The following is a 128,185-nucleotide window of genomic DNA, read 5'->3' as shown; positions in this document are numbered from 1 at the left end:
AAACGATGGGTGGAATAGAAGGGAAATAGATAGGCGTACTTTGCTTATTTAACTAGTGAGGAAACATAATCAAAATTTAAAAATACGGTACTCACCTTCAAAGTGACAAAGTGGAGATGTAATGATTTATGACTGGGAAGAACTCTCCTGATAATTACGATAACTATGAAATAAAGGCGGGGAAAACTTTGCAGTTTTAAAAATATTCGTCTACGATGCTGAGCTTTGGAATCTGTTAACCCTACAGGATTCCAAAACCTGGGCTGCTCATTGAACAAGAGCTCGTGCTGACACAAGGAAAGCTTAATCCGAGTTAGAAAGGAATCATGTGAACTTTTTAAGAATAGTTTAAATGCTCAGTTGAGAACCAATAGTCTTAACGTAGTGTCTTAAACGATAGAGTTCGGAGAGTTTCCTTTCCCGCCCTTTCACGACCTGACTTTTTCCCAAAATCTAATCTCCTTTTTTAGCCTCAGCGAAGACTGTCTCCATTGTCACTGTAAAGGATGAATTAATTTTCGATTTCAGACTCAGTGATGTCAACCTCGTTGTAACGGACGAAAAGAGCGGTGAGTTTGGGCCCTGCCTGACTCACTGCTGAGCTGTTTCCACGAGAGACCTTGAGTCTCTCGACTTGTTGTGAGAAAAGCAAACTCGGTCATGAATGCGAATGACTTTTTAATTGGGCTTAATAACCCAGACCACAGTTGCATTGAAAATGAACTATATAGCTAGCGTTTTGACTCATTCAGAATCGGTACAAGTTTCGTGATCCGTAACTGTACCACACAGCCAGGGGCGTGTGCGTCTGCATTTAAATGTACACATAAATGATACAAGCTAATTTGATCTTCAATAATTACTTACATTGCTTGCTATTTGTCTTCGACCTGCCACATAGGCCTATACCATCGAAACAAGCAACGCTGTTATACTACACACCCGTGTCAGTCTACTCAAAAACGCCAAACTGATTTTATCACTTTTGCGGAGGATTCCTTTGTTGGCAGACGGCCATCAATCAAGGCCGACCAGAAAAAACAAACAAACAAACAAACACTTATAAAGGATTGATAAACGAAAGCACATGTCACGTTATACGAATGTTACCATCCTTAAACATACGAGGGATGTGTGTAAGGATTTCAAGCAGTTCAAGCTAAACCTCGTATCATCAATCGCTGAAGCGTGGAAACAGGAAAAGTAAACAAGAAGCAAGAAACGAGCGGCATCGCTCAAGAAAACCGTGAACGTCATGTGTAAGAACAAAGGGACTCCAACCCCCAGAACTCACAGTCCACCGAGGGAGAGAAGTTACGGAAGGCGTGTGAGTAGTGCAGCGAAAACTATCTTCCCCAGAGGAGGGAATCAGAAGGAACTTAGGATGTCGTTTTCTTCCTGTAACAGTCGAAGGACTTTGCTTAACATTACGGTGTCCTAACTCCGTTCAGAAATCCTAGGGGATAACGAACTATAGAGTGCTATGTATTGAAATGGATCCAGAATTAACTAATAAGCAAATAGTAACAAAATTATCAAAATATTTTTACAGATGAACTATAGACTCACAGAACGGGCGGAACCTGGCATTAGCAATTACTACCAAAAACTGAGCATATAGTAGGTAGTCTATGGTTGCCATTCCACATAACGAAACAAAACAAAAAAATCATTGTAAAAAGCAGATATAAAAAAAAGTAACAACAAAGATCAGAAGATACGGAACATCGATAGCAGTGGTGACCAATCGATTCCAAAACAAACTCCTGTCTCCAAACATAATCTTCTTCTTCTTCTTCTTCTTCTTCTTCTTCTTCTTCTTCTTCTTCTTCTTCTTCTTCTCGCTAGATTTTCTCATGCGAGGACTAACAGCATTACTGGTGACAGGTAGAGATAGAGGTGCCTTCTCCAGATAAATAGATGAGACAGGATAATAATGAATCTGTAGCTTTCGCATTTAGGTAGGCCGTGCGTGGTGGAGTGATTTGCCTAACCCGCAAACCTTGATGCACTTGCTGACTAAAATAGGCTTCCTCAGGTATTGATTTTACCTCGACTCAATGCAGCTTTTTTTTCCTACGTCACACCACCACCCGTTGATTCCGGTTGTAAATGATTTTGCTCATTTACGTACGTGCATAGGTGGGTTTGTTTTGGTGAATGCGTATGTATGTGTGCGTGTATACTGTACGATAAATCAGTAGTCAGCCGGATCATACGTGGTCGTGTGTACTTGTTCCTGTATGTCCGTTCTTCAAGTGTTTATCAACAGTGTCAATAATAATAGATTTTATCAAAAACGAAAAGAAAGTTTTGGAGAATAGTATGCAATATATTAAAAGTTATTTTCGAATGTTAAGCAAGGGATCGAGATTTCCCATACCAGGAACTTGCCGTGTGATCCCACCTCCATCTGTTATAATCATATAGACCTATAGATGAGTTATCGTGAGGTTTCAACTCCTATAGTTTCATTTTTGAATCTCCCTTTTGCTAGATATATATATTTATTTTTCATTTTTTCCCTCAATTCTCGAAATTCTTCTTGAATTTTATTCAAAGAAAAGACAACATTGTTTTCTCCGATTTAATACTTGCATGGCGGATAATTTCCCTCCCTTTATTGTCAGAGGTTGTCAGGGATTGGTCACAAACGGTTCAAAGAGAAAGAGAGATATTCAGAGTTATTTTTCCTTGTTATACTCAAACTGACTTTAACATTAAGATATGCAAATTCCCATCATTTCTCTCGCCGAAGTCACTCGTAGTATTTTTTCATTCAGTAGTAACTCAAACATACCCAAGATAGGTATGTCTCTAACCAGTGCCGACTTCCGAAGCTGCAAATAGATAACAATGTAACCTTTATAGAGAAAGAAACGACCAAAACGTATCAAAAATATGACTGCAGAGAACTGGACTGAGTTTAAATGACTCGTTACGAAATCTGGAACGTCAGAGGTCCTTGGGTTTGTTTATATAGATATGCTTGATATTCACCTTTTGCAAGCCAAGTTTCGCATTCAGACTTGACTATGAAAATTGTGCTCTCTCCCTCTCTCTCTCTCTCTCTCTCTCTCTCTCTCTCTCTCTCTCTCTCTCTCTCTCTCTCTCTCTCCACAGAAGTGTAATCCTGAATGCACAAGAGACTTAAGCATGAAGATTATACTCTCTCTCTCTCTCTCTCTCTCTCTCTCTCTCTCTCTCTCTCTCTCTCTCTCCCCCCGACACAGAAGTGTAATCCTGAATGCACAACAGACTTAAGCACGAAGATTATATTCTCTCTCTCTCTCTCTCTCTCTCTCTCTCTCTCTCTCTCTCTCTCTCTCTCTCTCTCTCTCTCACAATGCACAACAAACTTAAGAATGAAGATTATACTCTCTCTCTCTCTCTCTCTCTCTCTCTCTCTCTCTCTCTCTCTCTCTCTCTCTCTCTCTCTCTCTCTCTCTCTCCGACACAGTAACGAAATCCTGAGCGCGAAACAAACAAAATATAGGTACGGACTTTACGCGATACAGCTCCCGACTTGCATTCGCTTTTTTCCGTGAAATTCTTCGGTATACCAGCAACTGCTCAGTCTAAAAAAAAAAATAAATAATAAATAAAAAAAAGCCGGGTATGGGTACTGCAGCTATAGAGTCTATAAATGTAAAAGAGATCCTCACATGCCAATAAAAGGTGCCCTGAAGATGATTCTAGAATAAAATGCGAAAGTCTTGGTATCTCCTTGGATTTTCGTGTGAGGATATCTTGTATTTTTCGTCCATGGGGCCATTGTAAAAATACAAAATTTATATTATACATACATATATATATATATATATATATATATATATATATATATATATATATATATATATATATACGGGTGATCCAAAAGTAGGTGCACAGTAGATGATAATATTTATTTGAGATTACATATACAGTTGTACTAACTAACACAGTTAAATTTTATTGTTTACAATAATACAATACAAAGACATTGAAAATATAGTATATATATACATACATATACTGTATATATATATATATATATATATATATATATATATATATATATATATATATATATATATACACACGCTTCCCTCCTTTCACCTTTTAAGCATTCCGTACCTTCCTCTTCTTCCTTTTTAGAACTCAGAATTGGGATGCAGTTGTCGTATGGACTATACTTCTGTACCTGCAAAGCAAACCACGCCCCCTCCTCCAACTCTTACAAAACAAACAACACCAAGAATGACATTCGCATAACAAACGTCTGTGTGTTTGTGCGTTTGGTAATTAAAGATATAAAAAACATATTCACCGTAGAAAGTTATCACACTTCGAAAGAGAAATCAGGTGCGAAAGCAAACAAGTAAAAAATGCGCCGAAGTTTCTTAGGCGCAGTCGAGTTTTCTGTGCAGCGTGTAATCAAGGCGACCGAAAATAGATCTATCTTTCGATGGTCTCGGTATAATGCTGTATGAGCCGCGGCCCGTGAAACTTTAACCACGGCCCGGTGGTGGCCTGTCCCACAGCGTTGCCAGATGCACGATTATGGCTAACTTTAAGCTTAAATAAAATTAAAATTACTGAGGCTAGAGGGGTGAAATTTGGTACGTTTAATGATTGGAGGATGGATGATCATCATACCAATTTGCAGCCCTCTAGCCTCAGCAGTTTTTAAGATCTGAGGGCGGACAGAAAAAGTGCGGAAGAACAGACAAATAGCCATCTCAATAGTTTTCTTTTACAGAAAACTAAAAGCCAATCCAAGCACTTGGAGAAAAAAAGTTAAGGCCAACAATTTTATGTGTATTTTATTATTATTGTTTTATTGGTTATTAATTTTTTTTTGCTTGGGACAGATTTATAGTTCATCAAAACGGAAGCTATACGAAGGCACTCAAAGAGCGCTTTACAGCTTTCTTACCTGTTTGTATATTCCGCTCTAAGAACTCACTTCATAAAATTCAGTCATAAATATTCCGTAGAGTTTATTTTGACACAGCCATCACCATCGTTCATATCAAACTACCGTTGTTAAAACCCAAATTGCTCTCTGGTTTTGTACATCACCTTTCTCATTTTTCACAGTCAGCATTTCATTCTGTTTTGCTCAAGTTGAGTAAAACTCACCAGTCATTCCCTTTAAACTTAACGGAGAGTCACCACGGATAAGTGCTACTTTATTCTCCCCCTTAATTTAAATGCTTCCCTAAAATTAGGTCATTCTCTTTTTTTTTATTTCACAATAAAACTTGGCAGCATCTATAATGATAAAATCCGAGTGGATTTTGTTTGGCCTCCCCCGGGTGACAGTAGGGGAGACATGACACAGCCACCCACCCCCTGCAAACCTGTTTGTCTGCCCCGGGTGTTAAATGGGAGGGTAGGGGAGACATCCACCCTCTTCCTGCAAACCTATTTGTCCTCCCTGGGTGGGGGCGGGGAAGGTAGGGGAAAGAGAGGGCGGGGGAGACATCCACCTTCCTCCTGCAAACCTGTTTGTTCTCCCTGGGTGGGGCGGGGAAGGGAGGGCAGGGGAGACATCCACCTTCCTCCTGTCCTCACTGGGTGGGGAGGGGAAGGTAGGGGAAAGGGAGGGCGGAGGAGACATCCACCCTCCTCCTGTAAACGTGTTTGTCCGCACCGGGAGGGGGGCGGGGTAGGTAGGGGAAAGGGAGGGCAGGGGAGACATCCACCTTCCTCCTGTAAATGTGTTTGTCCGGCCGGGTGGGGCTGGTTAGGTAGGGGAGACAGCAGCGCCGGGTTCTAGCGCGCGTAGCGCGCGCCAAAAATCTTGTTCGAAATACCGATGCATCACAGTTTCGATGATTTCCGATGAAAATAAAAAGTGTTTGATGGATTGGTCGATACGAACCTGAAAAAACTGTCTTTCCTAATCATAAAAGGTTGGTTTTCTATGTCAATTTCTTACCGTTTTTCTAGACTCACGGCAACAATTTTTTTTTTCCTTTTTTTTTTTAGATAGATCAAGAGAGTCGTGAGATTTTTCTGCAGACGGATCGACAATAGGTCATTCAACTCGAGAGATGCCGGGAGAACTCTGTAATCAGCTCTTCCTTAACGACTGTTTTCATTCAAAATCTGTTTTTTTTTATTATGGCCAGACGATATTTATCTCTACATACGAATGTAAAAAAAGAATTTTGTCACAAATTCTACAGACAATTTTCCACCACAAATTCTATAGAAAACTTTCCACAAAATGTAAATTTCAGTTGATTAAATCCTTTTTTAACACGATTTTATCACAAATTTGCTCATTAAGTTTCTCCGTGTTCATTAACACACACATGTATACATATGTGTGCGTGTTTATATATACGTATACTTATATGTACATACTGTATTCTTAGTTCGCCATCTTTTTCATCACGTAACACTGTATCAGTCCCATTTGGGGATCTACACGTCACTACTTTCCATCTTTTGCTTTTAGAAGATGTTTCATTGTCAGAAGTTTATATTCGAATATTCCAGTTTACATTCATTCATAAGCATTACATTTTCTAGTTACTTATTGAGAATGAGTCAGATCATTCAAAGAATTCTCGGATCCACTCAGAAATGAAAGTCGGAAATAAAAATAAAAACCTTTTGGTGTTAATGCGCTCTACAAACACTTACACGAATTTACACGACAACTAAATTGTCTGCCTTCGTAGCATTGCAACCGAAGCCTCTTGAAAGTCACTGGACGTCAGCAAAAATCTCGAAATGGACAAAAATCACCCCCAAGGGAATCCGTTACGTAGAACGGAACGGAATGGAATGCAAAATTTAGGCCAAAGTCTAAGCGCTGAGACCTATGAGGTCATTCAGCGCTGAAAGTCGTAACAGGAGGAAAACCTGGCAGTTACGCTATGAAACAATTTTTGGGAGAGGTTGGAAAGTAAGATGGAGGAAAGAGAATATAAACGGAGGAACAGTAGAAGGAATGGAAGGGGTTGCAGCTAGGGGACCGGAGAGACGCTGCAAAGAACCTCTCAAGCAACGCCTACAGTGTACTGCACGAGGTGCACTGACGGCACTAACCCCCTACGGGAGTGAAGACGTGTTCCTCCATAAGATTCTTGGTGAGGAGGACTCTGCTTCCTAAACCTGGCAGCTGTGCATCCAAAAACATCGTCAACAGACAAGAAAGTGGCCGTCGTCCACTCCAGGATTAATGACAGATGTTTGGCTGTCCAGCAGACGATAGTTGAGATTACAGTATCAGTGCAGGTTCGGTGCTAATACTGTTTTGACTGGAGAATTGTTGGGAGATGAGCAAGCTGCCTGCAAGAAGGGTACCATTTATATTGACAAGTATTTAATGGTTTTAAGATTGTATTGATGGTGATTCTTTTTTAAAGTTTGTAATTTGCATGTGTAATTTATATGATTTTTAGCAGCCTCCGAAAATGTAATGAAGGCTTTACGAAACGTCAGGAATAAATGACTTTTGTTTTAGCCAAGTCTTTCAGTCGTCCTCCTCTTTGACACACACACATACACATATATACACACACTAGCTGACCAACCCGGCACTGCCCGGGATAAGTCTGAATGACAGCCAATAAACTTTCTCTCTCTCACTTTTTCCCTCTTTTTCCTCCCTAACACCCCCTCTACTCTCTCTTTCTCACTTTTTCCCTCTTTCTCCTCCCTAACACCCCCTCTACTCTCTCTCACTTTCTCTCCCTCTCACTCTTTATTTCTCTCAGTTTCTCTTTCTCTCTCCAACTCTCCCTGTCTCTTTCCCCTCTATCTTCTCCCTAACACCACCTCTACTCTCTCTCTCTCTCTCTCCCTTTCACTCTTCCTCTCTCTCTCTCTCTCTCCGACACTCCCTGTCTCTTTCCCTCTTATTTCTCCCTAACACCCCTCTACCCTCACCCCCCTCTCTCTCTCTCATTTCATCTCCCTCTTTCTTTCTCTCCCTCTCCAACCCTCCCTATTTCTTTCCCTCTTCTTCTCCCTAACACCCCCTCTACTCTCTCTCTCTCTCTCTCTCTCTTTTTGTCACCGCTTTCCTAACCTCAACTCATTTTGGTGCCATTGATGGCTTACCCCCACAGCATTCTTTTCCAGATAGTAAGTCATATGTGCACCGAAATTAGGTATGATAAATTCGCAAAGTTACTAAGTCTACAGGCATAACCAGCCCCGTTTCAGGGAAGCCCTTCCCACCCCCAACCCCCCTTGGTTCCCTTTGGGGCTAGTGATGTCTCACCCCCACAGTAATCTTCTCGAGATAGTAAGTCATATGCATACCAAGTTTGGTAGAAATTGCTCAATGTGTTTCAGAGTTATGCTGGAACATATATATATATATATATATATATATATATATATATATATATATATATATATATATATATATATATATATAATATATATATATATATATATATATATATATATATATATATATATATATATATATATATATGTGTGTGTGTGTGTATGTATGTATATATATATATATATATATATATATATATATATATATATATATATATATATATATATAATATATATATATATATAATATATATATATATATATATATATACGTATGTATGTATATATATACAGCATATATAGCGGAAACCTCACAGATCGACACCATTCAAGGCAGCCTATAGACCCACATTCATCAGGAACGCGGGAGTGCATTGCGGACAAAATGGTGCATTTTCTATTAACAATAAAGCAAGGTTGTTTATAAAAAAAAAGTCAGCAGTTTTATATATCAAGCTTAAAAGGTGAAAACAGACCTATGGCATCACAATTACATCATCCAAATTTCCATCTGGACTGTCCGCTCTTTGTATGGGATCAACCTATGATTAAACCAAGAGGACCGCATTCTGTTACGCAATCCGTTTCCAGACGGTGTGCGAGGTTTTATCTTTTTTGGTAATTTAAATATGCAGCACTTACATATCTTGCTTTTGGTCTCGTAAAATTTATTTTTTGTTGGTGAATATACATTGACTTGAAAGCTGCCGCTCATATATTACGCTGGTTGTAAATTCTCACAGAATAATTTCACGATAGCCTGCCTCAGCTTCGTCATTAGGCGAGGATTCTCCTAAGATGTGTCAGCTGTCAACACCCTGCCGGTAAAAATGGGACCGAGTAATGTGAACGTGTTATTTCATTTGATATTTAGATTCGCTATTAGTGCAATAGTCACTGGTGGCTAACCCCAGTAATTTTAATAGTAGCATTTGTCATTTTATGAAATACGAATGCGGAGTTGTCTTGACTGAAAATTCTTTTCTTTTAAGGAATTTTTTCCTTTAATTATACTACGACAAGCGTTCTTTCTATTTTCCACCAGAATCTTCTCTCGTAAAACTTTCAGATATTTTGACAATCAGCTCAGAGAGACTTCATTGACATTACGATAGCTGTCGAAATTCCAACTTTACCATATATGGCAATATCCTCTTGTTTCAAATCTTGATTGGCCTATGTTCTTCTCGAACGATTGATATTTTTCGTGGGTTTTATATTTCACGAGATTTGTATTAATGAAGGCTATAATGCATTGCTATTAAATATATTATTACCATGACTGATGTGCAAATAGTTGATAAGCATGGCGAGTGAGTGAGTAGAATTTGGCAGCTTTGCCAGTTTCGCCATTCGACAGTCAGTTGTTGCAAATTCACCTGGAATTGGCAGAAAGTAGTTCCTCTGGCGGCAATGCATAGGAAATTTTGGGATTAAACCTAAATTTTTAAAGGTCATATATAATGATGCATCGAATAACAAAGTTACCAACTAGTAATGCTTACTATGAGATCATTTCGTATTTTTTCAGCGATGACATTTCAGCGGCTGTAAGCACTGTTCCCATTGGCCGAAAGTCTGCATTGTGGGGCCGAGAGAGAGGCGACGGGCCAATGGGCGGCGGCGTGACAAAAGCTCTCGTCACCGGACGGACTCGGCGGAGTGATATATGACGTCACTACTCGCACTACGCCCCTTCAAGTTGAACATCCTCATCGGAGTCAGTCACTAATAGTCAGTCTGTGTTCCCTAGTGATCAGAACTTTGGTGAATTGGATTTACGATGGTAAGTTGGGGCTTCTTCTTTCCGCTTCTGCGTCGGTCGGCTGCGGCGGCTTTGGCCTCTCGGCAGGCCACGTCGGCTTTGCTCTCTCTCTCCCTCGCCCGAAAGACGAAGCCGCCGGCGTAAGGAAGAAGGAAGTACCGGCGGCGGCGGCGGCCAAACATTCTCGTGGGATGTATTTTGAGCTTTGCTCTCGGGCTCGCCATCATGATAGGGACCGACTTCGGCCCCCTGGCCGTGCCCTTCCCGGCCCTTGGCGTTGCCCGCTCTGTAGGCATGGCGTCGTTATTCGCAGGAGGCCCTCTGCCTCCCTGAAAAACTCCTCCGGCTTGTGTAATAGGCCTACCGGCGGCCACCGGTAAGGGCGACGGTGCTTGCACTAACGCGATTGCTCACTGCCCCGGGGGGCGCTCTCCCTCTCCCTCTTCTCTCTCTCCCTACGGAACCCTAGTGGTCCTTTGTCGCGTGATATTCCCCCAAAAATGCTTATTACATTCGGTGAAATTCGGTTCATGACCTACTTAACGTCGCCGAGTTCACGAAGGCAATCGCACGTTACTTTTGTTGCTTTGTTTCCGTAGAGTCGAAGGTGAGGCCGCCCCTGGCCTCCTCCGGCCTTGCTCCTGAAAGCAGTCTGATGTTCGGGGCTGATATAGTCTGAAATTTGTATTTTGTAAGTCGTGGTTGATGGGGCAGATTTTAGAAGAGCAATTATTCAAAAAAAAAGGGGGAAGGGACAATGAATAAAGTACGCGTCAAGATTAGGTGCAGCGTGGACGGATTTTGGTCACAAAATTTCCCAAATTTTGTTGTAATGGGTGGATCTCTGGGTGAGATGGTTTGGACATGCGGTGGGAAGGGAAGCTGTAGGCTAGGGAGCCGTTGAAGTACTGTAGGAGGACGAAAACCAGTAGGAAGGCCCTGGGTATGGAAAATAGACGAAAACCTTAGTCTTGTTGGGGGTTCAGGTCAGACAGAAGTAGAACAAACTTTCCACATTATGAGCCATTGTTCAGTCTAACCTTGTATGTTGTTAGATTAGCTTGCTGGTTTCTTTCAGTCGGGTGTGTTATACCTAGCATATTCCCAATAATTATGAGTTAAATGTCCAAAGTTTATATGGAGGCTTTTTTTTTTTTCCTTGACATTTGAGCTGGCTTTGGCTGAAACTGATCTCTCTATTAGCCCAAGGGACGTAAAACTGGGCTGCAAGTTACTGGCCGTAATTATGTATTAGTATTAACTGCAGTCCAGATAATGGAATAGAACCCTTAGTTGGCAGACATTTACATTTAGGTGAGTCTGTAGATCTGGATAGCCTAAGTATTCGCAAGATTGTTGAAGAGATGATGGAACAATCCAATGTTATTTTCACGTAGGATAAATGACATAGATCCAGAATAAGGGATAAATGATATAGGTCCAGAATAGGGATCTTTTGAATACGAAGTCGACAGAATTTGACCCTGGGTCCCACTGCTGTAATTTGGAAAAATGCTGTTTGTGAGTCCTAAAGGTGGGTGGTTACGGTGGTTTTAGAACTAACAAATTCTGGAGGTTATTTTATCTGCCATGTCCTTCAGATGACCTTAGTGATTAGAAATATTTTGTCTTAATGTGACCCCAAATGGAATCCAGTGTCTTTTGAATTAACAAAGACATTCGAAGGGAAATAGCAAGTAATCTAGTCAGTATAGCGTTGATGAATCAAGGGCTGAGATTTTGCACTTTAAAATTAAAGTTGGGCTTGACCTATAATACTAGGCCTTTGTGCTTTCAAGGTTTTTTTTTTTTTATGGTAATGTTCCTTTGGCTGGCTTCCAATAGTTTCCTTAGAAGTGGAAATGGGAGGCTTCTGACAGTAAATATTTAGTGGCTTTTAACCTACAAATACTTTAAGGGGTATGAGAAACAAGCTGTATTGAGGTTGGTTTAATGACCCCTACACTCTTAATTAGTAAAGTGTAATTTGTGTAATGTCCATTCTCCAAGCATCTGAGGCCAGGCTAAGAAAACTGTAGCCAGAAGTCTTTTCCTTCAGTTTAAAGTTTTATTTCCAATCAGTACTATGTATTTACTGAAAATAATTATTTCCGGTCAATACCACGTTTACAGAAAATTGTCCTGTAGTTTTATTCCACGAAGCTTGGCGTTCATGTTTGCTAGAACAGTGTTTCTTCTACAAATTAAAATTTCTTGGATTGGAGCATGATTTGTGTGAGTCTTGGGTATGTGAATCTGTTGTAAGCATATGTGTAAAACAAAACCAAGGTAGATGTAGCTATCCCAGAATTTTAGCTTTTGCTCTGAAAAGTGGAGACTTTTAATACTTTATCCTGTGACTGTGAGTTGCCCATAGAAATAACTAGGTAAATTAAAAACCTGCTTAATCAGATTTAAGTTTTTTATGCATTTTATAATCATACCACACATCTGTTGAAAAACTCTTCAGGCTATTGAATGGTATGTATTGTACTTCTAAATGTTTAGATTTCAGTAAGTTGATACTTGAAGGGAAAGCATAGGTATAAGCTCAGTGTCTTTCACACAGAATTTTCCTCATAGTTTCTTTCCATTGTTATTTTACATCCACGGATTCTAGATATTTTGTATGTTTTAATCTTATACTTTCACTGTGACTGCCTTTTTCTTATGGTCTTTAGGTTGGCTACTAAGGATTTGGGAACACGAGACTCAACCTAGTTTGACTCGTGAAACTATTCATTTACCATGACTGCAGTTTCCTTATGGCTTTGTCTAGGTAATCAGGGTAGCATGTTTTTGGGGGAAAGACCTCTAGACCACACTTAAAACTAGCTTGGGGCTCTGCCTTAATCATGATTTCACAATCACAGCCTTAGAATGTATAACTGATGAGGTACTCTTTAGCATAGTCTATTGGAAACTTTGTTCTGAAAGGGAGAGATAACTTAAGATAACTCATATGTAACTTGACGTAGCTCAAGTACCTATACAGTATCATGAATCAAGGACAGTCCTGAGAAATTTGCTCCTCTGTTTAACATCTGTGCTGTTAATTGTGGTCTATTGCATCCCTTTTCTAATAAGTTTGGTTTAAAGTTTGCCCATTTTTCCTGTATGCTGACAAGATTATCACCAGAATGTGAGATGGTGCAGGGAAATGGTACATGGTCAAGAGTGCCGGCCTACTTTGGTGGGGCTGGGTTCCCAGATTCTCCCCAAGTCTGTTGTGAGATTTGGTAAATTTGCCTAAAAATGTAAAGTGTAGCAAGAAATGTTGATAATTGGCGTCTTTATCATAGCAATATTTTCATTCACTTTGGGGTTAGCTATACAGAAGTTGCTATTGACTAGCAAGAAAGTATTAACAGTGCTGTCATAGGCTTTCATTGACTTACAAGCTGGTTCTTGATCCGTAAATGTACAGTACTTGTTATTGCGTAATCTGATCCTAACATTGTGCTCTTTAAATCTTAACTCTACCACCTGATTGCATACATCTCATTTCCTTACTTTCTTTTAGTTATGTGGAGATTATAGCTCTTTACCCAGTGTTGCTTTTAGTTTTGCATAAGTATAGTACTTGACTGTATACACCAGTAATGGCAACTTGCTTCATACTTTAGCTGTCTTGAATTCTGTCTACCTTAGATGGATGAAGGGTTTTAGGTCAAATTATGTGAAGTAAATAAGCAAGTGTTGGTATAGGCCTACTTGAAGGGAAAGATAGTCCATCCAGTGTATCTCCTCAGATTTGACGGAATGAAGTACTAGAGAGTGACAATGTAACCATGAAGTACATTCCTAGAGGTTATTTTATTTCATAAACCCCAGTTGCAAAAAAGTTGTCATTTTGCAGTCACTTGAATGGTGTCATCCAACCATGTCGGTGAGTGATTGCATAATTATTCCAGACTCATTATCAGTTTTGGTTTTATGAATACAATTTTGAGGAAAATCTTATGGTAGTGTGGCACTGCTGGTTGCACTTGTCTCGGTGGTAATCCAACACTTATCCTCGACACCAGCTTCTGCTCATCCTTCCATTTTATTGCCACTTTGTCATTTCTGTCCGCCATAAGCTAACTTAGAAAACAATATCCTAGTAGAATTACCCAACAGTTAATAGTGTGTCAGTCATAACATGCCCCCTGCAAAATTGGCCAACATGCTCTTGAAAGATGCGTTAAATATATTTTAGTTTATACCCATCTTGACTAATGCTGGCTTAGTCTTTGTCCCTTGCTTAAATCATCTGGAGTGTTAGGCCCATCCCTTAACCTGAGCCTGCTAATTTCAGCTTTTAAGTCTCCTGCCCCAAATCTGTTTAGGTGAGTTTCCAACTACTATAAATTGGTTTTAATTACCTTGTACATAAAATGGAGATATTGTTGACTTGTACTTTACACATTTAACTCCCATCATTCTAAATTTCCTGACGTACAAGTACTTGTACCTTTCTGCTTGCATTTTGCATCTAACCAAGTATAGTTCTTGGGTCTTTCACAACATCCTGCACTTGACCCTTGTGCTGTTACCCAAGTCTCTGTGGCTATTTGAGCCTTCATAAGTCTCGTGCTGTCCACTTTCTTTTGGTGCTGCTCCATTGTCAGAACGTCAACCACTAGTTCCCAGCTTTGATTCTATATCTACTGTAATTTTATCACCATACACTGCATACTTTATAGATGAACATGAAGGGATCAGACTGTCACTTGTCTCTGCAGCTATTACACACTTGAAGGGATTTGTCAAGACTTGTACAGTGTGTGCATGGAGGGCCGTCGGGGGAGAAAGTCCTGTCGTTGCTTCCCTTAACCTACAAAGTTGAAGGGATTTGTCAGACTTTGTGCGAAGTAGGCAGTTGTTCATTGGTGTCCATTAAGGGGGATAGTCTGTCAGTTCTCACATGATGCAATGCTTGTGATATTTAAATGACTTTCATGCTTGGTTGAGTTGTTTAATACAGCAAGTCTTCGTAAATTGAGACTAGGCCAGAACACAAGATTTGAATTGCAGTAGAGTACCTCCAGAATCATCAGCAGTGTTATTGATGACTGACTCTAGGCTAATGCATGACTTTATTTTAATTCAGTTATTTGTAAAGTAGTAATGGTTTTAAACTTTCATATGTTTTCTTGGTACACAATTATTAAACATTATATTAAGGTTATGTTAAACAGTCGTTTCACTTGAAAGCTGATTTTATTAGAGAGGCAGTCTTGCAGTAGCCCAGGTATATACTGTACTGTCAAAAGGTGTTTATGGCCTGTGCATTTATTTGAAAAAACCGTAAGATGTACTTCTGGAAAAATGAAACTGATGAATGTTGTACAGTTTTTCTTGGCTTTTATCATAATTTGCATAAATGCATAGACTAGGCCAACATGGAAAATTTCCTTATAGGGGTCTTTTATCTCAAGTTGAGTACGTAGTATTAGTAATGGTTTATTTATAGGGGTTTTCAACATACCTTATAATTAACCAAACTTTCTAAATAATCATTTGAACTCTCAAATCATTATTATCCCTATCATATTCAGCATCACTTGCATTCTCAGCTTTGGGCAGAGTAACTGCAGATTTTCATTTTAGTAGCCTATCTGTTATATGCAGGTAACACATGGCTACAGGTAAATACTAGTAATGTCATCATTATTAATGTTCAGTCTACTAGGCTATATTAGTATTTTGAAGCCTTTTTAAACTATCCAAAAGGTGGTGGTTGTGATAACTAATAATGTAAATCAGCCTACTGCAAATATTTGGTGGCCACTAGAGGTTGGTTTCCCTTCTGAAATGGTTGTGGATAGATGAATTTTGGATAAATATCGTAGGTGTCGGTCTAAGTTAAAGATGAAGGAAGGTTGGGCAGTTTATGAAGTGCACCAGTTAAGATAATTGGTAGCAGAACAGGAACTGTCAAAGATACCAGAATTAATGTATCAAGTTTTAAAACCTTGGATGCCAGTTGATTACAGAGGCAGTACAGAAAACCCTCATGATTGAATTAGGATTAAAGACCGTATTTTTACCTTTAATCTTTTGCAAAGGACTGGAGCTAATTGAAGGTATTCCCCTGTAGAAATATAATTGATGCATAGGTGTGTGGTCTCCTATTGCTGATACCAGGTGTGTAATAGATGGGCAGTACAGTACATAGAAAAACTTCTATACGCATCGTTGGTGATTTTTATCCTATAATTTTAATTATTGTTTGAATACGTATCAACTAACTGTAACATACTCTACCATTCGTGATTGAATTTTGGGTTGCTGGTATGGCAAAATAGACATGTTAATTTATATTTTTGATCAGTTTATGTAGGTCCATAGATGTGAAACAGATGGATCATTATTTTGAAGATCAAAAGTCAGTAATAGGTGGTGGTGGTATTGTTTGGCAAATAGGAATGAAAACGGGAGTGGCTTATGTTTTGGTTATTCTTTAGATTTAAGACATACTTTTTCACACAAGTCACTGCTCCTTAGTTTACGAAAGAATTTATGGATGATTTGGTGTGGTCAGAATCCAGAAGACATTAGTAGTTAATGTGCTTATTTTAAAATTGAAAATTACAGATTGTCTTTGTTTCTCTTCCCACAGGCTTCAGGAGTCCAAGTATCGGATACAGTAATAGAGTACTTCCAACAAATAAAGAAGGGAAAGATGTATAGGTACATAATTTTCCACATTAAAGATGACAAGGTCATTGATGTTGAAACGGTGAGTAATCCAAAATGAAGTTTTCCCCTGTACACAGTTGAGAAATTTCAATTGAATGATGTTTGACCTTTAAAAAAAAAAAAAAAAAAAACTGGAGGAGTGTACACTACTAAAGTTGCTTTCTTTACAGACTGGAGATAGAGACGCTAGTTATGATGACTACTTAAACTACCTGGTAAATTTGGGGCCTGAACAGTGCCGTTATGGCATCTATGATTTTGAATACGATCATCAGTGCCAGGGAACGACAGATTCTGTAAGTACATTACTGTATTGATTGGTGCTTGTGGGTTTAAAGTTTGGGGCCTTTTTGGGAAACTAACCTTTGAGCGTAGTGTTACAGTTGTGTGCTTGGCACAAATATATACTAAGAAAATATTTCCTCAGGATATTTTTTGTTAAAAGGTATTTTGTTTGGCCACAATAGTTTGAGATTTGGCAGTTGGACATAATGATTAACCAGGACAGCTTGATAACTAATTTTTAATAATAAATTTAGGGCTTTCTTGTACTTCATTATGATTTGCAGATGTATAGTGGTTGCCTTGAATGAATGTATATTAAGTAAAATTATAGTATCTGGTGATGACATTGCTCATTCACTTCTAGATAACAGCTGTATAGGGAGAATATTGTATCTTGGGTTTTAGGGTTGTAAATGAAGTTATTCAGGGAAATAGCAAAATATGGGACAGTAATGTCTTTGTTGAACAGTTTATTACTAAAAAATTGCTGTATTTAAAGATTCCTCTGAATCGTTCCATGGTTTTTAGTTGTTTTTTAGTTATGAACCTATAAACTGAAAAATAGGCCATTGTAACTTGAAACATTACACTTGACTTGCAGTGCACTGTAGGCATTACTGGATGGTTGCAGCATCCTGTCAGTTCCAAGCTATCCAACCCATGTGTTACTTAATGCAGCTGTGAAGGTTTCTCACATTCCCACATTTGGGATCCTCGTACTTTAATCTTGAATCCTTTCGCTTTTATTTTGTGCTTTTGTCCTTACTCCCCCTTTTCAGTCTCAAGTTCTGAACGGCCAAAAGTGCTTCAGTGCTTGCCGTAACCTAATTTCCTAAAATCAAATTGCACTCTGTACCTTGTCTTGATCACAGTGTTACTGAAGGATTTTTGTGTCCAAGGTGGAACACTTGCTTTTTGCCTTGTATTTAGTTTTCCTTTGGCTCCTGTTTGAGTGGCATTTTATCTTCGAATTTTTGCTGTTTTAGTAGTCCTGTTGACAAGCCCTATTCAAGTTGATGAATGTGACTTGTCTGGTTTGATTCTTTTAATAGAAATTACTCATTCCCTTGGCAAAGGAAAAAAACTGTTGTAGAGGATTGGAAGCCTTTAGTGTTGGGAGTGATATTATAATAACTTTGATGCAACTTACGAGGAATAAATTGTATTATGGAAATGTAGGCTTGTTAAATATATTGAAAGGTTGCCGCCCAGAAATAATGTTGGGTACTGTTAGTAGAACTTTAAAAATGGTTTAGAACATTGTTTCCTCATGGTTAGTGTCTTTACATACTTTTAATTTCGATGTTTTATTAAATATATTCCAAAAGCATGCTAGTTTCCAGCTTTGTTGCTCCAGTTTTTTCATTGTGCTTAGGAAAAAGGTTGTGTTCAAGGGAAACTTGGTATTGCATGATATTACTTTAACCATGAGTGTTCAGTAACCTAAAAATTTCACTACTGTCAATTTCTGTTTCAACACTGAATGACCTCATAGATTCCAGTGCTTGACCTTTGGCCTAAATTCTAATTCTATTTGGAAATGTAGACTTGAGTAAGGACTTGAAATCCATTCTGCTCATGTCATGGTATGTCTTGAGCCTTGTCACAATTGTTAGCCAAGAATGTGTTTTTGTAAGAATGAAAGGGTAAATACTCGAGTGCTTGTTAATTGGGGATGGCATAGATTAGTTACCCTTCAGTAGTTGAGGTCGACATGTTTCACGTTTGCTTGGCATTTGACTGAAAGTTTCCTCAGATTTAGTCAACTCAGTTGCACTGGCCAGTCCTTTCCTTTTGCTATATGTTCGTATGGCATAGTTGGTAGAAAATGTCAGTTGTAAGTGGAAGTTTGCTGTAAGCTGTCAAAAAGTTTTTTGAGTGAAGTACAATGTATTCTATACAGGGGACACCATTCAGCCTTCCCAGTGCTTCTTCCACTATATTCACCTCTTAACTGAGAATTCAGGAGTCTTGAGGAGAGTCTGGCTTATCACTATTTTTTTTTTATTGAATTTTTATATTTGATAGTGTAAAATTGCAAAATTATAATTTTCCTGGCATTAGTTATCCATTTTGTTTTAGTATATATAGAGGTTGCTTTTGCCTTCTTAAGGGATTATTTTTGTGGCTATTAGAATCTGAGTGTTGTTAGATCATGTGTGCCCTTTCCCTACATTTCCAAATTTTATGCATCCTTCAGTTCCAGGTGACCAAACAATTAAAACATTTAACCAGTAGACATCATAGCACCTTGAGGTCTTGTGGTATAATGGTTTCAGGAGTGCTGGGTCCTATGGTTCAGATTTTCAATTCACCCTTATTCACGTTATGTACCACACTTTTTCTCAGGCCATAGGGGGTTGGTTTTAAGGTAAAAGATAACTTAAAAGTACAAGTTTCTTTGGGAGTCACTTCCACTACCACCTTGCCAGCCTTTGTGAAGAAACATCATTCCATTTCCTCAGCAATTTTTTCTGTGTAGATTTTTGTATATATATCTTGACATTTCCTATCACTTGAGACTTCCTTACAAAATGTGAAGTATTGGTGGGCTCCCTTATCTCACCTAAGATGGTGTGGTGTGCTTGACTCATTACTTGGTCTCAGGCCCTGGCTTTTAATTTGCCTTTACATAATAGCAAACCAGCTTTTTCCTATTTGATGGCCGGCCCTTTTTAGAGTTCTAAACCAGTGAGGTAGCACCCCATACAGGACACAAAATATGAAGTGGTTGTTTCAAACTAATTCTAGTGTGTACAAAGGTTTTAGTGTGTGGTTTGGCAATAATCTTGAATGTATATTCTTTGGATAATTAAAAGCACTTTCAAAAAGTAGGATGTGGTAATTTAGGTAGGTTTTGAATAGAAAAATTCAAACTATGGTCAGTGTATGAAGAATGAAAAATTTATTCCCTGGGGTAGATTAATGAAACCTGTGAAGGTAGCTTAGGTGCACATGTCTATACTGACTGTGAAGGTAGCTTAGGTGCACATGTCTATAATGACTGTGAAGGTAGCTTAGGTGCACATGTCTATAATGACTGTTATCTGAAACTCTTAAACTTCTTAATCACTCATGCAAAGTGAGCAACACCAAAACAAGTTTTTAGTTACGCTTTTAAGGACATGCCATTTCGTTGCTATTACATTTGTATACTAGTGTTTTTATCCGTTTAAAGTACTAAGGTGAGAATAGCATAATTTTAAAAGTTCCAGATATAACTAGATTAACTTTTTATATCGGTTCATAAACGTATATACATTTTTATATCAGTTCATAAACATATATACGCAAATTTTCTTTTGTGGTATATACTGTTTCAGAAATTTAAGACCAGTAATTTAGATTTTCAACCAAGAATCTCCTGGCAAATGTTTCATTCACAAGCAGATATTACCATAAACTTATCTATATTGTAGAGGGCAGTTCTTTCTGTGGAACTCAAGTCATACCAGGATGACATTAAGAAATGGACCTTTGATAGCTATATTCTTGTTTTCATGTGGTGGTTTGAAATTGAATGATTTGTTAAGATCACCAAATTGACAAGACCATGCATAAATGTTAATGAAAAAATATATATCCTGTCAGACTTCAGCACCACAAACTGTCATAACTTACTCCTGTTGAAAAGTTGCCGTAGTGTTTAGGGAAAAAATTATGTACTTCAGCATATTGCTGAATGGAAATGCAAGTGGACAATGATTGGTGGTAGTTTTGTAATACTGTACTTAGGTATTAATGCAAGCAGTGTGTGCAAAGAAAGTAGGGCTGTTTCAGTTGAGACTGTTAATAGGTTAAATTTTGATTGTCTTGTATAATTATATTCGGAAGAATAAACCAATGCATCCTACAAGGGCCATTGACTTGAAATTCAAGCTTCCAAAGAATAAGGTGTTCATTAGGAAGATGTAATAGGAGGTAAAGGGGAAATACATACAGAAGTCTGTTTATAGGACACTCTGTTACATAAGTGTTATATGGATGGAATGTAAACAGAATAAATGAAGTTCTAAATGTATGTAATTGTTGACGTTGCCAAATAGCTTATAATTGCAGTAGGTTAAACCCATTATAACATGTTAGCGAAATGCAAGTAAAATTTATGCTTTTTACTTCTAGACGAGGAAGCAGAAACTTTTCCTGATGTCTTGGTGCCCAGATACTGCCAAGATCAAAAAGAAGATGCTGTATTCATCAAGCTTTGATGCCCTTAAACAATCATTGGAAGGCATAGGAAAGTACATACAGGTAAGTTTAATTACAAAATTGTTTGATTGGAATATTTGGAACAGATGTGTTTTTATTTATTTTGCCAGCTGTAGGAATAATAATCATAGTTGATTTCTAGATAATACAAATGTTTTTCTTTTTCAGGCTACAGATATGGCCGAAGCATCTTATGAATGTGTTTTGGACAAGATGCGCTCTACTGACAGAACCTAAGTTAGTGATGGGAGGCCCCTCTGTTCTGGAGAGCCCCCGCTGTATTTGAGGGGTCCCTTTGTCTCTACCGCCCTGTGGCCAGCTAGTCATATGTGGGCCACAATCATGCTATCCACGCAGCATGAAGAGAACTTTGTTTAATTATTTTTTATTCACAATTTGTTGGTGTGTGGAAAGAGTTGTGGGGAAACAGTGTTTCACCAGAAGAAAGGTTAGGCTTGATACAAATGCCATGTGGGAGAGTGGACCGGCTTTAAAGTTAGGACAAATAGTCTTGACATTAAAGCTGGTCCCAAGTGATGTGGGAGAGGCAGTGTTTCATGCATTGCTACAGAGTTGGCAGAGGAGAGTTAGTATTAAATATAAATGCTCTTCCATACGTATTTTGTCCCATTGTATGTGATCTTGGATCTTTCACATCTTCATAGATATAATAAGCTTTATATAAACAGTATAGCCATTTACCATTTATTGGCTCCAAAAATTATTTTATTAACTGCTCAAAATCCTTAATTGCATCAGCTTCATTATGTGAATCATGAATTTAGTTTAAAAAGGGATTTTTTTATGATTTAAATGTAGGATCAACTTGTCAGAATAAATTTCTTTTTAATGTTGGTGATTTTATTTCATCTTGCCTTTGGTTAAAAGAAACTGCAGTTGAAAATCCTCAACTGGATGTGATTATGATCATGGATATTAAGTTTTGTGCTCACCAGTGTCTAGGAATTGGAAGCAGAACCTTAACCAAGTGTGATTTGCATTATAATTACTTAAATTTCACTTTTTATAGCATATTCTTAAATGCCATTTAAATTGCAGAATATTTTAAAAGTTCAACTGTCTCATGACCATAATCAGTGGTGCCAGAAGTTTATAAAAAATCTTTCAGTGGTTTAAATTTAGTCTATATGCTCAAAAACTGGCAACTTCAAAAAGCAATTATCTCGAACTGATCTCTAGTAAAAGACAACATTGAATACAGCATTTTAGTTGCTAGTAATAGAAGTTGTATTGAATACAGCAGTTTAGTTATTAATAATAGTTGTTCTATAAGTAGTAGTTAATAAAGTTCTACTACTAGATCATAAGCTGTAAGAATGTGGTTGATGTATCCAATTATATTCCCAGGGTATGGTTAACTGTCAGTAGCTTCTAAGATACCATTAATTCCAGTGTTCTATGTAGCAAACTAAAACTGGGGCAGTAACAGCTTAAAAGGCCTCATATACTCTGGAAGACAGTGGTAAAATACTGAAAAAATATATATAAAAAAATAAATTTATGTTCTATTTGAAACAAGATTTTTGCTCCTACAAGGATAAAAACACTGCCTTTCACGTACAGTACTCTTACTTAGCGTGTGGTGTTTCAAAAAAAGTTAACACCCTATTCTGGATTGGAAAGTGCAATATCTCCAGATTGTGATAACTTCTTGCCTGCTGTTTTCTCAGCAGAAGAGGCGTTTGCACCGAATATCGTGGAGGTAACTCCTTTGCTGGTGTTTGAAGCAGCCTGTATGCTGTTTATTGGTCTCCTATTCCTAGAGATAATGTCAGAACAGATTGTTTACCCAAATAATTTGTGGTGTTGAAGACCTATTTATGGCCTTCCTCTGTGCTGTTTAATAGTTTATAACCTACAGTTATTGCACGGGTGGTCTATTGCATGTCAGGCTTCTCGTCTAATACAAGGCAGTAATTAGGGAGCTGACTGGAGTCTAAGGGTAGGATTCTCCTCCCTGGCAGTTTTTGAACCAGTCTCCACATTACTACTGAGCCAATAGGACTGCCCTGCAGTATCAAGCAACAGTTATACCCCTTTACAGCTGCTACCTGCCTCAACCACATCTTTTGCTGAGGCTGAGAGACTCCTGGACAGAATAAGGTGAAGAAATGCTAGTGTGAATCTTCCTCCTTGTCACTGAGCTCTTCCTTCTCATCTTCTGGCCCTTCTTCCTCTCTTAGGAAGAAGAGAAGGTCTCTGAATCCTCACGAGCAGCCCTGTTGGACTCTTGAGTAATCACTTTTTTTCAAAAGAGTGCTCATGACTTAGTGTATCCATCCACATGCCTTCTGAGACACAAGGACAGATCCACAATCTCCTGCTCACACTTTCCCTAAGGTAAACAGAGAAGAGTCAGTGCTACCTTCTCACTTGGCACGTACAGAGAAAATAACTGATCCATATTTACAATGAGCTGGATAAGGAAAGCCAGAGAGTAAAATGGCAGGCTACTCCCTGCGGCTTACTATAGTGCAACACTGAAATTTGTCAAAATAATTAATAAAAACTCAATAGGCAAATTTCTGCATTTCAGACACTGAGCACTGATTAAACAATGTAACATGAGAATCCTCTTACATTTTGTATATATGATTGGTTGACTTAGTTTTCAAACACTTGTTGATAAAGAAGTACTTCAAAGTCTATGAGAAAAATCCTCAGCATGAATCAAAAGAGTTTTTCCTTAAGATATTCACATTTTCTTAAAAGAATTTTTCCTCAAGATATTCACATTTTCTTAACCTTCTTTTCCCACTTAACGCTAATAAACTCGGATATCTTTGTACCTTTTATTTTTCATTTCCAAAGTTTAAGAGAAGAAAAAATGAGAAAAATATCACAACACAGTACTTGAGGTTACTTGTACCATCATCAGAATACCTTCAAGATGTCTTTCATAAAACAGTAAGAATTCAGTGTCACAAACTTGACAAAACAACTACATTAATATATCTTTTGGCATTTTCATATTCTACAAAACATGACTGTGTAGTGACTACTTATTTTTCAAATATTTGGTGTACGGTGTTTTGTGAAAACCTTTGTTACAAGTACTGTATTATATTTGTAAGTAAACATCAATTTGAAATGAATATATTAACCTACAACAAACATTGCTCATGGTATAAAAAAGAACTTAAAAATTAAAACTGTACAAGAGAAATACTTATGCTAAATGTACAAGAAATAAAATGAGTTATACACAAACACTGGTGCACAGTGCATTTTCCAACTAGTTGAATTTTAACAGTTGCCCTATGTAATGTTATAGAAATTCAACTTCGCTTCATTAAATTTTCATATTTTAACCTTAGGAGTTGGCTGATGGAGCAAAAAATGAAAATTGGAGTTGAGCCTGCTGGATAATCATACTGCTACCATCTGCTGGGGCATCCATTTGCCCAGTGGCCACGGCGACCTGGAAATATTATGATAGGCATCTTACACATTTAATTTAGTTTAAATTATCAAAACTGATTACGTATTAACCTGCAAAGGATGACAAAAATAAAATAACTGCATATGAAAAAAATGGAAAATATTTATAATTACTGATAAAACAAATACATAAATAGGGAGTAAATCAACAAATTGTACGCAAATACAACCATCAGGTAAGACATTTGACGTAGATGAGGGGGGGATACCCCATTTCACACTTAACCCTGTATAGGAAGTAACTTTAATAGTGTTTATAGTAAGTAACTGGGGGGGGTTATCTGGTGTTGGAACTGGTTAAATCACTGAAACCAAACTGCAAGTACTGACATATACAAATGATAAAATAAGACAAACACTACAAGAAAACCTATCATATTTTCAGATATTACTTTCCTACAGAAGGCCGGCTCCTGTAACAAAATGAAAAAAGTTACAGCTTAAAAACAATTATAATGACCATATATATTTAATCTTAATTTATTGCAGAAGGCAAAGGTCTGCAGTAAATTTAAAAACACCACCAGATTATAATTTACAATCTCCAAGACCCTTGGACGATGCAACTACCATTCCCAATTTGAGCTTCAGAGAAACTGATCTATCAGATCAATAAAATGGGTATTCAATCCACAAATGCCTTACAGCCAACGGGGTTGAGCAGACATAACAAACAAGCTGGTATGCGCCAGCCATTAAAAAACTATGGCTCAGTCACATATGTCCATTCTGCAGACAATGTACAGTGATTTCCCGTAAGCTGGATGTGTTGATATAACTCGAAGGAGACATCACTTCTGAACTCTTTCATTTTATTTGAACCCACCAAGCTCCACTGTTATTGAAAAATATTATTTAGTGATCTTATAAAATATCTGGTACATACTGTATTAGGTCTCAACAAAGACTGAACACCTCTCTAAGTTGTAGTCCTGCTGCTACTCCCTTAGCATGCTTCTTCATTTGCATGCATCCCATATGTGCTGGTATCCAAGAAAACTTTACTTAAATACCTCTGCTTTGAAAAATGTGAAGCCAATGCAGATTCTTTGCAACCAAGGGGTTAGATGAATTACACCACCTTGCAATAGTTTTAGAATTGAAAAAATTATATAATTGCACTCTAAATTAAAGCTATTTTTTTTCCATGGCACCTAACACTCCATACATCTTGGCTATAAAATTTGAGGCCACATTCAGGAGGTCAACCTATATACTCCAAATCCATGTCAGCACTTGTGGTTCCTTGAAAATTCTCAAAGGAACCACCACATTTATAGATAAATTAGAATTATTCAAGATCTGTTTACTCTAAACTCAAAAGGTTAGGGAGACCTTGGGTAAGTCTCCAAAATGAAATTAAAGATGTTTTCCGTCAACTTTCAAAGAAAATAAATTCGTGGGTCTATGTAACATACACCAAGCTCTGTCCCTGAAGATCAAAAAGGAATTTTCCTGCACTAACTAAAAGGCTTCAGATTAGAGAGGATTAAAAAACACAGGTGTCAAGTCAAATGTCAGCATGGCGCACAAAGTCTAAATGCTGTACTCTGCATGCAGTTGCTGACAAATATATTTTACATCTTTTAAAAGTCAGATAAATATGATTGCTTACTATAATCTTGAAAAAGCTAGCCAATCACATATTGCTTTCTAATCCAATTTCCCTTCACGAGTTTTTCAAAATAATTATTTGACATACTTTCAGTCTTTACTTCCTCCTAGCCCTATCAGCTAATAATACTTCCATAGCAATCATAATGATTTCATAGCAACTACCACTTGTATCTCATAACTTATACTCATTATTCCACCTACATAAAAGTTATTTTGGGAGGATTATTCTATGCCATTGTATAGAAAATTTATTCAGCTGCAAAATGCAACAAAATTTAGCAGCCTAACTTGAAAATTGTCAGAGATATGCATTTTTGAATAAAAAAATTATTAACATTTTCACGCCTACTGCTCGAGTCACTGCCACTTCCCACAGACATAATTATTTACAAGTAGCATCAACAAAAGGGTTAAGAAAAATATTGGGAGTCTGATGACAGGACAGATTTAGAAATGATACTACACGAGAAACTCTATGGATGTTCTGTGTGTAGATAAGAAAATAATGAAAGGGAGGTGGAGATGGCTTGGATAAGTCCTTCAAACTATCCCTAGGAGAACAGTATGCAAGTGTTGACTGGGCTCCCCAGGGCATCACAAGAGTTGGAAGAAGCAGAACTTGGACATGAACCATGAGACAGGCCAGAGTTGAGTGGAAATTTGCAAAGACAAAATACAAGCAAGAAATGAGTGGCAGAATTTCACACTCTTTGCATCATACTGTGTTGGAGGCAAAGCTGGGGTTTGAAATTTTAATGTTGATAATACAATTAATTGAGCGGCTACAGTTTACCGGGCAACCTTATCTTCAGCCGGTTTTCTAGTCAGAACCTACCACTAGATGGTGGTAAGCTCTGACAAGAAAATTGGCAGAGGGACACACAACAAAAATGGCAACGAGACGAACACTAATGTGTATCACAAAATTTTAGCGGTCATTTTTTACACATTTTTTATTTCAGTTTCGGCGTGGCGGAACACTGCTTCGCGCCTTATCAGCATTTTGAAAGATTCGTGGCAAGCACGTATGTTCTGGCAAATGGTAATTTTGCGCTGCACGCGCTTGCCACAGGGGTTACAGGGGATGAAATTTTACCCCTAACCTCTAGTTATCGACAATTTACTATCCTAACCAAGAGAATCTTACCATACCTCCCTTATATTATATATACTATATATAAAACACACGTATCATATTCGAAATTGGACCTGTCGGACCATTCTGGCAAGTCGATTCGTTTTCTTTTGTTTTGGACGGCGGGCACTGGCTGTTCCGTTTTCTGTGCTAGAATGAATGCAGTCGGGTCGCGTGGGGTCGTGTGTGGTCAGGTCGAGGTCGAACAACTTACCTATGCGGAGGGATTTGGTTGTTGCACAGTTGCCCCAGTAAACTGTAAACTAGCCTAATTAATAAAATTTCCTACCTATTGTACCCTGTAGGGAGGTAGCAATGTCCTTTCGGCCCCTAGCTGCACCCCCTTTCATTCCTCTTACTCTACCTCCGTTCATATTCTCTTTCTTCCATCTTGCTTTCCACACTCTTCTAACAATTGTTTCATAGTGCAACTGCGAGGCTTTTCTCCTGTTACACCTTTAAAACCTTTTACTGTCTATTTCCCTTTCAGCGCTGAATGACTTCATAGGTCCCAATGCTTGGCCTTTTGGCCTAAATTCTATATTCCAATCCTACCTATTGTAACTGCTAGGCCAAGAATACAAACTAATTTTAAACCAGTACATATGCTCCTGATCAGTGTCCAAAAGGCAAAATGTACCTACATTAATGTACCTGAAAAGTACATTAATGTAGGTTATAGGAAATCAAATTTTAAAAACTACCTCAGAAAAAATACTCACCACAGTTGAAGCACCGTCCATAACCCCCATAATAAGCCTCTTCATCTCCAGATTCTGAAGATGAGTCTGTATTCAAACTAGTGTCTGAGGTTTCTGAGCCACCACTACTCAAGAATACAGTTTCTTCCTCTGCCTCATTCTGAGGCGGTGCAGGAGGATTTGCAGGTGGGTTGTTCCTTGTGTTTCTCCCTCTCCTTGTCTGATTTCCCCTCGTACTGTAAGTTAAGATTTCATTATTAAATCCCCAAAAATGGGACCGTGTAAAGTACCAAGTTCATGCTTACCTCTTATAGGTGGCCTTGCAGTTGCTGTTATGCCTCTTACAGCAGTGTAGTCATCTGGTGTGCCTATCACAATGGGGTTGGTAGAAGACCCTGGAAGTGAAACTGCATTACTGGTTAATGGTACATTTTGGTTAGAACCAGAAGCCACTTGACGATCAACAGTGGCAGAGGAGTCCTGAGATCTTGGCACTATGATTGTGATGGGCTGAGCTTGGGTTGTGGTGGTCAAAGTTTGAGTTGTTGATGCTAGAGACAAAGTAATAACAGGAATACAGATGCCACTAACTGGTGTAATTGCTGTAGATGGAGAGCTGTGGGTCACAGCAGGAGTTTGAACAACATTACTTGTAACTGTTGTTGATGGTGTACTGAATGATGCAGTATGATTACTTGCCGAAATAACAGATGATGAAGCACTGGAGGTAACAGCAGGAATCTGGACATTACTTACTGAAAGCATGGCTTGGTTCTGTGTTCCCATTAAAGCTCTTGTTCCATTAGTTAAGGCTAGTACAACAGAATGGGCTGACCTCAAAATATTCATAGAAATGGAATTTCTAAATGTATTGTCTTGGGGAAGTATATTTTGCTGCCTTTGCCTGCAAAAGGATAGTGACCTAAGCAAAATTTCTGATACAGTTGATATTTGAATTTGATGTGCCTTTAGCTTAAGTATCAATAAAAATTAATACAACATGCAAATATAAAAAAAAACAATGGCCTCAATCACCAATGTAACCTGGAAATGACACAAAACTAGTTTTCATGCAAACCCATCACTCAAAGCTGCACCACATTCATAATCTATAATGTCCAAGACTTGATGCTCTTGTTTAACAGATAAAGAAAGTATGGCAGTCTAACAAACCCTGTGCCACCTGAGCTCTCAGCTACCATCAATCACCTCCACACTTCTCATGTACTGTAGTCTATGAATGCAGCTGCAAGATTTATGGGACTGGGAAAAGGGAAATCATTTTCTAACTGATGGGTTTGTTTAAAAAATAAATATTTAAAAAAATACATTTCTCCTTTGGTAAAAATCCACCACTTTGTGAATGCCTTTAGATGTGTCAAGCTCCTTTCCAGATACTCAAAAGACAAATCCAGCTATACCAAGTGGGGTTAATAGGATACTTTACACCATAAATGATGGGCTTGTACTTACGAATCTATTTGTTTTTTAAAAAATGCATTTTTTTAGAAAAAAAAAAAATTGACGAAAGCCAAGAAACTATTTAGATGAGAAGAAGCTTACTTGATCTGCAGTGAAAATAGTAGGAAGTATTCTACTCAGGTCTGAGGATCAGACTGACAATGCAACCATCTGTCAACATCAAGATCTCCAGTATGCTGGGACATTTTCTAAGACTTGGTGTCACCTCCATTCCTTAGCTAAGCTATAGTGGTGGGGTTGTGCAAGTACCACTCCTACGAGCTTTTAAGATGGGCTATATATACTGTACCATCTTCAGCTCTAGCAGAATAATAAGTAGGACCACCTATTCTTGGAAAATTATGAAATACTGAAAACAAGCATATCAACAACCCCAGCCACCAAACAAGGTCTACTAGGACCTTAACAGAGGGGCAGACTAGAAAGCTATCTGGCTGACCTGTGGGGTACCACTGACAATTCAGTTCCAGTTGCAGAAATCTAAACCTCAAGCACAAATGGGGAACTAGTTTGTCTACAGAATTTAGGCCTTGCAATTTTTGCCTTAATTTTGGAGGTGGAGATGGGCTCTTTAAGAACTTGAAGAAAGCTTGTAGTCTCTGAGCTTCACCCACCATGGGCCAGGTAAAATACCTTCTTTGTTGGAATGCTCTTGGTGTCCTCTTTCACAGATATTCATAGACACTTCAGTTAACTCACCAGCCTATGCTAGTGAGTTAACTGAAGTGTCTATGAATATCTGTGAAAGAGGACATCAAGAGCATCCAGCTATTGTGTTACCTCTCCTGTGGGCCAAGACAACAACTATGGCCATTAAATAAGTGGAAATTTGTGGAACTGTTGCTAGACCAAAGCAGACTTTCACTTCCTTGTTAAATAAACTTGAGGTATAACTGGAAAGACCTGTGAATCAGAACTTAAAAGTATACATCACCCAGGTCCAAAAACACCAAAAGTCATCTTTTCAGAAACCACACCAGACACCAGCTACCATTTTCACCAAGAAGTGTGCCAAATGCAAGGAATTATTCAAAGGGGTAAGGTTGATTGTCAATTACTTTCACTACTGTCTCTTTTGTAATCGCTGGCACCAAATCTTGATAAAGTGTAAACCTATATAAAAAAAACCTTGAAAAACACATAATCACACACTGGAACGTTGCTATCATGTAGAAAGAAGTATAGTGCTCAAGACAAATAAATGGTGGTGGTCACCACAACCTTGTCTAACTAGAAAGAAAAACCTGCAATAGAGGTCCCTTCTAAGTTCCTGAATCACACTTTTATCATTTATTTAGAAAAAAGTAAAAAAAAGGATTTCATTAACAAATTAGCAAATGAATAATAAAATACCAATTACATCAAAACTGCAAAATGATGACCCTACAAGTAAGATGAGACATTCTGAATACAGCTGTTAACAATACTGTAGCCTAGCAAAATGTGTAGTTGATGGATACCTGTAGGTCCAGGTGAAACATGAATTGTTATGACTATACTGCTACCCGTCTGCTTGACTGGGTACAGTTCAGAACTGACTGTGGGCCAATATATCACTGATAAGTTATGACTAAATAAAATTTCATGGTAATCACATTCAGTTTTTCTGATTACACATAGAAAGTCATAAGCAACAGTAAAACGTCATACACCCGCATGTGATACACTACAGCAGCAGATAAAGGTGCACATATTGAACCCAGATACTACAAACTCTGCATAAGACTCAATTTTAGAGACAAGCATTCAGACAGAAAAATCTAGTTATATTTAAATAGGAAAGCAAGCCTGAAGGTTATGATAAATTACCTTAAACTTTCAAGTGAGGCCCCTTAAATATTTTTTAATTAAATGTGTTCCAGGACAAGCAACTACTGAACAGTACAGGAGAATTAAAAGTACACAAACTAAGAAATATAAAACTATTCAGGATACCATCAACAAAAAATGTGAACAGAAACTTCAACAATAACCATCTGTAGGCTGTCAGTAGATTTTATTAAAAAAAAAAAAAGTAATGCTACTGTAATCTAAAATAAAGTTTCAGAAGCAAAGAAGTCAATTAGATAAAACCAGAACACCATGCAAAGCAAGACACTATCCGGGCCGACACATCAACTGAGAGAATGTAATGGTGATCGTTATGGAATATGAAAGTATGAGAAAAAGATCAGGCAGGGACAAGTAAGTGACTGGGTGTTATCTAAAATCATGACTACTGAGGTCAACTGACACCAAACAAAAAAAAGAAAAGTACAGATGGTAAAACTTAATACATATTAAAAAACATCACAAAAAGATGTATAACATTTTCATACTTAAACTATTAGTATTTTCTTTTGTTGCAGGAAGGCCACTTCTGCGACAAAATGAAAAACAAAACTACAGTAACTGTATAGATTAAAACTGAAATTTCTTGTACAAGGCCAGTTTCTGCAACAGAATCAAAATCACCTCTAAAGTTATAAGTTACACTGCAAGTGTCTTAAAGAGGATGTACCTGCCATACACATCATTCATCACAAAAAAAGGCAGGTGACCATTAGTCATCAAGAAACCATGAGCCAGTTAGATGTGTCCAATTTGCAGATAAAGCACCATAGAAACTTCACTTGACTTTTTTTTTTTTTTACTTGAAAGCCACCAAGTTCTATTCTAGTTGCCAAGTATTATTTACTGATTTTCTAATACAGTACAGTACTTGGTATAGGATTCAACCAATGTAAGACTATCTGCTTTCTTAGCAAGCCTGTATGCTTCCTCATTCCCAAGTATGTCCACATTACTGATACACAAGCAAACATACTGTACACTTCAATACCTCTGCTCTTGCAGATATAGTACCAGCATGGTGAACAGTCTAAAATCTATAACCTGGATGAGGATGCAGACAAAATATATTTCACAATTGTATGAGATAAAGAGCGTCAAATAATCTCACGTGTGTTTGACAGCCTGCACCATAAATATATACACCCACAGAATCAAAATACTTAATATATCTAAAAATATGCATTTTAGATATTCAAGATGAAATCTGTTAGCCTGTGGTCAAAGACTGATCCTGAAAAACAGCCTTCATGTGCATAAGGAACCCTTTCATGCTTAATATACACATCAGCACCTGGGTGTACTCAAATGCACAATAATGGTCTTACTTGTAGAGTTTAAACCCATTCTGGTCTGCTCATGTTGTAATTTTCCCTTTTGTTAGTTGAAGTTTTCTTTCAAACACGAGTCATTTTAGTCCCAGCAAATGAAAATGACAGGTCAATGACAAAGTGTGTATGCGTGAAATATAAAGGAAAATTATAGATGAAATGCATTTATTGCAAGGGCATATAGAGTTACAATTGGACACCAACTTAAGGTACTCCTCTCCTTGGTATTTTCTTTCAAAGCATTACTTCCCTTTGACGTGAAATTGTATGTAGCGCTGGTTTGCAAGGCCACAATGTAACACGTAACCTATATATTCTAAATGACAACCTTAAAAGCATTTTTAACTTTGGCTCTAAACTTAAACCCATGCCTAAATTAAATCAAGAAACTATATTTAATCATCAGTACTAACAATAAAATAACTGAATATACATACAATCTCCTTTATGATCAATATTCATACCAGCCAATTTACTGCAGAGAATAAGACTAAACTGTTCAAAGCAATTAATGTTAAATTTCCACTACTGTACTTCAAATAACTTTCCATCATCTCTCATTTTACACAATAAAACAATGGAAATTCTGAATCAACTACTGTATTCTGCTAGCAGATAGAAGCAAGTGACACTTTGGATTCACAAGAAGAAAATACTATGCACAAGTTTTAATCTTAAGAAATAACTCTAGATTTAATTTTCAATTTTTCATATATTAATTCTTGCAAATATATAAATTGTCTGTTAGTGAACATGACTCATATAAAGCTGTGTGGGGGGGGGGTCAGGTCACATCCTCAGAGCTAGTCTCTGCTAATCAAAGACCCCCTCATCTTTCAAGATCAACAAGAATAAGGAAAATCTATTTCTAGGAAAATAGCACATTTTATTTAAAGGTTTTCGAACTATCTTTTAAAAAATGTGATTTTACATTTGAAAATAAAAAAGTTGAGAAATTACATAAAATCATACAATTTTCTACCTTCCTTTTACCCCAACCTAAAATTCTACACTTACAAATAAGTATTCAAGCAAACAATAAAATTATGAGCATTTAATTTTCCCCATTTTGACCCCTGCATTATTTCTTTTCGTATCTGATTGCACACTAAAAGATGTAAAAACAAAATTTTGTAGGATGCCTTTCGAGTCAGCCTCAAAGTATGACTGGGCAACTAAACATTCTCTTTCTCTCTCTCTTCCTGTCAGCCCCGAAGACATGACTGGGCAATCTCTCTCTCTCTCTCTCTCTCTCTCTCTCTCTCTCTCTCTCTCTCTCTCTCTCTCTCTCTCTCTCTCTCTCTCTCTCTCTCTCTCGTGACAAGAAAATGTTGTGTTAACTTTCTATTTTAATTATTTCTCCATTCTCTTCCCTTACATAATTTATGCTCTTGATGAAGTATAAACATCCTATGAAAATATAGTACTGTATGTATTAATGTTATTTAATTCAGTTTTTGTATTTAAGAAAACTAATGAAAAGAGAAAAATTAGGAAGACTTTTTACCTTTGATTCTGGATTGGCTTAATGATAGTTCTCTGTGAAGAGCCTCTAGTTACATGGGCTACACTGTACATAATAGGCAAATCAACACCTTCCTCTAGCAATGACATTCTAATATTACCCAGTGACAAAATATTTACAGCATGTGTAATTTGATGTTTTCAGAATCTCAAGAGATGCAATTTATATGATATCACTAAAATCTCAAAGGTTAAAAGAAGAACAGTACTATGTAGGAATGTCCATGCCGTATCGCTTGTAAGGCAATGAGAGCTGTTTTAACATGCTACCATCAACATCCTTGTATGCCTCTAATTTGCAATAAAAATCACAAGCTAAATATATCAGATTAAACAAAATGCATCAGTCTTGCATAAAACTTTTCTGGAAAGCAATTTTATCAGATGCAGTATGCACACCAGTATCTTCACCCGTGATTCAATGTAAAGGTTACAAGCTATGTAGTCATGAAGATGTAAGTGAAGCCTTTATGCACCACCTTGGAAAGATCTGACAAATACAGAATTTTTATATAATTGCTATATGTTATAGAAGACATTGGGGACCTGACTTCAGAGCAAAATGTATTGGACTTGACTTCAGAGCAAAATGTATTGGACTTGACTTCAGAGCAAAATGTATTGGACTTGACTTCAGAGCAAAATGTATTGTATAATCTACCATTTAGCAGGAGGGAAACTATCAGAATTCTAAACTCTCTAAGCTTGTAGTTTTCAGTGCAAAATACTTTAGCCTTTCCAATAATCATCCCAAACACCCGGAACAATGAGGTTGTAGTTTTTAGTGTTATGGAGGAATCAGTTGTGCCTCAATCAAAACTTCCAACAGTGGAACAGATATATTTTAGGTTCAAAACATATGTCCTGAGAGATGATACATCTCACATTTTCAGAGCATCAGAAATGCCATAAAGAATCAATTTCTGATTTTAGCAATGGCTTAAAACCCAGCCATTTATATAAAGAATCTTAAGAGATGTTCAAGTCAGGCATTTCCTCCTGGAAGCCAACTTCTGAGTGAACATAAAGGCTACTTATCCTTTGCAAAAACCATGCTATCATCTTGAATCTCTCACTTATCTTTCAAGTTCCAAGCATAAAAATGACTGGGCCTATACTTTATTTACTCCCTTCTGCAGTAACGTAACATTAAAATGTTTGTTCCTGCCACAACCATGACTATGAGAGGAAATAACAAAACAAATATTTCTTTTATCACCTACATTAACAAACACTGTTTATTGTAAGAATCAACAGAAAACTGCAACCCATCTGTGTAGCAGTTTCAATGCCCATTTTAATATTCACCTCTTTTTCATACAAAATACAACTGGATGAACTTAAAAACAAGCTCTTTGGTTAATACATTTCATATAAAAAATTTAAAACTATTTCTTAACCTTAAATTCTTCCTCAATTGAACTAGATGGGTTACGGAATATGATTTATAATACTGTTCTTATATGGTGGCATGATTCAATACACAGTCTAATATGATTAAGACTGTAAGAACGGAAAGTAAGAAGTCAATAATGATTGCTTTGATTTCCAATTGATCCTGTATATTCCCACTGCCCAGTTTGAACATTATAAACAATAGGATTTTCAGGTCTCAACTGATTAATGTGAGTTTGTGCTGGATAGGTTGTGTTGTATGACTGGTACCAAGACCTTTGGTAACCAGCGTTGGGTACATGGCTACGTTGATTTGTCACAGTATTAGGTTGATAGTTTGTCATCCTTCCCCTAAATCCATGCACATTCCCATTAGGCAAAGGATGGACAGGGCGAACACCATTGTTATGTTGGAGTTGATTGTGATTATTGCCACGCCTGAGGTAAAAAGTGATGATTGTTACTCCACTTACTTTAGTTCTTGAACTTTCAATATAAATCTATTACTTAAGCCTCTCTGCACTCTTAATAGTAAATAATCCACTATATTTGTTTAAGCCACTCTGCATTCTTAATAGTAAATAATCCACTATATTTGCTTAGCACACAAGCCTCATTTCATTTATGCTTCAACAGCTTGTAGATTGACCAAGTGTCAAATATAGACTATCGAAGTACCTTGGCAATTACTGTTGGATGACGCCTTACTCCACAACTGAGATTGCAGCATTATTCTCAAACACTCATGCACATACTGAAATTCTGCGAGTAACTCTTGACACCCCAAACCTTAAGTTATAACATTGTAAAAAGTACTGTTGGCAATAAACCTTACCAACAGTTAACATACAGATGATTGTTTACATAATTATACACAATACACATGTTTTAATGTAGAATACTGTGAGAGAGAGAGAGAGAGAGAGAGAGAGAGAGAGAGAGAGAGAGAGAGAGAGAGAGAGAGAGAGAGAGAGAGAGAGAGAGAGAGAGAGAGAGACACTTTACTTACATTAGGAAACTACAGTACACATACAGAACAGTACTTCATTTTTTTACTGTATATAAGTTATATTTATTGAATAATGCCAGTTAAAATAAACATTACAGTATCCTTAAAAATACCACTAACCTTAAATATATATAAGGGTATGCTAATAAATATCTACTTCCAAAGAAGTCTTTCACATGCTGTCTTGGCAATACTGAACGACAATGATGGAAATGATTCGGCACAATCACACTGATGCACATCTTACCATCGTTATTACACTTATATGTAAAGAGATCTTCACACAAAAGACAAATGTTCATCAACTGTATGGCATTATTAACATTTGTTCCATAAGCAGAGGTGGATCATCAGGATCTTTATTCTCTGTCACTACATTTCATATTTGGAGGATGAATAGTTGCTGGTCTTTGAGTCTCTGAGAGGGCAGGAGTGAAGAAGTGGAGGAAGTGGAAAGAGAGGCCAGGATTCTGGGTTTGAACTTTGGGAAATACAATAAGATTTTTTTTTTTTTTTTTGTTTTAATTTCTTTACAAATTTATCTATATGGTGCAATTATATCTTCTGTTATTTCCTTCACTTTCCGGGCACATATCACCGACAGGTCAATTTCCAAAAGAGCAGTGCAATATTATCTAAGGTAAACGTGTTTGCTGGCACTGTTGCTTGTTCATCTCATACAGCACCTGTTTAAGTCAGCTCCATCAAGTTACTTTCTGTTAACTCGGTTAGGGTGGAATCAATTAAACCTTGAACTTCTCCAACATCTTTATCTTTAAACCCTTCTTCATCCACCTTTGCCATAGTCACATTGTCTTCAATATTTCTTTGACAGCCTATGTGGCCTCAGCACTTGTGTAGCTTCCGCATCATTGCTTTTCCTTTAGTGGGATAATCTTCCATAGCCTCAACAATCCTCTCCACAGAACACCTTTGATGACTTTAGAGTAGAATCTATAGGGTTCTCGGTGGCCAGTGGCATTGTCCAGTAATGGTAGACCTTTAAAAGCAATCCCTTTCTCGCAAGGGTTCTGGGTGGCCAGTGGCATTGTCCAGTATTGGTAGACCTTTAAAGGTAATCCCTTTCTGGCAAGGTGTCTTCTGAAACTACTCTAGGTAATGCATTCTGGGAGTCCATGCCTTCTTGTTATGCATTCAAAAGACTGGCAGATGGGATTTATCTGTTCCCCTTAATTGTCTCTTTTTAGAAGGCAGAGAAATAGGAGACTGTCTTGATTTAGCATGAACAAATTTTTGCCAAATCAGGTGATGTCCCCTGACTTAATGCTACCGACCTCCTTCTGGACAAATCTGCAGTCTATAAAAGTTGCAGCTATTTCCCTCTACTCTTGCAAGAAGCCACACTGGTACCTTTTTTGGGTTTTATTTTTTTTTTACCATTTATTATCAATTCTAGATCTTGATGGTCTCTTGGCATGCCAATCAAAATTTTGAGAAGCCTTCTCACAAAGAGCACTACAGGCAGTCCCCCGGTTATCGGCGGGGGTTCTGTTCTCGACGGCGTGACAATAACCGACAACCTACAATAATAGCACCGATCCCCGGTTATCGACACCGATAACCAGGAATCGGTACCAATAACCAGAGATCAGCGCATACCGGCACCGAAAATCCAGTTATCGTAGGCGCTAAACAAGCTCTGTAATACCGGATCGCCGATAACCGGGGACTGCCTGTATTAATGCTAGATCTATTAATATTCATGTTCCTAAAAATAAAAGCTTGCACAAAGAGCCTCTTGACTTTTGTTGTAAGAAATCCAGGCTTCCCATTGCTCATTTTCCTCATGAAAATTAATTTTAATTTTGCTAGTATTTCCATGTGTTCTGAATGTTCCAGATAAAAATCTCATAATTGGTTTCAAGTGGAACACTAAATTTCTGGTCATTTGTTTATACTAATTTCACTTTTCGTTAGATGAAGGGTTACATGCTAGCTCTTGTGAATAATTTTGCACCATTCATAGCATCTGAATTGTTCTCTGAAGAATAATCACTATTACTAGATAGTTAGTTATATCACTTCAGGGTTTGTTAACAGAGTTAAGGGGTTCATCAGTAGGTTTGGTGGTAAGAGAACTTATCTACATCTATATTTTGAGGGAAAAAAAAAGGTCTCAAAATGATACCACTAGCTGCTCATGTAACTTGTTCTTCCAACATTGACACCAATGATAGCTGACTATCAAATGTCCATTACCTACCCTATGCCAAAGGGATTAAGGTGGGTCAGTGTGATGAGTATTGTAATCACTAACAAAACTAAAACAAACCCTGGAGTCAGCTTCCTGAACTGCTGCCATTTTAGTAAGCAAGCAGCCACAGTCACCCAAATCTGGGTCCCTATAGCTAGCAAAAACAAAGATTTATTAGTCTTCCACAGACTTTAACCACCTGTTTCATGACATCCACACTCATACACTGGCCTATGAGAAGCAGAGAAACCCTCTCTAACATACAGAGCCATTCGACAGAACTGTGAAATGGTATTGCACTTGGGTAAATTGGGCTTCTTAAACTCTGGTATCAACAGTTCTGAAACTTTTTGCAAATCAGACACAAGCATTTCAAAACAAAAGAGGATATCACAACCAACAATAGTGGCATCAAAGTCCTATTTATTCTTGTATAATGCAAAGACACTGCCATGTACAATACAATTCTTTGATCAATACTGCCAGAAAGAAGCAACATTAAAACATACATAAAGGAATATTTATAAGCTTAACAAAAACAATAACCGGAAAAATATATAAATGTAAAATCAATACTGAAAAGTGTATGCCCATAAAAATACAAAATTATCGTTGGAATGAAACTGGTCAACTGGGAGGGGCCCAGCAAGGCCAAATTCATCTCCAGATTTGCCAGACACTGAAGGAAAGATAGCAGTGGTGGTTTTGAAAATAAATTCATAAAGATAAAAAAAAATGATAAAGGTAAGGCAACCTCTTGCTAAGTCACCAGCATCCTCAGACCCTCTATTAAGCCTGCCCTACCCACCATTTGATAAACAGAGGGACTGACAGAAAAGCGTGCTGAGTGTACCCTGAAGCATAGGAACTACAGTCCAAGACAGTGGAAGATCCCAGTACAAAGGCTTGGAACAGGAGAGACTGAAAAGGGTAAAAAGTACAGTACTGTATAGGGTGTTAAGTGTTGGCAAGTATGTGTCAACAGTGAAAGACATAATGAATATGCCAGACTATTCTGAGTTGGTGCAGGCATAGTAAAAAGTCTGTGACATGAGAAGGACCCAACAACAGACCATGCCGCCAGCCTGAGAAGGGACCTCCCAAGAGGAGTTTGCATCATCAAATTCCCTTTCGATAAAAAGAAGATACTGAGAAAAAGAAAATCAAGTCATATAATATTCTCTCCTTACGTGTTTCTCCCTAGCAAGGAGCTACTTTGAAAAATACCTGTGGCTTTGAGTCATTCCCACTCTTGGTATAAACAAAAGTCATCACTTTGCTTCTTGGAACAACTTTGTTCTTTAATCTTTTAACCTTTCAACAGCTTAAACATCTAAGGCTGGAGCATCCCCCAGTTATCAGAACTGGGTAACTGGCCTCATCAATAAGTGGGTTGGATGCTTGATGCTGGAGCACCTTAGGGTCTTAGTACTGGAGCAGGTCACTTCCTTGGTACTATAGTGGCATAGGTCACACTGGAGTGGTTTTGTTCCTAGGTAATGGAGTGCCTATATTATGAGAAATTATGGAAGCTGGAAATACTCGAGATATGACAGCAGCTTTATCTTGAAACTGGAAGTAATCTGATATGGTTAAGACTCTTTTGAGTAGCTCTGGTGCGGCTAAGATCATTTCAGCCGCTGTGGCATAAAACTTTTGAGGCTGGGATGGCTCCAGAGCCATGACTCTAAATTTGGAGCCACAATCTTTATCATCTAAGCCTGTGGAAGATTGAGTATTGTTGTCCATTCTCCACTTTGTGACTGCAAAGCTGCATTGCTGATTTTGTCAAAGAAACAGCTCGGCTAAGGAAACTGAAGTGACTCCATGCACAAATCTTTGTCAATGTCTATAGAAAACTGAGTAATTATCACATTTTGATATACAGTAAATATATGATGTTTCAAAAACAACAGAATATCTCTGGTATAGTTGCAAGCAAAAATCTGGCTCAAAAATATCTAAGTGATTCATTATCAACAGAGAAGCTATGGTGTGGCCTGGAATAGTTCTTAGGCCACTCAGGCAGTGGCTTAGAATTGGTGCAAGCAACAGTTTTGTCTCAGCATCAATGTCCGTGTCAGTGTATAAACAAATAAGCGCTGATGTCTGCTGCTGCTTTCTTCTCCTAAAGATAGCAAACAAGCACCAAAAATTATAGCTGAAAAATCTACTGCATAAACTAAAGCAAAATAAGGCTAACTCTGAAGCAGAATGGAGTCAGCATCACCACCAGGCACTGGAGCAGCGTTAATGGCACCAGGAAGCACTTTGTGGAAGCCTGAACTGAATGGCTTGGGTCAGTAGACCATGCAAGGAGTGCTGCTCTATGACAGCAATGAATATAGTGCCTTGGGATGCTAAAGAAGTTGCTGAATGGCTGGAAAAGATGCCATGGAATCCAAAGCAATTAAAAAAAAATTGCATCAAGAAACCAAATTCAAGTAATGTTTCCTCTATACCTGGCCTAGATCTTCAGATGAATCATGTATGGAACTCTAGTTTTCCATGGGTAATATGTCAAAAGACCACATCTGCCACTGGGCATGAGGAACAAAGTTTGGGAGAGTTCCTATCTTATTGTTAAAAAATTTACAAGGAAATCCAAATCACGTATAATGAATAATTACAAATGCACACAATTATTCACGCAATAAAGGAAAAGAATCTTTATCATAAATATGAGAATATTGTTAACAAGCAAAATTAATTCTAAGACACAATAAGAAAACTATCAATGCAACTCACTCTTACTGAATTAAATATATAAGGATAAACTGTGAGCATGTAATGGGGACAATTTGCTCCATGCTTACATAGTATATAACTCCCATGGTAAATAAATACAAAGCATCCAGAATATTCTCAACTGGTAAACTGGTAAAAAAACAAAGTTAAGATAAGAGGGAAAGGAAGAAATTCAGTTACTTCTCAAACTTACATTGAGGAATTAAACCCAGAGGCAAGAGGACACGTAGCTGGTGAAAATATTGAACGTGTGCTAATAATAATAATGAAAAAAAAAAAAAAATCCCTAAGACTTCACATATTTTAATACTCAACAAAAATAAGATAATCTTCAACTCTGAAGAAAAGCTTTATAATTGGATAATCACCAGGTATCCTAATCTTGAAATTAAAAAAATACTGGTACTATATTCACATACTCCTTGGTACTACCACCAAACTGGCACTGAAACAACTGTACTTCAGCTACCACTGCAAACTGCACTAGATATTACGTGAATGGAATTAAAATCCCAGTTACGAAGCTATGATGAATGACAATAGGGAAGAAAAGAAAAAATGCACAAAACCTAACAACGCTACTGCTGTAACAGTCTAGGAAATTAAATGTTATATGTAACACAGATAAAAGAATGGGTCAGACTCAATGGATGTTAGTATGCAAGCACAGAACCTGCCTACTGATGTTATTTTTTTTTTATTCAAGCAACTATAGTCTAAGCATATTATGTGACAAACAAAACAGGCGATATAAGAAATGGGTTTGTTGTACAAAAAAAAATCTATCTGGACTATAATAGATAACTTATACTTACCAAAGTAGACAAATATCTAGCGACGAGACCTGGGAAGGTAAGTTCGTGTGAGTCTGTCAAGGCTTATAGTTACCTTTCATAAAATACTCTAGAGAATTTAGGTACTGTATAAAGTACCTAATGAAATACAGTAGTAAGACACTTTGGTGTAGTAAAATGCATAAGTATAAAATTAATGTTGCAGAACTGTATAGTACAGTATGCTATATGCACAGAAAAGAATAGTAAATGCAACAAAATTTATGTACATAACTACATATAGGAGTTGTGAAATAATTTCCCTTAATTGAATTTTAGAAAACTATATCATTTTTACTACACAAGCAATTGCTTTACAGATGACCTTACTTGCCAACACTAGCACAAGATGTGTTTTAAATAAAGTGAAATTTAGAATTAAGAAAATGGTTGGGAGTGGGGGGGTTGTGCCTGCCTGTAGGTAACGTGAATTAAGAGAGAGAGAGAGAGAGAGAGAGAGAGAGAGAGAGAGAGAGAGAGAGAGAGAGAGAGCCAGTTGCTATATGGTGGTTTGACTTTTTGAGCACCATTGGGTGTATTCTACATCTGGGGAAAATATTTAACAAAAAAATCTCAAAAAAAGGTTCCTGAAGTAACACCAAGACATGCTTTGCCAGGCATACTAGAGGGCTACAGAATGCTCACTGAGCAGCCCCAGCATCAAGCCGGCATACTTCAGGGCTTCATGATGCTGCCAGAAGTTCATTTTTTTACTGCATGTGATATCATAAACAATTACCCCTGCATATCGTCACGTTTCACTCGTCATAACTCCGTTATTTGAAGGTTTTTTTTTTTTTATTTTATCGTAGCCTTGTGGACTATCTAATTGGGTTTTAGTTTATTCATGATGTCAAAAGGTGTATTTCTAATTTTTGCCACGAAAGATTTATATGACTGTATATATAAATACTATAGAGTAGAAACATGTTACACATACCAACACAGGTATACAAACACACACAACACACAAGAGAACTCACAAAAACACACACACACACTTAATGCTTCCCTTACTTGTCACCTAGACCCATCAGTCACACCCAGAAATCTATCAAATATTTCCTATTAATATTTTCTGTTATATTTTATTGTCCAAAATATATAAATTTAAGTACAAATGAAAAGGAAATTTTATCAACTATACAATCAAAAATATTTTGCTAAGATACATAAAGATATGGTACACAAATTTTCATTTTCAGCCATAATGAACTCTAGTTTTTTCTTACTTTTTTATACTACTGATGAAGTTCAATCATTTGCCCAAAGAAAATGAGACCAAAACAAGCTCTCTGGGATAAAATTTAGCAATGCTAGAGAGATTTTATAAAAATTTTTCTTGCGCAGCCTAGCGGTAACTCAAACAGAAACACAGAAAATTTTATTTGTTTTCTGTCAACATTTTCTGTGATATTTTTTGGTCCACAATATATAAAAATATATATAATTGAAAAGGAAATTTTATCTGTATACAGTACAATAAAAAATATCTCAAATTCCTGTCACCAACAGTTTTTGTGTTAAGTAAAGTAAGACATATTATAGAAATTTTCATTGTCAGCTACACTACCTAGGTTTTTTTATTGCATTTTTATACTTTAAGGGGATGTTGATCATTCAAGGATAAAGTTCGATCATTTGCCAAAAAAAATTATACCATAATGAGCTTTCTAAGATAAAAATTAATGACACTAAAACTAATGGAAAAACTTTTGTGTTACAATATTTTGCTGCTCGCTGAGGTTTGGCACTCACAGCGACAGAAAATATAATAAACGGTGGGTCGAATAATTGAAAGTTAGGAATGAACTCTTTACTAAATTATATAGAATAGCATAAATGGTGCCTCCCTAGCATCAATTTAACTGATTCCAGGGTGGTAATAGCAGTAACCCATTCATAAACCGCTGGAGTCTATCCAATCTCCAACACAGGTGCACTACAAGTTCCCTCCACTGTACACCCACAAGATGAACTGATGCCAGTTGGGAGAATTTTGACTTCACATTAACATTTAACCATTCGGCACTCTTGGTGCCAAATAATCCATGTTAAGACTAAAAGGAAAAACCAAGATATAACCATGTTACTTCTGGAACATACACTTTTCTCACTTTGAAGAAGGAAGCAGAATACTGTTGCTTCATTATCTGTTTGGCCCCAGGAAAAGGAAAAAGATGTTGAGAATCTATGCTTATAAGAGTACCATATTCCAGTGTCTTCTCTTTCCGTGTTGAAGTTTAACCATGAGTTACATTTGTTTCTTCTCATAAAGTTAACCAGAAAAATTTGTTCTTATAAGAAGCTCAAACTGGAGAAAGAAAGTAACGATAATCAATTCAACCAGGGGTCGAATAGATGCTCCAAAGAGCCTCTTGGACCACACCATGTAAGTCATACTATAGGCAGCACTACCACAAACTGGTTTTTCTTTCTGTAATGCCACTTTCATCCAAAGAGGATCTTCTAGCCCAAATCCATTTCATTTTCTCCTCATGTGATTATGAAACGTCAGTTGATGAGGAGTATGAGTGTTATTTCTGTTGTCTCCCTCAAAGAGACAGCAAGTGAGAAATGATGGTGTGAAATGTTAGTTGAAAATATTAAAATGAGAAAAGATACGAGAAAAAAAAAAAGTTTTGTACATAACCTTACAACTGTCATATGAAGATTTCTCATAAGACTAATCTCTATCCTTCACAGTTTTTAATGTTGACTGAGTAATTGAGTGAATGTACAAAATGTAATTTGTAGTTTTACAAATGACATGTATTTTATGGTTTTGGTTTCTCCATAGTTTAGCTTGTGATTGAAGCACTTACACTGCTAGCAAAAGCTTCCTCCTTACTAGATATTAATATAATGCTTGAGTTACAAATCTGAAGGTCTGTAACCAGGGGGAATTACTGTACAAAAATATATGCTGGCACTTGCCAATTTCAATCAAAAACCTTCCTAGCAAACCGTACCTTTCAGGTCAAAATTCATGACATTTATTTGAAGACTTTCATACTTAAAAGTGGATTTCCAAGGGAAGTGTTCATACTGGCACCTTCTTCATACTAGCAATAAATGACATCATTAATTAGCTACCAGTTGGAATCAAAATTCGTATTCATACGGACCATTTTGCTACATATTATACAGTGTCAAACATGAAACAAGCCCTCTGACAAGGGCATCATCCATAGGTTTCTCATTCTCCACTGAAAAGACCAAAGCATTTATGTTCTTTAAAAATGTAGTGGAAAAAATGCCTATAAATCAAATAACAAAATTTTACTCAATCTTTGCCATACCTTAATTAAAAGGCCAATAAAATGCATTTAATTTGAGAAAGAAATTATCTCATAAACTACGGAGTTGAGTTACCAACTTGAACACTGTTGTACAAAGCAAAGATTATGTCTACTCTAGACCATGGCTGTCAGATATACAGTTCAGCCTCAGATACAAATTTCTTAAGTCTACATTTAATTCATAATGAGGACCCGGAATAGGAACTGCTTTTAAAACTTCCTCAAACTCTTCTATCCAAGTTGAAAGTGAAGAACCACTTCTACACCCTACATTAAAGCTAGTAATAATGAGTGGCACTGTCAAAATATGAATGTGTAATTTAAAAACTAAAAATTTTTTTCAACTAAGAGATATACTTAAAAACAATCAATCACCACCTTTCCCAGTTAAAGCCAACAGATTGTTCGAGTCAATACACATTAACATACTTTCCTCCCGTAACAGAACTGCCTCCTCTTTGGCCAATGTACACATATGAAATGTCTATCTAACAGCTTTGCATATACCACAGAACATCATAAACAACAAGCAGCAAAACAAATAAGAGGTAAAGGCTCACACTAAAATACACACTGATGAGTCCAAATCTTCATCAGGAAAGGAATTTGCAGCCTTATCACCAAAACAAAACATACCAGTTTCCTTGCCTAACAATGATTCTGTTTTCACACAAGAATTATGTGCAACAGAATCAGCCATTAAAATCATAAAAGTTATACCATAATACAAATTTTTTATTTTTCGTGACTTATTTATATGATGAAAGAAAAAATACCAAAACAAGAAGAAACATGAGAAAGCTTACAATGGAGTTTAGCAGGATTGTGCACTGAGTAACAGCTACGGGAAGACTTACTCATTTCTCTTTGTTTCAGCTGGGATACCCATATGAGCAACATGTCTCCATTTGTAAATATTCTAGCAAAAACACTTGTTTGGCCCAGTGCCAAACAAATAATCAGTTATAGAGCAATTTCTTTCTCAAACACAGCATTTAAATATCAACTTGTTTGAGTTGGGAGTCATTCGAGTGCCACTGTACCAATGTACTGACACCAAACACAGCAAACTGAATTACAATTACAAATTTTTAATTAATTTTTCATAGCTAACAAACCTACTGTCTTAACATAAGGATAAATCTTCTACTGCCAGCTGGAAACTGGTAAAAACATATATAAAGGCAGTCCGCGGTTATCGGCGGGGGTTCTGTTCTGAGGGTGTGATGATAACCGAAAATCACTGATAACCGAAAATTGCCGATAACCGAAAATCGGCAATTTTTGGAGCTTATCGGTGCTGAAAAGCACCAATGAACTTCAGTTCTCATGCAGGATTTGAATCTGCCTCTTCTGTATTGCTACAAAAAGCTTTGCTGACCCACATTATACAATACAGGCAGTCCCCTTTATTAGCAGCATTGGTTAATGGCATTTCAGTGTATGAAACTTGGCTAATGATGTTGTTAGCCAGATTTTCAGTGCTGGTAAGCAGTTTAACGGCATCAGTAGGTGGTTTATTGGCCTTAGTAAGCGATTTTCAGAGCCCGTAATTGGTTTATCAGTGCCAATCAGCCAGGAACGGAACCCCCGCCATTAATCGGGGACTGCCTGTATTATGTGGGAATTTAAAATGACAAATTTATTAAATTAATTTGTATTTTTAACAACTGACAAAATAAAGTGTAGAACTAAGAGGCACACAAAATGTAGCGCACTGCTTATGGTAGTAATATCTTTGGCTGGCAACACTATTCAGGGATACTGGTCAAATTCTATATGTACTACAGTGTGAAAGTAAGGCACCTGTACAACATAGTACTTTTGAAACGAGAAATGATTTTGAACAATTAAAAGAAATGCAATAATAAAATAATGTTACTTACATATTTCTCCCACGTCCCCTTCCTCTTCGGCCACCCCGACTTGCTGATTCAGCAGCCTTAGCAGCTGCCTGTGCTTCCATTGTTGCAATCTCCCCTAAACAAGTAAAAACGAAAGAATAAACTGTCATGAAAACAATTTGAAACGATGACTAACAAAATGCAAACCTTTTGTTATCTTAATATCAACAAATATAAATAGAATACGAAAGCCCCTGCATATCACCTAGGTTAGGCACATTAAAATACATAATAATTTAACAGGATCACTGAGCTAATATTCTCTCCTGTCGCAAGGCTGACCCAAAGGATTAACTCAAGAAAATTCTCAACAGACTAGAGCTATAGCACAGGAGAAGGGTAGACACACACACACACACACACACAGTTAAGGGGATAGAGGCTGAATGGCAAAAGGTAAGGGCAAAGAGGAGTTAGGAAGAATTGCACCAGAATTCCAACACAGCAGAGGGAAAAGGGAAAATATTCCGAAAACCTAAGTGGCTGAGGGGAGATGGAAAAGAGACAGACGTTATATATATCAAATGAAAATGGAGAAATTCAAGTTGAAAATAAAGATGCACTAGAACAATGAAGGCAGTATTTTGAAAACCTTAACGAGGGAAATGAGCTGAACTGGAGGAAGCTGGCATGATAGAAGGGCCAATGCAAAACTTGGTAGCTGGTGAGGTTAAAAGATCCCTAGGGAAGAAAAAAACAATACTAGCATGTCAAAATTCAATTAATTTTACAGCAGATTTGAAATATATATATGTGGAATCACTGAACTAACCTCAAATCAAGGAGCAAAGAATACAAGTTCAGTAAATGCAAAAAGCATATGCTATAATGTTCGTACGATTGCCGATAGAAACAACCTGTGAGTAACTATTATTTGCTCACTTATAGGGAAAAAAAGAGGAAAAAAGAATAAATAAACTAATACAAATAAAAATAAAATAATTCCAAACTGAAGTAGCAAAGCTTATGAGATATGCAACTGAAAAGAACTAAGTAGTTTTTTTTAACCAATGGTTCACAGATGTCCATGCCTGGAGTCACTTTTAACTCCTCTACTTTTTTAGTTATAAAACCTTGGAGCTGGTATGTCTGGGAACATCACAACTGTGATTTGGGCTCCATATAATTATTGGGTTTTAAGTGAAAAAATACCCATTCAGATTAAACTGTCACTGCTCTTACTGTTAATAAACTCTTGCAGTCATTTACAAAAGTCTCTTGAGTGTTAACTACTAATGGTGGCTTCATTTAAATTTGACCCACATTACCAACAATCACGCAATAGTACACTTTAGTCATGTGCTACTGGTGAACTGCATTATAAAAATCCACGTCAGGGGTGAATGGACTGTACAATATAAAAAAGGAATCAGAATACCAAGAAGAAACCTCAATGACTTACTTGCTCTTTCTGCTACTATTTCGCTTCTCCTCTTCTGCAATTCTTCTGATAGAGTAGGGACAATTTTATCTATGAAATTATCTATTACTAGAGACCTCGTTTCCGAAGTTATGTGTCCCCTACAATTTGGGCACTCCTTTTTGTTTTTCTTCCACTGTCCTATACAGTACTTACAGAATGTATGACCACATCCCAACATCATTGCCTGAAATAAAGAGACATCAGTGCTGAAAGTGGGCATGATTTCAATTGCAGAATAAAGAGAATTTAAATGCAGTTCTTCAGTATACTAAATTCAATTTAAAACATTATGGACTATCAACTACATTTCATCAACTTTTTCCAGAATAGCTCTAAAAAAGAGACAGACTGACCAGAAAGAATTACACCTATATGTCTCTCTGATCCCTGTTTTTCTAAAAAGACAGAATCATATACCTAACTTTAGTTACAGTATATTAATTAGCCATATAAAGTGTCAACAAATGACTGTACATCAACTGACCTAAGTCAACACCAAATCATGGCTGATCAAGTGTCTTACATTGGTCATTGATATGTCATGAAACCTTAGTCACTGCTGTTGTTATTATTATATGGTTTGACTAGACAAAAGGTTTTGGTTCCAGAATCCCCTACACAAGTGGAAAATGAGTAAATTCAAATATCTACCATGAAATGGTGTTATAAACTATATTACAGGATATATAAAGTGTATACATAACCTACCAACATTCTCCTGTATAAAATACATACTATAATTTCTAAATTATTTACACTGTAGTGGCTAAAATGGTGTAAATGTTATGTAAATATGTGTTATTATAATTTTGGTAGATGCAAAAATAGATTATGATATCCAAAATCCTAGTAAAAAACCAAGTAAAGAGGAAATTATGGAACAGGTAGTAAATGGGTTGCTAGAAGGATATTCAATAAGGACACTGATTGGTAAAAGGAAACTGGAATCACTTATCAAACAAACTCATAAGGCAGGCCTTTCTTTCCTCGATTTGCAGACAAAAATCACAAGCCTGACTGCTTTGTTTGTAGTAACAGAAGTAGTTATTACTTAAGAAAGAAGGGCAGTGCACAGGAAGACAAACAACATTTCATTGTGAAACTTGTCCTAAGAAGCCATCTATGTGTATTTTGCCATGCCTCAAAATATACCATATTGTAAGCAAGTACCATACATAAAACCCTGAGTGTACTAAGCTCAGCAGAAATAGTAGTTAATTGAATTTTTGCTTAGATTTTTCTAAATTACAATTTTTATTTCAATTGTATATGATTTTCATAGGCGTAAGTATATAAGAGAAATTCTTTTATTTTCTATATAATGCTCTCAGTTATGTTTCAATTTCATTCTTGTGTTTACATAATATAAAGAACTTTTACTTTACACGATAAGTTACATTGTAAAAAAGCTATTCTACATATTCATTTCCAACCTTTCCTCTAACAATGCATGCAAAAATATCAAAATATTTTGATGTAAAAGGTACATATTTTACCATCTCAAAAACCATTTTTGCATTTAGTTATTCGTCCATGTATGGTTACAAAATTAATCTGCATGCATTTTCTTTATATTTAGCTCCCCAAAATAATGCTAGGTCAAGAATTATGTATATTACTCTACTTACAATTTTTTGAAGTTTTTAGGCAATATTTCACAATTTTTAAAAATAAACTTGGCATTTTTTAGTACTTTAATCACTTTTTCAAATAAATTACCATTAGATGTGGAAAATATAAGGGCTTTTCTTATCACAAAAGTCATATGAAACCAACTGAAGCACCCAGGGGAAAAATTCCTTAAGCACACTGATGCACTCAAAGGGTTAACAACTGGTTATTTACAGAATAAGAAAAACAACCTAATAATAAATCTAATATAAAAAAATACAATAAAAAAATGCCTCATGGTTATATTTTGAAGAATCAATTCCTTCAAAAATTGTAAAACAAAAAGTACTTACACTTATGAAGAGCTCATTGCAAATAGGACACTGCAGCTCGTTCTCCAACACATCAGCTACAGTGTCTACAACCTCTTTTCTTGCATTGTCTGATGCTAATGCACTATAAGCTAGCTCTTGTTCTAGAGAGAGTTTTTGGGCTTCCACAGTGCTTAATGCCTCCTGTAAATTACTGAGCTGCAAAGAAAAACCCCAATAATATTTTGGTTACATTATCCAAAGTCATTATTCTATTTACAATATCAACATCAATACCTATTAAAAGTAACATCAAAGATTCAAAGGTATATTTTAGGCCAACCATGGAGAAAATAATTTTTACATCAAAACTGTAGGATGTGACTAATAAACACTAAATATATACAAAACAGGAACTTTGTGCTACATAAATTGCATAAAAAGTATAAAAAAAAAAAGTTGTCTCTTCATTACAACCTCATTAATTAAGCAGTCTCTCCTCAGCGCATCAGATCCCAGTCACCCCAATTAGTATGAATGAAGATCAAGATGCCTTCACTGTCACACCCATTCCTCCAATGACCCATCAATTACTCAATCATTTATGTAACTAAATGGTGTCATCATCACCTTTGTTTTGCTATCATTTTTCATCAACCATTTCCTATTCTGTTCTTTTCTATTATTGTGTGTTCTGGCTTGCGTAATATAATCATTGACGTAATTCTGTGGTTATGTTTATTCACACTTGCCCATTCACTATTACTCTATGTACAAGATTCCTATTATTTCCACTTTTCAATAATAACTTTCAAATGTTTTGTGGGGTCATCTTAATTTTTTTGAGAAAATTATCACCTCTCCTCTTCTAGTAATGTTTTGTCTCTGGCTGGGAAATTTCTTCATTAAAGAAGGGATTCCTTTCACAACCCTGATCTAAGTTAAATATCACTACTCTAGGATCCTCTTCTCATGAAACCAAGTTTACAGTAAAATCTTAATAGTGTAGTACTGATGTTTAAAATGTTTCAGTTTTTTTATGTAATTTATGTAATTATTACTTTAAAAAATACAATAATGGTTGAGCATTAAGGTCACAGTGTGTGTATTAGCCTACCTGTAGGGACATGAGTGGGCTTTTTCTTCTCATTGTCAAGAAAATAACAAGTGGTCTGATAAGACGATGAGTAATTTTGTGAAGTATCGGATGACAAAACAAGCCAATAGATTACGTACACAATTCATTAGGGCCAGCCAAAAGTCTACTCCATCTTTTTCTCCTTCCAGTGTTGCTTTTCCTTCTCAATTTAGGTGCTGACGAATTACCTATGGAGCCCTAGGTTACCTTTGAAGCAACCAATGTCTGATTCAACTTCAATTGTATGCAGTAAAACCTTTAAAATTGAGGCGTGCTTCCCAGATTAATCTTGTCACAAAGATCTGGGCTTGGGTGGCAGAAATGCATCACTGTCTATTTTAAGAACTACGGTAATTCTTTTAGCAAGCCCCAAGAGTCTAGCAACGTGACTCAGTGGTTTCATTAGACAACCCGGCGCATTATCATGAAATGGATACGTCACATTATAAATGGTGCTACAGTATATTTCTTACCTAAAAAAGGTGAGATACACATAGTACCGCAGCTTCAGATGACAAACCCTGACTTAAAACCAAAACACATTCCAGGTCTACTACCCACTAATAGCAATTTAAAATAAAAATAATTATTAATATCTACAACACTGAGTAGCACTTCTTAGTTCTAACAGGGCTGGCCTAAAACATATAACAGTTACACCTGCCTCTTCTTTGTCATGCTCTTGTGCCTGTTTCAACTTTTCTTCAAGTTCTGTTTTGTCCTTAATTAGGTCATCTAATTGCTTTCTTGCCAAGGCTGAGGACTTCTCCACTTCAGCATAAACTCTTTCTTGAACTCCACTTTCCAATGACATCTGTAAATCATAATTAAATATTTGAAAAAAATATAAACACTAAAATTAATAGATAAACATAAGCTATCCTTTATGCTTAATATTCATACCGGTCGATATGCTGACTGGAGGACTAAATTACTGAAAAGATGAAATCAACACAACCTCATACATATATAAGTGTAATCAACTGATAAAATACTATCACATATTTCACCAGTTCATAAAAAAAAATAATGCCATATTTGATGGTATAAAGGACCCATCCCACAAAAATGGCTTGAAATATACACTGGGGTTTTAATGCAAAGTTGAAGTTTCTAGTAAGCTAATGCTTACCCAGATGCCATAGACTAGCAATACTTATACCTAGCCAAGCTCCACAATACTGTAATATTAGCAGTATTTACTCAAACATCACCACTATTACTACTACCATTTTTATTATTATTACAGTTGAACCTCTTAAAACCGGCAGTCTTTTGTCTGGGAACACTTCCGTGATTCGGCTCAATTTTGAATCAGCACCCTTTAGTTTGTTAAGTGGCCATGAGGGCAGCGCCATACAGTTTACAGCTTCCTGACTGCAAAAATTGCCATATCTCTTCTGTTTTTAAGAAAATGATTGTTATTAATGAAAATGTGCGAAGTCAAGTATGTTTTCCATATTAACTTTAAATGAATAAATTTATTTTTTTATAGATTCCACTTGAGAAGGCTCTACCAAATCAAAACTTTTAATAATAACAATGAGACATTTGGCAATGCACGAATTCCTTTTTTTTTGTTTTCTTTTGATTACAAATTTAAGCACACAAATTCATTATCATCGTCAATTATTCATTAAAAGCAGAAGAGATAATGGGGGGGTTATAAATTGTTTTCTCCTATACCTAAGCTGCTCTTGTTTTCTCTTGTAAATTACAGATGGTTATTATTAAAAAACCATTTCTCATGCTGTCCTAGTTGCATGCTTTGTCCACGTTTTTTTCTACCATACTATAGCTGCAGTATGTTTCAATAACAATAAATGATTATTTGTAAACACAAACACCTTTTTCTCTTAATATTCCCTTCTGAAATTAGAGAGGCTGCCTTGTACGTCATAAATATGGTAATTTTGGACTGACAGACAAAAGTACTACACTTAACTTTTTTCCTTATAACTGACTCTATCAATAACTTTGAGCCCACAGTTGGCCCTCAAATTTCATGGCTTTCGGGTTTGCAGATCTGATCACGCAGATCTTTCCTCAATAACTAAACGGAATATTTTTTGAATCTCTGGTCACTGGCATGTACCTGTATCTACCTCTCATGTTTCCATCATTCATTATCATTCACCTCAACTCCATTCTTTGATCTTTCACTTCCTCTGTCCAACACCAAACCCATTCTCATATGGTCTCCCTATCATTCTATCTATTACAAACACTGCTTCATACATCCCTCTTACCTATGCTAAGATACTTCTCTTTTTTGTTAAATATATGAATAGTCTTCAAATTACTACCATCAAATTTCAAACACGACACATAAAGAACAACCATCTCAATTTTACTATCTTATCATTTTCCTAAATTTTTAAAATACAAAATTCTGAACAATTCTTATGCATACCATTCTGTCCAACATTTCTTCCTCCTTGCCTTTCAACTCAGAATGAAGGTCTGAATATTTCCTATTTTTCTCTTCTAAAGCCTGTCTGACATTTTCCAATTCCTCCTGTAGGGCTTGCTTCTCTTTGGCAAGCTGGTCTTTTAGTTGTTGTTTTTCTTCATTTGCCCTTAGCTGTTCTGCTTCTTTAGCCTGTATCAAAGATTCTTTTTCTTCTACCTGCGAACAATGATACTTTAGTAACATAGACTTTATATATGCAATAATCATCATTCATCATTCTAGGCCTGTAGTACAGTAAATAATGAAAAAAAGAAGCTTCCAATAAATTATGATATATAAAGTGGAAACCTAAACTCCAGGCATAGTGGTGCTGTAGGTCACCCCCCCCAAAAAAAAATTGGCTGCTATTAACTAGTAAAATATACTAATAAATGCACTGGTCACAATATAATGTACACAGATCAAAAATCAATAAACCCTTCACACAAAAAAAATGAAACAAAAGATTCCTTGGTTTACAATTTTAATAAAAAATTAAAATCTTGATGTTCCACTACACAAATACACAGATATACTTGTATAATACCTATACTGTATTAGGTCTCAATATGCTCCTCTCATCATTAGGCAGAAACAATTCTGTACTTTCAACCCTAACCATTATGTCATTTAGCTAATTCAAAATGGTGGACTTCCAACTATAAAGATCTGTTTTTTCTGAGAAATGAACTTCCCAGCTATCCAAGGCCATGAAAACACAATGAAAAATTATAGTGCGTACATAAACAAACACATTTATGGCAAATATCTTGAAAAATTCATCATAAAAATACCAAACAGAAACAATATTACCTGTTTCTGTAGCTGTTCTTGATAACTTTCTGTAACTTTCAGCTGGTCCTGCAAATCTTTTCGTTCCTGTTGCATTTTCTTCTCCAATTTCGTTTTCTCTTCCTCTAATCTTTTCAAGACTTCCTCCTAACGAATGAAATATCACTGAGATATGAATGTACACCCAATAACATGCAAGGCAAGAACAAAGTTCAAATTGCAAGTTGAAATTCAGTTTGAATGAGCGTCAAAACAGGCACAGAATCAAACAATCAACTAGTTTAAGAAATCATTTTTGTGCAAAAACTATGATGAAAAATAAAAACTTATGGCAACTTATGTGACAACCATTTCAACAGTTAACATAAATACATTTGTATAAAAAAAACAGGATATACAGAATTCTACAAAGAAACAATAGTGATTATACACCAAAAGTAAAATACAATCTTTTCTATTGCAATTTAATTCATGGTTTCTATGGGAGAGAAAGTTATTCTAAAATCTTCTGCAAAAACTAAGAATCAAATATTATGCTACTAATTCATCACTCACAGATGACATGAATCTTAGTGCCTCAAAAACTCATGGATTATCTAGTAACCAATGGCCTATAGAGATGACTATGTAAATTTGAAGTAGTTTCACAGAACCTATGAAAAATAACTCCCTAACATTTAGTGCAATCCCATATGACTAAACTGCTTAAAATGCAATTTTTAGAAAACAAAATCAATTTTTTTACACATTAGTTTGAGTGTCTAGAGGCCAGAGAGTCATGTTCCAAGTTGTCTGACTAATTAAAACACAATTCACAATGCCATGATTAAATTATGGTTTAAAAATCCACAATTATATCAATAATAAAACAGTATTATTGGTAAAAGGTAACAATTAAAAACTTTGGACAGAGATTTTTCAAACACCTATACCGTGTTCCTCCTCAGTGAGAACAGAATGGAAAGTGGGGAGTTTTTCTAGGTAGAGTTTAAAAAGGGAGGCAAGAGGATAATGACCTATCACAGAAGCAATAGTCTGGGTGTTGTTAGGTAATTCAACGTTCAACTGGCAGCTGCACCCTGCCAGTTGAATATGGAATTCCTTTATGGTTGTTAAAAGCTTCATATTGTCTGATATAGCTCTGATGTTTAAAAATGTAAGGAGGATTTAATCTACTCGGACTAACCTTCTCTTGACTGATTTTATGTCTCTCTTTCTCCTCTTTTTTCAATCTTTCCTCCAGGGTGTGTTGCTGCTTGTCTAATTGAGTCTGCAGTGCCCTGACCTTAGAAAATAAGTGTTCTTCAATAATTATCAAATACAGTATACGCTAGGACCTATGTTAAAAACAAATTCGGACAGTGATTATTAATGCAGTCATTACATTAAGGCTTCTGCTATAACCATCCATTCTGCACAAAACTGGTAAAATATACCTGTATGAAAAGCAGTATGAAATATACAGATATATATGAAATTGATGTAGTTAATTGATGAGCCCATTAACCACACACAAATAGTCCCAAGATTTGCAAGAGTACTCATAAACACTTTATAATACATGCTTGACACTTATCTTAAACTAAATGAAAGGTAACAAATTCTGTTGGTAAGACATGATTGGTTATCAGCTTGTAGCAAAAAACATTAACACTTCATGGTGACATTCATAAAACAATTACAATCGTAATGAATTTTTCAAATAATTATGGTTGATAACAAAAAAAAAAATTAAATAAAATACTGTACAGTTTTAACAGACAGAAACTTTACAAAACTATCTCTAATCCTAACTATTTATAGCCAAGAGTTAAGGATGCAATGAAAATCTTATTTTCATTACTACCATTGCACTATTCCATGAAAATTACACAATTAGAAATAAGAAATAAAAATGAAAGGAAATGAGACTACTCCTGAAATGTTCCAAGTTTGGGACTCTCTTGGGGCCATTGAAAAGTGGCTGACAAACAAAAAGTGATTCAGTTAACCTGTGGGGAACTACAGGACTTGTGAAATTTTTTTCTCCTTCAGCTGAATGAGTAACCTAGGAGTCTGCAAGGTTCACAACCTATTACCAGTATATATCAGCAATCAATGTATAAGATACTTTTTCCATTAAATATTCTCAGTATAAGATATATGGGCTTATCAACAGAGATCAGTGTCAAAGATATAACGTAAACTTTTTGTGCAACAAGTCGTTTTTCCATCTTCGACCTGATACCTTTAAACAGCTACGGATGTGAAAAAAATAGCAAAATAATGCATATACTCTAATTATCCTATTCCTTAAGGTTACTGACTGCTAATGTTCATTTTCTAACTAGATTAAATTGGGAAAAGTGTGAACTTCAATTTTAGAGTATCATGCTGTAAAAAAAAATAGCAAAATAATGCATATACTCTAATTATCCTATTCCTTAAGGTTACTGACTGCTAATGTTCATTTTCTAACTAGATTAAATTGGGAAAAGTGTGAACTTCAATTTTAGAGTATCATGAATTCTTTTATCTACTGTATATATAAATATATATTATAAAAAGATTTTCATCTGCTCATTTCACTTTTGTCACTTTTAACATACCACCAGCAAACAAAGACAGTAACATTTAATCAATCTAAAGACTTGATCAAAAAAGATTATGCTTTCATTTACTAAGATGAATTCAAAGATAAATATGAAAGGGCATAAACAACCATAGTAGAAACACTAATGTGACAAGGTTATAGTGTTATCACAACGAGGAACTGTTCCCAACTTCTATTAAACTCACCTGTGATATCAAATAATTGCCATTGCTATTGGAATAAACCTGTTCATATCACATAATGATTTGTATTTAGGTAAAAGAACATTTCTCAAACTGGCAGCATCATACCAACTTTCAATATTGAGAAAATGAATACATGATATAAATTACAGTACTTTGGGTCCTAAATTAAACAATAAAAAAGCTTTGTTAAATTACCTGATTTTCGAGCTCTTGAGCTAAAGCCTCCTTTTCTTCAAGCACAAACTGTTGTGCTAGAGCACCTGCTGAATATTTTCGTTCCAGCACATCTCTATCCTCCTTATACCTAGAAATTTACGAAGTTCATTTAAAACTAAAATATCCACTTATATTCTGCTTGTCTATAAATCTGAGAGGTATAAATCATAATTTTTTTAAATTAATCTTTTCATATAAGTTTAGTAAGTAGTAATTCTCTCACTCCAGCCATCTAAACTGAAAATAATAACCACTTCAAGTTAAAAAAAACTCTATAAGATATATATAAACAAAGGGCTAGTGACCATGATGACAACACTTTTTAAAATCTTACTTTTGTTCAAGTGCTTCCCGCTGCTGACGAATAGAGCTCTGCATTGAATCTTGTTCTTCCTGCAATCTTGCTTTCAATGCATCACACTCCTGAAGTCTTTTTTCCAATGATGCATGTTCCTGAGTTAACTCCTCTTGGGAATCGCTTCTGAAATCAGAAACAAAATTTTCATTCATCAATTTTAAAACATTAGGGACACACTGAAGATTCCTGAACGAAAATATAGATGTATACCACAAAAATGTTTCTTAAAAACCGATTAATCACATATGTACAGTATACCTAACTTCATAGGTACAGTATACACATGGTTCACTAGTCTTCAATCTGTCTGACAGAATTTAGTTCCACTAACATACACCTCCTGTGCCCTAAATAAGTCTCAATCACTTTTCTCACTTTTCATGAAAACTTTGTGAGGCAGCAAGGTTTATAAGATTGGAGGATGATTTTCACTGATTTATTGGGTTGTATGAAAGACCTTGTTGTGCATTTCAAAATAACATGTTTTTCAAGAAAACTACATTTTTCCTAGATATGCACAAGTGCCTTGTGTACAGTAAGAAGTAACTTAGTGGGTAATTACTACCTTTCTTCCTGAGTATATCTGGATGATAAACATCCCAAAGCCTATGGTAAAGTTGAGTACACTGGCACTGGTTTCTCTATAAGAACATTTTATTGCAAAGATGGCAGTGTCTTCAAGGAGTCTGTTAGCAGGGTTACAAAGAGATTGTTCCAGGTCCCCCACAGAGGAAGAAGAAGCTGAAATTTCTCCTTCACCAGATAGTCCTGTTATCTGTAAACTAGCCGATGATGCCATACTCTGCACCAAAACAACACGGGTGAGAGGCACTGGAGAAAAAGTTGGGTGAGCATGTAAGAACCTCCTGCACATAGGTGATAAGGAATGAAAACAAGTCACAAGGATAGTGGCACCTCTGCATTTGCCTACAGATGCTCTAGGAAGAATACATTGTAAGTGAAAGCTAAAAAGCCTGGCAATGAAGTACTGAAGGGAAAGTGAGTCATGTACCTTTCACGATTTCATGCAATAATACTCCAACAGTGTCAGCCCATCCCCAACCAATTGCATATAAATTTCAGAATAGAGGCAAAACATGTTTTGTAGGCTACGATTCCTCCTAAGAAGTCTTCTACAGCAAAATCCAAGGGAAGTGAGCAACCATCTTCCTCAAGCCAAGTCAATCAGTCACCAACCAAAGTAAACAGTCCCTGCTCGAAAGTCCATGTAAGGTCAGCATTCCTTTAGAAGTCAAAATGGTAATGTATAACCAAGAAAATGGGCCAAAACTGAAAGTCCCAAAAAGGCAATAGCTTGTCACTACCACAGCAGCAGCCCCCATGCAAAAGTAAGAGGAGAATGCAGCTTGCAGGAGCAGTCAAGAGGAGAGAAAACTCTCTGATCTGGAGGGCAGGTCATCAGCATCATCCCTCTCCCCAAAAACCCCACAATGTAAGCAGGACCAGAGCTGCTCAAAGGATTGAGTAGCCTTCGAGTCAAGACCCTTGTAAGCTTGATGGAGACACCACGTACTGCGGAAGACCACTGGTCACTTCAATGGCATTATGGTCAATGATGAGCACTAGGACCTCACTGCCTGATGTAATTCAGCAAAAGGGACTCTCAGACCTTACAGAGAAGGATCCTCCACCAAAGCGAGGGCGGGGGGAAGAGGGGGAGAAGGTACCAATCAGACCCATTACCTGTTCAGAAAACTGTGATAACAAGTGGTCAGAACAAACCGTCCCAGGCACTGAATGACTAGGGAAGCATCAAGGTAAACCAAAAAAGATACACTCTTTGTCATCTATCTTTGCCCAGCAACAACTCTTGACTGGCTTAAGTGAAAAAGCAAGCTTTCTACTATTTCCCAAATGGACAGTACATGACCTTGAACAGTCCTGAATTCTGAACATTCAGACAAGCACGAGTGGAATGGAAAGTTGGGATTGGTCACAGGCAACCTCATGAAAAGATAAAGCCCTTCTACCCACTGTCATTAGGTCCCATGGAGTGCCACAGGAGTTTTCATCACTCGTCAGAGGAGAGAGATGTCCATGAAAACATCATGCAGCAGTGTATACATACAATAAATCCACTTTTGATGCATTTTGTTAATTACATGAAGGCACTTGTCAGCATATAAAGATCAATGCCATGGAAGGTCTTGTGCTACTAAGGCATTTCCTTTAAATATGTAAAGCTAACTGAAATTACCCATGAGCAAAGTGGATACAAAGTTTAAGTTGAACGTCTCGTCAAGTGAATTTACAGTAATTAGTAGGGTGCTAGAAGGAAATATTATTAAATCTGCTGTTTGCCCTGATCACAGATTTTATAATGGAAAAAGTGGTCGAAGGTGGAAGAGAAGTTTTATAATGCCCACACTGGAAAAAAAAAAAAAAAAAAAAAAAAAAAAACGAATTTGGGGAAAGTTGTGAAAAGTCAGCTCAATGGCAGACACATGGGAAATATCAGCTGACAGCTGGGCATCCAGGGATCCTACAGTGCATGGCACATGTACCTGTCTACTGTCACCTTCTTTGGAAGGATTCAAGTGACCGGGGGAATTCACCACGCAAGAATGTGGACTTTTGTAAGTACTCTGGTGGATCTGCTGTCAAACAAACAAGACACAATATGGAAATTCAAAGCTATCTCCAATAAAAATGAAAATAAAAATGTAGTAAATCATTGTACAGTATTTCACTTCCCTAAAAACACCCTAAATGCTTTGATAACACTTACCCACAGTCTCCTAATTTTAATCGCTTTGAGTCCTGTGAAGTAGATCCCCCACGTGAGGCTCCTATTATCTTCATCCCTAACCGATACACGAAATTGGCAGGCCTCCCAAACTGAATAATATCACCCACTGTTACCTCTTTCTCTTCCTCTTTTGGTACCAGTTGACTATTAACAAAAACTCCATTGAGAGACTGAAAAGAAAGAAGATTCACAAACTGCTTACTACCAAAGTAAAATAACATGTAATCATCTATGATAGTTGAAAAAAACAAAATTATTTTTCCTTGATACATACAAACTTCTTATCATACATTACCACAAAGTAGGTATGTTCTTCTGATTCAAGAGCTGCAGGATCATTTACAATACTAATAGGAAATAACCCAATATCAAGTCATCTTGTCAACTATTTCAGGCATCTTGTCAACTATTTCAGAAATAATAAAATTCCTTTACATGTCTCTTTAGCACATCTACAAACAAAAAAAAATATACTTTACAGCCTGACAAACTCACCAGGTTCTTAACAATCCACTTGTCTGGAGTTGTGGAACGAGAAAACACAGCATGTTTTCTGGATATAAGGCCATCAGGTATATTAAAAGTTGACTCTGGGGAACGACCAATAACAACCTGAAAAGTAAAGCTATTAAATCTCATGTACAGTGTTTTCCAGACTTAAATGAGAACCATAAAACCTAAAACCTAAAAAAAAAAATTCCAACATACTACCACATACAACCAATACTATCAGTCAGACTTCCTGTGGTAGCCGACACTTCCAGATGTGGCAGAAGAAAAAGTATTTCTTTCCAGCAAGTATTTAAGTACAAAAATCAGATGAACAGTAACAAAATTATCCTGAATACCCAAGATAATAAAGTTCTACTCCCCGGCCCCCTTTGTTATTAGGGAGATGGAGGGAGCTGAATCTGCCATCTACAAATAAGTCAAAGATAGTATTCTCTGTAAAGTAAGTACCCTGTACCTCAAAAGTGACCATTACATGTTTATTCCAGGGGAAGCAAAGTCCCCCGCCAAGTAAGAACCAGGCATTCTAGGTTGGGTTAGGTTGTAACTCTATAATCTATTCCAATTCAAGGTGAAATTAGGTTTGATTAGGTGGGGAGGGGGATCTATGCCAGGTGGGGACCCAACAGCCAAAGTTCGGTCACAAACCTATTCCAGTACTTATTTCAATTTACAGCGCCCTCAATAGGTTAGAGGAGCCACGTGAAAACAACAGTAGTAACTGGTTCGACTGATGAAAAAAAAAAAAAAAAAGTCGAAAAGCAGACAAAATATTATTTTTGATACAGATTGTGTGGAATGATATTAATAATGTCACTGCTGCCGAATTATGGCCCTGACACGATGCTTTGCATTCTTGGCTTAGGTAACGGACTTCACAAAGGGTAGTAAGAGCATACATCGTAAAAAAAAAGTGCAAGACAACAAAATCGTTCAGATCGGCTTACATAAAACGTAATTTTGGAAGTGTTGTCCTACCAGTCTGTAGGCCTAATCTTGACCGAAAAAGAAAACAGACTGGCAAGACTGGGTAGAACTATATAGTAGCTCCGCGGCGGCAACTGCCTTCTAACTCAACTTTTTCTACAGTTTTTTAGTTGCTAATTATGAATTTACCTTTAATGTTTGGCACTCAAGTGTAATTAACCCCTGAAGTCCACCCAACAAGGAGTTTCCATACGCGATCTTCACAAGATAGAGCATGGGCACGTCTGTTTCGGACGGTTCACATCCCGTCCGGCAAGTGCAATAACCTATTAACGTACGGGTACCCAACCCACCCCGGGCCAGTACTAAACACAGCAAAGGGACATTCCATTTGGCCGACAACAAACAGATGCACCGCCAGTATCAGAGCCCCTACAAGTGTAGAAAGAACCAGTTGAAAAGGTAAAAACAGTCGCGGAGCTGATATACAGAATTACCCTAACCTTTCTTAGGGTAGAGTGTCGTGCCCTGACCTAACCAGAATTCCCTTCCTAGCCTGACCTGATTCATTTGGAGTTTTCTAGGTTTGGTTAGGTTAGAATACATATGCAGAGGTTAGACTTGGCAATAGCCCTAAAATATGCTTCTGCTGTTTGACGAACAGCGGTCAATTTCCCCGAGAATCAAAAGGTCGCGTAGGCCTAGGTTAGGCCTAGCCCTACGCTGCAGAAGCACGCCCTCAATTCTCCGTTGCTATTTTCGATAATTTGATCTAAACTAACTTCCAATGCCTTTCATGGTAAGAATTATCCGCAAAACTATCTTAATCAAATAAGACATAAACCTACGGCATTAGCTTAGGGTAGACTATGCCCAACCATTCGGTAGACACGAAACAACAACACATCAACTCACCCTGTCCGACTTAAAAGGGATAATAGGGTAGAGGTCATCCTTCGCCTGCACTCTCCTCAAATAAAACCGTTTCAACGAATCCATTAGAAGCTCTCGTCGGCGTTGTTTGAAGCAATATTAAAACGTAAACATTTCCGTAATAATAATGAATGGCGCGAATCGTATACTACCGATCTGACGGATAAGGATGAACTGCGATGCCAAACGTAGCACGTAAATAAATCGTCCAGTTTTCACGCACTTCGGAAAACTGAACAATTTTGTGGTACATTAATGTGAACTTGGTTATTGTTGTTGTTATATCATGGCGACGAGCTAATGGAGCTATGTTGTCGTAATTGTTTTTTTTTCTTCAAACTTGAAAAGACTTGATAGCACAAATCATAGAGATTTATTGTACTGTGTGGTGGTGACCTTCACCTGCAAATGTCGGAAAACTGGCTGACATCTTGCGTCGGGCAAGCCAAATTGGGGCAGAGTATAATAATGAGATCAGGGAGTATGTTCATTGTGATATTAAATGAAAGTTAAAGGAAAAATAAAATAATAAATGTATACTGATAAATTTTACAGCAAAGGAGTTGGTGTGGCATCAATGACAACAATGTGAAGTAACTAAAGAAACCAGTAGAAATGGTCCCACCATAGGAAAACGAGAATTGATATTGTGAAGATGATTGCATTCATAAGATAATACGAAGTGCCATTAAATATTGTATGTGTATGTTATGGTCGCATGCCACATGCCAAGGAGTAAGTAAAGATCTCTATATCACAAACTACCAAAATATGAGAGGCACTCTTGGTTTTTGTAAAGGTTGTTTAGCAAAAAACGTTAGGAAAAATCTAGTGAGTAAAACAGTTAGAAGAAATCATTAGTAAATTGATGGATAGGGAAAGATATTTAAAAAGGATAGGTTTGAACGAAAGAAGAAATACTGCAAGAAACATTGGAGAAAATATGTAGATGGGTAGACTCAGGGACGTAGCCAGAAAAGGCAGCCACAAAATCCGCCATCCCCCCCCCACCTCAAATTTTCTCCTTTTTCTTTTTAGAACTAGTTATGTCATGTATTATCACCATCACTATCACGCTGGTCAAAAAGACTGACATTTTGAAGTTACTTCATTCTCTTATCTTCGCAGGAACTTATCTTAGCGGTTAGGGCGAGGCACCTAATGCTACCTTGCCTTTCGGTACTCTTCTTAACGTTTCACAAGATGAGGACATAAGTTCCCAGCCCAAGTACAATATTTCCTGTCAAACAGGCAGTCTTTCATACTCAAAAGCTTCTACAGTAATACCAACTGACGGTAAATCATTTAGAAGTTCATGAGCAACTCATCAAAAACAGTGTTGAGGTCGAGCAACACCAAAATACCACACTTGCGTTTATCCATCATTTCTAATAACTAATTTACAATAGAGCATACGGCAGTGTCTGTAGAATGTAATTGTGTATAAGTCGACTGACTATCAGGTAAAGCATTTACCCTTTCCAGATGACTAATTAGTTGCTCAAGAGCATTTCGGACATAAAAGATAATATCAAGCTGGCATTCAGAGATACTGACCTTCATAACTTTCAAAGCATTAAAAATGTTCCATCCTCACAAGTTTAGATTTTGGCATCGGATAAATTGTAGTTTGTTTCGTTTGCCTTTTTATAATCCCAGTAATGTCATCATTTATTTTCTGGTGTAGCATTTGTCCGATTCGACGTTTCAACAAGTGTGACGATCATGTTTTCAATTTTCTGTCTAATGTTTAATTGCATTATGTTAAATTTATGATTCATGCAATTTTATCAACTTTGAAAAAGGAAGCAACTTGCTTTCCCCATAAATTCAATTCACTCCACCCAAACATTATATTTCTTGTGAAAAGGAACAGGGAAAGAAAGGCATATAACAAAATGGAGATTACCACGGATTTTCATCAAAATTACTTCCATTATGCATTTCAGGAAGGAAAAATTTTAAAATCAGAGCAAACATAACAACGTTCTGTTTGTCAAAGTACGACACTCTTGGCAACGCCGAACGACAGCAGCAGCGAAAATGTAAACAATAACAAACGTTAAATGTTTGATAAAGGTCGCCAAGCAACAAACAAAACTAGGCCTACTAAAACTAAATGTAATTCCGGGAATTACTGTTATGCACAGAGAAGGCCGAGATGAAATTCATTGATTATCTGAGCCGATATTGAGGCAGTTTGGTTTTTCAGCATTTAGACAGGCTATAGACTGCCAAAGCCTCCTTTGAATGACCTTTAGGGACCAGACTGAGTGTCAAGAGACCTCGAGGAATGTACCCGTCCAGCCTTCCATCGTCAGATACATTTAGGGCCAAAAATGATATGAAATCTATTCGAGAACGATAGGCCTATTTTACAGGTAAAGGTTAAATATGATTAGTTGACTATTGGCTTACTAGAGTTCAATGTTAATAATCAGTTTTTAGTGTATATTTCTTTTTATGCTGACGATTGTAGATTTTATTTTTTTATGCAGACGATTGCACATTTTATTTTTTTATGCTAAAGCTTGTACATTTTTATTTTTATTGTACATTTTATTTTTTATGCTGACGATCACAACATTTTCATGGTAAATGTGTATTGTGGTTAACACATGCATAGACTGTATGTAATAGTAATGGGGGATACATTGGACACAGGTATTTTGGTGACATATGAACGAAACTCGGGGATGCACCTCAAATTAACCTGGGCTCATGGCCTCGCATCTTACCAGGCCTTGGGGTAGGGAGGTTACTCCACCTGTTTGAGGGGTGCCATAGGCCTGAGTTATAACTGTGAGCCAGGGTGAATCGTAACCTAACCTTCCCTTACTAAACCTGGTCTATGGGGATGTGTTACACCTGAGTGAGGAAGTAAAGTCCTCTTGGACCCCTCTAAACATGTCATAAGCTAGTGTGCTATAAATTATGACATGAAATACCTTGCCAGTAATTGTAAGGAAGAGCTCTGCTTGGAGATATTGTTTATTAATGAAATTTTTTTTTATTGAACAGTGTATACAGGGTGTATATGATGCAGTACAGGTGAGATAACTAGAGAAAGTTAGTCTTTTTTATATTTTTCTGCAGAAAAGCTCTGAGGGGCACTGTGTTTGGTACCAGCCCCTCAGGGATTAATGTAAACACAAGTTGGTAAATATCATTATTTCGGTAAATTTTTCAAGATATATCACCTGTACTGCATCATATACACCCTTTCTTTATTGTTCAGTCAAAGAATTTATTTAATAAACAATATCTTTGTGCAGAGCTCTTTCTTAGAATTACCTACCTAAACTGACTTAAGGTGTAGCTTTCTACCTGACTGGTTTAGGGTGCGTAGGGGACTGGACACCCGTCCCCTACATAAACTGACCTAGAGTTCCAGAGTTCAGTCGTCAGGCTTGGCACATAGTAAATTATGCTAAATTTGGACTGCTTAAGCAATTGCTCTCGAAAGACAAAGACTCGGAGGGTGCAGACAACCTGTGTATAGAAAATGATGAAGTTAATTCTCTTAGGCAAGGCAAATGTAAAAAATAATTAGTGGACCAGATCTTGTTTAAAAATCTGAAGAATCCCAAGTCACTTAATCTTCACAAGCATGCTATATTTTGTGTGTACACCTGGGTATGTGTAGAGTCCTTGAAATTTTTTGAGTGGTTAATGATATAATGTGCAAAACTAAAAGGTACAAGGTTCAAGCATCTTGAACAAAAATAGATCCCATACAGATATTTTATCCTGGAGAAATTCAAACCTGAGCACTTGCTTGAAGGATCTTTTGGTCTGGTGTTAGAGTTACTGTATCCTCCAAGCCTCTCACATTGTCATAGAAAAAGAGATAGCTATTTCTCTTCGATCAATAGCCTGCTTTGCCCATGCCTAGAGCAAGTTGGGTATGCTGTACCTGTATTTTCTGAAATATCAAGGTTGTATTGTACATTTATAATTGGCCATGTTTACTTTTGTGGCCATTAAATAGTGTGCCATGTTAGTTGTGGTGATGAGTACCTTGTTCAACTTATTGAAATATTCTATGTAATAAGAAATCAGTAGCATAGCATTACCTCAAAGCTATGCATTATAGAAATAACATTTACAATGGAGTTATTTTATGAAAATCTCAGATATATAATTTTAAAAGCGTTGTTTATTTAAGTACAATTACATTTTTGTTTGAAAATGTTTAATTGCATGAGGACCATGTCAGATTTATTGATTATGGCATATGACAAATCAGTTAAATAATATAATATTTATTTGTTACAGGTAGTGGGAAGTGTATCTGATGCATTTTTAATCTTGTTCCAAACTGAATAGCCAGCAGTCACAATGAGCGATATTGAATTCAGTGCCGCGGACTCAGATCCTGTTTCTGATGTCAATCCTGAAGAAATGGCTAAATTAATGGCTGTAAGTTGCTAAAATATTGGAGTTTTGTTATGTTTGTTTATAATACTTGTACTTTAAATGTTTTGTTGTTTAAATAAGTTTAGTGTACCCTTCATTCAATCACTTTAATGGAAAGGAATCACAAATATGAAAACCAGTTGTTGCTGATAAGCTATACATGTCATTCGCATGAAAAACATTAAGGTGTTTACCATTATATTTTTCCTAGTGATATCATGTTAAGAATAGCTTACTAGGAAGTTGATGTAGCTGATTTTATTCATATAGGATTTGGAGGATTTGGATGATGGATTACCCAAAGACAAACCTAAGTCAGCAACTTCACAAAAAAGTGAAAAAGATTCAAATCGTCGAGTGACCTTTGATAAAAAAAGCCCCCCATCCTCTTCTAAAAAAGAGGCAGCTAACGATGAAGATGATGGTAAGTTAATTGTTGTACTTTTATTTTTGGTAATCAGAAGCTCAATTAATTAAGAACTGCCTGTACAGTTTTAAGCCAGAGATGTGAAGTGTTAGAAAGAACAAGAACCCAGTATCGTGCCTTTTTTGAGTTTGTGTGATTGTGTTTCTTCATGCATAGAAACCAGACAGTGATAAATTCTTTGGTATGAAAAATATGTTTTGTGCCATAAAGAGTCTTAATTTTTTCAGATTGGGATGCTGATGACTTACTGTACTCTGATGATGAAACTCGTAAAAGCAAGCCACCAAAGAAAACGCCATCGCCAGGTGGGTGCAGTACTTTCTTGGTTTTGACAAGACTTCCTGTGAAGTATGTTGTTTCATCCCTTTTACTGGCATGGTACTTTATATGTTTCATCCATTTTACTATTTAAATCAGTGTTTCTTTGAGTGAAAGGTAGAACAGGCCACCAAAGAATTTAGATTTCTTGTCAGAGATATCATTTTATTATGTGTCTTAAGGTAATTATTCCCACTGTGCTTAGCATTTCAACTCCGACTGGGAATGGGATGTGTGTCTCTAGTCTAGTGATATAGGTCAAAAGTTAAAGTAAAGATTTGGTGGTATTATTTCCATATTTTCTTTAATGTTCTGATTATTATTTTCATTAATTTATAGGTGTTTATAAAAATTCTGTACCTGTATAAAAATTTTGAAAATCCTCTCTTTATTAGCCAGTTGATAAGACTTGCTTAGTAAGTATGTAAGAAACATACACTTCTAAATTAAGTTAATCGGGCAGTAAAGTGTACTGCGATGCTTACATTGTGGCTGTCTTTGATGTCTTGTGGATGGTCCAGTCATTTCTGTTTTTGAGTGAGAATTTTGTTTCAGGTGCAACTTCATCTTCATCAACCAAAGTAACCAGTCCAAGAAAAAATAAATCAGATCCTGAAGAATCAGTTCCAAAAGCAACTGCAAAGAGTCAATTAATGGCTGATCTCTTTAGTGATGATTCACCCAAGAAAGATTCAGGTAAAAAGATTGGTACATCCCCACCAAAAGCAACCAAACCAGATAAAAGTAAGCTGATGTCCGACCTGTTTGGCGGGAGTGATACACCCGAAGATTCCTCAAAAAAAGGAAGCCCTGTAAAGAAGGCCTTGCCTTCTTCAAGCTCAAAACAGGCTAGTGCAGCTAAAAAGACAAAGGACGAAATTACTTTTGATGATGATGATGATCTGCTGGGAGGTATTGGAGACGCTAAGCCTAAAAGCAAAACTTCGTCTGACTCTCCTCAGTCAAGGGGATTTTTGGATAGTCTTTTAGCTAAGAGTACTACTACAGAAATGTCAAAAGGGAAAAAGGAGAGGTCTCCAGAATTTGTGCTGGATGAAAAATACAAGAATATTGGAAAAGAGAAAAAGGAAGACCTTGGATTTGGGGATTACTTACCTTCCTCAGGCAAATCCGGCAGCCCTCGTCAAAGGACTCCTAAGAAGAGCAGTTCGGATGATCCATTTGACTTTTTAAATGACCCTGAACCAAGAAGACGAAATCCAAGATCTGCAACACAACAAAAGACATTTGAAATTGATGATGATGATATATTAGGGAATGTTAGGTCCCGTAGGGGAAAAACCAAAGAAAATAAAGATCCACCACAGAGCAGAGGCAACTCGGCCAAAAATCCATCCTCGTCTTCTAAAGCAAGAGATGATGATTGGTTGTTTGGAAGTTCTGGAAGTCCTGATAAAGCTGCAAAAAGGGAGATGGATGAAGCCTCTGTTGAAGCAACTGTTGACCATGAAAGTAATGAAGCCAAGTCAGGCTCACCTAATAAATCCCAGGATTGGCTTGGAAACCTTCTATCTGGTAGTAAGAAGTCACCTGCCAAACCACCTCAGGGTTCTGCTAATGTAGAGTCACCAAATATGAAGCAAAAAAGTCCAGCACAAAGTAGCAAATCTCCTACTGCACATTCAGCACATGATGATTACCCCAAGGTTGAACAGCCAAAGAGTATGATGTCAGGCAGATCTCCAGTTGCAGCAGTAGTCCCTGATGCTCAGATGCAAAAGACAAGTGAAGTATATCAGGAGGAATTACAGAAGCAAAAGGAATTGGCAGAGCTCCAAACTAGTCAGTCAGTTATGCAGATGAAAGCTCATCAAGAACAACTTGTACAACAGCAGGAAGCCAAATTGAAAGCATTGTCCCAGATGAAGGCTCAGCAGGATGAATTTGAAGCACATATGGCACAGCAACTTTTGCAACAACAAGAAGAATATGCAAAGTTACAGGCATCAGCAATGAAAAGATACCAGGAAGCTATGACATCTAATATGGGTGGGTTCAATTTGATGCAGTCAGTACCAGAAGCCAAATCAGATGAATCATTAAAAGAACTACAGGTTCAGTTAAGAAGTGCAGAAGTAGATGTAGCCAGATTGACAGCAGAACTGGATTTGATTCGTAAACAGCATTCAGAGGAAGTAGCTATTTTAGAGGAAAGTTATATTAAAAGACATCAGATGGAAAGAGATGTATGGGAACGTACAGAACAGCGACTAAAAGAAGAACTTGAAAACATAACATCAGATTTTCAGGCTAAAATAGCTGCAGTACAAGCTGAAAAGGGAGCTTTGGTTGCTTCACATGAAACACAAGTTGCAAATGTAAAAAAAGAATGGTCTTTGGTAGTTGATCGTACTAAACAACTTTATGCAGATATGGCTGAAAGAATGAAGGAAGAACATAGTGCAGCTCTTGAGAGGATGAGGTACCTTAAAGACTTGGAACTGAATGCTGCTATTTCAGCCTCAGGGCATGTGAAAGAGGTAGAAACTGTAATGTTACAACTTGAAAGCAATACTGCCAATTTAACAGATTTAACTGCTACCATCAACACTCGCCATGAATCAGCACTAGAGATTACACAGAGGGCTCTTAAGCTTAAAGAGAAGCAGTTGAAGGAGTCTGAGGCACACCTTGAAGCCTCTCGAGCTGAAGCTGAAAGTGAGCGTGGGAGGCTTAATGCTCTCATCACCCGCCTAGAAAGCACATTGATGCAGCAAGGTTCAGAAGTTGAACAAGATAGGTGGAAACTCAGTCAGGAACAGATGAAGACAGAGATGGAGCGGAAAGCGTTGACTGAAGAACGCAAGCATTTCCAGCTTAGCATGCAGACAGAACGCCAGAACCTTGCCAGTGCTAGGGAAAGTTTGATGTCGGAACATAAGATGATGTTGCAGTCAATTGCCCAAGAGAAGCAGGAATTGGCTTCTCAGCGAGCACAGCTCATGGCACATGAGAAAGTCGGCCAGTTTTCACCATTTAGGCACACTGCAAAGTATGTAAGTAGAGATAAGAAGATATTGTACAGTGTAATGCAAAATGCATGTCTTTTTCTGTACTTTATTAATACAGAATATTTCAAGTGGATGCCCTCATTTCGTGAATTAGAGTACTAAAGTGGTGTTTTAAATTTTTTTTTTTTTTCAGCTTTGTTTATTCAATGATAATTACAGTAAAATTTTTTCATACTCAAAAGAAACTTTACACTACATTTTATCCTTTTCTTTCCAGTAATTACATGCTGCTATTCCTTTTCTTTCCAGTAATTACATGCTGCTATCTTTAAGACTTTCTTACCCTTGGTCTTACTTAGAAAATTATAGTTTTCTCATTAAATCTTTTATAAGTCAGTTTGATGGTATATTTTTCAAGTGAGGAGAAGCTAAATCCCAATGTATATTTGTGTGTGTGCTGTTATTAGTGAGGTCTTATATATCATGAGCATTATTTCAGAAAAGTAGGTTTACAGGCAGTCCCCAGTTTATGACAGGTCCGTTCCAACACTGCGTTGTAAGCCGAAAATTGTCGTAACCTGAAATATCGTCGAGAATCGTAAGAAAACCTTACTTTTAATCCTTTCGGTGTCTTGAAAATGAGGTAACCTGCATTTTTATTGAGCTTTTCATTTAAAAAACCTCCAAATTTTTACCATTCTTCCATTTTGGAGCCTTATTTCTTCTGTCGCATCGACGTCATAACCCGGGAAATAATTTTTGATGGATATATTTGAAGAGCATTGTAAGATCGGAACGTCGTAAGCCGACCCTGTCATAACCCGGGGAATGCTTGTATAACTAACACAAAAAGATATTGAATTATTTTCCATTGTAGTTTTCGGCCATAAGTAAAACAGCTCTAATTCCAAGATAATCTGTGATGAAAAAAATTTTCATGTCTTATTACATTACCATATGAGTTTGGTTGCTTTCATCACTTCAGTGAAAAGCAATTTAACCAACCCATCAAGCCACAATTCGAAACTAGAACTGACCCGAGGAATTTGTTCATAAATGAAAAGTGAAAACTCGAACAAGAGCAAAGTTAAAAGAAGTTTGGCACCTAAGTGGGAAGAGACTAGAGGGAATAGATCAAAGGCAGGAGCGCATAATTCAGTTACTAGAGCCAAAAGGTCACTGTACCATAAAGTACCACCAACATAGCCTGCAGAGAAAATATGACCCTTATATGATCGTTATGAGTTTACCTATTAATACTTTGAAGTAATATTAATAATCCAATAATAAGTGATCATTTGATGCCTCAGAACAGTAAAATCAAGGCCATAGTCATTGAACACCAACAATGAAAGCACTGGAATAAGCTGCTGAAAGTCAGTTGTGTGCTTGTGGTTTATGTTGTCATAAATAAATTACTTTACGGAAATTTTATGAAGTTAGATATTATAGATTTCAGAAATGCTGTTAGATTACTTATACAGTAAGCTAATGCTGCTAATGTAAATTAATGAAAGTTTACACTTTTAGAATCAAGTGGAACTAGATGCTGAAATGAAGTTCTTAAACGATGAACATCGCAGACTGCAAGAAAAGATGACTGCGGTGGTATATAGAGAGAAACATCTAGACGAGGAAGAAGAAAGGCTCGAGGAACTGAGCTCAAAGTTAGAGCAAGAAAAAGTAAAGGTAAGTTTCTACTGGTTTCAGGAAAATCAATTCATTTTAAATTTAATTTTTTTTAATATTCATTTTCTACCTGACATTTAAAAAAGGGATGGTTTTTTGTTTTTATTAATGAGTTTTTGAGTGTCACTCTATAGATCTGTCCCTTTTTTTTTTCATCTCTAATGGTGTCTCTCAAGCCCTTTTCCTGTCTTGAGTTGTGTCTGTTTTACCCTGTGATATTTTTCTTCTTTATCAATACCTCCAGCAGTTATCTCACATCCCCCCCAACCTATTTCTTGTACAGTGTTACCAAAGTGTACAGTACAGTATATGTAAATGGTTATACTTTTCAAAAAATTATCCAACCAGTATTCAGGAATTTTTTAATTATTCCCAGACTTTTAGCAATTGATTCTGAGAAGTAAATCTGAACCTTCATTTGCTCTATTTCCTCTTCATATCTGTTGGTAATTTAATGAAGTTTTGCCTAAAGTTTCATTTTTACTTCTCAGATTTATATACTAAAAATATGATACAATAAGCAGTACATATACCCATTTTATGTGCATATTATTATTATTATTAATTCTAACCAAACCACTGAATCAAAACAATTTACCTTCACTGGACTGTCCTTAAGGGTTTATCCTTATGAGCAACATTCTAATTTTTAATGTAAATATTTAAAAATTTGATAATTGAAGAAGTAAATGACAAAGATTCTAACATTAATTTGATTTCCAAAGGTTGACATTTGGTTTTGTTTGAAGTTTAGACTCACACAAAATGTGTTTAAATGTTAGTAAACATTGATCAACATTAGATTCATTATTTCAGTTAGAAGACCATGTCCAGAGAGGCTTTGAACGTGAAAAAGTAACCAAAGCAACATTTTTCAGTACAGTATTCAAAAGGCATATGACCCCACATGGAAATATTCAGTACTCAAAAAATTATACAGTATTACAGTATTTATTTTCTCCAAAACGTACAAGCTAGAATATAGAGTCATTTGAGGTAGTGTTTGTAGTAGCACTATTTATATTGTCATTAATGACCTTACAAAATTGTTACCTACTGGGATTAAAAATAATGTTTACATGGATGACTGCCATATTTTACCTACCAATTGGTACTGTATGAATGATCCACATGGCCCAATCCCGTGCAGGTCATTGCTAACAGTTGTACATATGTGAGTATGTAAGCTTCAACCCACATTAATGTCAAGTTCTGGAAATTAAGCTACAAAAGAAATTTTGTCATCATTTACAGATGATTGATTCTGTTATGGAATTTTTAAAGAACAAGTTTTTAGATGAAATTTAGATATAAAAACATTCTTCTGGCCATCCCTACAAGATTTAAGCATTTTAACAGAGAGGTCTAGTGTAAATAATAACAATTGGCTAAAGTAAAGTTAAAGATGTTGGATAACTAGATAAAGAGAAATCAAAGGGAATAAAAATTGAAGGCACAACAAGAATGCGGTGGTCTTGTCCATGCTAAGTGCAAGACACGCTACCCCTTAAGGTACCCCTTATGGGGTGTTCATACTATGACTCAGTAAATATTAGTATTTTATACCTTGCTGGTTTTCATAATAATGTCCTACTTTATAATAAAGTCTTATTTACTCTGTTTTCATTCTTCAGAATGCTGTGGTTAAGGATTATCTAGATCAAGAAAAGTTGTCATTGAAGAAAATGCAGGAAGAAGTGGAATCTCAAAGGCAGAGTTTCCAAGGCACGAGAGAGGAGCAACAGATTCGGCTGTCTCAAATAGCAAGTCAGACACAAGCATTACATGCTCAACAAGATAGACTAGAAAGGGTAAGCATTTCTTTTCCTGTAGCTTTGATGAAGAAAGGAAACCATAGAACAATTAGTTGAAGTAGGAAGATGTGACAGTTATATATGTTCTTGCGAACTGCAGTTTTCAAAATAACTTTGTGAACTAACCCATAAATTCTCGTGTATAGTTTCTGGAGTTCTGATCACTATTCTTAATTCTCGTGTATAGTTTCTGGAGTTCTGATCACTATTCTTTGAATTTATTTGTTCTTAATGATTTTATCCTCCTTATTCAACCTTTTAGCAAACTTTTACTTTTGTTTTGAATATTTCTCATTATTTATTTTCATTTTGAATATTTCTCATTGTTTCTTTATATTACCCTTCCCAAATAATTAGGCTGCAAGTTGTTATATTATTTATGCAACACATGCAATAAATTATAAGTTTAACACATAGCCTTGACAAGATTAGAGTGATTTTGGTTTTGTTTATCACAACAAGAGTAATCGTGATGTTTTTATGCCAACGTCCATGGGATTTGCATTAACAGGAGTTTCCATTGTTGTCTTTGGTATTTATCCGTCAGAAGCTGTGCTGCTTGCTCTGTTGATCATCAGCATCCATATTGTATTTTGTTTATATACCACAGTTATATTTTTTAGCATTAGAATTCTTTTGTTTCCATAGCTGTAGAGCTGAAAAAAATCCACCTTATAATTATTATTAGGAAATTTAATCAGATCACTGAGTTACAATACTTCTCACATAGGCTGGCCTAAGGGATTTGTCTTAAAAAGCAAAGTAAATGCACAATTTAAATTGAAGATTTTTACAAAAATTTCCTTAACTGATTTGTTCCAAAACATGAAATTCACTGTTTGGCAAAGTTTGGACAATCACACATATCCTGTAATGTATGGAATCTAAGAATTGTTTGTAAAGCAAGACATATCTTGCTTTGTATACACATTTGCTCAATTTGAAGAATGGTAGTACAGTATTGTAACTTCATTTTGAAAATGAGTGAATTTTTTATGTGATGATATGTAAATTGTATAACTTTCAGATACAGCACAGAATGTTAGTTTTTTTGACGTGCTGTCATTCTCACTATCCACCTCTTAAAACTTCCTTATCTTAAAAGCATTATTTTCATTTAAAGGAGCAACAGAGGCTTGATCATGTGCGGAATGAAGTCGCTCGTCTGCTGCAGTTAGGACAGTGCCCAACCTGTAAAAATCAGGGAGTATCAGGCTTTTTATCTGAAGTTTCTGTTCAGCCTAGCATTGGAAGACTACCTGGAGATGGAGGTGAAGGGCAGACTAGTTTCAATAAACTGGAAATATCCCGTGCAGTAAGTAGTGTAGAATGTACTTTATAAATAACTCTTGATTTGTTCATTGCTAAACTGTCAATCACACTGAGCCTCTATTGCAAACACGCCCATTCTGAAGTCATCAAGAAAAAAGAAGTAGGAAAGCTAAAAGCTACTCTATGTAAATGAGCACCTATGCACCACTGGGTGATGAGAATTATGCTGCTCATTCTGTTGCATGTCCTAGGACTAAGCAGCCTGGATCTTCTTTGTTCCGTGCCATTATTAATTCAGTAATTCCACATATACTCACTTCTATTCTGATGTGAAAGTAATTGAATCTTTTGTTTTTTTAACAACTGCAAGAGTTAACAGTGAAAGGCAAGTCATTGATTTACCCAGTTTTAAAGTGCACAGAGTTCTAGCTTTGTTTCTTACCTTGATGCTCCAAGTAATTTGTACTTACTTAACTTTTCCCTGATATCAATTATATCGTGTTTTACCTCTGATTGGTATCTGTAATAATTTCATTCTTACAAGTCTACAAACCTTCAGCTTTTATATGGATATACCTCATTATATCCACATGAAAGGTGGATATATCCATATAAAGGGTGGTATACCATTTAAAGAGACATCTATGATTTGTTATGTTATCATGCATACATGTCAACCTATGCAAAATGTCCTTGAACTATTAAATTTTTTTCGTCTAAAGGTACATTTTCTTGCAGGTTAATATGTCACCAGCATCAGTTCTTGCTCGCCTTGCTGCTGCTCGTCAACACGAAAATGTAGAAAGAGAGAAAAGACTTTTACAACTATCTGCCTTGGAATCATCTTGACATTGGTTAAGCATTAGTTTTTTATTTTTATATTTTCATATTCAATGATGCATACTAATGATAATGACTATTAGGTGTGTCAGGTAAACAAGTTCATTACATATTTACTGCAACAGACAAAAGACATTTCTGTCATTTCAGTTCAAAGTAGATTGAATCTTGCAGGAGGAATGAATCTTGAAAAGACAAAATCTCATTCACCAACTTCGCTAGATGGGTTTCTTGAAAAGTGAAGTAAATCTTTGAAACTCATCCTGTTTATCCATCAAGGGTTTATTTTTCATAAATGGTTTGTATCAAAAATCTTGCCTTTCAACATTACAAGTATGTTCGTGTCAAGGTTGTAGGGTACCTCAAGATTATTTTAGCCTCGGAATTCACAATAGACTGTATCAGTGGTGGAGTAATAGTTTTTCTCATGAATGCATTTAATATATTTACTCAACATAGTCAACATAGCTCATTCAGATACCTCATGAGCACTAAGAATTCCTAATTCAAAAAATTTTTTTTTTTCATTGGTCATTCCAAAGCATTCTAGGCAATCGTGATCTGCCATGGATGCATTTGTTTTGCCTTTTCACACAAAGGACATGCAATGAAATCCTTCTAGCCTTGTCTTAATGTCATAAGTCAAGATTAAATTCTTTTTCTTATATGGCAAGCAAATGTGGCAGAGAAGGTCAGTACTCAGTAAAGTTTAATTTCTTATTTATTTCCCTCATATTTTTTATACGTTCTTCCTATGGTATTTCCTTATTTGCATTGACTGCTCAGCTGTATACCAATCATCCAGGTACTATACAGGGTTTATATTCAGAGAAAGTTGAGTCTGAATGAACCACCTGGACCAATAGGAGAGTTTAGTTTAATTTAGTATGTTAGCGGAGTTTTGAGGATATGAATTATTTATTCTCAAGCGTCCATATTTTTGGGGTTTTTTTTATAAGTATAGCAGGAGTATAATAGCCGTGAGGGACTTTTTTATGGAGCATTTTCTTTACCATTCTCATCTTGCCATATATCCATACTATCTGATGGTATAAACAAGTCACTGTTATTGTTAATACTGCCCCTGTGCCATTAATTCTAGATCTCTTCATTGTTTCCTGTGTTAGGTTTAAACACACCATCAGATCATCAGCTCAGCTCTCTTATGTTTAATTTCTGACCACATTAGTTAGTTTAACTCCTGGAACTCTCACTGGTCGTTCAGCCACTTACAGTATGGTTCCAGGGTAATTTAGAGTTCAACCACACCTCAAGATATACTTAGATCCAGCAACTATTGCATCAGAACTTTATTGAATTAATGACTTTCCATTGGCAATCCATGGATTGACTGATTGATCATGAAATTTACGTCATGAGATTGCATTTCCTTGACATTCTCAAACCACATCATTAGTTTACTTTCTATATACCAAAGTTCCATTTATTAATCGAAATATTTATATAATATACAGTATTTTCTGTTACAAGCAATAATAAAAGAGAAATTCACAAAATTTTAAATAAAATTGTTTCGTTGAAGCCTATTAGTTTTCACCCTTGCAAGGAATTTCCAGGTGTCAAATATTTCCAAATGTGTTATTTTCTATTGTATTAAAACACACTTGGTATGCTTAGAAGAGGATGAACACACATCAAGACTGCATTGCTTTAAGCAAGTTGATTACTGTACTATATTTGTGCAAAAATGTTTTGAAGAGAATAAGAAACTGGACATCTGCATGTTTTGATTTTATGTGACTAATTGTGTGGTGTATAAGTTTTTTTTCAGTGTGCAAAGGGTTGAGGAAATGTCTGCCAGTTGCAGCAAGTATTATTAGGATGCAGTCAACCCCTGCCTATTGGCGGTTCCGGATTCGCAGACTCACCTATTCGTGGATTTCTGTATGGAACGTATACTGTACAAAGATTATTCACGGAAAATCTGCCTATTCATGGTGTTTTTCAGAGAAATATTCACAAATTTTCATATTTTCGTAACTAAATGCACTTTATGTGATAAAGCTATTAAAATATTCAGGTATAAGCATTTTTAGAGGGTTTTTTGAATCATCAAAATAGACAGTTGTAAGCATTTTTAGAGGGGTTTTAAGTATTCGCAGATTTTAGTTATTTGGGAGGGTAGTGGTATACATCCCCGCAAATACCAGGGGTCAACTGTAAACCAAAGAAAGTGCATAACATATTGGCTCATAATGAAGGCTGGACATATACAGCAAAGGAAGGAAAGATGTTCATGGTATTTCTAAGGAACAAGGACTTTCCAGTCAACCACACCTAAGGCCCTACAGAAGAGATGCCACTCTTGCAGGTGGGCAGATTTTATCTGTGGCTGCCAAGAGGCTTGCAAAGGTGTGCAAGGCAGCACAGAGATAGAGAGGTTCTACTCATCTGGATTCAGGACATGAAAAGGCAGCTGAAAAAACCTTGCTACTCAGATGATAATGATGAAGGCTCCATCTTTGTTTATGATTTTATATCAAGACTTTAGTTGTATTACTAAGCTTGGATGAGATTTTCTAAGAAGTGTTTAGTGTTGATGTGGAGACTGTCGTGAAGTTCCCAGAGATACTGAAGCAGATGATTTGATAGGAATTAATGATATACGGTCTTTAATATAGGCAGGATAGGCTTTGTCTAACAAGATGTTCATACAGAAAATTATCTTAAGCTTATCCCTTTCCTTTTTATCATTCAGAAAATCAAACTCTAAGGCATGGATGTTGACAGAAATGAAACTGCACTATGGTTAGCTTTGTTTTGCAGGCTCTTGAATGGTACACCAGACAATAATCCCCAACCAACTCCTCAATATAGGTAATGCTCCTAGTTATCTCAAAGCCATAGAAGACTTGTCAGAACACCGAAGTGTTAGTATTCTGTCCTTGACATCACCTTTCTCTTCCAGCCTATATACTGAAGCTTCATTTCATCATAAGATAACATGGTCCAGGTCTTTGATGCTACTCTTGACTAGATGCTCAAGTTGTGAAAGAAATGCAAATCAGAATGCAATAAGTTACATTGTAGATGCTTTGGACAAGCTGCAAACAACTGGTTTTCTTCCAAATGAGAGCCAAAAGAGATGTCTTTTGATACATGTGCTTCAATGAATCTGATGAGATGCTAACGAACTATGCCTAGAAAATCATATATTCCAGTCTAACCTCTTCCACTTACTGCCTCATCACTTGCACATCTGACTATACTTTCTGCCTGGTCCATGTACTTGACAAACCACAAAAATCTGACTCCCTTTTGACATCATCAAAGATGGTAGCTCTCAGCAATGAAGATGAATAGCCTATTAATTTTGGGGGAGAAAGAAATTTCCAATGACTTCACCTAGTTTGACACATTAGATCTGCTTTCCATTTTCTTGACTCTACTTATTGCAGACATACATAGTACTGTATGAAACATAGACAAAAATAGTTGGTATATGCCTTTACAATCAGTTGGAATATAACCCCATCTTTTAGTGTTGACTTGAGGCAGAGCAGAAAAAAAATATGAATAAAGAAGATGAGCAATAAAATATTACATTTATTTAATATCACAGCAAGTAATTCACATATACTGAGAAGCAGTTAAAATGCTTGATGGACAATTTTTAGCTTTACAATTTGTCAGGATGGAATGCATTCTAATTATAAATCCATGATTACCATGTTTGGGGAGTAAAGAATGCTTCACATTCAAGCAAAGTTACTAATTATGTAACACAAGTAAGGAAGCAAAGTAACTTAAAAACGAGATGTATATGAAAGAACATTGATCTTGAAAGCTTAATTACAAAATGTGGTATAAAAAATTTACATAAGACACTGAAACCTTCCAAAGTATATAAAATTTTAAAGTATTATGGATTTCTCACTAGTATAGAAACTAGAGACTTACGTGTATGAGTACTCTTTAGCACGAGCCGGGAAATGATCATCGAACTTGGTAACAAGGTTGTTGCTGATGGTTATGCTGGGCAAGTGTGGGAATACCTTCAATCACCTACTGTCACCAAACACTATCCCCCTAGTCTCAAGGACAAAACAAAAGCGATTGAGGTGGAAATTGTGGTCAAAGAAAGTGCTTGGTGATGGTAGGTGAGTAAGAGGTACTCCTACGTTCACATCCCATTAATACCAGCTAATGACCTATTTACCAAGCTCAACAAATGTCTCCTAGCTTGTACTGAAGGATACGCCTGTATAAAAGATGGTTTGTATTTCCTCAGGAACAAACCAGTATGCTTATTGTATCCCTGTTGAGCCAAAACCACCGTCTCCTCTGTCAGTGTCGCTAATTTCCTGTCGAAAAGAATGCTTTTAAAGTATGAAGTCAGAGGGGTTATGAACATATACTGTAATAAGATCTGAAACATTCTATAACAAAGTATCTTAACCAACTGCAAATTAAATACAGAGTCCAGATACCTAACATACCTCAACTTCCTCAATTTCAGGATACAAAATTTTCTCGCATACAAGTTGGGCTACACGATCGCCCTTCTTCACTTCATAATTTGTCTTTGAGTGATTGAAGAGAACCACACCAACGTTTCCTCTGTAATCTCTGTCGATAACCCCAGCTGAAAAAAGTGACGAAATATTTAATGGGAGAAGACTGCCAAATCACATGAAAAGTACCCATGTTTGTGAAAAGATAACAAATTTTCAGAAGTACTGATAACCCTCCTTTTACTGATGATTTATATATGCGTTTTCACTTTCACACAGGCTGATATTGGAGGAAATATGATCTATTTACATGATTTTCTCATATTAACATCAGGTAAGACCCTCTCGCTGGCTTTTGGGGAGAATCCCGAGTGTGGTAACATCACAGACACACACACTAGCTCATCATCAAGTGCAAAGAGATTCATTCTCAACAGAGCCAGTGCTACGCTTTGACTAGCCAAAACATCCATACTGATGTACCTGCAAAGAACACTTTACCATGTGTTTTCACTTTTAAAAATTCTTTTCAACACTTGGTAGTGTATAACACTTAATAAGAGAGCACATTAACTGTATGTACTCTACTTTTCCCTTCATGCAGTCATAACTTTTCTTGAGATCTATGTTTCTTTGTGTTTTTTTGCTGCTAATATCACCAACATTGCTTTGAGAACATTTTGGTACCATGTTGTTAATATTAAGGGTCTTTTAATCAGAAAATTTCATGAAAATACATGCATCAAAAATGCCACGGAACATGAAAATGGAATACATACTATTGTCTTCCTACATACCTGATGCCACTAATAATAAGCCTGAACCATTGTACACATCTAAACCATTTTAAATCCATGGAAATCACAATAACTACACAAAACCGAGAAATGTCCTGTGCATAAGCAATTAACATAGGAATCGATGTCATATACAGTAGATTTACTCTTATCATAAAATGTTAGTTCCTTATGAACACTGTAAATGTAAAGTTCTGACAGACATTCTTTACCTAATTCTCAAGAACAAGGCGAGAATCGGCTAGAGAGAAAAAACAAATTGTGCCCTCGTAGTTGTTCAGGGTTTAGAATTATGGATAAAATATCAATACAAAAGCAACAGAGTCACCTCTAAAAAAAAAAAAAAAAAAAAAAAAAAAAAGACAATGTCTTGTCATGTATTTTATCATGAAATCTAAGTAATTTTGTTATAAACAAACTTCTAAAATTCAGGGACCTTATTTACCTAATTCTCATGGTCTAGGTGAGAATCAGCGAGAGGATAAATAAAATAAGTATTCTTAATGTTTTTCTAAGTTTAAAATTGCAAAAAAGATTGCTTTATTAAAGCATCAAAATCATAAATTTTATCATAAAATGTAAAAAGTTGTGCAATAAATTTCCTCATACAATCTATGAAATTTACTCATGAACAAACTTCTAAACTTCATGGACCTTGTACCTAATTCTCATGGACTACATGAGGTCAGCCGGAGAAAACAGTTGTGCCCACAGAACTTTCCAAATTTTAGAATTATGGAAAAAACTTACAAAGGCATTGAAACTAACATCCCTAATTACTACTGATTCTTATGGGGAAATCATGACCAATTCATGCAATTTCTAATTGCTGTACAGGAGGTCACTAGGAACGTATCCCTCCTGTAAATGGAGTTATATGTGATTTGTGTTTTTCCTGGATATAAGCAAAAGGACAGAAGAGGAGATTGGGGAAAAGCATGTCATGAAGATTTAAATAATAACAATATAGGGTAACAAGCTATGTTTTCTTGACTGATTACGTCAAATACTGACGGGGAAATTACTAGGAGAGAGAAAAAGTACCACTTAGAAACATCACAACAAATGGACATGAGGGAAGCCTTTACCATACATACCAAGGTATATAAAGTATTTCCACAAAATCCATCTTAAAATAACTTTGCAAAATGGAAATAGTGTGTCTATAGCTTACCTCCAACATCAATGTGGTGTTTCCATGAAAGACCAGAACGAGGAGCGATCCTGCCATAGCATCCTTCTGGCAAATCAACTTGGAGATCTGTTCTGATTAACGCTTTTCCTTCAGAAGGAATAACCTCATCATAAGCACTGCAATGTCAATGAAGAATAATCATCCAAATGTAAACATACCTTTAAAATTTTTCTACCAGGAAATTTGGTAGCTCTGGAGTTGGTGAACTTTTATTTTACTCTACTTACCCCAACACTATTGTCAGATTAACTAGACTCTATATCTTTTCTGTAGCATTCTTAATGGCTTCAAACTCTAGAATTTGCAACACAGTTAAGCAAAAATTGGTTACCTTACACAATTGAATAATCTTGTTTTATTAAAAACTAATAATTAACTTTACTGCAACTCCACCTTTCTGTCTTACTCCAAGATTTAACAATTTTTAAAATTTTGTATTTTTCCTAGGTATACAAATCAAAACCTTCTTTATACAGGATTATCCTTAATGAGAGCTGGAGTGGTGGTTGAATTTGGTAAAAAGGTCATTAACCATTGGTTATAGGGGGTGAATGGGGGAATATCCCTCACTCACCTTACGTCCCTAGTCACTTTTCCTTCAGCTACAGGGACAAAAGCAGGATACCTGAGGTGAGTTTTACAATTGGGCCTGGTTTGTATACCTAGAGAAAATATAATTTACTTTAAGAAATTTGTTTGTTCCTACAGAAGTACAAACAATCACCTTTTATACAAGGGTCTTACTCCTTAGGTTGGAGTCATCCTCCCACCTAAGGTTTTATGTGGATTGGGAAATGGTAACTCCCCTCGAGATATTCATTTACTGAGCAGTCAAAATCAATAAAATGTTTGACATGCAAATACTTCAGAAGCTGAATAGGTGTTTGAATATACACTACTAATGAAAGGTCTTTGCTCCAAAACTTAGCACTGTGTGCAATTATCAGAGATATCCCTTAATAACCTGCCTTTGGCAATCTGCTCCTCCATCCCATATGGGACTATGTTAAAATACCTAAGGAGTAAGTAGAGAGTAGGAAGTTGACTTATTAAGGTTTGAATGTCAATGTACGCAATATCCAAATTAGGAGGAAGGAACATGTAATAAATTGTTATCTGGGGGTAATTCTACATTACTCCACACTGAGATACCATTTTTAAATAAAATTTTTCCACCAAATATAGAAGAGGGTGTGTATCATGCAGCACAAATTAAATAATTTGAGAAATTAACCATCTTTTGTTTATGTACATTCAACCCTGGCACTAAACACAGCACCCTGTAGAGCTTTTCTATAGAATTACCATTTTCTGTTTGTCAACAGTGAAAATTGCTGCAACAGCTTTTAGATTAGTATTAAGGGTGTTGTACTAATTTATAAACAATGAATGTGGCTCCTCACTTAGTACAATCTCCAGTTGGCAGTGGAGAATATAATTAAAATTTAATCCAAGATTACATTCTGTATTACCCAATTTTGTTCCTTGGAGACATAATACCTGAACTATGGTCATAAACTGACAACTCCACTGAATATAGAACCTAGAATTATTTACTTTTGAAAGATCCCTCAGGTGAGGCACTCCCATTTGATTATTCTTTTTTGTTATCTAAATCTATCGCCAAACTTGTCAATAGGTGGTCTTGACAGGTTGGGCACAGATTCGTCTGGTTCCCTGGGGTTTGTTTTAGGTTGCATTTGTTTGTGAAGTGTACCTTTCTCAAACTCCGTATTCTCCTTTCTTGAGAAAAGGATTTCAGGAATTTTACTTAACACCATTATGGCATTTTGGACTTGAAAATATATTTTTTTTTTATGTGCGCTTTGAGCGTTTCTAACATTTGTTTCATTAGCAAATCAATACTTTTAGAGTTAGTGGATTCCACTCTTATATCCTTCAATTCATGGGGCCACAGTGGGAAAGCAGGGTTTTTGAGTGGGTGAAAATACAAAACGAGTGAAATACAAGGATCTTAATCCCATTGATAACTATCGTCCGGATTAAAGTTAAGTAATGTTTTCAAACTATTAAAATGCTCTAGGGTAAGGACCTAAACCCTAGGTTAGGTTAGGGTAAAATTGCAGGCTATTAATGTAAACCTCTAGCTCAGTAGCTACTGGTTTACGTGGAAAAAGGGCACCATGTTGAGCACCAGCCCCTTGGGAATGAATGTAAAAATGTAAAACTAAAGGTGGTAAATATCATAATCACAAGAAAGGACGAACACAACCAAAAATATAAACCAAAGCTGGTAAATATCTCGGCTGGTGACTGACAGGAATTGGGCTGCGGCCTGCGGTAGACGTCTGCAATTTTACCTAAGCTAGGTTAGGTCATCTGCTAATGAAATAAATGTTGAAGTATTCAGTATTATCCTTAATTAATGGTGGAGAACAAGGTACCGTATGTGCTTGGATATTACCTGAAGACTACTACTACTGTGCCCCTCTGGTTCGGTAAATACCAGTTTATGTGCAATATGGTCGCTGTGTTAAGTACCAGCCCCATGGGGATGAATGTAAAAACATAAACAAATGACAGTAAATATCATAATATAAACAAAAGACAGTAATATCGTAACATAGACAAAAGACGGTAAATATCATAATATAAACAAAAGACAGAAAATATCATAACAAATAAAAGACTTCGGTTGTAAGCAAGAGTAGGGAGACAGGGTTGGGCGTCGGTAATTTCCCATCTTAGGGGGGGCTCAAGGGGGGTGAAGCGCCCCCGGCCAGGTCACGGCACGGCGCCCAAAGTCAGGTAAGGTCCGGGTACAGCATTCTACATAGACATAAAAATAAAAACACAAAGAAAAAGGCAACTTAACACGCAGACTCGCCTGATGGAAAATACACCGTAAAGCTTACCTTCTAAGGTCATACCCAGCAGCCAGTTTTGACCCTCTGACCGGAGGGTACGCATTGTCCGTGAGCTTCTTGAAGCGCAAGATGGCCCTCAGTTCGCCTGGCATGGTCAATTCTTTAGAAATTTACGGTAAGTAGCAAAATGTCGACACGTTGTTGCCTGTTACCTTTGGGCTTTGGCGCGCAATGATTAAATGTCACAGAATTTGGCGGGTACCGGAACTACACATTTTGTGATCTTTGACCCCTAACGAATTCCTTATCGAATGAAGGCAAGTGTTTCATTTTGCAAAACCCCGTACAACTATTATATTGATAATCTTGAATTGCTATACTACGAAAAATAAACGTTAATATAACCAAAACACAAGAGCGGAAACATCATGTGCATAGATACAATATAAATAAAAGCAATATTACATTTTGTTAACCTGTTCCTATTGTACATTTATTATTTTTTTTAAATCGAATAATGTACTTGATAATGTGTATATGAGTGACAGTGAAAATCAGCAAATACGTAAATGTAGGATATAGATAAATGAATGTTTTTTTTAACGTTGCTTACCTCCATGACCACACACAGAAAACAAGATAGGCAATGACATATTCATCCTTTTTTTATCTGCTGATGAATAATAAAGTAATAATAATGATAACTTAACTTCCCATGCCAACGAAAGGGTTCGCTCGCTTTTCTTTTACTTCGCAAACCTTTCATTTTTATTGTTTATTACAGAAAGATCCTGTGCCTCTTGTAATCGTACATAATGTGAGGCGACTTTTAATTAAAGGGAAACTAGAAAAGCGTTAAGGACGACCTAAAACAAGACATGTGGTGCGACAGCGTTTTTGCGTTTTCTTTTTAATAAAAGCATAGCTAAGGATGTCCGAAGGCAGAATGTAAAACATCTAAAAGTAGAACGATAAAGTTGACAGAAAAAGTAAAATATAGTACCAGACACAAAACAGATATATCCTCATTTAACTGGTGTGGGATCTAGATAACATGAGAGATTAAACTCTTTACAGGGAAGGGCCATTTAAAAATTCAGCAGAGGGTGGTGACCAAATAACCTTGGTAACATCAACACAAAAAGAATAAAATATTTTGGACTTAGGGGTCGTGCGCATTTGCTGATTGCGGAGTAGAGCTAGGCTCAGGGCATGATAAGTAAGTTATTAAAAATTAAATAAAGCAATGCAGACACTTTGTTGAAACTCAAACATGCCAATATTGAAAGGCGCTAATATAGGCAAACAGACAGGCATGGCAAAGTCAAATAAGTTCTGGGGGTGTTACAGGCTGGAGGAAACGCGAAGGATGTTTCAGGAAATATAAGAAAATGCAATAGTGATGCAATTAAAGAAGAGTGGAAAAAGTACACTTTATACTCTGGACAAATTCCACTATATGAAGTTTTAAATGACCATGATCCAGCGACACGGATAGGCCAGACAACATCGCCTCTTAAGGGGTGGGGCATCAACTCCTCAGGAAATGCAGGATAAAGTTAGATGCGCAAAAAGACCTGTTTAAAGAATGTGGAGAGGCCAAAAGAGAAATTGCTGTAAGTATTTTAAAAGTGATTTTGTTAATGTAGGTGGTAAAATTAAAACTTGACTTTCTAGCAGAAATTCCTGAAAAGTCATACCAGTAGTAAATTTGCGTTACAGACACATGTCACATACTTGAATGAAGAACGAGAAAGATTAGGTTTCAGAATATTGGTTTAGACATAATAAAATTAGTGACAGATGAGCGTTAATAACAATCAAAGAAGAGTTATCAAGTGTGACGTTGTAAATAAAAACCATACAAGGCCAGAATGCGTCATAGAGAAAACCTGTTGACACGCACCTAAGCACCAGCCAATATTTTTATGAGGGATCATCCGAAATTTGAACAACATAAAACAACCTTTTAGAGATGATCCAAATCGCGTAGTTTATGCAGTGTGAAATTTTAAATATGTATTCTGGGGATCCTCCGAAAGACGGACAAGAAACTGAAACCTTCTCTAGAAAAACTAAAAGAATTATTCTTCGATGGTTCTAACCCTGATCTTGAGCGTTTGAAAGATACAAGACCTCGTGAAACGGACAGTTTTTTCAAGAGGACCACATGTATTTTTTCAGGGGGACCAACTGCTCCCCCAGCAATTCCGCCCCCGGCCCCGAAACACTTCTGGCCAAACAGCCGACTCTTTGCCCTAGAGGAGTTCTAAGGAACCATAGTGGCCTGCCCTTGAGCGACAAGCTGTTGGCCTAAAGTGTTTCCCCAGGTGGGCAAGTGTTCCTCCAATATTTGCTCACTGGGGAAACACTTCTGGCCTAACAATTAACTGACTGTTCGCCCATGAAGCGGTGGGCAGCCTTTGGGCGACCAGCTAATGCCCAAAAGTGTTTCCCAGGTGGAAATACGTCCCCCCAACACCTGTCCCATGGGAAAACACTTCTGGCCTAACAGTTGCCTGGTCCCCCAAGAGTGCTTCTGAAGAAGCATGGTGGGCAGCCCTTGGGTAACCAGCTGATGGACAAAATTATTTTCCCAACCGGGCATATGTGCCCCCAACACCTACCCCATCAAGAAACATCTCTGATCTAACAGCTGACTATTTGCCCAAAAATGCCTCTGAAGAAGCACGGTGGGCGGTCATTAGGAAACCAGCTGTTGACCGAAAGTGTTTCCCCAGGTGGACGTATGTCCCCCGCCTGCCTTCTGGGGAAACACTTGTGCCCTAACCAGTGGTGTAGCTGGCATTCCGTCAGTGGGGGTGTGCCTAGGTGGGGCCAAAGAAAATTGCACAAAAACTAATGTACCAATTCTGTAATTATTAAAATATACTCTTCTCGAATATATATATCCATGTGAATGAAAGAAAATAATAGTATATATTATAGTAATTAGTAAACCTGTATTTGAAATTATAGAGCTCAATTTTCAATTTATTTTCAACTCTTAAAACTATATGCAAATGTATCAAATACTGTAATGTAAATTTCCTGACAACCTTATATTCAACACTAGTCTAATTTCTATTAGCAAGTTTTAATTTTCAACTATAGTATAATATCCTTGTCATGTAAATATATCAAAATAGTGCATTTCATCAATAACACAAAAGACTTATGACCGTCCAAAATCTCTTCAAAATTTCAACCTATCCCATTCTCTCTTCTTTATCTCCTCTCCCTGGAATTTAACTCTAAGTAGCAGTAGCAAATTGCATTGGACGTATGCAGAACTGTAACTATAGTTGCAATCACTTCATACATAAGTTGATAACACTGAGTTGGATAAAAATATCATGAACAAACATGTTATTTGTGTTAAACACCTATAAGTATATTTCTGCTTTTGACCACCAAAGGGTTAAAGTTTTTCTACAAAAGGAATTTCAACTGGGGGTCCTGGCAACCCCCATAGCGACGCCACTGGTCCTGACAGCTGATGGTTTGCCCAAAAGTGCTTCTGAAGAAGCACGGTGGGCAGCCCTTTGGCAACCAGTTATTGGCCAAGTGTTTCCCCAGGTGGGAACACCTGCCTTCTGGGGAAAACTTCTGGCCTAGCAGTTAACTATTTGCCCAAAAGTGCCTCTGAAGAAGCACGGTGGGCAGTCATTGAGAAACCAGCTGTTGGCCAAAAATGTTTCTCCAGGGGGCATGTGTCCCCCGACACCTGCCTCTCGGGAAACATTTCTGGCCTAAGAGCTGACTGTTTACCCAAAAGTGCTCTTGAAGAAGCACGGTGGGCAGCCCTTGGGCAACCAGCTGTTGGACAACAGTGTTTCCCCGGGTAGGCATGATTGTATCCGCCAAAACCTGCCTTCGGGGGAAACACTTCTGGCCTAACAGCTGACAGGGTATCCTAGCCATGACTTCCATTTCGTAATCATCAGGGTTTGTTTCTTCATTCCATATTCAGCAAAACACTCTAGTTAGTCTAGTTTACGCTAGAATCGCCCCAGCAGGAAGTTTATCATAACTCAGTGCTTTACATATCTTTAGTTTCTTGATTACTGGTTCCACTTAAAAAACTGCAAATTCACTCAGAGCACATTCAAGCCTTCTCCAGTTTCTGGTATGGCAATCAAATTGTTCCTCTCACATTTCTTAGCCATCATATTGTCTTTTAATTCCATCCCCTGTGCCAACACATTTCATTTTATTATTATTAAAGTTAGAAGTATGTTTTCCACTTCTGTGACATTCAATCATTTATAGAATTAATATAAAGTTACTCCCATTCTTATGACTAACATATTTTACGAGTGTTTCAAAATATCAAAATATTTAATTACAGGACATCGTATCAACTGCTTCAGCAGAGCCACTGAATGAGTCGTAGGGTATATCGTATTCATGTTTATGAACCAAACATTTTACAAGTATTATGAACACCCAAAGCCACATGCAAAAATTAGTGACCCTACCTTTCTAAAGTTTGCTCCTATAGAACTAAACAGAATTTCTGTCGACTTTTAGCAATTTCATTAAAAAGGAACACGTGAAAACATCACGATCTTAGGAGTGCCATCATGTTCAAAATGATACTTAATGTATATAAGTCAGTATATTTGGCAGTTTATGTTCAGATGCCATCAGCTAAATAATTATATTTCTAGAAACTCTGGACTTCACGAGTTGTTTTTCAAAGTCGAAAATTATATTCTTAATTTTTAAAGTATAAGTAATTCTTTTTTAGATTTTATTGTACAACTCGAACATAAATGCTTTAATCCGTTTTACCTCTAGGCGATTTTTATTTTACAGTTGTTTCAGTCGGAAACATGTCCATGAATAGTTTATGGCTATATAGATTTTAACTTAATGATGTTCATCATAGTTTACAGACTTACATAGTTTACATTATAAAAGAAACTTTTTGCCATTCACTGGTCTCTCACATCCACAAAGCGGCATTCTATTCCATGAAACCTAACTTATTCCCAAACAATTGGATTGTTTCACTTCAAAAAAATATAAGATTAAGACTCTAATGCTTAAGAATTTTGTGAATACATTCCATAAATATAGCATTGATAAATATTAAAATATATTATATACTATATATTATATACTACTTTCAATTAATAAAGTAATTGTTTATACGTCGTGCAGGTCATGAGACAAGAAATTTTAATCTTTCTTTACAGAACGTGGCTATAATGACAAACATGTTTAAGGTTAGCAACTAACAAAACACCCTCTAATTCCTTCCTCTGGATTACCACGTGACCAAAACGGACCAATTGGAGCTCAGGACTCCTACGGTCACGTGACGTATATTGACCAATCATCACTTGAGCTTTGTAGCCACCGCCAAGATCGTCTTCCCGAGTGTCGAACTAAAATGTCCACCGAATTGGCCGTAAAATTGAAGAATTGAAAAGGCCGGTCACAAGACCCCCGTTAAGCTACGTATGTGACTGAAACCGTTATAAGCTCATGGTTAATGACTTCTGCTTGAAATCTGATCTCAGAAAATAGAAAAGATGTGATTGGCTCGCCATTTTAAGAGGTCGGAAGGCCGAAGTTGGTGGTTGTTATTGTAGGTCTTTTCGAGTGATTTGGGGCCAGATTCGACCACTTTTAGGTTGTCATCCGCAGCCCAGAAGGTATACCAGCCATGACGCAAAACCAGCAGAACATAACGACGTTGCTCATCCCCGATCCCAACGGTAATTTAATCCGTTATGTGTTTTGAATTTCACTCTTCGACTGTCATTGAAAATGGGAGCGAATGATTCCTAGATTCTCTCTTCTCGAGGTGTTGGACGGGTTCCTCTCTCATGTCTTTTGATAACTAACAAGAGCAGACTTTAATTGAGCAACTAATTGACAGATGAGCCATTCACGGTTAGGTTATTCACGAAGTTTTGTCAATTGTACAACCTCATGCAGGGGCCAGGAACACGAACCATTTGTAAAGTTTAAATGGGTTTTAAATCTTACTATCTCTCGTAAGCCCGATGAACTGATTAACCAGTTACACACGTTTATTAAGATTAAGGTCATGTAATACTACTGGTAGGCCTCTTTTTGGGTTATCTTTAATAGGCCAGGTATGCTTTAGAAAATTCGTTACATGTCGCCGTCGAGGTCTGGTGGGTGAACGACCACGGGCCAAAAAAGTCGTTTCAACTTTCATAAATTATATTTTATATAGTTCCGGCCAGGGGAATTTTGTTATTTTTAATCGATTATCAGAGCTTAGACAAGGCTTTACCCCATTATGTCACATAGGCTAGTCAAGCTGAGCAGGCTGTTGCTCAAGATTACATGTCAACCTAGTAGATCCTACATTCTTGTAGCCTACAGATGTAATTCGTTGTATTTCTGTAAGTTTAAGATGTGATTCGGACGAATTTGACATTTCTGCCTGGTTGGTGACTATTTCTCTCTGGGAGACAAAGGTTTATGTAATGGGGAATTCTAAACAATAATTAAGTAAAAGAATGCCCCCAAACCTAACCTAGTCAAGCAGACATTCTTTGGTGATATACAAGAATACAATTGAATCTTGCCCAACCCAGGGTATTAGGATATACCTGAAAAGAGGGTGGAACCTGTCCTGAACCTCCCCTCCCCCCCTACCTGACCTGACCCAAGGCAGCATGAATTGTAAAGAAACAATTTTCTTGTTTACTTAAGTTGGCTGTATTTTGTCCTCTTCATTCCATCCCCACCAAGACTTCCTGACCTCAAGACTGTTCTTCCTCACTTTGGACCCTTATTCCAAAACTGTGGTTCCCCATTTTGATCCCCTATTCCAAAACTATGGTTCCCCAGTTGGGTACCTTATTCCAAGACTGTGATTCCCCACATTGGTTTGTATTCCAAAGACTGGTTCCCCACTTTTGGTCCCTTATTCCAAGACTGAGATTCCCCACTTTGGTACCTCTTTTCCAATCCTGTGGTTCCCAACTTTGATCCCTGTTCCAAGACATTGCTTCCCACTTTGGTCCCCTATTCTAAGAGTGTGGTTCCCTACTTTAGTTCCCTATTCCAAGACTGTGGTTCCCCACTTTGGCCCCCTGTTCCAAAAATATAGTATATAGTACCCCACTTTGATCCCTTATTCCAAGACTATGGTTCCCAACTTTGGTCCCTATTCCAAGACTGTGGTTCCCTACTTTGGTCCCGTTCCAAGACTATGGTTTCCCATTTTTGGTCCCTTATTCCAATACTTTGATTCCCCACTTCGGTCCCAATTCCAAGGCTATGGTTCCTCACTTTGCTCTGTTATTCCAAGAATATGGTTCCCCATTTTGGTCCCCTATTCCAAGACTATGGTTTCCCACTTTGGTCATTTATTCCAGCACTGACTCCCCACTTTGGTCGCCCTTTTCAAAACTATGATTCCCCAATTTGGTCCATTATTCCAAGACTGGTTCCCAACTTTGGTCCCTTATTCCAAGACTGGTTATCCACTTTGGTCCCTTTTTCCAAGACTGATTCCCCATTTTGGTCACCTATTCCAAGACTATTGTTCCCCACTTTAGTCCATTATTCCAAGACTATGGTTCCCCACTTTAGTCCATTATTCCAAGACTATGGTTCCCCACTTTTGTCCCCTATTCCAAGACTATGGTTTCCCACTTTGGTCCCCTGTTCCAAGACTGATTCCCCAGTTCGGTCCCCTATTCCAAGACTGATTCCCCAGTTTGGTCCCCTATTCTAAGACTATGGTTCCCCACTTTAGCCTCTTATTCCAAGAGTATGGTTCCCTACTTTGGTCCCTTATTCCAAGGCTATGGGTCCCCACTTTGATCCCATATTCCAAGTCTCTGATTCCCCAATTTGTTCCCCTATTCCAAGACTATGGTTCCCCACTTTAGTCTCTTATTCCAAGACAATGGTTCCCCCACTTTGGTCCCCTATTCCAAGACACTGATTCCCCAGTTTTGTCCTCCATTCCAAGACTCTGATTCCCCAATTTGTTCCCATATTCCAAGACTATGGTTCCCCACTTTAGCCCCTTATTCCAAGGCTATGGTTCCCCCACTTTGGTCCCCTATTCCAAGGCACTGATTCCCCAGTTTTGTCCCCTATTCCAAGACTGTGGTTCCCCATTTTGGTCCCCTATTTCATGAGTGTGACTCCCTCTTTGGTCCTCAATCCAAGATTCCAAGACTGTGGTCCCTAACTTTGGTCTTTCAAAGACTGATTCTCCATTTTGGTCCACTATTCCAAGAGGATGATTCCCCACTTTGGGCCCCTGTTCCAAGAGTATGATTCTCCACTTTTGTCCTCTATTCCAAGACTATGCTTCCCCACTTTGGTCCCCTATTCCAAGATTCCAAGACTGTGGTCCCCCACTTTGGTCATTCGAAGACAATGGTTCCCCACTTTGGTCCCCTATTCTAAGACTGTGGTTCCCCACTTTTGGCCCTCTGTTATTGTTCAACTTGGGGGTGTGTTCAATGGGTTAGCCAACAGTATTCCTTGGAAATGTCGAATTCAACAAAAGCTCTCCAAAAAATATTAGAAAAATCTATTTAACACACAAATTCACTTAACTTTCATGAAATTCCATAACATCAAATGCCAACATGCACATTTTGTCCCCATCCAAAGACGAGTGGTGTAATCCATATAATTTGAATACAGTATATTTGACCATAAATATAATGGTGTCAGGGTAGCATTTTAATGATGTCTGAGGAGAGGTAGGTAGTTCAGTGACAGTTTACTCCTATCTATCCTCCTATGTACAAAGTGTTCTAATAGAATCATCTTTCAACCAGTCAAAAACAGAAAATCTCAAATAATTTTTACTTATTTTTCTTTAGATTTTGAAATGAAGAAATTGGCACAAACTGCAGTAATATATACCATTGGAAAGGAAATTTATCAAATTTTTCATAATTTAAAAACAAGATGTGTTATGTTAAAACATTTCGGTTATAATATTGTCATTGTAATTTATAAAAATTCTGCAATAAATTAGTTATTTGATTTAAGAATGACACAAAAACCAGCATCATGAAAATGAAGTCTGCAACAAGTGGTGCTACTGTAGTATGATAATCTACTGAGCTGTTTGCGACCTACCAAAAATTAGGATGCTAACTACCAAACAACCCAATTAATGCCTATGGCAGTTACTTCTCCAAACTAGATACAGAACTATTTGATCCTCCAGGGCTAGTACTAAACACGGCGAAACAGTGACTCGCCTACACTGTTTCGGTGTGTTTAGTACTAGCCCCTGAGGGGTCAAATGTAGAAAATGGATGGTAGATATCATACTATGGTAGCACTCAACAAGTTGTTTTAACAGTGATATCCAGTACAGGTTCTCCTGAGTTGAAATTTAGTGAAAGCAGTAAAAAAAAGGAAAATCTGACCATATGCAGGATGAATAAGGTTTGGAAATCAAATAAATTGAAACTGCATATTGAAGTTAGATATACTGTACATGGGTTTAGTAATATCTGTGCTGTCATACAGACATGAATCATGGTATGGCAGTGAAACTGTCAGAAAGATTTTATTGATTTGAGAATAAAACGTGAAGGAGAATATTATAAGGGCAGTTACAGTTTTCATATATAGATAATGATGATGGAGGTGGAGAATAATATGTAGTAGTGTAAGCTGGGGTCCAGTGGGTGCTCAAAAGAGTTAGATGACCCAGATCTACTCGGATGAGAACTGTGAGGTTGTAGAAGACTAGGTTTTTGTTAAACAGTGTCACAATTTTGTGGAGGTATTTTTGCAGCACATGGCACTGGCAGTGATGATGATGAGACACTAGTAGAATATTATTTCGAAAATTGTATTGGCTAAAGCTTTTATTTTTACAAATTTAAAAATGTAGTAATAAAAATTGGAGATAAATTACAGTCTTGGTAAATTAAGCAGTGGTTGAATATGTAAACACTGTTGCATGACTTTTGTACACTAATAATGTACAGTATAAATCAATAAGTAAATGTTATGCTGCAGTATACACAAATGACAATTAGCCACTTATAATACTTTTTTATGATTATGAATTGATATGAAAATAGGCATATTTAATTGTTACAAAATTTTAAGAATAATTCACTGGTGTGAAGTATGTAATTTCAGAAAATCAACCTCCTACCTATATATAATAGTTTTGGAGTAATGAAAGAGTGCAGTTATTGTTTTTCTTTCGCTGCGTTTTGGAAAACATCACAATACATAAAACACTTCTCAGTGGTGAGTAGGCATAGAGTGTGTCCCACAGGAGGTTGGTAATGTCGAAGAGAGGATTTTCCTGAGGGATGGTGGGGTTAGGTAGCATCAATGGGAGGGCCGAGTTGGTTGTGTTGGGGGTGAGTGCTGCGGTAGAGGAATGTTGTCATTACGTGGGGTTTGGGTGTTAAATCCCGTAAGTTGAAGGCTTTATACTTAAAAAAAAAAAAGGCAGCATTCAGCCTGGCATAAAAACCTGTAAGTTCATGCCAGCTTACAATAATGAAAAGGCAAACTCTGGCTTGACTTAATACCCAATAGTGAACACCTGTGTGAAAAAAAATTTACCTCCGGTTTGGTGTGAAAACCAGTAAGTTAACGCCTGCTTACAATAACGTAGCGAAAGAGGGGATTTGGAATAAGGAGTGTGGTGAATGAATGAGAGTTGACCCTTAATGGACGGGAATCCTCATATGAGTACAGTATCTATAACAGGTTTTTGGGTGATGGATGGGAATCCGCATATGAGTATTAATGTTACACGCCATACGATTTGGCTGTATTGATCGGGAAAGAGTTTCCATCTCTTCAATGGCCCATAAATGACTGGTGGAAACTTTAGATTTACCTCAGCTCAGTCAGTGGGTGTCTCAGAGAGATCAGTATTGTTCTCGACTTGATGGGGTTATGTCTTGCTACTCTCTATCCCATGACGTCTTTTATTTATTTGCTCATAAATATACTCGGATTGCTGATGGTTTTAGTTCTTATCTTTTATGATATGATGTCAGTTATAATTGTAATTTTGCGAAGAAATATTAGAAAACCATGTATACCTCCAAAAAAGTTACTGCATCTCCCGATCTCAGTAAATTTACGTAAATATTTTACAACGAATATACTGAGAATTTGTTACTGGTTTTAGTTCTTATCTGTTATGATATTGTGTGAGCTGTAATTATAATTTAACAAAATAAGATAAATTAGTAGAAAAAACATGTACAACTTGATAAAATTTACGAGTGTTTTGTAAAAGAGGCCCCGCACAGGGTTGTAAATAGTCACTCTTAACTTCTTGTGGAAGGTAGGGAATGTTTTTTAGAATTTTTTTCTTACACCATGTACATTTGCATATCTTCCGCTTTCCATCGATGGTTTTTTTTACAACCTGAAAGTTTGCCCAGTCTGGGGGTTTGCATGATATATAAACACACCATCATTAAAGGCTGGGTCTGAGAAGCACAAGGTCAACATCATTCTAGTGTCCATGTCAGGAAAACAGTGTGGTGGCATGGCAGCCTTGGCAGGAGAACCAGACTCTACCACCCCCAGGGAAAACGAAAGTGAGTACAGTATCTGGAAGGCACAGTAGCAGTTATGGGGAATCCTAATATTAGGCCTGTTTGCAACCAATTGCAACAAGAGGGATCCATAGCCTAGAAAGTGTTTGATTTCACTTTTGGGGCAGTCTGGCATTGTATGCATTCTCTCCATGTGCCATAATAATAAAAAGAATTTTGACAAGCTGTTTTTCTTGGGGGTATTAGGAAGACTCTGTTACCATAACTCTGGTGGAACCAAGGATGATATTCAGGTGAGCTGACCTTAGTATTGGAGAGACCAGGAAGGCTGTCCAGTTGTAGGGTTAAGTTCCTTCATTCTGGATACATAGGGCTTTCACACATGGAGGATATTCAGCAGTATTTCAGGGGAACATATTTTTGAGAAAGCAGCCAGTGCCTTGTGGTCTCCAGTTAGCTTGCACAAGTCAGTGGAAATCATTTCCATGCCAGTGTTCCCTACAAGTCGACATCCGTTATTTCCTTGGGCTGAGAAGGGTTTGTCAGTGTCAGCAGTAAGTAGCTACAGAGAGTGAGATATTCTTTTTTGCCTGGTTCTCCGCACAGTTGAAAGTTAGGATAAGTGACTTTGGGGAACGTACAGCTAGACATTTATTAACGATGCTTTTGCACTGGCTCAAGAAAGTAAGGGCTTATGCTAATTCCTTGATGATAAAGATTCCAATGTTACGGAAACTGTTCAAGAGATAAGAGCCCGATCGTCTTCATATACAGTAATACCTTGATCTCACATGATTCGGGTTGTGCAAATTCACAGATGCGCAAACTTTTCATTGGAACCTAATTGACATAGGAGATTTTTTCACAGACACTACATTTGCAAAATCTTTGAGAAACCCTGCAGAAGTGTTGGTTTAATTTTGAACTAATTTATAAGTTTTCATGATTTTATGTGTAAAATCTGTATGAAAAAGTATTATTTTTACTTTTGTAAATGCATAAATATGATACAAAGGTAATTACAGCACATACAGTTAGTGTACTTTTACAAGGTGTGATACCCATTCGCAAAGTTACTGTGCTTTTCAGAGATGATACCCCTGCAGAAATTGGTTAATTTTTGAAGGACATTTATAAGTTTTCGCGCTTTTAAGTGTAAAATTGGTAAGGAAACTTTATATTATTTATATTTTTGTACATAAATATTATACAAAGGCAGTACAGTTACTGTATTATGCCCATTCGCAAAGTCTTTGTAACTAGGACCTCACATGACATGAGATGAGGTTGTTCAGTCACGCTGGTTTGATAAAATGAATTTGTTAACATACTGAGACATATCAGAGACAGCTAAGAGTTATATTAGTGTCGTTCTGAGAAAATTACTTTGGTAACCTCGGAGAAAAATGCTGGTGCAATCTGTATTACATCTCTCGTACTTAGCGCTCGCACATTTTTACAGCTTATTTCTCTGTACATCTTTACCTGTACAGTACATAGTTTTGAATTTATTGAATTTTACCTCTACCCTCTGCGAACATTGCATACTTTTTCTTTATTTTATTGAATTGTGTACCTTCGTTACGACTGATTTATGAAGTTTACCTAGTGACGCAAAGAAAACGTCTTTACTCGGTGAGTGAAAAAGAAAGTGGCATCCCATGAATCCCAAACTGGGGGCCATAATCTGAGGATATGTATGTATAAAACCAAAGGAGTTTAGGGGGTAGGACTGTAGATAGTCACTGTAGTCATGGGTTATGCGTTAAGCAGAATTTGGATATTAATACAGTATTAATGACAGCGGGTTTCAAATGTCAGTTGACATATGCAGTCACACTCATTTCTTTAGGAGGTGTGATAGTTGTGGATTTGGTGGGTTTGTTTTAGGGGAGGTTTTGAGCAGATGGAACAATCATCCTTTTCATTTCACCCCTCTCATTCTCCCATAATGGTATCCAAGATGATGTAGAGATCCTGGGGTATCTTTTTATGCATTACACATAATAAAGTTATATTGTCTTATACAGGTATTTTGAAATAAGCACTTGTGCCAATATACAGGTATTACACACATTGTATAAACTTTGATTTTACTGTGGATCACTTCAGTACTTGGCACATACACATGCAGCTCCCTGTTGTTATGATTCAACTTATATCTGCGATTTCACATATCAGTCTGACCCAGTCCTCCAGTTGGGGGAATTAGAATGTGTCCACCCTGCCAATATTGAGATTTGGGCACTAGTAAGTTATTTTCTTAAATATGAGTTGCATAGAAGTTATATTTTTAATACAACCAATAATTTATACCTAATTTCTCTCTCTGCCCTGCTTTAAGTTATCAAAGACTAATACCAAAGAATGAAACAGGTTGATAACTGAGATTTATTCTATAATTCACAACAGTTGTTCTCTAATCATTGTACCTAATCTGGCATGGAACTAATGCTTTTCTTTTGGAAATTTTTTTTTTTTTCTGAGAACATTTTATAGTCAGCAGGTTGGGCTCAGTAAGTTTTGGGCTTGAATTAAAATTTTGTATTAACAAAGAATATTTATTTTTAGGTGGGCAACCTCAAATGATCAAAGTTATGGGAGGAAAGGGCGGTCAGATGCCCATCCAGCTGACTGGCGTTGGAGCTGGTGCTTCTGGTGGCAGTGTCAAAGCAACTTTTGTTAAGACGTCTGGCGATCAGGTAAGTTGGTTGTCATCGGTTTTGTTTTTCAGGTTCTTCATTTATATGTATTTTTACCAAATTTATTTATTTATTTATTTTTTTTTTAAAGAAAGCTCTGTCTTGTGTTTGAAAGAGTATTGCAGAATTTATTGTGTTTAAATTATCTAGATCTTGTATTTCCAGTGCTTGGATAATTCTAATTAGAAGTAATTTTGATTTGTGACATTCACTTCATCCTGAGTATATGGTGATAATTGTAGCAGATTTTTAGTAGTTTTAGATTTAAATATACTTTGATAACAATGGAAAGAAACATAATGGTGCTAAAACCATATGTTAAGGATAAAAACTGTTGAGGAAAACCTTTTACTACTATGTATTAAATATTTCTTTCATGATCATGAAGAATTGCTATGTGTAATTCTTTTAGTTCTGTTTTTTTCCTGTTAGGTCTGTTTTTTGTTTGAGAATTTTTTGTTATCCATTTCAAATATTTGACCACTTTAAACACACAACCGAAGCGCATTTCTCATTTCACCTTGAACAGAGAGGAAAGGTTTCCTTGTAAAATGTCTCCATAATTAGGGTATGTTGTTCTGTGTTTGCCAGATTGGCTATGGAAAATCTTTCAATCACCTGTACTTCTGTTGAGAAATTCTTGGCTTGCAGAAGTATTTACATGCATTCACTTCAGAATTGTCTGAAGCAACGCTGGTCACACATATATCATGCTCAGTGGTGTATTTGTGTTGAGTGTGTGAACTTGACAGGATTTTTACTTGGACATGAATGTTTTTGAAAAGGGTGTTGTGCCTCTGGAACTACAAGCATTCTAGGGACAGTTGATGGGACACTGTGGCATTGATGAACGACAACACAACCATGGCTTTATGCCAACAAGCAAGGAAGTACAGTCTCCTCCTCCTCCTGAGTAGGTTGGCAATGAAGGTTTTTGTGTGGGCAGTTTGCCACCTAACTGAGCTGTCAGTCAGATGCATCTCAAGCTGTTGGAATGTTTAAGTGATCACCTCCATTGCCAGGGGGAGGTTATACAGATGGAGTGGATCCAATACTTGCACATAGTGGTGATTGACATGTCATGATAATCCCACCTCCGACTCATCCCGCATTTGTCCCTGTTCCTGAAGGAAAAAGTAATGTTGCTTACTCAGTGATTGAGTTCATCCCCCAGCTTACTCAGTGAATGGGTTCATCCCCCACCATTTCATTTGTCTGCTGCTAGTTAACTAGAGTATGTTGTTACCAAGCCTCAACAACAACAATAGATTTTTCCTGAGGTATGCATATTAAAGAACAGGTTTGCATATAAAGGAAATTTGCAAATTAATTTAAGAATTTTGGCACACCTACAGCATCTGGTGGGAATCGGTAGTAGTAACTTAAAGAATTTCCCATGCCATACAAGATTTAACACAATATTTTTGGGGAAACCCATCATCTAACTGGTTCTCTTAGTATATGTTCCAAAGGGTTAGTAGAGGTGGATAGGTAGTTTATTCTGAGTGCTCTTGTTCTGCCTGCAGTGGGCAGGGAAAGATTGGTGGGAGCTTTCTTAAGATGCATGGTAGCTGGGTACCTATCATAAAAAAAAGTATTGGCTCAAGTTGGGAAAGCCAGAAACAGTAAGCGCTGTTTGTTTGTAGTAGGTAATGAATTTTGCTGTGATTCTAAGGGTAGAGACAGATATTCTCTCTCACAATAATTTTCTTTTTATCCCAGGGACAAGCAGTGCTACAAACTGGTAAGCTTCCAGCTGGTCAGATTATTGCCATACCTACCAAACAAGGTCAACACAGCATCCAATCTGTTCGTAAGTTTGGTTACCAGTACATATCCTGTTACTTGTAATTTCTTAAAAATAGACATTGGTTGTATGATCTGTCAATTATGTTAGGACGCTGCACCTGTATTTAAATGTTGCTTTCAGCAAATTAATACCGTGCAAAGTTTTAATCGGTTGTTAAGTAAATTTTGATTGCTTATGCACGCATGCATAAATGTATTTTCTTTTTTTAATATGTTTGTGTTTCTTAAAACTTTCATCTCTGTGTATAATGACATTGGCCTGATTGGCAGATTTTTGCCAAATTTTGCAGTCGTTACTACTACGTTCCATTGAGATGAGTTGATATTTGAACTTCTGATAATTTTATTTATTACAGATAGTCCTTTGCATAAAGAATATTTTAATATGAATGAAAATTCATAATCATTCTTATAAAGCATGTTGTTAAAGTGATACTAGGCTGCCTAAATTGGGTAAATGAAAGGCAAGCATAATTAGAAAGTTTATACAAGAAAACTAAGGTAGGCTTTAACCAACTTTGGCCTCCATAAATAAATTTTTTAAATATAGATCTTATATTTTAAAAAATAAACATGCAAATTACTTGTCTCTATCACAGCACGATCATGATAAATCCACAAGATGAAACACTCATTACCTGAAGCCTAAGCTAGGGAAGTATCACAAAGGACAGGAACAAATAGTACACAGCACTAAGCTGAATGTACTCAAGTCATCACATTCTGTTACGTGGCATCCCCTCCTCTTTGTTTCAATCATTATTTTATCCAAATCAATTAAGAGAATGTCTTTCTATGCCAGATGATTTTTTTTTTTTGACAGCTGCACTTTGTTAAATCAAGGAAATGCCTGCAGTTAAATTGGTCTGTTTTAAGGCATTGTATATATAGTTTTTATGATCAGTATTGGTGAATTAGAATGGTATCTAAAACTAACTTCCATTTTAATTTCATTCCTTCCCAAAAAAAGATGCACTTTGAAAGTAGTACTTGATGAGTATATGAAGCCTAGATTGAAAAATAGCTGGACACTGATACCAGCAGTATAGTACATATATAAAAATTCAATTTGTCAAAAAACAAATTTTTTCGGTACAAATCCCTTACTTTGATTAAGCCTATTTATGCATCTGCACAAATCCTTGATACTAAATTAGTAGATAATGATGACAAAGGTCCATGGTTCCTTCAAGTACCCCAGTGCCAACTGATTCACTTCTTGTAGTTTGAGGAGTTACAGTGGAACAGAGGGGTTAGGAGTATAGATAAAAGTGATGGTTAAGAGTTTTTTTTATATCAGACTCATTACTTTTACATAGCCTTCTTAAGGTCGAGGTAGCTAGGACATTAAAGGGAAAATTGGACTTTCTGGGAGTATTAGGAGTAACTTACTTTGAGGAAATGGGATAAAAAATATAATGGGACCATTGTATAATTATGAAGTAAGTGTCTGGATATTGATAATGATCATTATTGAATAAAAACTGGAAGTAATTTGATTACATGTTCATTTATACAAAAGAGCAAAAGATTCATTGTAAGCTTGCTGAAACTTTTTTTTTTATGTGATTTAATAGTATAACGACAAAACAATTACAAGACTAAACTGGTTGATATTAATCAAATTTTCCTGTCAGAGGTATGCAAGTACTGGAACAAGAACTGAACAATACCACAACATACCTGAATTACCACTCTGTTGGTTGTTCACATCCCAGACTTAAAGACAAACCACACTCTTGAATTAATATCTTTGAGAGTTTTATGTTGGAATTTTTAATTATAATTACTGGATAATTTTCACTGAAAGGCCTATTTTTCTCAGTATTTTCAACTTCTGACAAAAATATGGAAAAGGCAAAAAAGTTAAGTATACCTTAGTTTAACCAGACCACTAAGCTGATTAACAGCTCTCCTAAGGCTGGCCCAAAGGATTAGATTTATTTTACATGGCTAAGAACCAACTGGTTACCTAGGAACGGGACCTACAGCTTATTGTGGGATCCGAACCACATTTTGAAGAGAAATGAATTTCTATCACCAGAAACAAAACAAGTTTAGGAAAGCTTGGAACTATTAATCAACAGGCTCACAAGAAGTGAGATAGTTAGCACTTCTGGATTTCAGAAATGATAGGCACTAACACAGGGTGTGAGAGAGGTTGTCTTTGTCTTCTGCTACTGTCTAGAATTCATACAGAGCATGAGTTTGTTTCCTAAGTTTCAGTGGTATGTGGCTCTTTTTTAGTTACCTTTATCCGTTGATTGCAAGTGACAGAGTGGGGTGTCTTGATTTTAAACCATCATCTGAACATGTTTTTCAAGGTGAGGATAATTTGTCATTAAATTGTGGTTTCTATTCTTTCAGTTTACAGAAAACTACGTAAGAGAAAATGCATAGTAAGGGGGAAATGGTATTTTCTTAGTAATATGCATGGAGAAAAAAATATATATGTATTTATTTTTTTTTGTGATTAGTCGTGTGGTCCATGAATTAAGAAGTATAATTATACTCAATTTTTTTCGTGTGGTTCATGAATTAAGAAGTATAATTATACTCAATTTTTTGTTTGAAAAATATATAAAGCTGTATTTTTGTTACTACTGATGGTATGTATTTTGTATATTTTCACAGTAATTATATTTTTGAAATTTAATTTGCTCTTTTTTTTCTCTCTCTCTCTCTCTTCAAGGAGGCAACCAAGTTGTATTGCCAGTGAATAATGCTCCCATAAAATCACCTTTAAAAATAGTGGAGCAGCAGCAACATACCGTTGTCACTGGTCGATCGTTATCTACCTCACCTGTTGTAATTCGAACACAAACCGGTTCCCTATCAGGCAACCCTGTGGTAGGTACTATGTTGGAGATGGAATTGAAGGAGTGACTTTAAAAGTTTTCCATTGCTACAAATGTACAATAATTTGTCTCATTTGAGTAGTGAGAATGTACACTTACTGTAGTTTGGATTAGCCGTTCAGAATTAATGAGATGAAATAAACATTGAAATTAGTTTTGTTGTAGAAATATTTCTATGTCTCCATTTTGATATTTTAGAGTCTAGTCTTTGGCTATACACCATCTCATAGATTTAATCAACTCACGAGTAAGTGTGTGCTGCATGTAGGTTATCTTATCACTCAATATCTGTGTGGGTGCTGAATTGAACGTTAAATGTATGACTAATGTACCATATTTTTATGTGGAATGCTTAGGTGTTTCTTGTTGTGCAGTTGAAATATAAGAACTTTTTCAGGTAAATCTAGAATTATTTTTAGTACAGAAGTAATCTTTTCTGCGGTTTTCCTTGGAAGAAAATTAAATTCTAAAACGTTTGTTGCATGTTATACTGATATGGCATTGCGTTTTCTCCAGGCACCTCATTTTTAAACTTAACCTGTACGATATTGTAAAATTACTCGTTTCAGTGCCAAATCATAAGGAGAATTGGTTTGGTGTCATTCCTCTTGAAACCAAGCTTAATAGTCATAATTTTTAGATATATACTGCATTAGGAGTATACGATCCCCACATCCTTCCTTCCCAAGTGTCAAGACTGATCTGTGTATCTTTTAAGCATGTTTCCTCCATATGCTTTATACTTGTACAGTATATTGAAGGCCATAATTGTAAGCAACTCCCTTCCTTTTAATACTTGGATTTTTCAGTTTTCAGTTTTTAACCATTTGGTTGTCTTATTTATGGATCCCAACTTGTCACATAATGGAAAGTGGGGGAAAGTGAGAATTTGGACATTTTTTTCTATAGCTGCATATAGCATTGGACAATTTGAATTCATATTCAATAAAAATTAGGAATGTTTTAAGGTTGGAGGATTTCTCAGCCTCATTTCCACTAGCTGGACTGCACAATTCCTATTTGGTCAGTACTATAACATTTTAGAGTTAATTGATTAACTTTTACAGAAAAATTGGAATCAGAATGGACTGATAGTAATTTTTTCCCTCCTGAGCTGGGGTAACTTAAGAATACAGACTTGAGAGATCTATATCTCAAAACGAATTATGCAATGAAAACTTATTCCAGTTTTAATAGAAGTCCATGTGCAGTATGCTGGTGCAATTCCATAGGGGGCAGAGCCAATGGTACACCACATGATTTACTGTAGGTTTTATGAAAGGGCTTTTGCTGTGTCCTTTCGGCTCCTAGCTGCACCCACTTTTTAGCCACTAACTTGACCACCATTTCACTTCCTTAAGTCTTGCTGTCCAACCACTCCAATTCCCTCTTTTCACTGTTTAAAGCACTGAATGGCTGAAGTTGCCCCAGTGCTTGGCTATTTGTCAAGTTTTCAGAAATAAAGCCAGATATATGATTTATAAAATAAGTAATTTTGCCAATATCCAGACATCCAGAATTTGTCAGTTGATTTCTGCTTTTGAGGGATGATGGTGTGATGTAAATTTGAAAATTCATATTTCAGAACTAATGATTTTTCATATTTTTAATTAGGTTTATTTGAATTGAAGTAAAGATTTGAAGCTTTTAAGGTTGTGTTGAAAAACTTGAAATGAGATGAAAAATGAAAATGTAGAACAGGATTTTTTGTTTATGGTTATGAAATTCTTGGTGTAAATTTTGCTGCTGTATCCCCTAAATTATTTTCATTCCTGAACTGGCCTCTTCTGAATTGTGATTTCATCAAAGGAAGATTTTAAATTCCATGATTGTTATATGTAAAGTTAGTATCACTTGAGGACCAGAAGGAGTTACTGCCTACAGAAGTCTACTTCGACAGCACTAAAACGGCCTTTGAAGTATGCTTTTTGCCTCGACTTCTTTGCTTTGTAGTTTTGACTCTACTTTTCCTCTGTATCTTTCCATCTAATCATGTAAAAGTCAGTATTTTGCTCCTGTTTTCACCTCATGTTTGTGAAACAAACTCTCTGGGTCATCCTTTCATGGTATAGTTGTATGTCTTATGGGGATTAGGGTTCAGTCCATTTTATTTTGCAAAGAATCTAATAATTAATACTAGTTCTTAAGAATTGTAAACTTTTTACTATATGACTTCCTGTTAGACATGAAAATGATCAGTGGAATGCAGGATATAATTTGAAAGCATTGCCTTTTATTTGAAGACCAATTTGAGATAAATGACCTATAGTATTGCTTTGCAAGTACAGAAAGTGTTAGTGAAAGGAAAGGCAACTCTGAAATGAATCTGATAGCCTATGTTCTCTTTTGTGCATGGCTGGATGTCAGTGTAGAAACTTGTAGATTGTTCATATTTCAGAAAATTTTCAAATCCCATTCTGATATAATTTGCAGGATTTTAACTGATTTTGAGTACTGTATATGTAATATAGATTCTCAGAGGATTAAATTTAAGGCTCTCATTTGCAGAAGGCATGAAATATGTAAGTGGAATTTTTGGATTCTTTCTGTACTTATGATTAGTATGTTTCGATAATATTTGTGATGAGAACCTGTAGGGGGATTTCAGGGGCGGAACTTGTGGCTTACACGGAAGCATTGTTATTGTCCCTGTCTTTTGTAAATATGCATGAGGTGATTTTGTGTGGAAAAAGGTGTTATTGAAAACAGTTTTGTATGAAAAAAGGTGTTATTGAAAATAGTTGTTCCTTACAATGGTTTTTAGAATGGTGATAGCTCATTTGTTTGCTATATATTATTAATAATTATTCCATAATTTCTTTTGTGATGAGGTACAGCAGCATCAACAGCAGTCACAGCAACACCATCATCAACAACAGCAGCAACAACAGCAGCAGCAACAGCAGCAGCAGCAACAACAACCACAACAGCAGCACCATCATCATCATCATCATCATAGTGCAACACCACCTAAAAGCCTCATAACAACTCCCATTTTAGATCACAGCGGAGCTCGGAAGAGACACGAATTTGATTTTGAGTATGGCGTTGAAAGGTATATATTTTAATTGCAGTTAGTATTTTGGCAAATGGCAAAGCGCTCTCTCTCTCTCTCTCTCTCTCTCTCTCTCTCTCTCTCTCTCTCTCTCTCTCTCTCTCTCTCTCTCTCATTTGTATTTTTTAATGTTTGAAAACATTTTAAAAATTTGTTTTTGATTAATTTTGAAAAAATTTGTGTATGTGCAAATTATGTATAATTTTTATGCATTTGTACATGCCTGTCAATGTCAATATTTGTTGATTTTTTATGATCTTTCATATGGAATACTCTCTCTCTCTCTCTCTCTCTCTCTCTCTCTCTCTCTCTCTCTCTCTCTCTCTCTCTCTCTCTCTCTCTCTCTCTCTCTCTCTCTCTCTCTCTCTCTCTCTCTCTCTCTCTCTCTCTCTCTCTGAGTAGATAAGTGAAAAGTGTAAGAGGTAAAGTGATTAATTTTATTAAATTGAGTTAATAATTTTAATACACTCAAAACATCAATGTAAGTACAAAGGAACCAGAACATACAAGCCATTAGCATTGCTTGTACACCTGGACTTGGACTGGAAGAAGTAGTTTGAAATTCCACATGCACACAACAGTCATTATTACACTTCACGTGGCTTAGAATTTTTTTATTTTTTATTTGTTACAAAAGTTATAATTACAGAATAACTAATATTAAAGCAAAGGCAATGAGGACAGCGTAAAAGAAGAGGTTCTTGTACAGTGGACCCCCTCTTATTCACGGTTCGGCATTCGTCAATTCATTTATTAGCAGATTTTTCTGTGGTATATATTTTTCAATAAATCGCGGGAAATCCAATAAAGTGCGGATTTTTTCGTCAAGAAATATTCGCTAATTACTATATTTTCATGTTATTTTTATGACTAAATACATTTTTTATATTTAAAAAATTATTTACTAATTTTCAAATGTTAATGTAAGTATAGCAAAATATCAATAATTTTTTTTTTTTTTTTTTTTTTTTTTCCAATGTATATTAAATATATACTGTAGGTACTGTACAGTACCTGTGAAATCCCTTGTTTCCCTTGTGGACTGTAAAAAGAAAATGGGAGAGCTTCAATACTGTATGAGAGAAAATGGATGTACCTAAATATATGGGGCTAATGAGTAGCTTGCACCCTTAGCTGCAAGCCATATATTTTTAAGGGTAATGTTGTAAGATGACTTTGAAATTATTGTTATTAAAGATTTTAGGATGATAGTTCAAGGTATATTTGGTGTTTTAACTATTTCAGTAGTTAAAACAACAAATATACCGTAAATTATCATCCTAAAACACTTGTTATCATTTCAAAGTCATCTTATAACATTACTCTTAAAAATATATGGCTTACAGCATAGAAAAAAGACTGGCTTTAGGGAGGAGAGACAGAACAAGATGTCCTTACTCAAAGGCAGTAGAAGAATTACTGAGGCATCACGAGATCAAGCTTGGGCTGGTGGTATCACCCACCTCGTTTGTGACTCATGCCAGAGGCCACCAGTTCCTTGTGTATACAATTGTATTGTTTTATTTTTCCCAGTTCCCAGCTGGCGCCAGAAGATTATCCTAATGTTAAGACTGCAGGGTTGTACAGTACCTATATATTTAATATGCATTAAAAAAAAAAAAAGATTTTATTGATATATTGTTGTATTTACAATAATAGTATTTGAAAATTAGTAAATAAATTTTTTTTTTTGTAAAAAATATATTTAGTCATGGAAATAGGCAGTTATAAGTGTTTTTGGAGGGGGGGGGTGTTCCAATATATTGCTGATTTTCAGCATTCGCGGGTGGTTGTGGCACCTAACCCCCGTGAATATGGGCAGTCCACTGTACAGGTATATGTAATTTTTATACCAATCTTTATTGTTTCCAGTGACAAACATTCGGATTTGACCTTTGTGCAAGACCTGTGGGAGTATGGATGTTTAACTCTTTGGTCAGATTAACCCTTAATGGATGGATCCCCTCAATAGAAGATCTAAAACAGGGTTTGGGTGGGATGGATCCCTTCTGAGGAGTATTAATAGTACACACCATACAGTTTGGCTGTATTGAGCGGGAAAGGCTTTCCAATACTTCAATGGCCCACAAATGATTTATGGCAACTAAAGAATTCAGCTCAGCTCAGTCGTGGGTGTCTCATGGAATTTAGTATTGTTCTTTCCTTGAGGGGGGGAATGTCTTGCTCCTCTCTCTCTCCCATGACGTCTTTTTACTTATTTGCTCATAATTATACCCAGGGATTGCTGTTGGTTTTAGTTCTTATCTTTTATGATATGATGTCAGTTATAATTGTAATTTTGCAAAGAAATATTTGAAAAAACATGTATAAACCCAAAAAAGTTACTGCATTTCCTGATTTCAGTAAATTTACGTAAATATTTTACAACAAATATGCTCAGAATTTGTTACTGATGTTATTTCTTATCTGTTATGATATTGTGTGAGTGGTAATTATATTTTTACAAAAAATAAAATAAATTATTAGAAAAAACATATGTAACTTGGTAAAATTTATGGGTGTTTTGTAAAAGAGGCCCCACATGTTTGTAAATAGTAACTTTCAGCTAGCCGTGGAAGGTAGGGAAAATTTTGTAGAATTTTTTTTCTTACACCATGTGCATTTGCATATCTTCCTTTTTCTATTGATGTGTTTTTTTCATAAATTGGCCAACCTTAAAGTTTGCCCAGTCTGGGGGTGTGCATGATATATAATTAGCCCGTCCCTTAAAGGTTAAACTGCCATGTATATAACTTCTCTCTCGAGAAATTTTCAAGGTCTGGTTTTGGCTTTGACTTTATGAGATGTGTGTATTCACAGCATATGAAGATAAGTTTACTGAGTTATGTAATTTTTTATGGGAGTTTGAAAGGTTTTTGTAAGGAGATAATTCAAAAGTTATGCAATATATTAATATATTTTCATCTTTTCAGTAAAAGGAGAAAAACTGAGAAAGGAGGAAAAGGTCTTAGACATTTTTCTATGAAGGTTTGTGAAAAAGTAAAGGCCAAAGGAACGACAACATATAACGAAGTTGCAGATGAGTTAGTGTCAGAGTTTACTGATCCTACGAGATGTGCTTCACCTTCTGATGGTGCCAATGTAAGTGTTTGACAAGCTTTGAATGTTATTTTTTGCAGGAGATTTATAAGATAATTAAATATTAGCTTCATTGCCACTCAAGTTGAATGACTTGGATGGTCTTTGTGAAATTCTGCCACATGTCTCCCTTGTGCTTTATCTTTGACAAGTCTCCACTCTTCTGTCTCGTAATTCTTATCCAAGTAGGTATGGGTCTTCCAACGCTTCTTGTGCCGAAAGGAGCCCATTTGACACTCGTTTACTATTTCACCAAGGGTTGTGTGAAGCACATGTTCAAGACATCTCCATATCCCATTCACCATTGTCTCATCTACATACGAAACGTGTGTAATTTCCCTTATGGTATCATTCTAATTATCCTGTCTTCAGACTCTTGAAATCCTTCTTAAAGCTTTACTTTCAGAGTGACAGAATCTTTTGTAGTTTCATTCATACCAAGATTCATGGCCAGAGGGTAATACAGATTTTACTAGACTAATGTATCATCATACGTTTGTATGCAATTTCAGTCTTTGATTTCCATATCTTACACAAAATGACCATTGTTTGATTGGCCTATTTTAGTTTCGCTAAATTCCAACTCAAGTGAATCTGTACTGGATATCTGTGTTCCTAAATATTTGAAAGACATAGCCACGTTAATCGTTTCTCCACTAAGTATTTCATCCCATTGTGCTTAATCTCATTATTTCTGGTTTTATTTGTGTCTCATCTCTCAAGATATATTGATGCATTCTATTAAGCAAGCTTTGTAAATCATGTGTTTTCTGGAGTAAAACAGCATTGACTGCATATACTAAATCTGTCAGTTTTATATTGTTACACCTTCCTCTTCAGTTATATCTGTGAGAAGGGAAAACAGCAAAGTCAATGTAACATTCCCTTGTAACACCTGAATATTTACTGCAGATAAGCTTGGTAAGACCCTGTCACCATTAACTTTGCATCCACTTTGTTCATTGATTTTAGTTAGCTTTACTGTACATATTTCACTGGAGTGCTAAAGTGACGGAATAACTTTAATATTGTTTTGTTGATTGCTTTTTGTAATCAACAGAAGCCATTAGAGTGTTGTTTTTCAATTCCTTAGACTGCTGCATAGTGTCTTGACAATTATTTGATCTGTACAGCTCCTCCTTCCAGAACCAGCTTGTTCTTTACTAAGCATTTTATCAGTTCCTTTCTCCACCTTAGTGAGTGTAAGCATACTGAATGTTTCCATTATAACTCCTGGGAAGTTCAGTGTCCTTATATTTACCACATTGTCAGGTTACCTTTCATTGACACCATGACTATGGTTTCCAGTTGCCAATCATCTGACTATTTATTCATTCCATATTCTGCAAATAATTAATTAAAAAATATAAAATGTGAATATCAATTAATATATACAAATATGCATACATGCACCACATGGTTGCACAGTTATTTATTAAAGGTAATCATGATAAAATTATAAATTGCAGCTATTTATGTGATTAATTCATGTTTACTGTGAATAAAGTGGTCGCAGACTTATCAACCTTAAGTTCCTTGTGAAAGTTGCATTTATTAATGAACATGACTTTTATTCAGATTTATTCACAGGCGTTTTTAAAAAACCTTGTGGGCATTCTGCACAAACCTTTGCATATCTACAGAAATGTGATGCTATAACTCCAAAAGTTGTAACTTGTATATTTAGGCAAAGGAGTGGAAGTCGTAGTATTTCAAAGTTAAAATCTCACTCTATTGGAAATCTTGGTTCATGATGGTGAGGTAATTAGAAATTTGCATTGTATTCTAGAACATAATTATGTAATAGGGCTGAAAAGATTGGTGAAATGTTTTTTGTAACCATATTTAACTGCCAATAAAAAAATAACATTTGCATATCTACATGCTTTTTAGTATTTTTTTAACATGTATTTGCAGTATGACCAAAAGAACATAAGACGGCGAGTTTATGATGCACTGAATGTTTTGATGGCCATGAACATCATTAGCAAAGAGAAGAAAGAAATCAGATGGCTTGGACTACCAACCAATTCTGCCCAGGAATGTCGTAAATTAGAACAGGAAAAACATAAAAGAGTGGAACGGATTAAGCTTAAAACACAACAGTTGCAAGATCTCATATTACAAGTAAGTTCTGTGAATCTTTTCATTCTTAGTTTGAAACACATTTTCATACTAAGAAAGTCAAATGTGTTCCACAACAGTCATTACTTGCAAAGTAGGAAATATTCATTACAAATAGAGCAAACATTAATTATGGAAAATTGATAAAGTTTTTTTATAGTAAAAGTTTTCAAAATACCAATTCAGCATATAACAGCCTTACAGTGCATAATCTTTCATATTTATTGCCAAAACTTGACTAAGGATGCTCAGTAGAGGTACCTCAGTTTTGAATGAGACTGACACTGGGTGTGACCGGGTTATCCATATTCACAGAAATACGGCAGTGCATGACTAATACTGTATTAGGTTTTGTATTGAAAAATCTTCTTGGTGTGATACCATGGCTGTTCATAAGCACATGTAATTTCTGATCAAGTGAAGGTTTTTAACATTTTTTTGACAGCAAATCGCATTTAAAAACCTGGTGGAGCGTAATAGGGCAGAAGAACGTGTAAATGGCTCTCCATCTCCCAATTCTGCTATTCAGTTGCCATTTATTATTGTGAATACAAGCAAGAAGACAGTGATTGATTGTGCAATTTCCAATGACAAGTAGGTATAATTTCCAGCAATAAGTAGATTATTTTCAAAGATGTAGCTTACGATGAGTTAGCTTCCATGTTTGGTTTTTTTTAATTTATTGTAGGGTCAGAAACATAAGTGCCTTTGAAGTGAGTACTGTGTTTGAAAATATGGGAGTAAGAGGTATTTTAAGACAATTTTCCTTAATTGGACATATAATTGCAACTTCATTGTCATGGCTACTCGTATACTAAAAAAATAAAGTACCATACAGTAATTAAATGGTATCTTCAGTAAAAACTCCATGTGAAATCCGTAAAAGAAAATATATAAAGAATTAGTTTTATTACACACTATTTATATACTGTAATTTATTTATAAACAGCAAACAGAAATTATAAAAAATATTTAATTTGGATAAAAATTATTTACATCTTAAATATCTTTAAGATGATACATCTTCGATCACAGACACTTCGTACAACCATGTTTCAGTTTGTTACTGTCATAATTGTTTTCCACAAAGCCTTTCATTTATTAAAGATGGTGGGTTTTAGAGATGGTAACTGAGAGGAACAGGTATATAATATTTGATCTGGTTATAGTAGTTCTGCATAGGTTGCTTTATCAGTATTCAACTTGCTGAGAGGTCTTGTATTAACCAGTTTCTGAAAAAGTTGGATAAAAGTAGAATTGTGGTCATATGGGCAAAATTTACATGGAATTTTTTTGTTAAGTAGGAAGAAGAGCCTGATAATTAGTGACTTAAGGGAATATATTTGTACATTGTGTTTACTGAAATTTGCATTTTAAATCATGATGAACTTTTGACACATTAGCCATGTTATAGAAAAATAGTTTTGGTTGTACAAATGTATTTTTGCTGTACATCTGCATTTTTGTTGTATTTTCAGAACGGAGTATCTTTTCAACTTTGACGATACTTTTGAAATCCACGATGATATAGAGGTATTAAAACGAATGGGAATGGCTTTAGGTATGTTTATATTTCTATAATTGATTTTTATATTTTAAAGTATTTGGGTTAAAATATACTAAAAATTGTTCCTCATAGCCTGTACATGGTGAAAGTTTAGTACAGTATTGAATTTGCATGAAATTTTTTTCATTTTAAATATATATTAGCATACTGTAGGAGATTGTAATTCAGTCTATTTTGAAGCCATTCATATATTTTCCAGGATTAGAGCGCGCTCAGTGTACCCAGTCCGATCTTGAAAGAGCTAAGTCGATGGTGCCAAAGGCATTAGAAGGTTATGTAGTAGGTGAGATCATTCTTGATTTGTTTCTCCATTAAGAGATTTTTAGCTCAGGTAATTGGTTAAGCTAGACTAAGGAAAGTCATCAGTATTATCTTTGACTATTTGTTTATTGGTTGTATAGTTTTTGAAAAATGATTACTAGTCAATCTCTATGCATTAAAGTAATCCAGAGTCTTAGTATTTTCTAACTTTATTGTTTAAAAAAATGTTGCAACCTTTTTCTGCTCATATTCAGCTAAACAAGTAAGATGCTATCCAGTCTTTCTCACTCAGTTTATTAAGATCTTTTATAACCTGTCCCATATGTCACCCTGCAAATTTTTTTTTTTTTTATGTATGACTTTTTCCCAGCAGTCTCCACTAACCACTGTCTTGATGCCCGAGTTTTACTTTATTTTTCAGTTTCCACATTTTTATCTTTTTTACTGTCACTTGTTTTTTCATTCTTGTTTTAATGCTGTATTAAACAAGGTTTACTCAGTATAAGTGTAATCCATTTGTTTTTTATGCTGAATGTATTTTTCATCATAAAATTAAAGTTTCAGCTTTCCTCTGTTGTATGTTATCAGGTTCCCTTAGTCTCTTAAACATTGGGTGAAGTCTAAACTGTGTGTTAAGCAACTTTAGATCCTGGCTTTGGCAAAATTCGAATACTGCTTCTCCCCTCGGATTTCTTTCTCATAATTATATCTATTCACAATGTTCTCAAAACAGCTATTTTCATTTAAGTCTTCTCATCAATATTCCATGTGGCTGGTGCTTTGGTCACTGCATCAGATAGATTTTACCAAAATTCTTGCTTTTCTTCAATTCTCCCTGATAGTGGTGAATAAATGGAACTTCCATGTCATCTTTGAGTGTGGTGACATGCATTGCCTTCTCTTCTATCTTAATCCTCATTATTCTATAGTTTATTCACACCACTTGTATCACATCTGCAGCCATTTCCTTTTTACCAGTAGGCATACTCCATTTTTTCATCACCATTACTCTAGAATCGAATGATGGATGCCTTGCAATGGTCTTTGTAAATGGAAAAGTTTTGGAGCGCTGAATCTGATCAAAATAAATTAATTGATCAAAACCATTATTGGATTATCTTCAAAACAAGATCACTTTGTTGAAGTACAGATATTTTATCCTCCTCTATGTATGGTGACAGTTGTCTGACCCATATAAAAGTAGTCCTTTGCACACAAACAAGTTAATTCTGAGATCTCATTTGTAAGTTGAAGAAGTTATTATTCACATCCAGCATTATAGTTAGCCTATGGCATATACCACTGTGTGGTAATAAAGCTTTATATCAAGACAGTTTGGTCTTTGTACATGAAATAAAATTTATAGTAAAAAACATGTTTTCATGAAAAAGTGACAATGAAATATTTTTCATAGCTAACAAACCTGCGCTCTTAACATTTACTGCCCACCACTAGCCACCCGTCTTTCAGTTAACCATGGGCTGGAACAAAACTAAGACGTCACGGGGTTGAAATAAGGTCGCTCCCCACTTCCCATCTCATCGTGACAGATGCCAGATGCCACCAATTCCTTGCATAAACAATTCTTGTTTTTTACTGGTTTCCAGCTGGCGCCAGAAGATTTATCCTAATGTTAAGACCGGAGGTTTGTTAGCTGTGAAAAATACAAATTAATTTAAAATTTGTCGTATTGAAGTTCATGTACACCACCACATATTGGGATACAGAATTTTGTGTCTGAAAGTTTGTGTATAGAGGATTTCTTGTATATATAATGAACAACCCAAATGGCTTATTTTATGCAGAGATACAGGTCAACATTACAGGTATTGTCACACAAGCATATTTTCTGGCATTCTTTAGCTTCTTGCCTTTTGAGTTAGTGCAAAGAAGCCAGTACTGGTGGAAAAACTGAAGTTGCTCTTGTTCATCATCTTCTCGTCTAAGATTGGTATCTTTGTTGCAGAAGAATTGAGGACAGAATATTTGTATCATTAATTTTACAAAGTAGCATTATGCTACATATGTTCTGTGAATTAATTAGCATGTATGATTTTCAGTTTTAGAAATAGGCTAGGCTTATGACAAGGGGTTGGTGTGCTCTAACCATATCTACCCGAATTCTAGTAATTGCTACTGGTGTCATGGTAGCTCAAGATATCAAATAAAAGGTCCATGTGACAACACCTTATGAGAGTGTCACACTAGAAAGCTTTCCAGCATCTTGCTGTGAAACTTTTGACCAAGTAACCAATAAAAGATTGATTTATTTGTGTGAATCAGCTCTGCATATTAGAATAAATGGTGACAGACATTAAGTTATCTAAGTTTTTTAATGCATCACCTCTGTAACAAACATACAGCTTTGATTGTTCACAAATATGAACAAGGATACTTGCTACGTAGTACTGTACTATACAGTGTTTGGATAAAATGCTGAAATATACTAGAAAACATGTGTACACCATCTGAACAGTTAACCCTTAAACGCCTACTGGATGTATCATACGTCGACTAAAATTGTCTGTTGGGTGCCAAGTGGACGTACCGTACGTCGACTACAAAAAATTTCAACCTGCGGTCAACTTTGACTCGACCGAAATGGTCGAAAAACGCAATTTTAAGCTAAAACTCTTACATTCTAGTAATATTCAATCATGTACCTTCATTTTGCAACAAATTGGAAGTCTAGCACAATATTTCGATTTATGGTGAATTTTTGAAAAAACTTTTTTCTTACGCCCGCATGTGTAACTCGGCCGAAAAATTTCAGAAATTCTTTTCGTCATTTTGTCGTAATTTTTGCACTGTTCTATATTAGCCGTTACATAAAGTTTTATATATGAAAATGTGTGCAATTTCATGTACAATACAACAGAAAATAACTCGTGGTTGTAGCTTTTATCAGTTTTGAAATATTTTCATATAAATCACGATAACTGCCAAAATTTCAACCTTCGGTCAACTTTGACTCGACCGAAATGGTAAAAAAACGCAATTGTAAGCTAAAACTCTTACATTCTAGTAATATTCAATCATTAACCTTCATTTTGCAACCAATTGGAAGACTCTAGCACAATATTTCGATTTATGGTGAATTTTTGAAAAAAACTTTTTCCTTACGTCCGCGCCAGAAATTTTCGTCACGTTGTCATAATGTTTGCACTGTTTTATATTAGTCGTTACATAAAGTTTTATATATGGAAATGTGAGCAATTTCATGTAGAATACAATAGAAAATAACTCATGGTTGTAGCTTTTATCAGTTTTGAAATATTTTCATATAAATCACGATAAATAGAAAAAAATTCGACTTTCGGTCAACTTTAACGCGACGAAATGGTCGAAAAACTGCAATTGTAAGCTAAAACACTTACAGTCTAGTAATATTCAATCAATTAGCTTCATTTTTCAACAAACGGGAAGTCTCTAGCACAATATTTCGATTTATGGTGAATTTTTGAAAAAAAACATTTTTTACGTCCGCTACGTTTAATTCATGCATCATTTTGTGATAATATTTTCTCTGTGTTGCTTTGATCGTTTTACAATTTGTTATATACCAAAATCATTGCAATTTAGTGTACAATACAACTAAAAAAATTAACTCATTAGCTTTAACCGTTGTGCTTACAGCGTGATTTGTATACAATTTTATAAGTTTTTTTTTTTTCGCTGTCATATATTCCAATATTTATATATGATAATGATATTTTTTTTCATTTCTGATGGTTGCATACTAAACTTCAGGCAATGACAAAAAAAAAAAGGAGCCAAAAATGAACTCAATCTTAAAAACTAAGCGTGCTGTGATTTTTTGAAAAAACTTTTTTTTCCGCTTCGGCGCTAACTCACCGAACGCCGCCGGCATACGGGTGACGTTTTTGTAAATAGAGGCTCGGCGTTTAAGGGTTAATCAACTCATCACAAATGCCAAGTTTAGAAGATGGATATGTTAAGGAAATTTTGTTAGAATCTTCAGCAATTTTTACTTGCCCAATTTTCAAAAATGTTTAAAGGAATAACTTGGAACCATTCGTCTCCAGTTACAGAATTGTATAGAGGTTTTTTTTTTTTGTGATCATCCCATGTTGACCAGTAGCTACCTGATGTCCTTGCACTTGATTCTGTCAGTTTTTCCTTTTACAATGCATACAGGGGTAAATTGTTTATTGAATGTTCAACACAAGGGAAATTTACATAAGCAAGAATTGGTCAGCAAGACTGCTGAATGAGGTACTTTTTTATCCAAGATAAATACCGTATAATGTAAAAGTTTCAAATTGTCATATTTAAAGTACCCATTGTTATTTTCAGATCTAGCTGAAGGGAACAATGAACCCAAACTAAATTTACGTGAGGACTATTGCATCCTTGGACTCGACAACTTGTCAGAAGAAGATCTAGAAATGGGCAGTATGATTCGAACCGGCAGTTCTGGTGGGACTAGTAGTGGATTGGGTATCATATCACGTCAGTCGTCTCTTATATCCCTCCAAAATGAGCACCGACCAGATTCTGTTTCTCCTTCATCATTTGGGGATGAAGATGATGAAGATATAATGGATGAATCGGATGTAGATATGAGTTAATTAAATATTTAGGATATAATTAGTATATTAAAAGAGAAATTTTTAAACTTTTAAGGCTGCAAGTTGGATTCAGGCAAAGGCCAGTGATGTGTATTTTGTATTGTATGCATTTGTATGTTGGCCCTAAAGAGAGAGAAGTTTTGCAAGCTAGTATACAGTGGATGAGAGAATGTGAGATTAATTGGATTGGATTGCTAATAATAACCAGAAAGCAGTGAAATATGGGCATAATGCATTAGTTGAAAAACTTAGGTATAGTAATTTGTGGAAGTGAAAGAAAAAAATCTGTATACGGGATGTGTTATTGGAGCCATTTTTATGGCACAAGGGTCTCAGCCTTGGGATTCAGTACAAAGTTAAGTACAATATGTACTACTGTATCTCTAGTGGCATAGGATCATACTACAACAAAACATGAAAGGAATATAACAAGTATTAACATAATTTTGACATTTTCCTTTATGAACATGATAGTAATTGTTCATTTGTTTCCGTCCTTATCTTGTTTTTTTATGGTATGATCCGTTAGTTTCCTGTGACTTTAGGACTGTTTATATGCAATATTTCCTCATACTCAACAGCCTACCCCTTTATAGCATGATGAGTGCTTCTGTCGTTATGACAAAAGAGGATGTTTGCTCTAGAAGACTAATACGATTATTAACTTCTCTCATCATCTAGTTGTGTACATTACATTAGGATCGCAAGAGACGCTTGACTTCTATCTTGAGCTCAATGTAATTTGGTACGAAGAAAATTGTTGCTATTTTTTAACTGTTGCTCAAAGTATATGGAGAATCGAGGTATAAATTAAAATTACTCCTTTTTTTTTTCATCTTTTATCATTATATGCTGTTTAATTGATACCCGAGTTACTTAGTTTTGAAATGTTTGGTTGAATTATTGGTACTGTACTTATATTAAATGGTATATAATGCATGAAGAGGGTCTATCAGTTTGTTTCATCTAATTATTTCACACTCCAGCAGTTTTGTAATATTTGTTTGCTAGTGCAGTTTTTCTTAGAGTATTAAGTTTGAATTTAGAGTTGAATCCAAAACACTTATGATTGATGAGAATTAGGTCATCTGTCAACTTACATTCTTAGGTTTTCAGATCTTCAGTTCTTACTACAAAGAAATTTAATTTTACCTTAATATATATGTCTATATGTTGATAATGTACCTGAAGTTATGACTAGTCCACCTTAAACTGGAATTTCGCTTACTTGTAAGTTGTGGATTATCATCGTTCAAATTGAAATTGAAATTAGAAAAAATTACAAATATTTTTTCTGTAGAGTTGGTTTGAATTTTCCATATATCAGTCAGTTGTTTTTGGACAATACTTGTGGAACCTACTAATTTACCTAGTTATTGTATCAGGTTATGAAGCTTAGGTACATACAAAAGTTCTTTGCATTGACTTCAAATCTGTATTTAAAATTTTGTTATAAACTCTTGACAATTTATCAAAAGTTCTTTGCATTGACTGCAAATCTGTATTTAAAATTTTGTTATAAACTCTTGACAATTTATCCTTGCATTATGCATGAAATGAAAGACTTCATTACTTTAATGACACATCTTGCACAAAGATGCATGATGAATGGAAGGGGTAAGGTGGTAACATGATCTTAAAAACCACTAATCTCCAGTATTGGAAATTATTACTTGTATCACTGGCTTTATTAACAACTTTTTCATTAGTTACAGTATATGGCTTAAATGAATTTCTTTACTGTACATGGAATGTGTTTTTAAGCTGTTTAATGCACTCTATCAAGATGGAAAGTCTCTTCAGGGAATGGAAAGTTGGAACACCCCATTTTCTTCAGCTATTACTCCAGGAAGAGTAACTGTGAAAATTTAGTGGTTGGAAAAGATCTAAGGCCAATCTCCAGGCTCTCGGGAGACTGAGAGGGCTGTGGCTTTTTATGAATAAAGGTGGAGGCATGTTAAATGGCACAACTTGCATGCACCTATTTAGTAATGCTCGATGGAATCATTTAATTCAGTATTTGGCAGCCTCCTTCCTTCATGCTTCTGCAAGATAACAAAGCAACAAAATTTGAGGGAATTACAGTTACTGATTGCTGTTACTTAGGAAGTACAGAGCAAGATTTTGATAAGTGGCAGGAACACAGTAGAAACTGTCTAACACCGTTGGGAAGGTGATACAATATTATGTTATTTTTATGCAATTTGTTTTTATGCTGAGGCCAGTTGGAGAGACATGCCAGTTGCATAATCTACCCCATACCTAATGTTGATAGTAAAAAAGTGAAGGGAAAAAGGCAAAATGATTCGAAAGAAAGTTCTATACCTGTTTCTCGAGGGATGGAAGTGGTACAGGCATATGTAGTAGGGAGGGGAACAAAGTACATCAGGGAAAGGAGCATGAATAAGACAAGTTTGGGTAGAATATTGTTAAATCCTTAATATTAAGCTGAGATAAAAAAAATTATGATGTCTAAAACACAATTTTACATGTCATTTAAATTGAACAGATTAGGTAACTGATAGGTCTATTTAAACTGCTTCATAATAACACTAATAGTGAAGTGGATAAAAGTAACAATTACAATGGTAGAAATTGCATCCTAGGTTTTTTTGTCAAATTCTGCAACAGTTTATTAGACAGCATGCAGCCATGCACGTTTAGTTAAAAAGGCAATAAGTGATAACCCTCTTTTGAGTAAAAAATCTGTTTAAAAAAGTCATTAACCCTTTTTGATTATAAACCATTTTCTGTGAACACTCAAAATCTAATGTTGAAAACGCATTTCTTAAATACAGTGTATATTTTAAGGACCTGTAGTTTTGGGTCACCCCAGTTTGAGCATGGTGGCAGATTAAAATAATTACAACAATAACGAGAATTTACTTAGTAAAATGTTGTAGCGGGTTTTTTTTATTATCAGGCATGTAAAGTTTAATATAAGGTAATACCTGGCTTTGAATTTTTTTTTTTTTTTTTTTTTTTTTTTTTCAAAATAAGTTATGGAAACTTACTGTGTCCTAGAAGGCCAAAGTTTACGTTTTTCATCGCCCTATCTTTACCTCAGAGAAAGGTTATCTCTGCTAGACAGTAATCAGAACTCGTATATGACATTGATTGAAGTGCTTAAATTATTCTTAATTAAAAGTGTAAGTAAACCATAGAATTGAAAAACTATATCTAGCCACAGAGATCCATTCCCATATCTGTAGATCAATATTTTGGTTTTTTTGCTATTCTCAATTACGGTATGCCAAATGGGTTTATCAGTAAATCTTGCATAAGCAAGAATTTAATCGTACTGGAAATTTTGTAATACAGTATGTTGGTTTTTTATGATAGTTTTGTTGGAAGTTCACATTTGACTTTGTACTTGGCGACAAGGTGCACCAAATTTTCATCTCTTGAAGATTAACTTTTTTTTTTTTCTGTGTAATAACTGTAGTATGTGGGTTGTAATCCTTATTTTACTGTATTTTTATTTTGTTTCATATGGAATGTGATGTTCATGCCGTTTTAACTAAATGAGCGGGGCAATGAAATTTTATTTTGTATTTCTAGTGTCTTATTTTGGCATTTAGTTTTCCATTATAGGCAGTCCCCAGTTATCGGCTTGGGTTCCGTTCCCGGTAGCGTGACGATAACCGAAAATTGGCGATAATAGCACTGATCCCTGGTTATTAGTGCCAAAAATCCAGTTATCTTTGCTAGACAAGCACCGTAAAACCGGGTCGCCGATAACCGGCAACTGCCTATATATGAGATATATATAAAATGAAAGCTGTGGAAGCTACATCCTGTATTGTGAAAATTTTAAAATACTGCACTAGCAGTAGCCCCATCCATTTGCATGACTACTTTTAGCCAAGAGAATTTCTGGCCCAACGTAATTGAGTAGTTTATACCGTGTGTGTTACTTTGTAAACTGTACAGGTTTTTCAGTTTGTTAATATGTGAGTTCCAGGAAAGCTTAATTTATATTGAAATCAGTGAACAAGAAAAAAGTTTTTAAAAGAAATGAACTGAGGAAATGAAAGTACAGTCAACCCCTGGTATTGGGGGGGGGGGGGGGTTAGGGACCACAACCGCCCGCAAATAGCTGAAATCCGTGAATACTTGAGACCCCCCTCTAAAAATGCATATAACTGCCTATTTTAATTGTTCAAACACCAAATATACCCTAAACTACCATCTTAAAACACTAATGTCATTTCAAAGTCATCTTACAACATTACCCTTAAAAATATATGGCTTACAGCTAAGCTTGAACACTCCTACAACTGTTACTCTTACCAAGGCGAAAACTAATCAAGTTAACCCTATATTCAGGCGCACATTTTTTTTTTTTTTTTTTTTTTTTTTTCATACAGAATACAAGCCTACTTTTTTCTTTTACCGTATACAGTAGATAGGGGTAGCATGGTACATTCTCAAGTACAGAGAACAGTTAAGTACTGTACCTAAATATTTAAATATATTGAAAAAATATACGAAATAATGAGAAGTTTAAGATTACGTAAATCATACAGGTACTCATCAGTGGTAAATGTTGATTGAAGATGGTGATAAATAAGCCATGCAGTCTAATAAATGACCATGAAGATATGACTGCACAGCAAAGCAGAGTTACATCTCTCTGGGTGCCTCTTCCCCTTCATCAGGTGCTTCATCCGCCAATTGCACTGCTTCAGGGGCTTCAGGAGGCTTTGGAGGGCCCTTCTTTATGGGCTTCAGAAAATGGTGATAGGCAGCTGCTGTTGCTGTTTCTTCATGCTGGCGAGGAGGTTATTATAAGGGCCCCATTCAAGCATCAAGGGCATTTCCCCATGCAAAGAAACATTCTTTAGTTAGAACTGCTTCTGGAAAGGTGGAACCACCCCTTTCTTCTTGATGTACCAGACGGTACTCTAATTCACGCCATAATGGTGGGCTACTGTGGCAAAACTTTTCCCTTCCTTCATTTCCAGAAGTGCTAACTTCTCCTGGAGAGTCATGACATTCTTCTGATGCTTTAGGCTCTTTGCCAGAAGCCATAGGAGCAGGGCGTTTAGGAAGCATCTTAGGGCAAGAATAAAAAATTTACACATTAAAAAAAAGACACAAATGTATGCAAAGTACACAAATACGCAGTGCAGCACTCGAACAGCAGAGGTCTACGCGGTGAACTGGTAGAACTGGTAGAGATGTGGGCTCCCACAGCACATTTCCATTAGAGAGTCTTGTGGGGTGGAGCCAATCAGCTCTATGGAAAATGAATGGCGCTCTTGGATTGACTTTGCAAATGCCAGCCAATAGTGTCAAGTAGCATTGTGCCTAGGTATTTCAGCTTCCCAAGCTGCCTTTTCTTTCCTGCGAGCTTTGTGTTTGGAATTTGCACATCGTTTGGTGAATTTTTAAGAAAAATTTATTGATATTTTGCTGTTTACATTAATATTAATATTTGAAAATTAGTAAATAATTTTTTTATACAAAATGTATTTAGTCATGAAAATAAAATTAATATAATTAGTGAATATTTTAGATATGCTCCACGAAAAATCTGCGAATAGGCGGTGGTCAACTGTAATCAATATGCTATACTAGCCAAAGTCATGGTACTTCAGTGCATTTAGGCAGTTGAATGTGCACGGCACACCAACCCAAACAACCCCATCAACCTGAGTGTTGCCACTATATTTTTTGTTTTCAAAGTTTTGCTAATCAAAAAAAGGGAGTTACTTCAGTACTTGGGAATACGGTAATTTTTTTATTGGCGCCAAAATTGCCACTTTTGAAGTGCTGATAAAAACTAAAAATACAAAAACTTAACATGTTTGTAGGTAATCAACCCACAATATTTCACCATGCCCCTCATAATGCATTGTATAATGAACCAGACCATGAACTAAAGAACGTTTTGTGAATGCAGTTGGTGATTGATTTTGTGTTTTTGAGTTAGAGTTTAGTGCTTGCTTTGGAAAGACAACTAAGAAATCTTACACAAATGTCGATAACTGTTCAAGGTGCTACATTAAGTTTTAGATTTAATTAATGCCTAGTCCTTTGTGCCAACCCTAAGAAAATTTTATGTTCTTTGACTTGTTCCACCCTTCTGCTGAAAAAAGTTAATTTCAAGGAATGAGGCTAATTTTATTTTGTCAGCAGTTGAAGGTATATTTCTGCAACCAATGTTTGTAAGTATATAAGTTTCTTATTAATGGAAATTATTTTTGGTAAGACTCTAAACTATAGATTTTATTAGGAAATTGTATTAGTTAGCTGTCTAATTCATCCAAGTTACCTTATTATACAAGGAATTTTGATATAAGTGGGGATAGGACTTGTAGTAGTAGCCTCAAGATTTCTAGGGTATATGTTAAATCGTTACAAGCTTACTGTATATGTTAAACTGTTGAGTGAAAAAAGTCCATTTGATTTGGAGGACTTATTTACAACATTTAAAACATTTGAGCAGGCACTGTTATTTGACAAACTATTTTAGAAAGATACTAGTAGCTGTAAAGAATCACTTTGCTCAGGATGAATAATGAGATCTTGGTATTAATTTTGAAATCATTGTATACTGTTGTAAGTGGAATTGTCTGATATTTTCCCCCATACTGAAATATTTTGTAACTTGTATACCAGAAGAGAAAGTTGGAAAAAAAGTGTCCGGGAGGTTAATTTTTAATAGGCTAGCCACACATTGAGAATTATTTACAAGCTTTCAAAGATACAAACTACCATGTCCACGTGATATATGGGATGTAAACATTTTATTTATTGTATGTCATTGGTTGTCTTTCAAGGGAAGAGTAAAGATTTTTGTTTATTATCATGTACAAAGATCAAACTGTCTTTTTAGAAAGCTATGTGCCATAGGCAAACTACAATGCTGGACACCTAGGATAACTTTGTTCAACTTGCAAACCAGCTCTCAGAACAGAACTAGTTTGTATGTAGAGGACTACTGTATCAGAAAGGCTTTGAAGTTCTTCCCCCTCTTGAAGAGGAAAAGGCAGTTTATTAATTTCAAACAATTTTGCTAATTTACAACACTTGTGTGCATTTAGTGGAATTAATCTAAAATTGTGAGAAAAATATGGTATCAAAACATTTTGTATCAGTTATTACATACAAGCTCATGGTAGTTATATATTAAACTTAGGGTTGGTCTAAGGACAATGGGCTACAGTAAATATATATTGTAATGCAATAAAATTCCAAAATTTAGTGGATAGATACTGCATTTTAGAATTGCTAACATCCAAATGGAGAAATTCCAGAAAGGCAAGCTGAGATAGGTGTGGTAAATTTGGTACTTTTACTGAATGTTTATTAGTTGACTCTTCACAGATTACTTATTTAGGTCAGAGGTGTATTCAAATTATTTTTTCTTTATTTTTGTAACCGGTGAAAATTTTGTGGTTCAGAAAGTTTTCTGTTCACAGGCTAGATCCTTTATGGCTGGTTGGATTATAAAACTAGTTGTGGTATTTGTATGTTTATGGGTGAATATTATGTTACAACTTCATGTGAAAGATGTATTTGATTGAAGTTGCTTTAAATTGCTTTAATTAGTATAAAATTATTTGAATATAACAATTTTTAAGTAATATTGTT

The 128,185-nt window shown here is 36.2% G+C and overlaps 5 protein-coding genes across 15 annotated transcripts; 3 read left to right on the top strand and 2 right to left on the bottom strand.

The window, feature by feature from the left end:
* Positions 1–9,829: 9,829 nt before the first annotated feature.
* On the top strand, positions 9,830–22,095 carry tsr (Cofilin/actin-depolymerizing factor homolog tsr). Of its 2 annotated transcripts, none has more exons than XM_067093562.1 (5): positions 9,830–10,084; positions 16,671–16,790; positions 16,921–17,046; positions 21,158–21,286; positions 21,413–22,095. In XM_067093562.1, the coding sequence occupies exons 1-5, from the start codon at positions 10,082–10,084 to the stop codon at positions 21,479–21,481; spliced, it is 447 nt and encodes a 148-aa protein (XP_066949663.1). In that variant the 5' UTR covers positions 9,830–10,081; the 3' UTR covers positions 21,482–22,095. The 2 variants fall into 2 exon arrangements, with proteins under 2 accessions (XP_066949663.1, XP_066949664.1); XM_067093563.1 differs by lacking the exon at positions 9,830–10,084 and adding an exon at positions 12,750–12,842.
* Positions 22,096–24,043: 1,948 nt separating this feature from the next.
* Positions 24,044–64,371, bottom strand: LOC136832553 (E3 ubiquitin-protein ligase RNF8-like). 7 transcript variants are annotated; one of them, XR_010851257.1, is made up of 15 exons: positions 63,934–64,316; positions 62,077–62,193; positions 61,561–61,751; positions 58,788–58,934; positions 58,433–58,541; positions 56,646–56,744; positions 55,481–55,606; positions 54,629–54,844; positions 52,880–53,029; positions 51,120–51,296; positions 49,135–49,339; positions 47,715–47,808; positions 28,916–29,063; positions 28,181–28,395; positions 24,044–24,686 (listed from the first exon to the last, which is right to left on the bottom strand). XR_010851257.1 is itself a non-coding variant. In XM_067093551.1 (14 exons), exons 1-14 carry the CDS (start codon positions 64,015–64,017, stop codon positions 24,643–24,645), a joined length of 2,358 nt encoding a protein of 785 aa, XP_066949652.1. In that variant the 5' UTR covers positions 64,018–64,371; the 3' UTR covers positions 24,044–24,642. The 7 variants fall into 7 exon arrangements, 6 of the variants coding, with proteins under 6 accessions (XP_066949652.1, XP_066949654.1, XP_066949658.1 ...); XM_067093551.1 differs by lacking the exon at positions 28,181–28,395 and having other exon boundaries at positions 28,465–29,063; positions 63,934–64,371; XM_067093553.1 differs by lacking the exon at positions 28,916–29,063.
* A 1,597-nt stretch (positions 64,372–65,968) lies between these two features.
* On the top strand, positions 65,969–79,244 carry LOC136832551 (fas-binding factor 1-like). 2 transcript variants are annotated; one of them, XM_067093548.1, is made up of 9 exons: positions 65,969–66,332; positions 68,230–68,373; positions 68,641–68,794; positions 69,025–69,102; positions 69,671–72,132; positions 73,618–73,776; positions 75,411–75,587; positions 76,714–76,905; positions 77,601–79,244. In XM_067093548.1, exons 2-9 carry the CDS (start codon positions 68,293–68,295, stop codon positions 77,709–77,711), a joined length of 3,414 nt encoding a protein of 1,137 aa, XP_066949649.1. In that variant the 5' UTR covers positions 65,969–66,332; positions 68,230–68,292; the 3' UTR covers positions 77,712–79,244. The 2 variants fall into 2 exon arrangements, with proteins under 2 accessions (XP_066949649.1, XP_066949650.1); XM_067093549.1 differs by lacking the exons at positions 65,969–66,332; positions 68,641–68,794 and having other exon boundaries at positions 68,234–68,373.
* Positions 79,245–81,256: 2,012 nt separating this feature from the next.
* On the bottom strand, positions 81,257–87,416 carry LOC136832552 (deoxyuridine 5'-triphosphate nucleotidohydrolase-like). The gene is made up of 4 exons (XM_067093550.1): positions 87,046–87,416; positions 84,149–84,285; positions 82,163–82,308; positions 81,257–82,027 (listed from the first exon to the last, which is right to left on the bottom strand). The coding sequence occupies exons 1-4, from the start codon at positions 87,147–87,149 to the stop codon at positions 81,971–81,973; spliced, it is 444 nt and encodes a 147-aa protein (XP_066949651.1). The 5' UTR covers positions 87,150–87,416; the 3' UTR covers positions 81,257–81,970.
* A 4,879-nt stretch (positions 87,417–92,295) lies between these two features.
* Positions 92,296–121,882, top strand: Dp (transcription factor Dp). 3 transcript variants are annotated; one of them, XM_067093546.1, is made up of 11 exons: positions 92,296–92,726; positions 101,088–101,218; positions 102,941–103,031; positions 105,720–105,877; positions 108,723–108,940; positions 111,874–112,042; positions 113,957–114,166; positions 114,609–114,757; positions 115,642–115,724; positions 115,930–116,013; positions 120,309–121,882. In XM_067093546.1, exons 1-11 carry the CDS (start codon positions 92,675–92,677, stop codon positions 120,581–120,583), a joined length of 1,620 nt encoding a protein of 539 aa, XP_066949647.1. In that variant the 5' UTR covers positions 92,296–92,674; the 3' UTR covers positions 120,584–121,882. The 3 variants fall into 3 exon arrangements, with proteins under 3 accessions (XP_066949647.1, XP_066949646.1, XP_066949648.1); XM_067093545.1 differs by having other exon boundaries at positions 92,355–92,726; positions 108,717–108,940; XM_067093547.1 differs by having other exon boundaries at positions 92,358–92,726; positions 108,726–108,940.
* The last annotated feature ends 6,303 nt before the right edge of the window (positions 121,883–128,185 follow it).

This window comes from Macrobrachium rosenbergii, chromosome 50, assembly GCF_040412425.1.
Source record: "Macrobrachium rosenbergii isolate ZJJX-2024 chromosome 50, ASM4041242v1, whole genome shotgun sequence".
In the NCBI taxonomy this organism is placed as follows: Eukaryota; Metazoa; Arthropoda; class Malacostraca; order Decapoda; family Palaemonidae; genus Macrobrachium; species Macrobrachium rosenbergii.
This window is presented reverse-complemented; position numbering and strand designations above follow the sequence as displayed.

Coding starts and splice junctions, on each gene's coding strand:
- LOC136832553 (XM_067093551.1), bottom strand. CDS start 64,017: ATGGATTCGTTGAAACGGTTTTATTTGAGGAGAGTGCAGGCGAAGGAT. Junction 62,194..63,933: donor TCCCTTTTAAGTCGGACAGG/GTGAGTTGATGT, acceptor TTTACTTTTCAG/GTTGTTATTGGTCGTTCCCC. Junction 55,607..56,645: donor ATAAAATCAGTCAAGAGAAG/GTTAGTCCGAGT, acceptor TTCATTCGTTAG/GAGGAAGTCTTGAAAAGATT.
- LOC136832552 (XM_067093550.1), bottom strand. CDS start 87,149: ATGCCAGGCGAACTGAGGGCCATCTTGCGCTTCAAGAAGCTCACGGAC. Junction 82,309..84,148: donor ACACCACATTGATGTTGGAG/GTAAGCTATAGA, acceptor CACTTTTTTCAG/CTGGGGTTATCGACAGAGAT. Junction 82,028..82,162: donor CTGAAATTGAGGAAGTTGAG/GTATGTTAGGTA, acceptor TCTTTTCGACAG/GAAATTAGCGACACTGACAG.
- Dp (XM_067093545.1), top strand. CDS start 92,675: ATGACGCAAAACCAGCAGAACATAACGACGTTGCTCATCCCCGATCCC. Junction 108,941..111,873: donor TTTGAGTATGGCGTTGAAAG/GTATATATTTTA, acceptor TCATCTTTTCAG/TAAAAGGAGAAAAACTGAGA. Junction 116,014..120,308: donor ATTAGAAGGTTATGTAGTAG/GTGAGATCATTC, acceptor TGTTATTTTCAG/ATCTAGCTGAAGGGAACAAT.
- tsr (XM_067093562.1), top strand. Junction 17,047..21,157: donor GCCAGGGAACGACAGATTCT/GTAAGTACATTA, acceptor TTTTACTTCTAG/ACGAGGAAGCAGAAACTTTT. Junction 21,287..21,412: donor GCATAGGAAAGTACATACAG/GTAAGTTTAATT, acceptor TTTCTTTTTCAG/GCTACAGATATGGCCGAAGC.
- LOC136832551 (XM_067093548.1), top strand. CDS start 68,293: ATGAGCGATATTGAATTCAGTGCCGCGGACTCAGATCCTGTTTCTGAT. Junction 72,133..73,617: donor TTAGGCACACTGCAAAGTAT/GTAAGTAGAGAT, acceptor TTACACTTTTAG/AATCAAGTGGAACTAGATGC. Junction 76,906..77,600: donor AACTGGAAATATCCCGTGCA/GTAAGTAGTGTA, acceptor ATTTTCTTGCAG/GTTAATATGTCACCAGCATC.